The sequence below is a fragment of the Chiloscyllium plagiosum genome, unplaced genomic scaffold (genome assembly GCF_037043375.1).
Source record: "Chiloscyllium plagiosum isolate Xiang-an unplaced genomic scaffold, Cpla_swu_hap1 HiC_scaffold_25, whole genome shotgun sequence".
Lineage (NCBI taxonomy): Eukaryota > Metazoa > Chordata > Chondrichthyes > Orectolobiformes > Hemiscylliidae > Chiloscyllium > Chiloscyllium plagiosum.
The window spans coordinates 4,750,986-4,895,164 of NW_028270163.1; the positions used below are offsets into that span (position 1 = coordinate 4,750,986).

Genomic DNA, 144,179 nt, shown 5'->3' on the forward strand with positions numbered 1-144,179 from the left:
CTCCCTCATCCCCCCACCCCCAGGGTCTCTACCCCCCCCCACCCCCAGGGTCTCTCCCCCCCCCCACCCCCAGGGTCTCCCTCATCCCCCCACCCCCAGGGTCTCTCTCCCCCCCCCCCACCCCCAGGGTCTCTCCCCCCCCCCACCCCCAGGGTCTCCCTCATCCCCCCACCCCCAGGGTCTCTCCCCCCCCCCCACCCCAAGGGTCTCTCTCTCTCTCCCCCCCCCACCCCCCCCGACCCTCATACCTTTGTAGAGCTGGGCGATGGCGGTGGCCGAGTTCTGGAAGCACAGCCAAAGCCGCTGTCTCTGGGCCTCGGCCTCGCTGCCCCCGGGGCCGCCCTCAGGCCCAGCCCCAGCCCCAGGCCCGGGCCCGGCCTCCTGCCTCTCGTCCTCCTCCAGGCACTGCCGCTCCCAGCCGGACAGCCAGCTTTCGGGTCCGTGCCCCGCCATACCGGAGTCACTCGGAGCCTTGGCCTCCTCCATGGGCGGCCCTGCACCGCCCGGCTCCGGCTCCGGCTCCTCCTCCTCCCCTTCCTCGGCCTCCCTCCGCCGCCGCTGCCGCCGCAGACCTGCCGCCACACTGCGCCTGCGCCGAGACCCCGGGGACCTCCTCCAGCCGGTGGCCAGGCCATTGCGCCTGCGTCCTTCGCGCACACTGGAACTCTGGTTCACTTCCGGTCCATCCAGCGGCACTGCGCAAGCGTTATATCCTCGCAGTGTCGTCGGCGCCACGGCTTCCTCCGAGTGCGCAGGCGCCATCTCCGCGGTGCACTCTGGGAGTTGTAGTTGTTGTTGTTCGGCTGCGCGACGTCAAGGCGTCCGCTATGGCCACGTGACGCAGCCTGGCCCAATGAGGATGGGGCGATTGTGCTGTCAGTTGACACGCTGCGTCACCCGGATGTTGAGCCTGTTTGTTCTGGTGAGGGACGATTCTGCGTCTGTCTCTCGAGGCCGGGAGCCCCGAGCGCCCCGAACACTGTGGCGAGTTTATTCACCCTGTAAGATCCCCTCCGAACTTGGGAACATATACCGCTACCCCTTCAATCTCATTGGGTGGAAATCCCGGAACTCCCGCCCCTTCCGGTATTACGTCACTAGGGTGCTGCCACAATGGGCTGAATGGCCTCCTTGTGCCCACTGTCTGATGTTGTGACCTCACCCACACCTTCTCAAGGGCAACCTGGAGAGGGGTAACAGGTGCTGGCCCCACCAGCATCTTCTGTGAAGGTGGTAAACCCTCCAAGGGAACCCTGCACCCAATGAGATAGACTCACCTGCCTCATAATTTACAGCATAAGCTTCAAAATCACCTCATTCTCTTCCTGAAGAAGGGCTAATGCCCGAAACGTCGATTCTCCTGGTCCCTGGATTGCTGCCTGACCTGCTGAGCTTCTCCAGCAACACATTTCCATCTCATTCTCTTCAACCTGACAACAAAAACAAAAGGTGCTGGAGAAACTCCGCGGGCCTGTCGGGAGTGTAGAGAGGAAATCAGAACTGGTCTAACGACCCTTCATCAAAAACTGGAACCCTTGCCATCCTGTGCATTTACTTACACGGGGTTACTGAGACCAGAGTGGAGAGTGCGGCGCTGGGAAAGCACAGCAGGTCAGGCAGCATCCGAGGAGCAGGAGAGTCGATGTTCCGGGCATAAGCCCTCACAAACCGTGCACGCTAACCAGTCCATGATGGTATTTATGAGCTGTCACTAAGTTGCCATCTTTTCTAAATGTACTGTTGTAATCAATTATGGGAAAGTGAATACTGCAGATGCTGGAAATCAAAGTCAAGTGTATGGTGCTGGAAAGGAGCAGCAGTTCAGGCAGCATCTGAGGAGCAGGAGAATCAATGTTTCGGGCATAAGCACTGATGAAGCAGCAGCAGCAGATACAGGCCCGATCCATCCCACTTTTGTTCACAGTGAAGAAGGCATTTGGTATGCTTTCCTTTATTGGTCAGCATTGAGTTTAGAAGTTGGGAGGTCATGTTCAAACTGTGCAAGACATCAGTTAGGCCACTTTCGGGATATTGTGTGAAATTCTGGACTCCCACCTGTAGAAAGGATGTGAAATTTGAAAGAGTTCAGAAAAGATTTTCAAGGATGTAAAGGCTGGGGCTATTTTCCCTGGAGCATCGGAGACTGAGGGGTGATCTTATAGAGGTTTACAGAATCATGAGGGGCATGGATAGGGTAAATAGACAAGGTCTTTTCCTTTGATTGGGGGAGACCAGAATGAGAGACCGTAGGTTTAGGGTGAGAGGGGAAAGATTTAAAGAGGACCTACGGGCAACTTTTTCACATAAAGGGTGGTGCATGTATGGAATGAACTGCCAAAGAAAGTGGTGGAGGCTGGTACAATTACAACATTTAAAAGACATTTGGATAGATACATGAATAGGAAGGGTTTAGAGGGATATGGGCCAAGTGCTGGCAAATGGGACTAGATTAATTTAGGATATCTGGTCAGCACGGATGAGTTGGACTGAAGGATCTGTTTCCGTGCTGTACATCTCTATGACTCTGTAACCCTCCTAAAATATGGCAAGCAGAAATGTTCCAAGTATGCTATGTGTAGTCTAACCAAGATTTGATACATGTTTAGCTTAACTCCTTTACTTTTCCATTTTAACCCTTTAGAAATAAAGACTAGTAGGTGGCTTGCTACTGGTCTTCTACTCATTTAGTGACAACCCTATTCTTCTGACTAAAATGTAATACCTCAAATGATGTGTGTAAAGACCCAGAAATCTGAAAAGAAAGGAATGCCAAACCTCATCCTGAACTTAAACAAGATGAAATGAATTCAATTTTGATGAAGAATGACTGAAAGTCAGTCAAAACTTGCCTCAAAGACTTTAATTGGACATGAAAACATTTACAGATGGGGTTGTTAATGGGAGCTCTGAGCCTGGACTGAATGGTTTATGGTCCATTTGTAAAGGTGGAAGCCCTGGTGACTATCTTCATAGAGAAAGGGAAATTTGCTGAATTCAGAATAAGCAGTATGACAGGAAATTTATTCTGGTGTTCCAGTTTATAATAGTTAGTGCGTAGAAGCCAGATGGATTGTCAGTAATCAGAATTAAGGTCCCAACACAGTTTTCAAATCAAATTGTCGAATCTTTTGGATTACTGCAGAAGGCTATTACTGTACACTATTCAACACAGACCTTAAGAAGCCACACATGGAATATAATGTACAGCAACTTCGAAAAGCACATGGAAAGACTGTGAAGACTTGGTAAAAGATCTTTTGAAAAGATTAAAAGGAAGCAAATCAATCAGTGGTAAAATAAATGCTTGTTTATAGAGAGGCTGTCATTAAGAATTCTGCAAGTGGAACTTTAAATTTTAACTATTACCGTCATTTTATTAGTTCTGAAGAAGTCACATCAGACTCAAAATGTTTCTCTCTCCACAGCTGCTGTAAGAACTTCGGAGTTTCTCCAATATTTCTGTTTTCATTTAAGATTCACAGCATCTGCCCAGCATTGTGCTTTGGCCAGCCATGATGTGGAGGTGCCGGTGTTGGACTGGGATGGACAAAGTTAAAAATCACACAACACATAGTCCAACAGGTTTATTTGAAAGGATAAGCTTCCGGACCGCTGCTCCTTTGTCAGGTAGCTACCGAAAACTAGTGCTTCCAAAGAAAGCTGTTGGATGATAATCTGGTGCTGTGTGATTTTTAACCTTTTACTGGGTAAGCTTTGTGACATGTTTATATGTTTCTTTGTAATTTATTGGTTAAAAGTGTTCATGGTTTTTGTGGTATTCTGATAACCATGAGAAGAATCTCTGAAATTATTGCTAAAATAGACACTAATTCAAAGCTTTTCAACTTGCACTCATCAAGGCAAGGACACAAGAAACAATCTGGGAAAAGGGACACCAATTTGGACAGTTCTCATCCTGTTGTTGATATCCTTACATTGGTCTTTAGTGTCCTTTTGTCTCAGGTATACAAATAATTACTTGGTAAATAAGCTTCTGCATTTCAAGGTTGGTACAGGCAGCGAGTACATAGCTTCAGCTGAGTCTAATTCTGCTTTAAAAGCATTTTCATCCACATAATGATGTTTTAATTTATGTACAAGTGTGTATTCTTTCCTGCAGTTCTGTAACATTAACATTGGATTTAGTCTTTCCACTTTAAAACATGCCTTTTCCCTTTTTTAAAATTAGCTTTCCTACTGGTGCAATGGACTTGGCCACATCTTGCTCTTGGTGAAAGTGAGGACTGCAGATAGAGTCATAGAGATGTACAGCATGGAAACAGACCCTTCGGTCCAACCCGTCCATGCTGACCAGATATCCCAACCCAATCTAGTCCCACCTGCCAGCACCCGGCCCATATCCCTCCAAACCCTTCCTATTCATATACCCATCCAAATGCCTCTTAAATGTTGCAGTTGTACCAGCCTCCACCACATCCTCTAGCAGCTCATTCCATACACGTACCACCCTCTGCATGAAAAAGTTGCCCCTTAGGTCTCTTTTATATCTTTCCCCTCTCACCCGAAACCTATGCCCTCTAGTTCTGGACTCCCCAACCCCAGGGAAAAGACTTTGTCTATTTATCCTATCCATGTCCCTCATAATTTTGTAAACCTCTATAAGATCACCCCTCAGCCTCCGAAGCTCCAGGGAAAACAGCCCCAGCCTGTTCAGCCTCTCCCTGTAGCTCAGATCCTCCAACCCTGGCAACATCCTTGTAAATCTTTTCTGAACACTTTCAAGTTTCACAACATCTTTCCGATAGGAAGGAGACCAGAATTGCACGCAATATTCCAACAGTGGCCTAACCAATGTCCTGTACAGCCGCAACATGACCTCCCAACTCCTGTACTCAATACTCTGACCAATAAAGGAAAGCATATGAAATGCCTTCACTATCCTATCTACCTGCGACTCCACTTTCAAGGAGCTATGAACCTGCACTCCAAGGTCTCTTTGTTCAGCAACACTCCCTGCTGGAGGTTAGAGTCAAGATTAGAGTGGTGCTGGAAAAGCACAGCAGGTCAGGCAGCATCCGAGGAGCAGGAAAACCGACGTTTCGGGCAAAAGCCCTACATCAGGAATCCTGCCTGACTGACTGTGCTTTTCCAGCACCACACTCTTGACCCTAATCGCCAGCATCTGCGGTCCTCACTTTTGCCTGGAAGCAGGATCCAGGCACCTCTGACAACTCAAGAGAGCTAATGTGTTCAACAAAACGACAAGTGATTGTATGTAATATTTGTAACATGCCATATTGCATGTAAGAAAAAGCAGACTGTATGGAGCTGAAAATGAATGCACAGTCCTGCTGTTGTGATCATCATTTAATTACCAATACACACTAATTTGCTACACTTCACCATTCTCTTGTCATGCAGTCAACAGCAAAGTGACAACACGGGCAAGTGAGAGGTTTGAGGGGGAGCTGCAGTGCGATTGCAGGGGAAATGCTGTCAGCTGCTGGAGTCTTCTTTGGACGACCCTCCTCCACCCCCAGATCTACCAACCGTCGTCATCGATGAACGCCAGTCTCCAAGGTCACCGTTTACATTCGTGATCACATGGGTTCTCTGCACTCAGGACATTAAAAGTCCTCGTCTGTCCGCTGCACAAGTCTATTCAGATCCTCAGGGAGGGATTCTATCTTCACTGGAAAAAGCTGCAGGTTGTAAAAAACAAAAGTGGCTCTAAGCTGCTGTGTTTGATTTGTAAAGATTTGTATGAAGTTACTCCCCCCACCACTTAGAAGCTGTTCATGCCAATCCCGTGTTCATGCCACATGCCAGTCAGGTGATGAGGTGTCCAACAGGAGTGGCCTTGGGAGGGAGTGACAGGCTTTGGTACCAGGCCCCAGAGGGGATATCAGGCAGTCAGAAGCTCAATGTCTGACTTATAATAGAGATTTGTAGCCACTCAAGTTTTGGTGATAATTCTGAAACGTATTACTTCCTGGGAGAAATAATTCCGACCTTCAAAAATGTAAAGTTTCAATCAGATTTAAGGTGAGTGGGGGTGTTAGGTTTCTAACTTGGCCAGACATCTCAGACATATAGCAAGTGGATGCGTCTAGTGACAGCCCCTTATCAAGAACCCACTAGCTGCATCCCTAATACTCTGCCCCTCTATCTCTAAACCCTGAAACTTATTTACTGAGCCACAAGTTGTTGTGCTACAAATTTAGGGTAAACCACCCACACTATCACTAATTACTCCAATGTTAAAATGTACGTGGCTGTCAGTCTGTTGGAGAAGATGCCATTCCCCCTCCTGGCCAATTATCCAGCAGTGTTCAAACTGGCAACAGTCAGCAATGCCAAGCACTGTGTGCCAGAACAACCTCAACTCCTGCAGTCTTCCCACATCACTGAACTCCCTTATCCCTGGTGCTGTCCAAACCAATCTCCTCTGCAGCTTTTTCCATAGTCTAGTATGAGATATCCCCAGAATTTTACACAATAATTCAGTTGAGGCCTAATCTAGTCAGGTTCCTCACTTCCGAATTTAGTGCCTCTGTTCATACAGGCCAGGAGCATAGTTGATTATTCTTATATTTATGGGGACACAATTCAAATAGAAGGGATCTTCCATTTCAGACGAGATGAGGAAAGTTCTCTGAGGATCATGGATCACAAAGTGTGTGCACATCTTGGATATTATGGATGTATGGAATTCCTAGCTTTCTCACTGTACCTCAATATGGGTGTAATAAATGCTAGGTTTCTTCCTAAATCACTTTCTAAGCAAAGAGCCCTAGCTTTGGATGTCCTTCTTTGGGTCCAGATTGGAATGTGTCTAATCTGTTTCTGAACTATCTCCTCTTTGAAGATCCCATGGCTCATTTAATATATAACCAACAAACCTTTTCCAACTAGGCCAGATCCCTCTTCAGCTTACTGTGATATACCGCCCTCCATTCAGTATTTCCATGTTTGATTGTTCCCTGTCCCTTTCACATCTACTCGAAAGCTGACAATGTTGTAACCACTTCATTCTCCAACACGAGATCCAGCATTATTTCCTTCCTCATCAGGCTGGCCATGAAGGTTCCCGTAGACATATTTCAAGAATTACACACCCATACCCCCTTCACCCTGGACCTCTTTTCCAATATCCATATCTTCCTAATTATTATTCCAGGCTTTTGTTCATTACCATGACTACATGAGAATATTTAGAGTCATAGAGATGTACAGCACGGAAACAGACCCTTAGGTCCAACCCGTCCATGCCGACCAGATATCCCAACCCAATCTAGTCCCACCTGCCAGCACCCGGCCCATATCCCTCCAAACCGTTCCTATTCATATACCCATCCAAATGCCTTTTAAATGTTGCAATTGTACCAGCCTCCACCACATCCTCTGGCAGCTCATTCCATACACGTACCACTCTCTGTGTGAAAAAGTTACCCCTTAGGTCTCTTTTAAATCTTTCCCCTCTCACCCTAAACTTATGCCCTCTAGTTCTGGACTCCCCGATCCCAGGGAAAAGACTTTGCCTATTTATCCTATCCATGTCCCTCATAATTTTGTAAACCTCTATAAGGTCAGCCCTCAGCCAACGACGCTCCAGGAAAACAGCCCCAGCCTGTTCAGCCTCTTCCTATAGCTCAGATCCTCCAACCCTGGCAACATCCTTGTAAATCCTTTCTGAACCCTTTTAAGTTTCACAACATCTTTCCAATAGGAAGGAGACCAGAATTGCACGCAATATTCCAACAGTGGCCCAACCAATGTCCTGTACATCTGCAACATGACCTCCCAACTCCTGTACTCAATACTCTGACCAATAAAGGAAAGCATACTTCACTATCCTATCTACCTGTGACTCCACTTTCAAGGAGCTATGAACCTGCACTCCAAAGTCTCTTTATTCAGCAACACTCCCTAGGACCTTACCATTAAGTGTATAAGTCCTGCTAAGATTTGCTTTCCCAAAATGCAGCACCTCATATTTATCTGAATTAAACTCCATCTGCTACTTCTCAGCCCATTGGCCCATCTGGTCAAGATCCTGGAGTTTGCACATTCTCCCCGTGTCTGCGTGGGTTTCCTCCGGGTGCTCCGGTTTCCTCCCACAATCCAAAAATGTGCAGGTTGGGTGAATTGGCCATACTAAATTGCACATAGTGTTAGGTGAAGGAGTAAATGTAGGAGTATGGGTCTGGGTGGTATACGCTTCGGCGGGTCAGTGTGGACTTGTTGGGCCGAAGGGCCTGTTTACACACTGTAAGTAATCTAATCTAATCCTGTTGTAATCTGATCTTGAAAACCATGAGGGTTAATTAACATCTTCGTGGACAAGAGTCAGTAACTTAATTTATGAAAAGAAAATTGCCAAAAATAAAAGTTATTTGGAGCTACAGGATGAAAATTGAGCTTTCCAAACCAATGACTTGACAAATTCTCCCTGGCAGGATAGATTGTTTGTATATACAACATCAAGTCCTGCCATTGCAGGGGATATGTTCCCAGAAGACATTGTAAATGGTGATTTTTCACAAACAATGAACACAGCAGACCCACATGCCCACCTGTGCACTTTCTGCCACAGCAAATACATTTTTTTTCAAAGTTCATTTTCTTTACCACAGGGGATAAGTAAAATTTAGGCTCACAGTTGGTGATAAAGTGTACACTAAATTGTGTGGGTATAAGCAAATATGTGAAGGACAGACCAAAATAAATACTTTCAATTTATGTACCAGTAGGAAAACATTCCAAAATTAAAATTGGCAATTGAATTATTATGTCATTTTTACAATAGTTTTGTCAGGAATCTGTGTAACAAAGTTCAGTTTAAACATGTGCACAACAAAGACAGTTTTAGTGGCAATTGACTCTTGTGATAAACAAAGATTCATTCAGAATCAGTGTAATGATATATAGGTTACATGGGATTAGCCAGCAGGTTGCAGGGATAGGGTAGGGATGCTTTTTGGAGGGTCAGTGTGGACCCAATGGGCCAAATGGCCTCTTTCTGTACTGTAGGGATTCTATGGTTTATAACTGAAAATGCTGGAGCTGTCAGCCATGGTTGAAAGAGCCAGATACAGCTCTGAAGCAGATGGTTGCTGATCCCTGACTTCAGCAGTAATCACCTGGATGACTCTCAGTTTGACCACAATCTGCCCTAGAGGTCAAGGTGAAAATTACAATCTTTGAGTGAGAGCCACTGGAGCCAGGAACATCTAAAGGACTAAAATAAAACAAATGTCTGCAGGCGCTAGAAATCTGAAATGAAAACCTCTTCTGAAGAAGTCTCACTGGACCCAAGATATGAGCTCTGCTTTCTCTCTCCAGATGCTGCAACACCTGCTGAACTTCTTCAGCAGTTTCTGTTTTAATGTCCAAAGGATTAAAATATTACAGAAGGGAATGTTGAAGTGTGGCGTTTTTACTGTTTTGGGACAAACACTAGCTCTCCAACACGTCTGATCTACCAGCCAACACTTGCTGCTGGTTAGCTCAACTCCTTTACAGAGTTTTTGTCCTGAGGTAACAATATGGATGCAGGGTTTTGTGTTACTGAACTAAACATTACACAGTGCAATAAGGACACCATTCAGCCCGTTAGCTCAATGCTGGCTGTTTCGATCAGCCCTCCAGTTGGCTCTATTCCCTCTATTTTCCCCATTCCATAGAAATGCCTTCTACTTCAAATATTTATCCAAATTCCCTCTGAAGGCTACTGATCGTATCTACCACTCTACCAGGCAGGGAATACCAAATCCAAAATACTGTGTGTGTGGAACAAGGATTTTCGTCATGTCATGCCATCTGTTAATCACATTGTGAGCCCTCGGGTTTTGATCTTTGGAAACATTTTGTCTTTACTTTATCCAAATCCACCATGATTTTACAAACCTCTAGGAAATCTCTTCTTTGCTTTCTCTGCTCTAAGAAAAATCCTGGTTTCTTCAATCTCTCCAAACGATAGAATGCACTTGTTCAGTATTAATCTCATTAACCTCCTCTCAGCTGCCTTAATTAAGGAGACCAAAACTACAAGCAGTATTTAAAATGTGGTCTCACCAGTACTCTGTATAACTGAAACAGTGTTGGACTGGGGTGTACAAAGTTAAAAATCATACAACACCTGGTTATAGTCCAACAGTTTAACTGGAAGCACTAGCTTTCTGAGCGCTGCTCCTTCATCAGGTGGTTATGGAGAATAAGATTGTAAGACATAGAATTTACAGCAAAAGTTTACAGTGTGATGTAACTGAAATTATATATTGAAATAGACCTGGATTGTTTTGTTAAGTCTCTCATCTTTTAGAATGACCAAGTTTTCAGTTCTTTCATATGTTATTTAAAGTTACACTCTCGAGTGCACTTTAACAATTAGTCTCATGTCGGCCCAGATAATGTATTGAAGGTGTGACCTTCCCTGTGTGAGGCTGTCAGTGCCACAATGATCAGACTAATTCTAATCTAAACATGGATTTACAGTATCTTACACGGCTTCATGCAGTTTTTGAGCAAAGTAAAATGTAATTCTGCAAGAACAAATTCACCCCACAAACTTATATGTGTATGTGTGCATGTGGGTGTGTGTGTGGGGATCATAGTTATGTGAGAGTGTGTGTGAGTGTAAGGGGGTATAAGTCTGTGAGAGGGTGTGTGTGGGAGTGTATGTGTGAGCTTATGAGAGTGGGTCTGCGTGAGTGTGTGTAGGAGTGTGTGTTCGTCTGTATGTGTGTATAGTGCAATAGGGTCAGTGTGACATGGTTGAGGCCACCCCCATTGGTACTGAACTTGGCTATCAGCCTCTGCTCGGCCACTTTTCATTGTTGCCTCTCCTGAAGTGTGCGTTGGATGATGGTCACCCGAAGGTCCGAGGTCAAATGCCCAGGACCACTGAAGTGTTCCCCAACTGGGAGGGAACCCTCCTGTCTGTTGATTGTTGTGCGGTGCCCATTCATCTGTTGCCGTAGCCTCTGCTCGGTTTCACCAATGTACCACATCTCCGGGCATCCTTGCCTGCAGCGTATAAGATAGACAATGTCGGCTGAGTCACATGAGTACCTGCCACGTTCATGGTGGGTGGTGTCCCCACCTGTAATGGTGGTATCCGTGTCGATATTCTGATACATCTTGTCGTGTCCACCGTGACAAGGTTGTACTGGACAACGAAGTGTACCCTGTCGGTTGCAGTTTGTGTCTGTCTCCTGAGGAGGTCACTACTGTTCCTCAGTGTGGCACGTCGGAACTGGCGGTTGGAGAACGCTTCAGCGGTTCGGGACGTTTGACCTTGGACCTTTGGGTGACCGTCTTCCAAGGACTTCAGGACAAGCAGAGCAGAGGCTGATAGCCAAGTTCAGTACCCATGGGATGGCCTCAACTAGGACCTTGGGTTCATGTCACACTGACCCCATTGCACTATACACACATACAGACAGACAAACACACACACAAACACACACTCCTACATACACTCACGCAGACCCACTCTCATATGCTCACACATACACTCCCACACACACCCTCTCACAGACTTATACCCCCTTACACTCACACACACTCTCACAGACTCTCATAACTATGATCCCCTCCCCACCCACACACACACACCCACATGCACACATACACATATATAAGTTTGTGGGGTGAATTTGTTCTTGCAGAATTACATTGTACTTTGCTCAAAAACTGCATGAATCCACGTAAGATACTGTAAATCCATGTTTAGATTAGAATCAGTCTGATCATTTTGGCACAGACAGCCTCACACAGAGAAGCTCAGACCTTCAATACATTATCTGGGCCGACATGACACCAATTGTTAAAGTTTACTTGAGAATATAACTTTTTAAAAAAAAAGTTTTGTGATTTACAAATGGAATAAATAAAACCAACATGGTCATTGTAAAAGATGAAAGACTTAACAAACAATCCAGGTCTATTTCAATATATAATCTCAGTTACATCACACTGTAAACTTTTGTGAAAAATTCTTGTCTTACAATCTTATTTTCCACAACCACCTGACGAAGGAGCAGCGCTCCGAAAGCTAGTGCTTCCAAATAAACCTGTTGGACTATAACCTGGTGTTGTGTGATTTCTAACTGAAACATAATATCCTTACTTTTCTGTTCAAATTCCTCTCATAATAAAGGATGGCATCCCATTACCCTCCTTGATTAGGTGCTGAATAAGAGGGTCCCCAATTTACGAATGTGATCCCATGCAAGGGTGGTTTAATATTAATTTTAAAGTTACAACATATAATCATTTCCACGCACATACGAACAATTTTATATTGTACCGTATTGTGTTGTGACTGGTGTACAAATCGACTGGCAAATGGACTCGAACAGAATCTGTTCACAGCCTGGGGAAATGCCTGTCCTAACTTCTAGTTTGTTTTGTGTGCAGGACAGGCAGATCATACCATACGAAGTGCATTAGGGTAATAGACCAGAGCAAGAAATACAATGTTACAGCTGCGAGACAACGTGCACAAAGAGTGAGATCAACATTTAAATTTGAAATTTGGGACGTCCATTCAGAAGTCCAATAACAGCGGAGACAAAGTTATTCTTGAATCTGTGGTTATGTGTGTTGAAGCTTTTGTATCTTCTGCCTGACAGAAGAGTGAGATGATAACCGGGGAGGGAGGGGTCTCTGATGATGTTGGCTGCCTTCCCGAGGCAGTGAGATGTACAGACAGAGCCAATGGATGGGAGGTTGGCTTGTGAGATGGGGCTGTGTTCACATTTCTGTAGTTTCTTACTGTCCTGGGCAGACTAGTTGCCGTACCAAGCTGTGATGCATCCGGATAGAATGTTTTCTATGATGCATCAATAAAAATTGGTAAGAGTGTGGAACAGTAATGGAGTGGAGTGTGGAAGAGTAATGGAACAGCCATTGTGGATTATTGCTGTTCCTTTATCACAGGCGCCCAATATTCCCTCTTGTCTACTTTTTCCCATACTAAGAATACCATTAGGAGCCTGTAGTCCATTGCTACATAACTCTTTTCACTACTATTCCTTATCTCCATCTAAATGGTGAAGCTGGCTTGATGGGCTGAATGGCCTACTCCAATTTCTTATGATCTTAAAAAAACATTAATCCCTCAGCCTGGAGCTATCCCAGTAAATCTCTGTCTTCTTTCTCAGAGCCTGGTAGATGGTCTCTCCATCAGGGCTCACTAACTGGGGCCCAGGATGTTAGGGGCCCTGCTGTGCTCAGGTTGGTTGGGGGAGGGATGGAACTGGGCTAGGAGCCATACCATTGCATGTCATTTTTGTCCCCATCCTCCACAACACCCTCATGAGATTACTGTCCAGGATTGCACCCGAGGATGAGCTTATGGTTTATCTAGGTTCAGCATAACCCCTTGGTTTTTGCATCTAATGCCACTATCTATACAGCTCAGAATCCTGTATACATATTTTAGCCTTCAAAGTTAAAAGATCTCATGACAAACATCCCCAGGTCTCTCTCTGTATTCTTGGCCCCCTTTTAAAATGGCACAATTTAATATGTATCACCTCATCTCGTTCTTGCTACAAGAATGTACCACTGCATACTTTCCCAGGCTGAACTCGATCTGTTGTAGGCCCCGATGTTCCAGCAGCCTGCCTCTGGCCTTGTGGATCCAGTCACTTTTCTGTCTTCCTCAGCATTTGCTGCTTCCCAAGTTCAGTGACAGCTGCAAAATGTGAAACTTCCTGTCCTGTATCTCCCATATACCGTTAAGGTATGTCAAAAACAGCAGTAGTCTGAGTAATATACATTGAATGAGAAAATGGCTGCAGCACAGAAGGAGGCCATTTGGCCCAATGTGCTGTGCTGGCCCTCTGAAGGAGTATTTGTCCAACTCTTAAACCCCCACCCCTGATTTTCTACATTAATTCTGAAAATGTTTCCTTTTTGGATAACGTTTCCTTTTGATGACCTCAATTTTCATAAAATAATAGAAATCCCTACAGTGTGAAAACAGGCTATTGGCCCAAAGAGTTCACAACGACCCTCCGAAGAGTAACCCACCCAGACCCATTCCCTTACCCTATTACTCTACATTTCTCCTGACTAATGCACCTCACCTACACATCCCTGACCACTATGGGTAATTTCCCATGGCCAATTCACCTAGCCAGCACATCTTTGGATTGTGGGAGGAAACCCACACAGACACGGACAATGTGCAAACTCCACAGACAGTCGCCCGAGGCTGGAATCGAACCTGGGTCCCTGGTGCTGTGAGGCAGCAGTGCTAACCACTGAGCCACCATGATGCCCCCAGCCTCTACCATAGACTCAGGCTGTACATTCCAGGTCGGTGGCTCTTTGCTTTGTGAAATGGTTTCTCCTCATGTCATTGTTGCTTCCTTTGACAATTATCTTCAATCTGTGTCCTCTGACTCTCAAACCTTCAGCAGCAGTTTCTCCCCACCTACTCTGTGCAGAAACATCACGGTTTTGAACACCTTGGTCAAACCTCCTTTCAAACTTCCCTTCTCCAAGGAGAACAATCCCAGCTTCTCCAGACTAAACATGTCACTCAAGCTCCCCACCCTGGACAATTCTCATGATGTTTTTCTGTTCCCTCTCTAATGCCTTCTCATACTTCCTGGAGTGTTGTTCCTAGAACGCAATGCTGCCTGTTCGCTAGCCAATAAACAGATATCGAAGACCAAAGTTGCAGGGAAATTACAAAAGCAGTCAATCCTCTCTCTCTGTGAAAATATTGTACCCCCTAGATCATGAATATTTTTATGCTGCACCTTTTCAAATGCCTTTTGAAAATCCAAGTACCACCACATCCACACATATATTATCAACTTTAAGGACAGAGAGCTTACCCAACACCTCAGCCTTATCAATTTTAAACTCTTCAAGAGTCTAAATACTCCTCATCCCTTATCATTTTTTTTCACCGTAACCTGGAAAACATCTTTCTGGGTGAAGGCAGCTGCAAAGTATTCATTTAATAATACCTTGACCATGCTCCCTGCCTCCATGTGTAAATCTCTGTTTTGGTATCTAATCAATGCCACTCCTCCCGTGTCTAACATTTTATTATTTATATGCCAATAGAAGACTTCTGTAATCCACTTTATATTAGCTGCCTTTTTCTTCTCATACTCTCTCTTTGTTCATCTGTCCCTTTATTTGCTTCTTAATTCCTCTCTGGACCTTCTGTACTGTGTTTGGCTTGTTTCTCAGTTGTATTACCCACCTGCTATCTGACCCCATGGAAGTTTCCTTTCCCCCAGTTAAGTATTTTTACTTTGTATTGCTCTTTATTCCTTTCCATTGGCAAAACAAACCTTCAGGTATAGTTATCTTTTGTCTCCTAAAGGCTCCCACCCTGACACTTGGGCCATCTCATTCCCATGAACCAGATCCAGCAGAGTTTCTTCTCATTAAACTGGTACCTTTTGCTTGAGAAAAGTCTCTTGAACCCACTCTTCAACTTCTTGTTTCTCTCTGCTCAGCTAAGCCGATCTTATATTTGGAAAATTAAGGTCTCCCATTTTCAATACTTTATAATTTTTGCATTTTTTTGTAATTTCCCTGCAACTTTAGTCTTCAACATGTTGCTGATCTACTGACTGCATCAAGCAAATGGGTGGCACGGTGGCTAGCACTGCTGCCTCACAGCGCCAGGGACCCGGGTTCAATTCCCACCTCAGGTGACTGTCTGTGTGGAGTTTGCACATTCTCCCCGTGTCTGCGTGGGTTACCTCCCACAGTCCAAAGATGTGCAGGTCAGGTGAATTGACCATGCTAAATTGCCTGTAGTGTTAGGTGAAGGGGTAAATGTAGGGGAATGGGTCTGGGTGGGTTCCTCTTCGGAGGGTGGATGTGGACTTGTTGGGCTGAAGGGCCTGTTTCCATACTGCAGGAAATCCAACCAATGCACATCTATCCTGTCAAATCCCCTAAGAATGTTGTATTGTTCAATAAGGTAGCTTCCCATTCTTCTAAATTCTGACATATATAAGACAGTCTTCCCTCCACTGTACCAGCCTAGGGAACCTTCTTTGAGCTGTCTCCGATGCCAATATATATTTCCTTTGAAAACTGGCCCAAAACATTTCACAGTATTTCACCAATGTTCTGACTAGTGCTTTGAATAGGTTTAGCAAAGTCTCCTTACTTTTACAATCCTTTCCCTTTGAAATAAAGGCCAACGTTCTACTGCCTTCCCTCAGACCAGGAAGGTAACAACCAAATATTCCATAGCTTACACGTTCCCCACCATTATCAAATTTTCCCTCTCCACAGCTATAGTAGCTTTGGAAAAGTTGACTTCCCTGGTAAACATTGAGGAGATCTGCCTGTGGGTATCACTGGCTGCCCTGATATCAGAGGCAATCATTCCATGCGATATAAAGTCTCAAGGCATACATAGCATGTGCGTGTCGATGGAATCAAGCAGATTAGTTTGGGATTGGTACAGGGAATGGGGAGACAGTGGGGCAGTGAGATTAGTTTGGGATTGATAAAGGGCTATGGGGAGAGAGTGGGGCAGTGGGATTAGTTTGGTATTGATACAGTGCTGTTGGGATGAGAATGGGGCAGTGGGATTAGTTTGGTATTGATACAGTGCTGTTGGGATGAGAATAGGGCAGTGGGATTAGTTTGGTATTGATACAGTGCTGTTCGGATGAGAATGGGGCAGTGGGATTAGTTTGATATTGATAGTGTGCTGTTGGGATGAGAATGGGGCAGTGGGATTAGTTTGGGATTGATACAGGGCTTTGGGGAGAGAGTGGGGCAGTGGGATTACTTTGGGATTAATACAGGACTATGGGGGAGAGTGGGGCAATGGAATTAGTTGGGATTGGTACAGGACTATGGGGGGAATGGGGCAGTGAGATTAGTTTGGGATTGATTATAGGGCGATGGAGAGACAGCGGGGCAGTGGGATGAGCTTGGGGGTTGATACAGGGCTATGGGTGAGAGTGGGGCAGTGGGATTAGTTTGAAATTGACACAGGGATGTTGGGAGAGATTGGGGCAGTGGGATTAATTTGGGATTAATGCAGGGTTATGGGGGAAGACTGGGGCATTGGGATTAGTTTGGGGATTGATACAGGGCTACAGAGAAAGAGTGAGGCAGTGGGATTCGTTTGAGATTAATACAGGGCTATGGGGAGAGAGTGGGCCAGTGGGATTAGTTTGGAATTGATATAGGACTATGGGGAGAGAGTGGGCCAGTGGGATTAGTTTGGAATTGATATAGGGCTATGGGGAGAGAGTGGGCCAGTGGGATTACTTTGGGATTGATATAAGGGAAAAAGTGGTTTTAATTTGATCTGGTTGGATTGTTCTGTCCAAGAGCCAGCAGAAATGTGACAGGATTAACATCCTCCTTTAGTGCTGGAGCTTATATTGGATGTTTTGCACCGACTGACACTCTGTGAAAAGTGAAAACATACTGAACCAAACCACTTCTCCCAATTCCTTCCTCCTTTCCATTACCCCCTGTATTATCCCTTCCAAGGAGGCGGGGACAACTTCCAGGCCCGTTCTCATAGTTCACTCAATCTGACTAACAGAAGTCACAGTCTATATTAAATGTGGGGCAATGCTTGAGGTTCAGTTGTCAGCTCCCCACAACAATAGCAGGGACCAGGAACGAGGGGCACTCAGTGGCCTTTCTAGAACATAGAACAATACAGCACAGAACAGGCCCTTCGGCCCACGATGTTGTGCCGAACTTCTAACCTAGATTAAGTACCCATCCATGTACCTATCCAAATGCCGCTTAAAGGTCGCCAATGATTCCGACTCTACCACTCCCACGGGCAGCGCATTCCATGCCCCCACCACTCTCTGGGTAAAGAACCCACCCCTGACATCTCCCCTATACCTTTCACCCTTCACCTTAAATTTATGTCCCCTTGTAACACTCTGTTGTACCCGGGGGAAAAGTTTCTGACTGTCTACTCTATCTATTCCTCTGATCATCTTATAAACCTCCACCAAGTCACCCCTCATCCTTCGCCGTTCCAACGAGAAAAGGCCGAGAACTCTCAACCTATCCTCGTACGACTTCCTCTCCATTCCAGGCAACATCCTGGTAAATCTTCTCTGCATCCTCTCCAAAGCTTCCACATCTTTCCTATAGTGAGGCGACCAGAACTGCACACAGTACTCCAACTGTGGCCTAACCAAAGTCCTGTACAGCTGCAACATCACTTCACGACTCTTGAATTCAATCCCTCTGCTAATGAACGATAATACTCCATAGGCCTTCTTACAAACTCTATTCACCTGAGTGGCAACCTTCAAAGATCTATGTACATAGACCCCAAGATCCCTCTGTTCCTCCACCTGACTAAGAACCCTACCATTAACCCTGTATTCCGCATTCTTATTTGTTCTTCCAAAATGGACAACCTCACACTTGGCAGGGTTGAACTCCATCTGCCACTCCTCAGCCCAGCTCTGCATCATATCTAAGTCCCTCTGCAGCCGACAACAGCCCTCCTCACTGTCCACAACTCCACCTATCTTCGTATCATCTGCAAATTTACTGACCCACCCTTCGACTCCCTCATCTAAGTCATTAATAAAAATTACAAACAGCAGAGGACCCAGAACTGATCCCTGCGGAACTCCACTTGTAACTGGGCTCCAGGCTGAATATTTACCATCTACCACCACTCTCTGCCTTCGACCGGTTAGCCAGTTTTCTATCCAATTGGCCAAATTTCCCTCTATCCCATGCCTCCTGACTTTCCGCATAAGCCGCATAAGCCGCATAAGTTCTCTCTGTGGAACTAGCCATTGTGTGCTTCCTGAAATAATGTAACATGGAATCACCTTCCTAAGTGGCAGACTTGTGAGCAAGGCTGCTGTCGAACTGGGGAATGTTCCCGTACCTGCTAATGTTAGGACATGAAGGCTCGTACACTGCCCCTGATGATCGCTCGACATATTGGACACGTCCGGAGATTAGGAGCACAGTCGTTGCACACCACCAAGTGTCCACAAGGTATAAAGACAATGGAGACCTCTTTATCCAGGCACACTTTGCAGGTTCGTTCAATCTTGAGTTGCCGTAGTTGTTCTTCAGCACTCAAGTCTGTAAACAGGTGTAGACACAAGGATATTGAGACTACTTGGACAGACTATATCAAATCATGTATACAGTAACAGTGGATGATAATCTCTTTAGTCATAGAGGGTTCCCCATTGCTTGATTAACCACCAAGTGACGATGTGCAAAGAACTGCATGGAATACACAGCACAGCCACAGGCCAGTTGGCCCCACCAGTCTATTCAGGTGTTTCCCATTCACTCGATTCTCCTCTCATTTTTCCTCATCTAATTCTATCCACCATTACCTGCTTATGTCCTCTGCCTCTCTGGTCCCTCCTGAAATGTCTCACCTGACTCTCCCAGTGGGAGTGAGTTCCACATTCATACCCCCCACTAGGCTGGAGATGTTCCTTTTTAACTCCCTGTGTAATTTCTTGGTGACTGTCTTATATTGATGGCTTCACGCTTTGTTCATCCCCACAGGCAGTAACATTCTCTCTATGTCCACATTTTCAAACTGTGATTTAATTTTAAAGATGTCTCTTTGCTCATAGCTGAAGGGAACTGTGCCTCAAAGTCTGTCCAATGTTCCCCGATGGATAATCTCACAGTCCTGGTACCACCATCATTTTGAGGACCTCTCTGTATCCAGTGTACAATATGGTGACCAGAATAGTACATTCCAATGTTTCAATGTAAGTTTAGCTTGGTTTGGTTTTTTTGAAAGAGGTCTCATTTACCTTTGTTCCTACTTTTAATTCATTTTGTATCTGTCTTCCATAGATTCCTCATTATGATTGTTTATGGATGGGATCAAGAGTAGCAAATCTAAGAACCAACTAATTAATTGATAAAAGGATAAAACTACAGGCTCAAAATTCGAAAGCACGTAGCATTCATAACATAACATAAACTAAGAGAAACAGAAATGAACAAGTGTGATGTGGTAATTATTGAAAAACATGGTGGCTCAGTGGTTAGCACTGCTGCCTCACAGCACCAGGGACATGGGTTCGATTCCAGCCTCAGGTGACTGTCTGTGTGGAGTTTGCACATTCTCCTCGTGTCTGCGTCGGTTTCCTCCGGGTACTCTGATTTCTTCACAGGATGTGCACGTTAGGTGGATTGGTCATACTATAGTGTCCAGTGATGTGTGGGTTAGCCATGGGAGTTTTGGGGATAGGGTGGACCTGTGGGATGCTATTTGGAGGCTCGCTACATACTGAATAGGTTCAATGGCCTGTACAATTCTATGATGACTCCAGGATATAACATAGATCGGGACTTGAATCTTTCAGGATACATGGCACTTAGGAAGAACAGGAAATTTGGAAAAGGTGGTGAGGTGGTTCTGTTAGTTAATTATGGTATTAGGACAACAGAGAGGGGTGACCTAAGTTCAGGAAACTAAGTTGTGGAATCAGTTTGAGATGGGAAATAATAAAGGCGAAAAGCCTCGATGGGAGTAAATGAACAGGAACTACACAGTAAGGTGGAACGTAAAGGAAAAATAAATGAGAGCTTATCAGAAAGTGACATTTGTAATCACAGGAGATTTTAATCTATAGATAGACTAGAGTAGTCAGATGGGCAATGGTAAACTAATTGAGGAGCTCATAGAATATTTTTCGATAGCTTCTCAGAATAGCATGTTCTGAGCAAGTTACACTAGACCCGGTATTGTGCAATGAGGCAGGATTAATTAATGATCTAATAGAGATAGCATCCCTAGGTACCACCAACCATAGTAGGATTGAATTTTACATTCAGTTTGAAGGAGAGAAAAGTGGGTGCAAAGCTGTGTTTTAAAATTTAAAGAAGCGGAAATTATGAAATACTTGAAAGCAGAATTAGCCAAAGTGAATTTACAAATTAGATTCAAGGATGGGTCAATTGAGATGCATTGGCAGATATTTCGGGAGGTATATATGAGAAATGCACAGGATAGATACATTCCAGTGGGTAAGAACATTTCCAAGGGAAGTTGTTCTACGTGTGGTAACTAGAATGTTAAAGTTGGCATCAAATGAAAATAAACAGTATACAATTACACAAAGATAGGCAGCAGATCGAAAGACTGGCGGAACATAAAACAGCAAAGAGTGACCCAAAAAAGGGAAAAATTAAAGGACAAGAGAAATTTTATAGAATCGAAAGTGTGGTGCTGGAAATGCACAGCAGGTCAGACAGCATCCGAGGAGCAGGAAAATCAGCTTATGCCCGAAACGTCGATTCTCCTGCTCCTCGGATGCTGCCTGACCTGCTCTCGACTCTAATCTCCAGCATCTGCAGTACCCACTTTCGCCTGGTAAGTTTTATAGAATCCCAACAGTGTGGAAGCAGGTCATTTGAGTCCTCACTGACTCTCCAAAGAGCAAACCTGCCAGACCCAGCCTCCCGATCCTATCTCTGCATTTCCCACAGCCAATTCACCTGACCTGCACATTGTTGGACTGTGGGAGGAAGCCAGAGCACTCGGAGGAAACCCACACAGACACGGGGAGGATGTGCAAACTCCACACAGAGAGATACTCAAGGCAGGAATCGAACCCATGTCCCTGGTGCTGTGAGGCAGCAGTGCTAACCACTGTGCCACCGTGACACCAGCCAGAAATATAAAAACCGATTGTCCGAGTTTTTAAAAATATTTAAAAAGGGAAAGGGTGAATATAGTGAGCTCTGATCCAATAAAAAGTGAGACCAGAGAATCAATAATCGAAACTAAGGAGATGGCAAATGAATTGAAGAGATATTTTACATCAGTCCTCATTATTGAAGATAACAGTAACATCTGCAGTGGCACGGTGGCTCAGTGGTTAGCACTGCTGCCTCACAGCATGAGGGTCCCAGGTTCGATTCCAGCCGCTGGACTGTCTGTGTGGAGTTTGCACATTTTTCCTGTGTCTACGTGGGTTTCCTCCGGTTTCCTCCCATAGTCCAAAGATGTACAGATTAGGTGATTAGGTGCATTAGTCAGAGGGAAATATAGGGTCTGGGTGGGCTACTCTTTGGAGGGTTGGTGTGGACTGGTTGGGCCGAAGGGCCTGTTTCCACACTGTAGAAAATCTAATCCCAGAAGCAGAAATTAATGAGGAAATGGAAGGGAGAGAGGAACTCAGGAAAGGGACTATTCACTGAGAAGCAGCACCAGGTAAACCATTCGACCTGTGTGCTGACAGTGGCTCAGGCCTGATGGACTTTATCCGAGGGTCTCAAACCAAGTGACTCATGAGATAGTTGGTATTAATTTTCCAAAACTCCCTTGATTTGGGGATTGTCCCATTAGACGATACTGAATGTAATCTTCTTTATTCAAAAAAGATTGGAAACAAGGAAGGAAACTACAGACAGATTAATTTAATGTTTGGCATGAGGGAAAATGTTATAGCAGGACACTTGTACAAGTTCATTGCACATGGTAATCAGGTAGAGTCAACATGGGTTTGTGAAAGGGAAATCATGTTTGACCAATTGATTAGAGTTTTTTGAGGAGGTAACACACACTGGAAAGAACAGTCTGTCAATAACTGTAGACAACAGTTGATGTATTGTACATAGATTTCCAGAAGCCCTTTGGTAAGATGCTGGATCAAAGATTACAAGAGAAAGTAAAAGCTCACAGTGTAGGGGCCACCACATTGTCCACCAGTCTTCTGACTATGCCAAACAGGAAGCAGAGTGGGTCCTTCGCTGGTTGGCACGTTAGCAAGTGAGAAGTCTTGAGATGCAGTCTAGTCTAATCCAGTGGATAACCTGTCTTGGCAGCAGTATTCCAGTAGGAGACGCAGGCATGCTCTATAATGTGCCATTGAAGTGGAGAACTAGATAGAAGTAGGATGAAGATGTGTCTATGGGGAGATGGTGGTACGTGTTCAACGCCAGTGACTATGGGGAGATGGTGGTACGTGTTTAATGCCAGTGTCTATGGGGAGATGATGGATGGTCACTGCCCAGTGGGTGCCCTCAGGCACTGGTGGCTGCTGTCCAGGATGGAGGTCTAGACCACAAAACCCCAGGTGAGCTGGAGCTACGATTTCCAGCCCAGGACTGGCTTTTTTCACAACAGGAGCACGACACTTGGCACTACTCCTGTCCACACGGTAAATCCAGACACAAACTTCCCGGGTTTAATGAGGCTCAGTCTTTGACCTCCCCCACTTCCATCTCCTCTCCCCCCACTATCACCTCCATCTCCCCCCGCCACCTTCACCACCCACTCCACCACCTCCATTTCCTCCCACTGCCACTTCCATCTCCACCCCACTATCACCTTCATCTTCTGCCCACTAAGAACACCATCTCCCCCTTCCCCCTCCTCAGCTACCCCTCCTCCATTTCCCCCTCCCCATCTCCAACTGCTCCTTCCCCTCCTCCAACTCTCCACCTCCATTTGCCCCTCCCCTTCTCCATCTCCCCACCTCTGGGAAGAAGAGGAGGAACATACTACAGCGGGACTTCAGAGAACTAGGAAGAAGGCTGAAAAGCAGGACGTCCAAGATGGTTATCTCCGGTTTGCTTCCAGTTCCTCGGGCTAGTGTGGCCAGAAACAGGGAGATAATGGACTTGAACGTGTGGTTGGGGAACTGGTGCAGGAAGCAAGGATTTAAGTTCTTGGATCACTGGGGTATATTTTGTGGTAAACATAAATTCTACAAGAGAGACGGTTTGCACCTTAATAGGTTAGGGACCAGCATTCTGGCAGGCAGGTTTTCTACTGCAACACCGCTACATTTAAACTAAGTAGCGGGGGGGGGGAGGGGACAAGCTGGATGTTTAAAATGGAAATTGAAGGGAAAGTTAGAACAAGGGAAGTCAAGAAAGACAACTGTATCAATGAGGCAGAAAACTCGGAAAGGGATCATGCTGTAAGGTTGAGTGAAATAGGGGTTGATGGGAAGGGTGAGGGCAGTAACAAATTAAAAATGCTATACATGAATGCACGAAGCATTAGAAATAAGATGGATGAGCTTGAGGCTCTTTTGGAAATTGGCAGATACGATATTGTGGGGATAACTGAGACGTGGCTTCAAGTGGAGAGGGCCTGGGAAATGAATATTCAAGGCTACACGTGCTATCGTAAGGACAAAGTTGAAACTTTATTGCTGGAACAGCACAGCAGGTCAGGCAGCATCCAGGGAACAGGAGATTCGACGTTTCGGGCACAGGCCCTTCTTCAGGAATGAGCAGGGAGTGTTCAGCAGGAGAAGATAAAAGGTAGGGAGGAGGGACTTGGAGGAGGGGCGTTGGAAATGTGATAGGTGGAAAGAGGTCAAGGTGAGGGTGATAGGTCGGAGTAGGATGGAGGCGGAGACCTCTCCTCCAAGTCCCTCCTCCCTACCTTTTATCTTCTCCTGCTGAACACTCCCTGCTCATTCCTGAGGAAGGGCCTGTGCCCGAAACGTCGAATCTCTTGTTCCCTGGATGCTGCCTGACCTGCTGTGCTGTTCCAGCAATAAAGTTTCAACTTTGATCTCCAGCATCTGCAGACCTCACTTTCTCCTATCTTAAGGACAGACTGACGGGCAGAGGGGGTGGGGTGGCCCTGTTGGTAAGGGAGTATATTCAGTCCCTTGCGCGGGGGGACCGAGAGTCAGGGGATGTAGAGTCAGTGTGGATAGAGCTGCAAAATACTAAGGGTAAAAAGACTCTCTTGGGAGTCATCTACAGGCCCCCAAACAGTAGTCTGGATGTCGGATGTAAGTTGAATCAGGAGCTGAAATTGGCCTGTCGTAAAGATGTTACTACAGTTGTTATGGGGATTTCAACATGCAGGTAGACTGGGAGAATCAGGATGGTATTGGACCTCAAGAAAGAGACTTTGTGGAGTGCCTCAGAGATGGATTCTTAGAGCAGCTGGTGCTGGAGCTGACCAGGGAGAAGGCAATTCTGGATCTGGTATTGTGTAATGAACCAGAATTGATCAGGGACCTCGAAATGAAGGAGCCATTGGGAAGTAGTGACCATAATACAATAAGCTTCAATCTGCAATTTGAGAGGGAGAGGGTACAGTTGGAAGTGACAGTACTTCTGTTGAATAAAGGGAACTATGGAGCTATGAGGGAGGAGCTGGCCAAAGTTCAATGGTGCAATACCTTAGCAGGGATGACCCGTGGAGGAACAATGGCAGATATTTCTGTGTATAATGCAGAAGTTGCAGGATCAATTCATTCCTAAAAGGAAGAAAGATCCCAGGAGGAGGCATGGGCGGCCGTGGCTGACGAGGGAAGTTAAGAAACATATAAAGTTAAAAGAGAAAAAGTATAACATAGCAAAGATAAGTGGGAAAACTGAGGACTGGGAAGCTTTTAAAGAGCAACAGAGTATTACTAAGAAGGAAATACGCAGAGGAAAAATGAGGTACGAAGGTAAACTGGCCAATAATATAAAGGAGGGTAGTAAAAGCTTTTTTAGGTATGTGCAAGGCAAAAAAATGGTTAGGACAAAAATTGGGCCCTTGAAGACAGAAACAGGGGAATATATTACGGGGAACAAAGAAATGGCAGAGGAATTAAATGGGTACTTCAGATCTGTGTTCACTGGGGAAGACACAAGCAATCTCCCTGAGGTAACAGTGGCTGAAGGACCTGAACTTAAGGGAATTTATATTTGCTAGGATTTGGTGTTGGAGAGACTGTTAGGTCTGAAGGTTGATAAGTCTCCGGGGCCTGATGGTCTACATCCCAGGGTACTGAAGGAGGTGGCTCGGGAAATCGTGGATGCGTTGGGGATTATTTTCCAGAGTTCGATAGATTCGGGGTCGGTTCCTGAGGATTGGAGGGTGGCTAATATTATATCACTTTTTAAGAAAGGTGGGAGAGAGAAAGCAGGAAATTATAGACCAGTTAGTCTGACCTCAGTAGTGGGAAAGATGCTGGAGTCTATTATAAAAGATGAAATTAGTAGTAACAGGATAGGACAGAGTCAGCATGGATTTATGAAGGGGAAATCATGCTTGACTAATCTTCTTGAATTTTTTGAGGATGTAACTCTGAAGATGGACGAGGGAGATCCAGTAGATGTAGTGTCCCTGGATAAAGTCCCACACAGGAGGTTAGTGAGTAAAATTAGGGCGCATGGTATTGGGGGCAAAGTACTAACTTGGATTGAAAATTGGTTGGCTGATAGGAAACAAAGGGTAGTGATAAACGGCTCCAGTGGGGTACCACAGGGATCCGTGCTGGGACCGCAGCTTTTTACAATATATGTTAAGATATAGAAGATGGTATCAGCAATAACATTAGCAAATTTGCTGCTGATACAAAGCTGGGTGGCAGGGTGAAATGTGATGAGGATGTTAGGAGATTACAGGGTGACCTGGACAAGTTAGGTGAGTGGGCAGATGCATGGCAGATGCAGTTTAATGTGGATAAATGTATGGTTATCCACTTTGGTGGCAAGAACAGGAAGGCAGATTACTACCTCAATGGAATCAGTTTGGGTAAAGGGGCAGTACAGAGAGATCTGGGTGTTCTTGTACACCAGTCAATGAAGGTAAGCATGCAGGTACAGCAGGTAGTGAAGAAGGCTAATAGCATGCTGGCCTTCATAACAAGAGGGATTGAGTATAGAAGCAAAGAGGTTCTTCTGCAGCTGTACAGGGCCCTGGTGAGACCACACCTGGAGTACTGTGTGCAGTTCTGGTCTCCAAATTTGAGGAAAGACATTTTGGCTATTGAGGGAGTGCAGCATAGGTTCACAAGGTCAATTCCTGGAATGGCGGGATTACCTTACACTGAAAGACCGAAGCAACTGGGCTTGTATACCCTTGAGTTTAGAAGACTGAGAGGGGATCTGATTGAGACGTAAAAGATTATGAAAGGATTGGACACTCTGGCAGCAGGAAACATGTTTCCGCTGATGGGTGAATGCCGAACCAGAGGACACATCTTAAAAATACGGGGTAGACCATTTAGGACAGAGATGAGGAGAAACTTCTTCACCCAGAGAGTGGTGGCTGTGTGGAATGCTCTGCCCCGGAATGCAGTGGAGGCCCACTCTCTGGATTCATTTAAGAAAGAGTTGGATAGAGCTCTCAAGGATTGTGGAATCAAGGGTTATGGAGATAAGGCAGGAACAGGATACTGATTAAGGATGATCAGCCATGATCATATTGAATGGTGGTGCAGACTCGAAGGGCAGAATGGCCTACTCCTGCACCTATTGTCTATTGTTTATTGTCCATTTGCCCCTCCCCCTCCATCTCCTCCTACTCCATCTCCCCCTCCATCTGCTACTCCCCAATATCACCTCCATGTCCCACTATCAAAATCATCTCTTGCTTGATATCATTGACAAACTTAGACAAAGAAACACAGTATTGGAGCACAGGCATTAATGTCGATTGTAAATAGTAGTGACCTTGGGATACTGCACCGGCTAGTGCCTGCAAACTTGGAATAAATAGACTGTTTGGACTGCCAGAGGAAGTGGTGGAGGTGGTACAATTGCAACATTTGGATGGGTATATGAACAGGAAGGGTTTGGATGGATATGGGCTGGGTGCTGGCAGGTGGGACTAGATTGGGTTGGGATATCCGGTCGGCATGGACGGGTTGGACTGAAGGGTCTGTTTCCGTGCTGTACATCTCTATGACTCTATGACTATGACTCAACTTTTTTCTCCCCCACCTGCATCTCCACCTCCCTCCCCACTATCATCTCCAACCCACCCCTCCATATGATCTTACTATGGGCTTACCCGTTCTCTGTGTTGTTGCCCCCCTCTGCTCACTGAGGGCAGGTCCGGCTTCCCATTGCCTCTGGTCACTCCCTGGGGGAATAAATAAACAAAACTCAGCAGTTAGCCAGGTTCAGTAATGAACACACACCGAGATCTCTTGGTAGCGTTTACCATTTGGTGCTGGACAATGAATAGATTACATCAAATCAAACTGGGCAAACATGAAATCCAGATCAAAATTCAGGAAGCAAGCCCAAGAACAGAAACTCTTGGAGAAACTCAGCAGGTTTGCCAGCAAATGTTTCAAGTCCGAGTCTTGGGACTTGAAGCATGAACTCTGTCCCCACAAATGCTGGCGGACCTGCTGAGTTTCTCCAGCAAATTCTGTTTTTATTTTATATTTCCAGCATCTGCCGTACTTTGCTTTTGATGAAGGAACCAGGAGAGGTTTTTATTCTTTAAAAGGTCATACCTGTGTTTTGCGGTCTCCTTTCTCTCCCTCCCTCCTCAGCTCCCAGGAGATCAGAGAGTAGGTCACTGACTGAGCTGTACTGGCTCCCACACATCAGGTACTTGCTACGAACCAAACTCTCGATCAGACTGCGATCAAACCCCATCTGCAGCACGTGTTGCACCACGGCAGACTGCATGAGAGGAGATTGTGCTGCATGTCCAGTCAGATCTGCAAAAAGGTATGTTTACCGTCAGTGTATTCCTCCACTGTCCCTTTAACTCCTGTTCCCTTCTGATTTGGAGATCACTTTTCCGGAGTCAGGAGGCTGGAACAAAGGTGGGAATGTGAAGTGTGGTTCAGTCATTGCCACAACCACTCTGTGTGGACTGTCCCCCTGGTTCGGTGGAGGTATCGTTAACCCATCAGCCTGAAAAATATAGAGATTTCTTGTCTTTCATGAATGTAGGTGTCACTGACTGGAGCAGCAGGGATTATCCTGGAGAAGGTGGTGGTGAGCTACCTTTCTAAACCCTGGTGCAACTACACTCCCTGTGCTGTTAGAGTGTGAGCTCCAGCATTGGCTCAAGGCCCCATTGAGGAACCTGAGTACATGCCCTTGCTGACCCTACCCTGAGGGAGTGCTGCACTACATGCAGGACATCTCTTAGATGTCAAACCAAGGTCCCGACAGTCAGTACAATCAGAACACGCAGTCAGTACTTGAATGACAATCAGACCAGACCTGCACAGGGGACTGAAAAATATTCATAGAGTCATACAGCATGGAAACAGACGCTTCGGTCCAATTATTCCATGCCATCCATGTTCCCAACTAAACTAGTCCCACCCGCCTGTGTTAGGCTCATATCCCTCCAAACCTTTCCTATTCATGTACTTATCCAATACAGTAATCAACAGAAACTAGTGGATAAAAGTTATCAAAATGTGACTTGCTACAGCTTTTAACATGCAAAGAAATTTTTTAACAGATAATGGAGGACAATTTGCAAATGTTGGGTGGATGGTCATGTGTAAGATCTTGCGTATTGGAGTTGCTGCAGAAAGTTCATTTGCTGATGATCTGTATGAAAGACATTGTCCAATAGTTGATGAAATGTTATGTAAGATACCAACTTGGCATATCTGCTGTGAGTGGCACAGGGGAAGTACATGCCAAGTATTCTTCACAAACAGTTGGAAAGTATAGCCGATATCAATTGGTATGCAGCCAGAAACCAAAATCGCCTTCCATGTTATGTGGCAATGCTCTAGCCCTGAAGTGGAAAACTATTAGTTTTTATTGTAGATTCCCTACGGTGTGGAAACAGTCCCTTCGGCCCAATGAGTCCATACCGACCCCTCCAAAGAGTAACCCACCCAGACCCATTTCCCACCCTATATTTACCCCAGACTAATGCACCAGACCTACATATCCCTGAACACTGTGGGTAATTGAGCATGGCCAATTCACCTGACCTGCACATCTTTGGACTGTGGGAGGAAACCGGAGCACCCGGAGGAAGGTTCCACTTCCTCCACCCACATAAATGTGCTAGATGCTAGCAGGTGACCATTTATCGTCAGAGAGAGGCACAGTGGTCATCAGAACAGAATTCTTCCCCAGGCACTCTTAAGTGATGCTTCAGTCCCTCTAGTATCTTTTCTGATGCTTTAGCTTTGATTAAAAAAACGTTACCACTAGCACCGAGCACATTTAGGTGGATGGAGAAAGCAGACCTTTCCTCTGGGTGCTCCGGTTTCTTCCCATAATGGAGCGGTCAGGGAAAAATTAGAGGATGTGAAGTGAAGACTGTATTGCAACATCGGGATCAGACTGTAAAAGCATATTCTTCAGAAGTAATTGGGATGCATTGAATTTTTAAATACTGAGAATATTGAAGGTGATGATGTTGAGGTGCCGGTGTTGGACTGGGGTGGTCACGTGACTCCGGGTTATAGTCCAACAGGTTTATTCATTATCACAAACTTTCAAAGTGCTGCTCCTTTGACAGGTTCCCTCTCGAGGGAGCAGCACTCCGAAAGCTTCGGATTTCAAATGAACCTGTCGGACTATAACCTGGTGTGGTGTGACTCCTGACATCAATGAAGATGGTAATGATGGTTTTTAAAAAAAAAATTCTGTCCAATGTTCTGACCTGCCACCTATCTTTACACAACTGTAGATCTTTCTACTGTTTGATACAATCTACAACATTTTAATTAACCACAGATGGTGGGTCTGTCCTGTTTGAACTTCTGTTATTTGTTCGAATGTATCTATTCTGTGCTTTCTGGAACATTGCCTCAATGTTTACCGCAGCATCTCTATTGACCTTTCCCTTAACCTAAATTACCAGTTCACTTTCAGGAAACAACTTAATAAATCACATGAAAGTTATCTGTGACTTTTGACTCTGCAAGGTTTGTGAAGGTTTGTAGCTCAGGGTGAGGTTTAGGGTGTAGGTTTGCTCACTGAGCTGTCGGTTTGATATCCAGACGTTTCATTACCTGGCTAGGTAAGATCATCAGTGGCAACCTCCAAGTGAAGCGAAGCTGTTGTCTCCTGCTTTCTATTTATATGTTTGTCCTGGATGGGGTTCCTGGGGTTTGTGAGAAGGTGAGGGCTGCAGATGCTGGAGATCAGAACTGAAAATGTGTTGCTGGAAAAGTGCAGCAGGTCAGGCAGCCTCCAAGGAACAGGAGAATCGACGTTTCGGGCATAACCCTGAAGAAGGGCTTATGCCCGAAACGTCGATTCTCCTTTTCCTTGGATGCTGCCTGACCTGCTGCGCTTTTCCAGCAACACATTTTCAGTTTCCTGGGGTTTGTGGTGATGTCATTTCCTGTTTGTTTGCTGAGGGGTTGATAGATGGCATTTAGATCTATCTGTTTGTTTATGGCGTTGTGGTTGGAGTGCCAGGCCTCTCGGAATTCTCTGGCATGTCTTTGCTTAGCCTTTTGACTCCCTTTGCAAGTTAAGCTGTGACTCCTGGATGTAGCTCTAACAAACAGTGGAATATCTGGGATCTCTCAGTGGTTGGGGTCATGGGTGTTGGTGAGAACAGCAGCGATTTTGAGAAGGTCCAGAACACCGGCTGAAACTCCAGAAGGACTGAGATGAGCTCACATGTGGGTCAAAGTTAAAGAGAAACAAAGTGACAGGTGCTTAAAGTTAAACCCATCACTGAAGCTGATCACTGGCTTCTGTGCTGAGAAAAATGACAATTTTATCGAAATTGGAAGGAATAGAAATATACAGAAAACAAGTTAAAGATGGAAATGTGCCTGTTGATATTATACTGAAAAGTACCATCTCTGCAACTCCTTTTGTTGAGAAAGAATTATCCTTATTGATTTCTCACAGCTGATTTTTGGTAAACCCAGCTACAAAAGGGTATTTGAAAACACACACCTTGTATGGAGGTTGTTTGTGGCTGTGATCCAACCTGAAACTACAAGAAAACACAATGATTAAAAATGTCAAACTCCAACACCCGAACACTCACCGAGCAGCACACCCAGACACACACCCAAATACTCACCAACACACACCCAGACACACACCCACATACTCACCAACATACACCCAGACACACACCCAAATACTCACCAACACACACCCAGACACACACCCGAACACTCACCGAGCAGCACACCCAGACACACACCCACATACTCACCAACACACACCCAGACACACACCCAAATACTCACCAACATACACCCAGACACACACCCAAATACTCACCAACACACACCCAGACACACACCCAAATACTCACCAATATACACCCAGACACACACCCAAATACTCACCAACATACACCCAGACACACACCCAAATACTCACCAACATACACCCAGACACACACCCAAATACTCACCAACATACACCCAGACACACACCCAAATACTCACCAACATACACCCAGACACACACCCAAATACTCACCAACATACACCCAGACACACACCCAAATACTCACCAACATACACCCAGACACACACCCAAATACTCACCAACACACACCCAGACACACACCCAAATACTCACCAACATACACCCAGACTCACACCCAAATACTCACCAACATACACCCAGACACACACCCAAATACACACCAACATACACCCAGACACACACCCAAATACTCACCAACATACACCCAGATACACATCCAAATACTACATAGGACAAACAGGAAGACAGCTAATGATCCGCATCCATGAACACCAACTAGCTAAGAAACGACATGACCAGCTATCCTGAGTAGCCACACACGCAGATGACAAGCAACATGAGTTCGACTGGGACAACACTACTATTATAGGACAAGCCAAACAGAGAACAGCCAGGGAATTCCTAGAGGCGTGGCACTCATCCACAGATTCAATCAATAAGCACATCGACCTGGACCCAATATACCAGCCACTGCAACGGACAGCTGGAGCTGACAACCGGAAGCGGCAGATTCAAACCACTATAAATGCCAGAGGAGAGATCACAGAAGCGCGTCACAGGAGGCTCCCAAGCACTGAGGATGTCACCTAGACAGGGGGCGAAATGTCTGCAACACAAATTCCCAGCTCAGCGAACAGAACCACAACAACGAGCACCCGAGTTACAAATCTTCTCCCAAACTTTGAACACCTACAGGTGAGAGACCCCAGGAAATGGGAATCCTGTGCCAACCGCCTAAGCGCCACATACGAACAACTCCGGTTCCTGCGCAAATGCCGAAAGAATCGAATCCTTCCACCATGTGTCAGATACAGACCACCAGTCAACAACCCACAAGCCAGGGACACAGCCAGACAGAACGGACTCAAGATGATCCAGGTAATGATTACAGACGCTCACAACAGACTTCACAAATACAGACAAGAAATTGCACGCCAAAAATCATTAATTTCAAAAACCACCAATCAGGAATGGACCCGAACCATAGAACAGGCCGTCACCATAGGACAGAACAGGACCACACACCGCAAAAAAACGGCACTCAAAGAAAAAATGGCCAAACTAACACACAACAGAGAGGACACCACAACACACTCCTGGGTTAGAAACCTCTCCCACAGACAGCTCACAGACACGGAAAGAACAATCCTGGCCAAGGGACTCAACTACAACCACAGGGACGCCAAGACAGCAGACTTCCTAGCAGCACTAGAATGCACGCTCAGGAACAACGGACTGACAGAAGAGACACAACAAACAGTGAGACAAAATATCGTACCCCTGATAACAAGGAAAAGACAAGCACATAACCTCAACCCCAAGGAGAGGGAAGCACTAAAATCACTAAGAAACGACAAGAACATAATCATACTACCAGCAGACAAAGGCTGAATGACGGTCATCCTGGACAAAGCAGACTACATCCAAAAAGCACAACAACTACTTGCAGATACCAACACCTACCAAAAGAGGGAGTTTGACCCCACCCCACAGCTCACCAATAGGATAACACACTGAGGAACCTACAGATAACCAGGTTTGACCTACAGAGAATGAAACCTGAAAGCAACAACACCCCCAGATTCTATGGACTACCTAAAGTGCACAAACCAGACATCCCACTCAGACCCATAGTATCACTACCAGGGACACCATCACACAAACTGGCTAAAGAACTACAGCAGAAACTGAAACACCTGATCAGTGGATCCAGACACTCTATACAATCAACACAGGAATTCTTGGACATCATCAGAAATATACACATAGACAAGGAAGAAACTATGGTCTCATTCGATGTAATGGCACTGTTCACCTCTATTGACAAAACCCTAGCCAGAGAAACAATAGCCAACCTGCTGGACATACAGAACAGACAACAGGACGTTGAACCTATCAACAAAGACGGCATACTCAAACTACTGGACCTGTGCCTCACAACACACTTCACATTCAACAACCAAATATATGAACAAATCAACGGCACACCCATGGGCTCACCGATCTCGGGACTCATAGCAGAAGCGGTAATGCAAAGGTTAGAACAAACAGTCTTCCCGCAAATTCAACTCAAACTCTGGGTCAGATATGTAGATGACACCTTTGTAATCATTAAAAACACAGAAATAGAGAAAACACACCGGATCATCAACGCCACACTTACAGGAATCAGATTCACGAGAGAGGAAGAAAAGGACAACCAACTCCCATTCCTAGACGTGATGGTACAGAGAACACCAACGTACATCCAGATACACACCCAAATACACACCAACATACACCCAGACACACACCAACATACACCCAGATACGCACTCAAATACTAACCAACGTGCACCTGGACACACACCCAAATACACACCAACATACACCCAGATATACACCAAAATACTCACCAACATACACCCAGACACACACCCAAATACACACCAACATACACCCAGATATACACCAAAATACTCACCAACATACACCCAGACACACACCCAAATACACCCTGAAGAAGAGCCTGTGCCCGAAACGTCGAATCTCCTGTTCCCTGGATGCTGCCTGACCTGCTGTGCTGTTCCAGCAATAAAGTTTCAACTTTGATCTCCAGCATCTGCAGACCTCACTTTCTCCCCAAATACACATCAACATGCACCCAGACACACACCCAAATACACACTCAAATAGACACCAACATACACCCAGACACACACCCAAATACTCACCAACATGCACCCGGATACACACCAACATACACCCAGATACTCACCCAAATACACACCAAAAATATCCAGACACACACTCAAATACTCACAAATATACACCCAGACTCACACCCAAATAATCACCAACATGCACCTGGACACACACCCAATTACACACCAAAATACACCCAGATACACAACATATACCCAGATACACACCAACATACACCCAGATACACACCAAAATACTCACCAACATACACCCAGATAGACACCGAAATACTCACCAACATACACCAGGATTAACACCCAAATACTCACCCACATGCATCCAGTCACACTCGCAAATACACACCAACATACACCCAGACTCACACCCAAATACACACCAACATACACCCAGATACACACCCAAATACTCACCAACATACACCCAGACTCTCAATCAAATAATCACCAACATACACCCAGATACACACCCAAATACACACCAACACACACCCAGACTCACACCCAAATACTCACCAACATACACCCAGACTCACACCCAAATACTCACCAACATACACCCAGACACACACCCAAATACTCACCAACATACACCCAGACACACACCCAAATACTCACCAACATACACCCAGACACACACCCAAATACTCACCAATATACACCCAGATACACACCAACATACACACCAACATACACCCAGACACACACCCAAATAATCACCAACATACACCCAGATACACACCCAAACACACACCAACATACACCCAGACTCACACCCAAATACACACCAACATACACCCAGACTCACACCCAAATACACACCAACATACACACAGACACACACCCAAATACTCACCAACATACACCCAGATACACACCCAAATACTCACCAATATACACCCAGACACACACCCAAATACACACCAACACACACCCAGACACACACCCAAATACTCACCAACATACACCCAGACTCACACCCAAATAATCACCAACATACACCCAGACTCTCACCCAAATACACACCAACATACACCCAGACTCACACCCAAATAATCACCAACATACACCCAGACTCACACCCAAATACACACCAACATACACCCAGACTCACACCCAAATACTCACCAACATACACCCAGACTCACACCCAAATAATCACCAACATACACCCAGACTCACACCCAAATACACACCAACATACACCCAGACTCACACCCAAATAACCACCAACATACACCCAGACTCACACCCAAATACACACCAACATACACCCAGACTCACACCCAAATAACCACCAACATACACCCAGACTCACACCCAAATACACACAAACATACACCCAGACTCACACCCAAATAATCACCAACATACACCCAGATACACACCCAAATACTCACCAACATCCACCCAGATACACACCCAATTACACACCCAGATACACACCCAAATACTCACCAACATCCACCCAGATACACACCCAATTACACACCAACATACACCCAGATACACACCCAAATAATCACCAACATACACCCAGATACATACCCAAATACTCACCAACATCCACCCAGATACACACCCAATTACACACCCAGACACACACCCAAATAGTCACCAACATACACCCAGATACACACCCAATTACACACCAATATACACCCGGATACATACCCAAATACTCACCAACACACACCCAGACACACACCCAAATACTCACCAACATACACCCAGATACACACCCAAATACTCACCAACACACACCCAGACACACACCCAAATACTCACCAACATACACCCAGATACACACCCAAATACACACCAACATACACCCAGACACACACCCAAATACTCACCAACATACACCCAGACACACACCCAAATACACACCAACATACACCCAGACACACACCCAAATACTCACCAACATACACCCAGATACACACCCAAATACTCACCAACATACACCCAGATACACACCCAAATACACACCAACATACACCCAGACACACACCCAAATACTCACCAACATACACCCAGACACACACCCAAATACTCACCAATATACACCCAGATACACACCCAAATAATCACCAACATACACCCAGACACACACCCAAATACTCACCAACACACACCCAGACACACACCCAAATACACACCAACACACACCCAGACACACACCCAAATACTCACCAACATACACCCAGACACACACCCAAATACTCACCCACATGCATCCAGTCACACTCGCAAACACACACCAACATACACCCAGACTCACACCCAAATACACACCAACATACACCCAGACTCACACCCAAATACACACCAACATACACCCAGACTCACACCCAAATACTCACCAACATACACCCAGACACACACCCAAATACACACCAACATACACCCAGACACACACCCAAATACTCACCAACACACACCCAGACACACACCCAAATACACACCAACACACACCCAGACACACACCCAAATACTCACCAACATACACCCAGACTCACACCCAAATACACACCAACATACACCCAGACTCACACCCAAATACACACCAACATACACCCAGACTCACACCCAAATACACACCAACATACACCCAGACTCACACCCAAATACTCACCAACACACACCCAAATACACACCAACATACACCCAGACACACACCCAAATACTCACCAACATACACCCAGATACACACCCAAATACACACCAACACACACCCAGACACACACCCAAATACTCACCAACATACACCCAGACACACACCCAAATACTCACCAACATACACCTAGACACACACCCAAATACTCACCAACATACACCCAGACACACACCCAAATACTCACCAACATACACCCAGACACACACCCAAATACTCACCAACATACACCTAGACACACACCCAAATACTCACCAACATACACCCAGACACACACCCAAATACTCACCCACATACACCCAGACTCACACCCAAATACTCACCAACATACACCCAGACACACACCCAAATACTCACCCACATACCCCCAGACACACACCCAAATACTCACCAACATACACCCAGACTCACACCCAAATACTCACCAACATACACCCAGACTCACACCCAAATACTCACCAACATACACCCAGACTCACACCCAAATACTCACCAACATACACCCAGACTCACACCCAAATACTCACCAACATACACCCAGACACAGACCCAAATACTCACCAATATACACCCAGACTCACACCCAAATAATCACCAACATACACCCAGATACACACCCAAATACACACCAACATACACCCAGACACACACCCAAATACTCACCAACATACACCCAGATACACACCCAAATACACACCAACATACACCCAGACACACACCCAAATACTCACCAACATACACCCAGACACACACCCAAATACACACCAACATACACCCAGATACACACCCACATACTCACCAACATACACCCAGACACACACCCAAATACTCACCCACATACACCCAGATACACACCCAAATACACACCAACATACACCCAGACTCACACCCAAATACTCACCAACATACACCCAGACTCACACCCAAATACACACCAACATACACCCAGACTCACACCCAAATAACCACCAACATACACCCAGACTCACACCCAAATAATCACCAACATACACCCAGACTCACACCCAAATACACACAAACATACACCCAGACTCACACCCAAATAATCACCAACATACACCCAGATACACACCCAAATACACACCAACATACACCCAGACACACACCCAAATAATCACCAACATACACCCAGATACACACCCAAATACTCACCAACATCCACCCAGATACACACCCAATTACACACCCAGATACACACCCAAATACTCACCAACATCCACCCAGATACACACCCAATTACACACCAACATACACACCCAAATAATCACCAACATACACCCAGATACATACCCAAATACTCACCAACATCCACCCAGATACACACCCAATTACACACCAATATACACCCAGACACACACCCAAATAATCACCAACATACACCCAGATACACACCCAAATACTCACCAATATACACCCAGACACACACCCAAATACTCACCAACATACACACCAATATACACCCAGACTCACACCCAAATAATCACCAACATACACCCAGACTCACACCCAAATACACACCAACATACACCCAGACTCACACCCAAATACACACCAACATACACCCAGATACACACCCAAATACACACCAACATACACCCAGACACACACCCAAATACTCACCAACATACACCCAGACACACACCCAAATACTCACCAACATACACCCAGACACACACCCAAATACTCACCAACATACACCCAGACACACACCCAAATAATCACCAACATACACCCAGACTCACACCCAAATAAACACCAACATACACCCAGACTCACATCCAAATACACACCAACATACACCCAGACTCACACCCAAATACACACCAACATACACACCCAAATACACACCAACATACACCCAGATACACACCCAAATAATCACCAACATACACCCAGATACATACCCAAATACTCACCAACATCCACCCAGATACACACCCAATTACACACCAATATACACCCAGATACAAACCCAAATACTCACCAACATACACCCAGATACATACCCAAATACTCACCAACATCCACCCAGATACACACCCAATTACACACCAATATACACCCAGACACACACCCAAATACTCACCAACATCCACCCAGATACACACCCAAATAATCACCAACATACACCCAGATACATACCCAAATACTCACCAACATACACCCAGATACACACCCAATTACACACCAATATACACCCGGATACATACCCAAATACTCACCAATATACACCCAGACACACACCCAAATACTCACCAACATACACCCAGACACACACCCAATTACACACCAATATACACCCAGATACATACCCAAATACTCACCAATATACACCCAGATACACACCCAAATAATCACCAACATACACCCAGATACACACCCAATTACACACCAATATACACCCAGATACATACCCAATTACACACCAATATACACCCGGATACATACCCAAATACTCACCAATATACACCCAGATACACACTCACATTCTCACCAACATACACCCAGATACACACCCAAATACTCACCAACATCCACCCAGATACACACCCAATTACACACCAATATACACCCGGATACATACCCAAATACTCACCAATATACACCCAGATACACACTCAAATTCTCACCAACATACACCCAGATACACACCCAAATACTCACCAACATCCACCCAGATACACACCCAATTACACACCAATATACACCAGGATACATACCCAAATACTCACCAATATACACCCAGATACACACCCAAATACTCACCTACATGCAAACAGATACATACCCAAATACTCACCAACATACACCCAGATACACACTCAAGTACTCACCAACACACACCCAGATACACACTCAAGTACTCACCAACACACACCCAGATACACACTCAAGTACTCACCAACACACACCGAGATACACATCCAAATACTCACCAACATACACACAAACACACATCCAAATACACACCAACATACACCAGATACACACCCAAATACACACCAATATACACCCAGACACACACCCAAATACTCACCAACATACACCCAGATACACACCCAATTACACACCAATATACACCCGGATACATACCCAAATACTCACCAACATACACCCAGATACACACCCAAATACTCACCAATATACACCCAGATACACACCCAAATACACACCAACATACACCCAGATACACACCCAAATACTCACCAACATACACCCAAACATAGGCCCAAATACTCACCAATATAGAACCAGGACACACAACCAAATACTCACCCCTATACACTCCAACGTACCAACTACACCAATTACACACCAATATACACCCGGATACACACCCAAATACTCACCAATATACACCCAGATACACACCCAAATACTCACCTACATGCAAACAGATACACACCCAAATACTCACCAACATCCACCCAGATACACACCCAATTACACACCAATATACACCCGGATACACACCCAAATACTCACCAATATACGCCCAGATACATACCCAAATACTCACCAACACACACCCAGAAACACACCAATATACACCCACATACACCCTCAAATACACACCAACACACACCCAGATACACACCCAAATACACCCAGACACACACCCAGATACACACCAACACACACCCAGATACACACGCAAATACACACCAATATACACCCAGATACACACCCAAATACACACTAACATACACCCAGACACAGACCCAAATACTCACCAACATACACCCAGATACACACCCTAATACTCACCAACATACACCCAGACACACACCCAAATACTCACCAACATACACCCAGACACACACCCAAATACACACCAACATACACCCAGACACACACCCAAATACTCACCAACATACACCCAGATACACACCCTAATACTCACCAACATACACCCAGATACACACCCAAATACTCACCAACATACACCCAGATACACACCCTAATACTCACCAACATACACCCAGATACACACCCAAATACTCACCAACATACACCCAGATACACACCCAAATACTCACCAACATACACCCAGATACACCACCAAATACTCACCAACATACACCCAGATACACCCCCAAATACTCACCAACATACACCCAGATACACACCCAAATACTCACCAACATGCACCCAGATACACCCCCAAATACTCACCAATATACACCCAGATACATACCCAAATACACACCAACATACATCCACACTCAAATACTCACCAACATTCATCCAGATACCCACCAATATATACTCAGATATACACCCAAATGATCACCAATAAACACCCAGACACACACCAAATACACCCAGATGCACACCCAAATACTCACCAACATACACCCAGATACACACCCAAATTCTCACCAACATACACCCAGACACACACCCAAATACACACCAATATACACCCAGACACACACCCAAATACTCACCAACACACACCCAGATACACCCCCCAATACTCACCTGTATGCACCCAGACTCTCACCCAAATACTTACCAACATACACCCACATACACACCCAAATACACACCAATATACACCCAAATACTTACCAACATACACAGCCAAATACTCACCCACATGCATCCAGACGCAGACACAAACACACACCAACATACACCCAGATACACACCCAAATACTCACCAACATACACCCAGATACACACCGAAATACACATCAACATACACCCAGAAACACACCCATATACACACCAACATACACCCAGAAACACACCCATATACTCACCAACATACACCAGAAACACACCCATATACTCACCAACATATACCCAGAAACACACCCATATACTCACCAACATATACCCAGAAACACACCCATATGCTCAACAACATACACCCACATACACACCCAAATACTCACCAATATACACCCAGACACACACCCAAATACTCACCAACATACACCCAGATACACACCCAAATGCTCACCAACATATACCCAGAAACACACCCATATACTCACCGACATACACCCAGATACACCGCCAAATACACACCAACATACACCCAGATACACACCCAAATACACACCAATATACACCCAGACTCTCACCCAAATACACACCAATATACACCCAGACTCTCACCCAAATACACACCAATATACACCCAGACTCTCACCCAAATACACACCAATATACACCCAGACTCTCACCCAAATACACACCAATATACACCCAGACTCACACCCAAATACACACCAACATACACCCAGACTCACACCCAAATAATCACCAACATACACCCAGATACACACCCAAATACTCACCAACATACACCCAGACTCACACCCAAATACACACCAACATACACCCAGACTCACACCCAAATAATCACCAACATACACCCAGACTCACACCCAAATACACACCAACATACACCCAGACTCACACCCAAATACACACCAACATACACCCAGATACACACCCAAATACACACCAACATACACCCAGACACACACCCAAATACTCACCAACATACACCCAGACACACACCCAAATACTCACCAACATACACCCAGACACACACCCAAATACTCACCAACATACACCCAGACACACACCCAAATACACACCAACATACACCCAAACTCACACCCAAATAATCACCAACATACACCCAGACTCACACCCAAATACACACCAACATACACCCAGACTCACACCCAAATACACAGCAACATACACCCAGATACACACCCAAATACACACCAACATACACCCAGACACACACCCAAATACTCACCAACATACACCCAGACACACACCCAAATACTCACCAACATACACCCAGACACACACCCAAATACTCACCAACATACACCCAGACACACACCCAAATAATCACCAACATACACCCAGACTCACACCCAAATACACACCAACATACACCCAAACTCACACCCAAATAATCACCAACATACACCCAGATACACACCCAAATACTCACCAACATACACCCATATACACACCCAAATACACACCAACATACACCCAGACACACACCCAAATACTCACCAACATACACCCAGACACACACCCAAATACACACCAACATACACCCAGACACACACCCAAATACTCACCAACATACACCCAGATACACACCCAAATACTCACCAACATACACCCAGATACACACCCAAATACACACCAACATACACCCAGACACACACCCAAATACTCACCAACATACACCCAGACACACACCCAAATACTCACCAATATACACCCAGATACACACCCAAATAATCACCAACATACACCCAGACACACACCCAAATACTCACCAACACACACCCAGACACACACCCAAATACACACCAACACACACCCAGACACACACCCAAATACTCACCAACATACACCCAGACACACACCCAAATACTCACCAACATACACCCAGATACACACCCAAATACTCACCAACATACACCCAGACACACACCCAAATACTCACCAACATACACCCAGACACACACCCAAATACTCACCAACATACACCCAGACACACACCCAAATACTCACCAACATACACCCAGACACACACCCAAATACTCACCAACATACACCCAGACACACACCCAAATACTCACCAATATACACCCAGATACACACCCAAATAATCACCAACATACACCCAGACACACACCCAAATACTCACCAACACACACCCAGACACACACCCAAATACACACCAACACACACCCAGACACACACCCAAATACTCACCAACATACACCCAGACACACACCCAAATACTCACCCACATGCATCCAGTCACACTCGCAAACACACACCAACATACACCCAGACTCACACCCAAATACACACCAACATACACCCAGACTCACACCCAAATACACACCAACATCCACCCAGACTCACACCCAAATACTCACCAACATACACCCAGACACACACCCAAATACACACCAACACACACCCAGACACACACCCAAATACTCACCAACATACACCCAGATACACACCCAAATACACACCAACATACACCCAGACACACACCCAAATACTCACCAACATACACCCAGACACACACCCAAATACTCACCAACACACACCCAGACTCACACCCAAATACTCACCAACATACACCCAGACACACACCCAAATACTCACCCACATACCCCCAGACACACACCCAAATACTCACCAACATACACCCAGACTCACACCCAAATACTCACCAATATACACCCAGACTCACACCCAAATACACACCAACATACACCCAGACTCACACCCAAATAATCACCAACATACACCCAGACTCACACCCAAATAATCACCAACATACACCCAGATACACACCCAAATACACACCAACATACACCCAGACACACACCCAAATACTCACCAACATACACCCAGACACACACCCAAATACACACCAACATACACCCAGATACACACCCACATACTCACCAATATACACCCAGACACACACCCAAATACTCACCAACATACACCCAGACACACACCCAAATACTCACCAACATACACCCAGACTCACACCCAAATACACACCAACATACACCCAGACTCACACCCAAATAATCACCAACATACACCCAGATACACACCCAAATACACACCAACATACACCCAGACACACACCCAAATACTCACCAACATACACCCAGACACACACCCAAATACACACCAACATACACCCAGATACACACCCACATACTCACCAATATACACCCAGACACACACCCAAATACTCACCAACATACACCCAGACACACACCCAAATACACACCAACATACACCCAGACACACACCCAAATACTCACCCACATTCACACCCAAATACTCACCAACATACACCCAGACACACACCCAAATACTCACCCACATACACCCAGACACACACCCAAATACTCACCAACATACACCCAGACTCACACCCAAATACACACCAACATACACCCAGACTCACACCCAAATACTCACCAACATACACCCAGACTCACACCCAAATACACACCAACATACACCCAGACTCACACCCAAATAACCACCAACATACACCCAGACTCACACCCAAATACACACCAACATACACCCAGACTCACACCCAAATACACACAAACATACACCCAGACTCACACCCAAATAATCACCAACATACACCCAGATACACACCCAAATACACACCAACATACACCCAGATACACACCCAAATAATCACCAACATACACCCAGATACACACCCAAATACTCACCAACATCCACCCAGATACACACCCAATTACACACCCAGATACACACCCAAATACTCACCAACATCCACCCAGATACACACCCAATTACACACCAACATACACACCCAAATAATCACCAACATACACCCAGATACATACCCAAATACTCACCAACATCCACCCAGATACACACCCAATTACACACCAACATACACCCAGATACAAACCCAAATAATCACCAACATACACCCAGATACACACCCAAATACTCACCAATATACACCCAGATACACACCCAAATACACACCAACATACACACCAATATACACCCAGACTCACACCCAAATAATCACCAACATACACCCAGACTCACACCCAAATACACACCAACATACACCCAGACTCACACCCAAATACACACCAACATACACCCAGATACACACCCAAATACACACCAACATACACCCAGACACACACCCAAATAGTCACCAACATACACCCAGACACACACCCAAATACTCACCAACATACACCCAGACACACACCCAAATACTCACCAATATACACCCAGACACACACCCAAATACTCACCAACATACACCCAGACACACACCCAAATACTCACCAACATACACCCAGACTCACATCCAAATACACACCAACATACACCCAGACTCACACCCAAATACACACCAACATACACACCCAAATACACACCAACATACACCCAGATACACACCCAAATAATCACCAACATACACCCAGATACATACCCAAATACTCACCAACATCCACCCAGATACACACCCAATTACACACCAACATACACCCAGACTCACACCCAAATACACACCAACATACACACCCAATTACACACCAATATACACCCAGACACACACCCAAATACTCACCAACATCCACCCAGATACACACCCAAATAATCACCAACATACACCCAGATACATACCCAAATACTCACCAACATACACCCAGATACACACCCAATTACACACCAATATACACCCGGATACATACCCAAATACTCACCAATATACACCCAGATACACACCCAAATAATCACCAACATACACCCAGATACACACCCAATTACACACCAATATACACCCAGATACATACCCAATTACACACCAATATACACCCGGATACATACCCAAATACTCACCAATATACACCCAGATACACACTCACATTCTCACCAACATACACCCAGATACACACCCAAATACTCACCAACATCCACCCAGATACACACCCAATTACACACCAATATACACCCGGATACATACCCAAATACTCACCAATATACACCCAGATACACACTCAAATTCTCACCAACATACACCCAGATACACACCCAAATACTCACCAACATCCACCCAGATACACACCCAATTACACACCAATATACACCAGGATACATACCCAAATACTCACCAATATACACCCAGATACACACCCAAATACTCACCTACATGCAAACAGATACATACCCAAATACTCACCAACATACACCCAGATACACACTCAAGTACTCACCAACACACACCCAGATACACACTCAAGTACTCACCAACACACACCCAGATACACACTCAAGTACTCACCAACACACACCGAGATACACATCCAAATACTCACCAACATACACACAAACACACATCCAAATACACACCAACATACACCAGATACACACCCAAATACACACCAATATACACCCAGACACACACCCAAATACTCACCAACATACACCCAGATACACACCCAATTACACACCAATATACACCCGGATACATACCCAAATACTCACCAATATACACCCAGATACACACCCAAATACACACCAACATACACCCAGATACACACCCAAATACTCACCAACATACACCCAAACATAGGCCCAAATACTCACCAATATAGAACCAGGACACACAACCAAATACTCACCCCTATACACTCCAACGTACCAACTACACCAATTACACACCAATATACACCCGGATACACACCCAAATACTCACCAATATACACCCAGATACACACCCAAATACTCACCTACATGCAAACAGATACACACCCAAATACTCACCAACATCCACCCAGATACACACCCAATTACACACCAATATACACCCGGATACACACCCAAATACTCACCAATATACACCCAGATACACACCCAAATACTCACCTACATGCAAACAGATACACACCCAAATACTCACCAACATCCACCCAGATACACACCCAATTACACACCAATATACACCCGGATACACACCCAAATACTCACCAATATACGCCCAGATACATACCCAAATACTCACCAACACACACCCAGAAACACACCAATATACACCCACATACACCCTCAAATACACACCAACACACACCCAGATACACACCCAAATACACCCAGACACACACCCAGATACTCACCAACATACACCCAGATACACACCCTAATACTCACCAACATACACCCAGATACACACCCAAATACTCACCAACATACACCCAGACACACACCCAAATACACACCAACATACACCCAGACACACACCCAAATACTCACCAACATACACCCAGATACACACCCTAATACTCACCAACATACACCCAGATACACACCCAAATACTCACCAACATACACCCAGATACACACCCTAATACTCACCAACATACACCCAGATACACACCCAAATACTCACCAACATACACCCAGATACACCCCCAAATACTCACCAACATACACCCAGATACACCCCCAAATACTCACCAATATACACCCAGATACACCCCCAAATACTCACCAACATACACCCAGATACATACCCAAATACACACCAACATACATCCACACTCAAATACTCACCAACATACACCCAGATACACCACCAAATACTCACCAACATACACCCAGATACACACCCAAATACTCACCAACATACACCCAGATACACCCCCAAATACTCACCAATATACACCCAGATACACCCCCAAATACTCACCAACATACACCCAGATACATACCCAAATACACACCAACATACATCCACACTCAAATACTCACCAACATTCATCCAGATACCCACCAATATATACTCAGATATACACCCAAATGATCACCAATAAACACCCAGACACACACCAAATACACCCAGATGCACACCCAAATACTCACCAACATACACCCAGATACACACCCAAATTCTCACCAACATACACCCAGACACACACCCAAATACACACCAATATACACCCAGACACACACCCAAATACTCACCAACACACACCCAGATACACCCCCCAATACTCACCTGTATGCACCCAGACTCTCACCCAAATACTTACCAACATACACCCACATACACACCCAAATACACACCAATATACACCCAAATACTTACCAACATACACAGCCAAATACTCACCCACATGCATCCAGACGCAGACACAAACACACACCAACATACACCCAGATACACACCCAAATACTCACCAACATACACCCAGATACACACCGAAATACACATCAACATACACCCAGAAACACACCCATATACACACCAACATACACCCAGAAACACACCCATATACTCACCAACATACACCAGAAACACACCCATATACTCACCAACATATACCCAGAAACACACCCATATACTCACCAACATATACCCAGAAACACAGCCATATGCTCAACAACATACACCCACATACACACCCAAATACTCACCAATATACACCCAGACACACACCCAAATACTCACCAATATACACCCAGACACACACCCAAATACTCACCAACATACACCCAGACACACACCCAAATACTCACCAATATACACCCAGACACACACCCAAATACTCACCAACATACACCCAGATACACACCCAAATGCTCACCAACATATACCCAGAAACACACCCATATACTCACCGACATACACCCAGATACACCGCCAAATACACACCAACATACACCCAGATACACACCCAAATACACACCAATATACACCCAGACTCTCACCCAAATACACACCAATATACACCCAGACTCTCACCCAAATACACACCAATATACACCCAGACTCTCACCCAAATACACACCAATATACACCCAGACTCTCACCCAAATACACACCAATATACACCCAGACTCACACCCAAATACACACCAACATACACCCAGACTCACACCCAAATAATCACCAACATACACCCAGATACACACCCAAATACTCACCAACATACACCCAGACTCACACCCAAATACACACCAACATACACCCAGACTCACACCCAAATAATCACCAACATACACCCAGACTCACACCCAAATACACACCAACATACACCCAGACTCACACCCAAATACACACCAACATACACCCAGATACACACCCAAATACACACCAACATACACCCAGACACACACCCAAATACTCACCAACATACACCCAGACACACACCCAAATACTCACCAACATACACCCAGACACACACCCAAATACTCACCAACATACACCCAGACACACACCCAAATAATCACCAACATACACCCAGACTCACACCCAAATACACACCAACATACACCCAAACTCACACCCAAATAATCACCAACATACACCCAGACTCACACCCAAATACACACCAACATACACCCAGACTCACACCCAAATACACAGCAACATACACCCAGATACACACCCAAATACACACCAACATACACCCAGATACACACCCAAATACACACCAACATACACCCAGACTCACACCCAAATACACAGCAACATACACCCAGATACACACCCAAATAATCACCAACATACACCCAGACTCACACCCAAATACACACCAACATACACCCAGACTCACACCCAAATACACAGCAACATACACCCAGATACACACCCAAATACACACCAACATACACCCAGACACACACCCAAATACTCACCAACATACACCCAGACACACACCCAAATACTCACCAACATACACCCAGACACACACCCAAATACTCACCAACATACACCCAGACACACACCCAAATACTCACCAACATACACCCAGACTCACACCCAAATACACACCAACATACACACCCAAATACACACCAACATACACCCAGATACACACCCAAATAATCACCAACATACACCCAGATACATACCCAAATACTCACCAACATCCACCCAGATACACACCCAATTACACACCAATATACACCCAGATACAAACCCAAATACTCACCAACATACACCCAGATACATACCCAAATACTCACCAACATCCACCCAGATACACACCCAATTACACACCAATATACACCCAGACACACACCCAAATACTCACCAACATCCACCCAGATACACACCCAAATAATCACCAACATACACCCAGATACATACCCAAATACTCACCAACATACACCCAGATACACACCCAATTACACACCAATATACACCCGGATACATACCCAAATACTCACCAATATACACCCAGACACACACCCAAATACTCACCAACATACACCCAGACACACACCCAATTACACACCAATATACACCCAGATACATACCCAAATACTCACCAATATACACCCAGATACACACCCAAATAATCACCAACATACACCCAGATACACACCCAATTACACACCAATATACACCCAGATACATACCCAATTACACACCAATATACACCCGGATACATACCCAAATACTCACCAATATACACCCAGATACACACTCACATTCTCACCAACATACACCCAGATACACACCCAAATACTCACCAACATCCACCCAGATACACACCCAATTACACACCAATATACACCCGGATACATACCCAAATACTCACCAATATACACCCAGATACACACTCAAATTCTCACCAACATACACCCAGATACACACCCAAATACTCACCAACATCCACCCAGATACACACCCAATTACACACCAATATACACCAGGATACATACCCAAATACTCACCAATATACACCCAGATACACACCCAAATACTCACCTACATGCAAACAGATACATACCCAAATACTCACCAACATACACCCAGATACACACTCAAGTACTCACCAACACACACCCAGATACACACTCAAGTACTCACCAACACACACCCAGATACACACTCAACTACTCACCAACACACACCGAGATACACATCCAAATACTCACCAACATACACACAAACACACATCCAAATACACACCAACATACACCAGATACACACCCAAATACACACCAATATACACCCAGACACACACCCAAATACTCACCAACATACACCCAGATACACACCCAATTACACACCAATATACACCCGGATACATACCCAAATACTCACCAACATACACCCAGATACACACCCAAATACTCACCAATATACACCCAGATACACACCCAAATACACACCAACATACACCCAGATACACACCCAAATACTCACCAACATACACCCAAACATAGGCCCAAATACTCACCAATATAGAACCAGGACACACAACCAAATACTCACCCCTATACACTCCAACGTACCAACTACACCAATTACACACCAATATACACCCGGATACACACCCAAATACTCACCAATATACACCCAGATACACACCCAAATACTCACCTACATGCAAACAGATACACACCCAAATACTCACCAACATCCACCCAGATACACACCCAATTACACACCAATATACACCCGGATACACACCCAAATACTCACCAATATACACCCAGATACACACCCAAATACTCACCTACATGCAAACAGATACACACCCAAATACTCACCAACATCCACCCAGATACACACCCAATTACACACCAATATACACCCGGATACACACCCAAATACTCACCAATATACGCCCAGATACATACCCAAATACTCACCAACACACACCCAGAAACACACCAATATACACCCACATACACCCTCAAATACACACCAACACACACCCAGATACACACCCAAATACACCCAGACACACACCCAGATACACACCAACACACACCCAGATACACACGCAAATACACACCAATATACACCCAGATACACACCCAAATACTCACCAACATACACCCAGACACACACCCAAATACTCACCAACATACACCCAGATACACACCCTAATACTCACCAACATACACCCAGATACACACCCAAATACTCACCAACATACACCCAGATACACACCCAAATACTCACCAACATACACCCAGATACACACCCAAATACTCACCAACATACACCCAGATACACACCCAAATACTCACCAACATACACCCAGATACACCACCAAATACTCACCAACATACACCCAGATACACCCCCAAATACTCACCAACATACACCCAGATACACACCCAAATACTCACCAACATACACCCAGATACACACCCAAATACTCACCAACATACACCCAGATACACCACCAAATACTCACCAACATACACCCAGATACACCCCCAAATACTCACCAACATACACCCAGATACACCCCCAAATACTCACCAACATACACCCAGATACACCACCAAATACTCACCAACATACACCCAGATACACCACCAAATACTCACCAACATACACCCAGATACACCCCCAAATACTCACCAATATACACCCAGATACATACCCAAATACACACCAACATACATCCACACTCAAATACTCACCAACATTCATCCAGATACACACCCTAATACTCACCAACATACACCCAGATACACACCCTAATACTCACCAACATACACCCAGATACACACCCAAATACTCACCAACATACACCCAGATACACCACCAAATACTCACCAACATACACCCAGATACACCCCCAAATACTCACCAACATACACCCAGATACACACCCAAATACTCACCAACATACACCCAGATACACCCCCAAATACTCACCAACATACACCCAGATACACACCCAAATACTCACCAACATACACCCAGATACACCCCCAAATACTCACCAATATACACCCAGATACATACCCAAATACACACCAACATACATCCACACTCAAATACTCACCAACATTCATCCAGATACCCACCAATATATACTCAGATATACACCCAAATGATCACCAATAAACACCCAGACACACACCAAATACACCCAGATGCACACCCAAATACTCACCAACATACACCCAGATACACACCCAAATACTCACCAACACACACCCAGATACACCCCCAAATACTCACCAATATACACCCAGATACATACCCAAATACTTACCAACATACACCCACATACACACCCAAATACACACCAATATACACCCAAATACTTACCAACATACACAGCCAAATACTCACCCACATGCATCCAGACGCAGACACAAACACACACCAACATACACCCAGATACACACCCAAATACTCACCAACATACACCCAGATACACACCGAAATACACATCAACATACACCCAGAAACACACCCATATACACACCAACATACACCCAGAAACACACCCATATACTCACCAACATACACCAGAAACACACCCATATACTCACCAACATATACCCAGAAACACACCCATATACTCACCAACATATACCCAGAAACACACCCATATGCTCAACAACATACACCCACATACACACCCAAATACTCACCAATATACACCCAGACACACACCCAAATACTCACCAATATACACCCAGACACACACCCAAATACTCACCAACATACACCCAGACACACACCCAAATACTCACCAATATACACCCAGACACACACCCAAATACTCACCAACATACACCCAGATACACACCCAAATGCTCACCAACATATACCCAGAAACACACCCATATACTCACCGACATACACCCAGATACACCCCCAAATACACACCAACATACACCCAGATACACACCCAAATACACACCAATATACACCCAGACTCTCACCCAAATACACACCAATATACACCCAGACTCTCACCCAAATACACACCAATATACACCCAGACTCTCACCCAAATACACACCAATATACACCCAGACTCACACCCAAATACACACCAACATACACCCAGACTCACACCCAAATAATCACCAACATACACCCAGATACACACCCAAATACTCACCAACATACACCCAGACTCACACCCAAATACACACCAACATACACCCAGACTCACACCCAAATAATCACCAACATACACCCAGACTCACACCCAAATACACACCAACATACACCCAGACTCACACCCAAATACACACCAACATACACCCAGATACACACCCAAATACACACCAACATACACCCAGACACACACCCAAATACTCACCAACATACACCCAAACTCACACCCAAATAATCACCAACATACACCCAGACTGACACCCAAATACACACCAACATACACCCAGACTCACACCCAAATACACACCAACATACACCCAGACTCACACCCAAATACACAGCAACATACACCCAGACACACACCCAAATACTCACCAACATACACCCAGACTCACACCCAAATACACACCAACATACACCCAGACACACACCCAAATACTCACCAACATACACCCAGACACACACCCAAATACACACCAACATACACCCAGACACACACCCAAATACTCACCAACATACACCCAGACACACACCCAAATACACACCAACATACACCCAGACACACACCCAAATACTCACCAACATACACCCAGACACACACCCAAATAATCACCAACATACACCCAGACTCACACCCAAATACACACCAACATACACCCAAACTCACACCCAAATAATCACCAACATACACCCAGACTCACACCCAAATACACACCAACATACACCCAGACTCACACCCAAATACACAGCAACATACACCCAGATACACACCCAAATAATCACCAACATACACCCAGATACACACCCAAATACTCACCAACATCCACCCAGACACACACCCACATACTCACCAACATACACCCAGACTCACACCCAAATACACAGCAACATACACCCAGATACACACCCAATTACACACCAATATACACCCAGATACACACCCAAATAATCACCAACACACACCCAGACTCACACCCAAATAATCACCAACATACACCCAGACACACACCCAAATACTCACCAACATCCACCCAGATACATACCCAAATACTCACCAACATACACCCAGATACACACCCAATTACACACCAATATACACCCGGATAAATACCCAAATACTCACCAATATACACCCAGACACACACCCAAATACTCACCAACATACACCCAGACACACACCCAAATACTCACCAACATACACCCAGACACACACCCAAATACTCACCAACATCCACCCAGATACATACCCAAATACTCACCAACATCCACCCAGATACACACCCAATTACACACCAATATACACCCGGATACACACCCAAATACTCACCAATATACGCCCAGATACATACCCAAATACTCACCAACACACACCCAGAAACACACCAATATACACCCACATACACCCTCAAATACACACCAACACACACCCAGATACACACCCAAATACACCCAGACACACACCCAGATACACACCAACACACACCCAGATACACACGCAAATACACACCAATATACACCCAGATACATACCCAAATACTCACCAATATACACCCAGATACACACCCAAATAATCACCAACATACACCCAGATACACACCCAATTACACACCAATATACACCCAGATACATACCCAATTACACACCAATATACACCCGGATACATACCCAAATACTCACCAATATACACCCAGATACACACTCAAATTCTCACCAACATACACCCAGATACACACCCAAATACTCACCAACATCCACCCAGATACACACCCAATTACACACCAATATACACCCGGATACATATCCAAATACTCACCAATATACACCCAGATACACACCCAATTACACACCTACATGCAAACAGATACATACCCAAATACTCACCAACATACACCCAGATACACACCCAAATACTCACCTACATGCAAACAGATACACACCCAAGTACTCACCAACACACACCCAGATACACACCCAAATACTCACCTACATGCAAACAGATACATACCCAAATACTCACCAACATACACCCAGATACACACTCAAGTACTCACCAACACACACCCAGATACACACTCAAGTACTCACCAACACACACCGAGATACACATCCAAATACTCACCAACATACACACAAACACACATCCAAATACACACCAACATACACCAGATACACACCCAAATACACACCAATATACACCCAGACACACACCCAAATACTCACCAACATACACCCAGATACACACCCAATTACACACCAATATACACCCGGATACATACCCAAATACTCACCAACATACACCCAGATACACACCCAAATACTCACCAATATACACCCAGATACACACCCAAATACACACCAACATACACCCAGATACACACCCAAATACTCACCAACATACACCCAAACATAGGCCCAAATACTCACCAATATAGAACCAGGACACACATCCAAATACTCACCCCTATACACTCCAACGTATACCCAAATACTCACCAACATACACCCAGATACACACTCAAATTCTCACCAACATACACCCAGATACACACCCAAATACTCACCAATATACACCCAGATACACACCCAAATACTCACCTACATGCAAACAGATACACACCCAAATACTCACCAACATCCACCCAGATACACACCCAATTACACACCAATATACACCCGGATACACACCCAAATACTCACCAATATACACCCAGATACACACCCAAATACTCACCTACATGCAAACAGATACACACCCAAATACTCACCAATATACGCCCAGATACATACCCAAATACTCACCAACACACACCCAGAAACACACCAATATACACCCACATACACCCTCAAATACACACCAACACACACCCAGATACACACCCAAATACACCCAGACACACACCCAGATACACACCAACACACACCCAGATACACACGCAAATACACACCAATATACACCCAGATACACACCCAAATACACACTAACATACACCCAGACACAGACCCAAATACTCACCAACATACACCCAGATACACACCCTAATACTCACCAACATACACCCAGATACACACCCAAATACTCACCAACATACACCCAGACACACACCCAAATACTCACCAACATACACCCAGACACACACCCAAATACTCACCAACATACACCCAGATACACACCCTAATACTCACCAACATACACCCAGATACACACCCAAATACTCACCAACATACACCCAGATACACACCCTAATACTCACCAATATACACCCAGATACATACCCAAATACACACCAACATACATCCACACTCAAATACTCACCAACATTCATCCAGATACCCACCAATATATACTCAGATATACACCAAAATGATCACCAATAAACACCCAGACACACACCAAATACACCCAGATGCACACCCAAATACTCACCAACATACACCCAGATACACACCCAAATTCTCACCAACATACACCCAGACACACACCCAAATACACACCAATATACACCCAGACACACACCCAAATACTCACCAACACACACCCAGATACACCCCCCAATACTCACCTGTATGCACCCAGACTCTCACCCAAATACTTACCAACATACACCCACATACACACCCAAATACACACCAATATACACCCAAATACTTACCAACATACACAGCCAAATACTCACCCACATGCATCCAGACGCAGACACAAACACACACCAACATACACCCAGATACACACCCAAATACTCACCAACATACACCCAGATACACACCGAAATACACATCAACATACACCCAGAAACACACCCATATACACACCAACATACACCCAGAAACACACCCATATACTCACCAACATACACCAGAAACACACCCATATACTCACCAACATACACCCAGAAACACACCCATATACTCACCAACATATACCCAGAAACACACCCAAATACTCACCAACATACACCCAGACACACACCCAAATACTCACCAACATACACCCAGATACACACCCAAATGCTCACCAACATATACCCAGAAACACACCCATATACTCACCGACATACACCCAGATACACCCCCAAATACACACCAACATACACCCAGATACACACCCAAATACACACCAATATACACCCAGACTCTCACCCAAATACACACCAATATACACCCAGACTCTCACCCAAATACACACCAATATACACCCAGACTCTCACCCAAATACACACCAATATACACCCAGACTCTCACCCAAATACACACCAATATACACCCAAATACTTACCAACATACACACCCAAATACTCACCCACATGCATCCAGACGCAGACACAAACACACACCAACATACACCCAGATACACACCCAAATACTCACCAACATACACCCAGATACACACCCAAAGACTCACCAACATACTGATTGAAATACTCAGTAATGTACACCCCGACACACAGAACCTCTCTATGTCTATACTTCATTCACTTTGAAATGAAGGGCAACATTCCATCCACCTTCCCGATTACCCACTGAACGAGGATGCTCTCTTCATGCACAAGAGTTCCCAAATCCCTCTGTGCTGTAGCTTTCTGCATTCTTTCCTCATTTAATTAATACTTCGATCCTCTATATTTCCACTCAAAGTACATGCTCACATACTTTCCCACATTATATTTTAGTGTAATTAGAATACTGCACACACTCTCACTCGCACACATACACTCTCCTACATACACACACATAATCCTACACACACTTTTCTGGTGATTCAAAGTTATATACAGATCCTTCATGGTTAAAGCGTAACGTCGCTGGGTAGCGTAAGGAGTACTGTACATTTAAGTCCCTTAAACGCTTCTTCGCCTCGTCGAATGCCTTCCTCTTTCGAACCAGAGCCGGGGAAAAGTCCTGAAATAGCATGATCTTGGATCCTTTGTAGATCATAGCTTGGGGGTCTTTTCCGAGATTTCTAGAGGCTTCTAGGAGTATCTGCCTCTCCCTGTAGCTCTGCAGCCGGAACAGGACCGGGCGCGGGCGCTGGTTCGAGCCGGGCCCGCGTATTGCTACCCGGTAGGCCCATTCCACCCTTACCTGGCCTGATCCAGCTTGCAGATTTAAAAGTTGTGGCAGCCACTGCTCCAGGAATGCTGTAAGCTGGCCTTCCTCTTCCTGCTCGGGAAGGCCCAGCAAACGAATATTTTTTCGGCGACCTCGATTATCGAGGTCATCAGTATGATTTTCCAAGGTCCGGACTCGCTGCTCGAGAGTCCGGACCTGATCCACGGCCGATTGAGCGGTTGTCTCCGAGGTCGCGGCCTTTAGCTCCGCTCCTCCGACTCGGCGTTGAATTTCTTCAATCTCTCGGTCGTGCTTCTGCAGCGCGGCCGAGAGCGACTCCCAACGATTCCTGGATTCGACGATAAAGGCATCGATCTTCGAGTCAAGCTTGGAAAGCATTTCTGCAAGGCTTGTTACTGTTGGTAAGTCCCCCGGGGCCTCTGCTGCAGCTGGAGAGTGTGGGGGAGGGGTTCCTGCTTGCTGAGAGCTGCGGGCTCCCTTCCCTTTAGTCATTTTAACTTAGGATTAAGTTGCTTAAATGTAATATTACACCACTAATTGAGTTACTAAACTATTATAAATGATTTATAAATGATTTGGTGAGCTGGGTAGGGGGTAGGTGACCCACTGTGCCCAAGTCTTGGGAGGAGCACTATAGACTCAGTCTTACTGGGTCGCCGCCATCTTGGATCCCCCCCCTACACACACTTACGTGCACGCAGACACTCCTATACACAGTTACATGTGCACACACACATTCCTATGCATATAAGCACAGTCGTACGCACACAGTCCTATGCACATTTATGCATGGACACACTCTCCTAATCACACCATATGCACACTTACGCACACAAACTCTTCTATGTGCACACTTATGCATGCACACACTTGAAGCACACTTACACACTCCTACACATACTTACACACAGATACACTCCTACGCATGATTATACATGTGCGTACAAACTCCTATGCACACATGCACGCACATACACGCCTACCCACACTTCAGCGTGCACACACTCCTACGCAGTGTACATGTGCACACACACACTCCTGCTTACATGTGCACTCACACTGCTACACACACGTAAATGTGCATGCACACACATACACAATCCTATGCGCACGCACACTCCTGAGCACACGTACACACACACATTCCTACACACTCCTATGCACACGTACCCGCGTATGCACACACTATCCTATGCACAGTCTCCCATGCACACAAACTCACTGCTATGCACACACACACTCCTATGCATATATAGACACACACACACTCATGTGTGCACACATACGTGCACACAATCTCCTACACATGCATCCGTGCACACAAATACACACACGTGCGTGCACACTCTCCTATGTACACACACTCTGCCACACTCATGTATGTGCGCAACACACATACAAACTCCTACACTTGCATTTTCACGCAAACACATATTCATACTCTCCTACGTATGCATACGCACGCACACAAATGCACACACTGTCTTACATACACACCCTCTCTCCCACACACATACTCTCACTCATGCATGTTTCCTCTGTTTCTATTTCACCCATGTGCTCTCTTTGTGTCTCTCTCATATTGACATACACACATATAAGTATTGCGCATTGCTGAAAAGTACACATTTCAGTCTTGTCCTCATCAGGACAGTTGGAACATGTACATGCACCTTCTCCCTCTCAACTCAACTGAATGAGTGATTGCTCCTCACTGGTCAATCAGAGTCAACCTGCCAGGTTGAAATTTAAATATAGTCTGACAGTTAACTGTCAATCATCTTTAACTGGTCCATCTCACATGTAGTACCTCTGTCAGGTTCACTTGCCAATCACTCAGCACTCTCCTTTCATACAGTACATTATTTTGATTTCCTCTGGAATTGGTATTTTGTTGTGAAATCTCCTGATCAGTAGAAGATGGAAAGTTTTGACAAAATGTCAACAATCAAGTTCTCTTCCATCAAACATCTGTACATATAAGTATATATATATATATAAAACATCTGTACATATAAGTATATATATATATATAAAACATCTGTACATATAAGTATATATATAAAACATCTGTACATATAAGTGTATATATATATAAAACATCTGTACATATATGTGTATACACACACACATATATATATATAAAACATCTGTACATATAAGTATATATACATAACATCTGTACATATATGTATATATATATATATAAAACATCTGTACATATAAGTATATATATATATAACATCTGTACATATAAGTATATATATATAAAACATCTGTACATATAAGTATGTATATATAAATAAAACATCTGTACATATATATATATATAAAACATCTGTACATATAAGTATATGTACATAACATCTGTACATATAAGTATGTATATATATATATATATATAAAACATCTGTACATATAAGTATGTATATATATAAAACATCTGTACATATATGTATATATATATATATAAAACATCTGTACATATAAGTATATATATATATAAATAAAACATCTGGACATATAAGTGTGTGTATACACACACACACACACATATATATATAAAACATCTGGACATATAAGTATATATACATAACATCTGTACATATAAGTATATATATATATCTGTACATATAAGTATATATAACATCTGTACATATAACATCTGGACATATACGTATGTATATATAAAACATCTGTACATATAAGTATATATATATAAAACATCTGTACATATAAATATATAAAACATCTGTACATATAAGTATATATAAATATATAAAACATCTGTACATATAAGTATATATATATATATAAAAAAAACATCAGTACATATAAGTATGTCGGTGACAAAGACCAAAAGACCTGTGGATGCTGTAAATCAGAAACAAAAACAGACACTGCTGGAGAAGCTCAGCAGGTCTGGCAGCATCTGTAAAGTGTTCTGAGGAAGAGTCACCGGACCTGAATCATGAACTCTGATTTCTCTCCACAGATGCTGCCAGACCTGCTGAGCTTCTCCATAATTTCTGTTTTTGTTTCTTCACATATTAGTCCACATGCAGACGCAGACAGAAGGTTAAAGGTAGCACCGCATTACTGAACCCACCGCTGACTCGATGATATTGGAATGCAGTTCCTGAATCCTGTTCACATAATCCCTCCCTTTCACTTGGAGTAAATACTCGCAGCTGGCAAAACAGGACATTCACATTAGTTACAAATACATCCATTAAACATCATCTCATATTCACCCCTCTCCCCCATTGCCACCTTTTTCCTCAGGTAGGGTTTCGGGGTTGGGGGGTGTAGGCATAAGAGGAGAGGGGAGGAGGCTCTCTTCCCAGTTGTATTGATCAGTGCCTTTGAATGGTGGACCCATCTCCAGGCCCACACACCACCATCCTACCTCAACAACTGCCAAAACAGACAGCAGATCCATAACACACTGCCTTTTATTTACAGCCACAGAGTCATACAGCATGGAAATAGACCCTTTGGTACGACTCATCCACGCCCACCAGACATCCTAAATTAATTTACACTCACTTGCCACCATTTGGCCCAAACCCTTCTAAACCCTTCCTATTCATGAACCCATCCAGATGCCTTTTAAATGCTGTAATTGTACCAGCCTCCACCATTTCCTCTGGCAGCTCATTCCATACACACACCACCCTCTGTGTGAAAATGTTGCCTCTTAGATCCCTTTTAAATACTTCCCCTCTCACCTTAAACCTATGCCCTCTAGTTTTGGACTCCCCCACCCCTGGGAAAAGACCTTGTCTATTTATCCTATCCATGCCCCTCATGATTTTATAAACCTCTATAAGGTCACCCCTCAGCCTCCGATGCTCCAGGGAAAACAGCCCCAGCCTATTCAACTTCTCCCTACAGCTCAAATCCTCCAACCCTGGCAACATCTTTTCTGAATCCTTACAAGTTTCACAACATCTTTCCTAAGGAGGGAGACCTGAATTGCATGCAGTATTCCAAAAATGGCAGTCCTGATGAAGGACTTATGCCCAAAAAGTCGATTCCCTTGCTCCTCAGATGCTACCTGACTGGCTGCGCTTTTCCAGTACCACACACGTTGACTCCAACAATGGCCTAACCAATGTCCAGTCCAGCTGCACTACGACCTCCCAACACCTACACTCAATGCACTGACCAATAAAGGCCTGCGTATGAAACGCCTTCTTCACTATCCTATCTAACTGCAACTTCACTTTCAAGGAACTATGAACCTGCACTCCAAGGTTGCTTTGTTCAGCAACACTCCCCAGGACCTTACCATTAAGTGTATATGTCCTGCCCAGATTTGCCTTTCCTAAATGCAGCACCTCGCATTTATCTAAATTAAACTCCATCTGCCACTCCTTGGTCCACTGGCCTACCTAATCAAGATCCTGTTGTAGTCTGAGGTAACCTTCTTCTTACACCTCCAATTTTGGTGTCATCTGCAAACTTACTAACTATACCTCCTCTGTTCACATCCAAATCAAATCATTTATATAAAATGATGAAAAGTAGTTGACCCAGCACCGATCCTTGTGGCACTCCACTGCTCCCAGACTTCCAGTCTGAAAAGCAACACTCCATCTCTTAGTAAGACACGATTTCCCATGTTCCACAAAGCCATGTTGACTATCCCTAATCACATTCCAAACACATGTAAATCCTGTTCCTTAGGATTCCCTCCAACAACTTGCCCACCATCGATGTCAGGCTCACGGTCTATAGTTCCCTGGCTTGTCCTTACCGCCCTTCTTAAACAGTGGCACCACATTAGCCAACCTCCAGTCTTCCGGCACCTCACCTGTGACTATTGATGCTACAAATATCCCAGCAAGGGGCCCAGCAATCACTTCCCTAGCTTCTCATAGAGTTCTAGGATACAACTGATCAGTTCCTGGGGATTTATCCACCTTTGTGTTTTAAGACATCCAGCACCAAATCTTCTGTAGTATGGACATTTTTCAAGATGTCACCATCTATTTCCCTACATTCTATATCATCCACCACCTCTCTGTAATATATTTCAAGATGTCGCCATCTATTTTGTCATGTTCTCTATTTCCATGTCCTTCTCCACAGTAAACACTGATGCAAAATACTCATTTAGTCTCTCTCCCATCTCCTGCGGCTCCACACAAAGGCCACCTTGCTAACCTTTGAGGAGCCCTATTCTCTCCTTAGTTACCCTTTTGTCCTTAATATATTTGTAAAAACCCTTTGGATTCTCCTTAACTCTATTTGCCAAAGCTATCTCATGTTCTCTTTCTTCCTCTCTTGATTTCCCTTTTAAGTATACTCCTCCTGCCTTTATTCTCTTCTAAGGATTCGCTCAATCTCTACTGTCTATACCATATGCTTCCTCCTTTTTCTTGATCAAAACCGCATTCTCTAATCATCCAGCATTCCCTAAGCCTACCAACCTTGCCCGTTACCCTGAGAGGAACATAGTGCCACTGAACTCTCGTTATCTCATTTTTGAAGGTTTCACATTTTCCAGCCGTTCCTTCACCTGTGAAAATCCGCCCCCAAATCAACTTATGAAAGTTCTTGCCTAAAACTGTCAAAATTGGCCTTCCTCCAATTTCGAACCTCAACTTTTAGATCCAGTCTCTAGTTTTGCATCACTATTTTAACATTATTAGAATTGTGGTCACTAACCCCGGAGTACTCCCTCAATGACCCCTCAGTCACTTGCCCTGGGCCTTATTTCCCAACAGTAGGTCAGATTTTCTTTCTGTCTGATTTGAGTCTGATTCACCCAATTTCCTTCTGTCTTTGTGTTTCAATCCTCCAACAGGCCTTGGTGCAGCTGAAATATAACCCTCTTCTTTTCTGGTTTGGGGAATAAAGGCCAACATTTCATTGTGCTATGGTGAATTAAAGAGGCCCCTTAGATTAAGGTGAGTCAGCTCTCATCTCATCCTGCCCATTAGAATACCCATCACCACTGCTTAATGAATCTTCAAATCATGAAAATAATTTGCTATCAGTTCCATAGGCTTCAAATTCAGTTAATGTACTTGTTTAGGTCCCACTCCCAGAACTAGGCCTCTTACACAGGCCTCAAATGTCCCACAATCTCCTGGGCCCAAAGCATACACAGGCTGAATGCAGGTAACGCGGAGTGTCATAGGCTGAACACAGGTAACACAGAGTGACACAGGCTGAACGCAGGAAACATGAGTGACACAGGCTGAACGCAGGGAACATGGAGTGTCACAGGCTGAACGCAAGTAACACGGAGTGACAAAGGCTGAACACAGGTAACACGGAGTGTCACAGGCTGAACAGAGGTAACACGGAGTGACACAGGCTGAACGCAGGGAACATGGAGTGTCACAGGCTGAACGCAAGTAACACGGAGTGACAAAGGCTGAACACAGGTAACACGGAGTGTCACAGGCTGAACAGAGGTAACACGGAGTGACACAGGCTGAACGCAGCTAACATGGAGTGACACAGACTGAACGCAGGTAACACGGAGTGACACAGACTGAACGCAGGGAACACGGAGTGTCACAGGCTGAACGCAGGTAACACGGAGTGACACAGGCTGAACGCAGGGAACACGGAGTGACACAGGCTGAACGCAGGGAACACGGAGTGACACAGGCTGAACGCAGGGAACACGGAGTGACACAGGCTGAACGCAGGGAACACGGAGTGACACAGGCTGAACGCAGGGAACACGGAGTGACACAGGCTGAACGCAGGGAACACGGAGTGACACAGGCTGAACGCAGGGAACACGGAGTGACACAGGCTGAACGCAGGGAACACGGAGTGACACAGGCTGAACGCAGGGAACACGGAGTGACACAGGCTGAACGCAGGGAACACGGAGTGACACAGGCTGAACGCAAGGAACACGGAGTGTCACAGGCTGAACGCAGGGAACACGGAGTGACACAGGCTGAACGCAGATTACACGGAGTGACACAGGCCGAACGCAGGGAACACGGAGTGACACAGGCTGAATGCAGGAAACATGGAGTGACACAGCCTGAACGCAGATTACACGGAGTGACACAGCCTGAACGCAGGAAACATGGAGTGTCACAGACAGAACACAAGTAACACGGAGTGACACAGACTGAACGCAGATTACACGGAGTGACACAGGCTGAACGCAGGGAACACGGAGTGTCACAGGCTGAACGCAGATTACACGGAGTGACACAGGCCGAACGCAGGGAACACGGAGTGACACAGGCTGAACGCAGGGAACACGGAGTGACACGGGCTGAACACAGGTAACACGGAGTGACACAGGATGAACAAAGTTAATACGGAGTGTCACAGGCTGAACACAGGTATCACGGAGTGTCACAAGCTTAACACAGAGTGACACAAGCTTAACACAGAGTGACACAGGCTAAAGACAGATAACACGGAGTGACACAGGCTGAAGACAGTTATACAGAGGAGTGACACAGGCTGAACGCAGGTAACCCCGAGTGACACAGGCTAAAGGCAGGTAACACCGAGTGACACAGGCTAAAGACAGGTAACACGGAGTGACACAGGCTGAACGCAGGTAACACGGAGTGACACGGGCTGAACGCAAGTAACACGGAATGTCACAGGCTGAACGCAGGTAACACGGAGTGACACAGGCTGAACGCAGGTAACACGGAGTGACACAGGCTGAACGCAGGTAACACCGAGTGACACAGGCTAAAGACAGGTAACACGGAGTGACACGGGCTGAACACAGGTAACACGGAGTGACACGGGCTGAACGCAAGTAACACGGAATGTCACAGGCTGAACGCAGGTAACACGGAGTGACACAGGCTGAACGCAGGTAACACGGAGTGACACAGGCTGAACGCAGGTAACACGGAGTGACACAGGCTGAACGCAAGTAACACGGAATGTCACAGGCTGAACGCAGGTAACACGGAGTGACACAGGCTGAACGCAGGTAACACGGAGTGACACAGGCTGAACGCAGGTAACACGGAGTGACACAGGCTGAACGCAGGTAACACCGAGTGACACAGGCTAAAGACAGGTAACACGGAGTGACACGGGCTGAACACAGGTAACACGGAGTGACACGGGCTGAACGCAAGTAACACGGAATGTCACAGGCTGAACGCAGGTAACACGGAGTGACACAGGCTGAACGCAGGTAACACGGAGTGACACAGGCTGAACGCAGGTAACACCGAGTGACACAGGCTAAAGACAGGTAACACGGAGTGACACGGGCTGAACACAGGTAACACGGAGTGACACGGGCTGAACGCAAGTAACACGGAATGTCACAGGCTGAACGCAGGTAACACGGAGTGACACAGGCTGAACGCAGGTAACACGGAGTGACACAGGCTGAACGCAGGTAACACGGAGTGACACAGGCTGAACGCAGGTAACACGGAGTGACACAGGCTGAACGCAGGTAACACGGAGTGACACAGGCTGAACGCAGGTAACACGGAGTGACACAGGCTGAACGCAAGTAACACGGAATGTCACAGGCTGAACGCAGGTAACACGGAGTGACACAGGCTGAACGCAAGTAACACGGAATGTCACAGGCTGAACGCAGGTAACACGGAGTGACACAGGCTGAACGCAGGTAACACGGAGTGACACAGGCTGAACGCAGGTAACACGGAGTGACACAGGCTGAACGCAAGTAACACGGAATGTCACAGGCTGAACGCAGGTAACACGGAGTGACACAGGCTGAACGCAGGTAACACGGAGTGACACAGGCTGAACGCAGGGAACACGGAGTGACACGGGCTGAACGCAAGTAACACGGAATGTCACAGGCTGAACGCAGGTAACACGGAGTGACACAGGCTGAACGCAGGTAACACGGAGTGACACGGGCTGAACGCAGGTAACACGGAGTGACACAGGCTAAAGACAGGTAACACGGAGTGACACAGGCTGAACGCAGGTAACACGGAGTGACACGGGCTGAACGCAGGTAACACGGAGTGACACGGGCTGAACGCAGGTAACACGGAGTGACACGGGCTGAACGCAGGTAACACGGAGTGACACAGGCTGAACGCAGGTAACACCGAGTGACACAGGCTGAACGCAGGGAACACGGAGTGACACGGGCTGAACGCAGGTAACACGGAGTGACACGGGCTGAACGCAGGTAACACGGAGTGACACAGGCTGAAGACATGTCACACAGAGTGACACTGGCTGAACACAGGTAACACGGAGTGTCACACCTCAAAAACACAATCTGCCGCACGTTGTTAAGCTGGTGGTAGTCAGTACCGTGGAAACCATTTTGCATGCTCCATCCATGGATCATCTCCCAGCTCCCAGTTTCGCAGTTCTCCATCGCAGTGAAAACATTTCACATTGTCACGGTGACCTGTTAAGCAGGAAGGCTCCAGAAAGTAACTTGGATGGTTTAATGATGAGCTTGATATCTCAGGTGACAACATTGCTGGAAATACCAAACACTGCAACTCAGATCAGAAAAGCCCAGCTGACAATGTAAAGCAGAAACCTTCATTCACATCATTAGCCATCCCACTGTCCTGTTGGCCACATCATAGCAATGTCCCTCCCAGATATGACCATTCTTCAGCCAGTGACTCTCAGCTATTCAATCACTGGGTGAATCACATGCAAGACTGAACTGTTCTCATCCAATGTGATCCCTGTCCACCTGCAATGGTACATGCATGGGTGGTGTCACACCTGGCAAGGTAAGCGTGGAGCATGGTTTGGAGAGGAGGTGGGGAAAGGAAGGGATGTGTGGCACTTTACCCATTAAAGTTGGATTATGTAACCAAACTTAGCACTGACACAAGACAGGGAGAAAATATTTAGTCAACAAATGGGTGAGAGTGAATTTTTTATTCATTCACAGGATGAGGGAGTCACTGGCTAAGCCAGCATTTATTGCCCAAGACTAATTGCTCAGTTAAGAGTCAACCACCTTGCTGTGGGTCTGGAGTCACGTGTAGGCCAGACCAGGTAAGGATGGCAGTTTCCTTCCCTAAAGGGCATTAGTGACCCAGATGGGTTTTTCCAACAATCAACAATGGGTTCACGGTCATCATTAGACTCTTACTTCCGGATGTTTATTGAATCTAAATTCCACCATCTGCCATGGATTTGAACCTGGGTCCCCAGAACATTATCTGGGTCTCTGGATTAACAATCCAGCGTTAATACCACTAGGCCATCACCTCCCTGAATGCATGTGAAGGAGCAAGTGTGTGTGAGTGACAGGGAGGGGGTGAGTGACAGGGAGGGGGTGAGTGACAGGGAGGGGGTGAGTGACAGGGAGGGGGTGTGAGAGTGTGCGTGTGTCAGGATGAGCATTCTTTCTGAAACAAAAACATAAAACTGAAGAAACTCAGGTCTGGCAGCATCTGTGGGAAGGAAACCGTTAACAAGTTCCAGTTAGCAGAGTTTTGAGTCCGATGATTCTTCATCAGAACTGGAGAGTTACTAAAACATTGACACACTTGAAACATTAACTTGCTTTCTTCCCACAGATGCTGTCAGACCTGCTGAGTTTCTCCAGCAATTTGTTTTATTTCAGATTCCCAACATCCACAGTTGTTTGTTTTATTTTTGAGAATTCTTTCGAGTTGGCGAATCTACGTTGTTTGGTCTCGTGTATGTCAATGTGTTTATGTTCGACCATGTGCGTGTGTCAGGATCATGTATACAGGTCAGGGTGAGTGTGGATGCTTGTGTCAGGATGCATCAGAGTGTGGGAATGTGCACCTCAGGTTATGGGCATGCATGTGTTGATGCATGCACATATGTTAGGGTGTACGCGCACACATGTATTAGGGTGAGAAAGAGTCTGTCAGGGTGTCTGTGCATATCAGTGTGTGCACCCAGGTCAGAGTGTGCCCAGTTCTGGCTTGACTTGTCTTAGCTGATACAAAGTGTAAGAGAGCACATATGCTCTGGGATTATAAACTGAAGTAACAGCAGTGGTTTTGCAAGTGCCACACATTGCATTGAACAGCTCAATGTTGATTTTTGGAGCTGTGAGGGGGGAAAATTCAAGACTGAGTTGCAGTGACAGTCTTCTCAATTAAGGAACTCCTACCTGACAATAGCCCTTTGATTGGCAGAGCTACTGTTTTAGAAGGGCAGTGGGAGAGAGCCTACAACTTAAAAGCATTTCTCTCTCAGTGTAGGAAAAAGGCAGAAAAACCAAGAAAGCTGAAAATGAATCATTCCAGTAAGACCCAGGTCCACCTGATCAAGCATTGAATTAAAGAATGACCATTACAGACAAACAACTTGCATCAGTACTGAAAATCATAATTGTTATGGACTAGACCAGACTCCTCAAAATATTTTAAGAAGGTGGCCTAGATCCTAACCTTTTCATATTTTAAAGGGAGATATGAAGTGGATTACTAGGGGTGATGCAGCTAGTCAAACCACTAGGCTTTAAGCAAAACAGAACTTATTTAAACACTACAGTTGAAACACAAACAAAAGAAAATGGATATTTAGAATAACAACTATTAGACAACATAACTGACTCAACACAGCAACTTAACTAAGGAGCTGTTCCAATTCTAGTAACATCCCATAAACAGACCCTGTGACAAAAGGTAAATTCTAACACAGGTTCTTACAGGCAAGAGAGATTTCAGAGAGTGAAACCAGTCAAGAATCATCTGCTGAAGCATGGAACCTTTCTGCACTGCAGCAGCTTCTGCTACAGCTACCAGAAGTTTCTCTGCTTTAATTAAACCAAACCAAAACCTGAGAAGCTCCCCCCTCCCCCGCCATTGTTAAACTAGGATCCTTCCAGATATTTCAGCACATCTCCCTTTAAAAAAACCCAAGGACAAAATAAGCTTGTTAAAGCGATAGCATCATCATCACCACACAATTTAAACCACACTTAAGAGTCACAGAAATGTACAACACAAAAACAGACCCTTCGGTCCAACTCATCCATGCCGACCAGATATCCTAAATTAATCTCATCCCATTTGCCAGCATTTGGCCCATATCCCTCTAAACCCTTCCTATTCATATACCCATCCAAATACCTTTTAAATGTTGTAATTGTACCAGCCTCCACCACTTCCTTTGGCAACTCATTCCATACACGCAACCCTCTCTGTGTGAACATGTTGCCCCGTAGGTCCCTTTTAAATTTCTCTCCTCTCACTCTAAACCTATGTCCTCTAGTTCTGGACTCTCCAACCCCAGGAAAGAGACTTTGTCTATTTATCCTATCCATGTCCCTCATGATTTTACAAACCTCTAGAAAGGTCACCCCTCAGCCTCCGATGCTCCAGCGAAAACATCTCCAGCCTATTCAGCCTCCCCCTATAGATCGTATCCTCCAACCCTGGCAACACCCTTGTAAATCTTTTCTGAACCCTTTCGATAGGAGGGAGATCAGAATTGCACACAATATTCTAAAAGTAGTCTAAGTAATGTCCTGTCCAGCCACAACATGACCTCCCAACTCTTATACTCAATGCACTGACCAATAAAGGAAATCTTACCAAATACCTCCTTCACTATCCTATTTACCTGCAACTTTACTTTCAAAGAGCTATGAACCTGCACTCCAAGGTCTCTTTGTTCAGCAACACTCCCTAGGATCTTACCATTAAGTGTATAAGTCCTGCTAAGATTTGAATTTCCAACTGCAGCACCTCACATTTATCTAAATTAAACTCAATCTGCCACTCCTCAGCCCATTGGCCCATCTGATCAAGATCCCATTGTACTCCAAGGTATCCTTCTTCACTGTCTACTACACCTCCAATTTTGGACTTGAAATCTAAACTTGTAATTTTTGGAATATTGTTTACTGTCTACATCTGTCCAACCCATAATCAGTGTCAAGTCTTTTGTCTGTCTTCATGGTGAATGAATGTATGTATTTGGGATTTCTGAAGGGCCACAAGTTGCATAACAATCGATGAGCAATAAGACCATAAGGTACAGAAGGATAATTAGGCCATTCAGCCCGTTGCATTTGCTCTGCCATTTGATCATGGCTAAATTATTTCTTCATTCAATTCTCCTGCCTTCTCCCCATAACATTTGATTTCCTCTTACTAATCAAGAACCTATCTCAGCCTCCACAGCTTCCTGTGGCAATGGGTTCCGCAGGTCCACCACCCTCTGGATGAAGAAGTTCCTCTCTATCTCAGTTCTAAAGGGTCATCCCTTCACTCTGAGGCTGTGCCCCCAGGTCAGTCTCTCTTACTAGTGGAAACAATCTTCGCATCCACTCTATCTAGGCTTCTCAGTATTCTCTAAGTTTCAATCAGATTCTTTCGCATTCTTCTAAACTCCATCCAGAATAGACCCAGTGTCCTCAACTGCTCCTCATATGATAAGCTCTTCATCCCCAGGATCGTTCTTGTAAACCTCCTCAGGATCCGCTCCAAGGCCACCACATCTTTCCTTAGATACAGGCTAGGAGAAAGTGAGGACTGCAGATGCTGGAGATCAGAGCTGAAAAATGTGTTGCTGGAAAAGCGCAGCAGGTCAGGCAGCATCCAAGGAGCAGGGGAATCGACGTTTCGGGCATGAGCCTTATGCCTGAAATGCTGATTCCCCTGCTCCTTAGATACAGGCTCACAGTATTCCAAATGCAGTTTGACCAGAGCCTTGTACAGCCTCAGCAGGATATCTCTGCTCTTGTATTCTAGCCCTCTTGAAATGAATACTAACGTTGCATTCGCTTTCTTAAAATGCCAATGGAACCTACCTGTTGTCCTTAAGAGAATCCTGAATGGGGATTCCCAAGGCCCTTTGTACTTCAATTTTTGGAATCCTTTCCCTATTTAGAAAACAGTCTACTCCTCTATTCTTCCTGCCAAAGTGCATAACCCCACACTTTCCCACATTGTATTCCATCTGCCACTTCTTGACCCACTCTCCAAGCTTTCCTGCAGCTTCCCCACCTCAACACTACCTCTCCCTCCACCTACCTTTGTGTCATCTGCAAACTTAACAATAATGCCCTCAATTCCTTCATCCAGATAGTTAATGTTTAATGTGAATAGTTGCGGTCCCAACACTCACCCCTGTAGAACCCCCACTAGTCACTGCCTACCTTTCTGAAAAAGACCCCATTTATTCCCACTCTCTGCCTTCTGCTAATCAGCCAATCCTCTATCCATACCCCAAACACCATGGGTTCTTTCATAACCTCCAATGTAGCACCATATCAAGTGTCTTCTGGAAATCCAAATAGATCACATCCACTTGTTCTCCTTCATCTCACCTGCTTGTTGCCTTCTCAAAAGAATTCTAACTGATTTGTCAGGCATGACCTCTCCTTGACAAAGCCCTGCTGACTCAGCCTTAGCTTACTTCCAAATATTTCACAATCTCATCCTCAATAATGAATTCCCAAATTTTACTGAGATCAGACTCACCTACAATTCTGCCTCCCTCCCTTTTACATTAGCCAGTTCCAAGTCCTCTTGTGCCCTCTCTAATTCCAGTGATTCCCAAAAGATCACAATCAATACCTTTACAATCTCCTCAGTTCCCACCTTCAGAACTCTGGGTGTAGTCCATCTGGCCCTGGTGGCTTATCCCCTTTCCGACCTTTCAGTTTCTCCAGCACCACCTCCTTAAATGATGGTCACTACACTCACCTCTGCCCCCGACTCTCGAAGCTCTGCTATATAATCCTCTTTTCCCATTTGTTCAGGTTAAGTGTGTTACAGTAAAGAGAGAGTTACTTTCTGATGAAGAAGAAATCTGGTGTGATTTTGTTTTTAGCTCAAATGGCTATTAATCAGGCAAATTGATCACTTTGGTGGTCTGATTGGGATTGGATTCATTTTGGGACAACTTGTGGAACAGCCAGGCATCACTATTGGGGCTTTTTTCCGGTTAAATTGAAACAGTTATATGTGATTCTAGCACTAACCAACTCTTCACCGCCCCCAAATCTGTCCCTATAATTTTCCTTTTCTATTCCCACCTGGTGAGTCCTTTTCACAATTACCTCAAGCTGTCATTTTTATTCAATTTAAGAACTCCAAAATAAAGCCCTGTATATTTCCTGTAAAGTGTTTTCAACATTACACATTATTCTGGAAGAGTCAGTATAGAATTGTCTGGTAAACTAGGTCAGCTGATGATCTGTTTGTAACAGACTGTCTCTCCTAGTAAACATTTCACTCTGCCCTACAATTTAAAACAAATTCAAACAAAGGATTTCAGAACTGCAGCCCAGAAACTGCTACTGAAGCCTCAAAGAGAAAATAGAAACTCAAACCATTCACTTTTATATCATTCCCGAGGTGAAAAGTAAAGTGTCTCGCTGTTGTAATGTAGGAAATATGGGAGTTAACATACACACAGCAAGCTCTCACTTATCTGATGGAATGATTAGGTTAACTAATTAAGGGATAAATATTTACCAGGACACTGGGACAACATCCTTGCTCATCATCAAACAGATCTTAGTGGATTCTTTCTCCCCTGTTGAGGGGGCAGGGGCTATTTAATGTCTCATTTGAAAGACACAACCTCTGACAGTGCAATGTCCCCTCAGTGCTGCACAAGGTGAAATGTTAGGGATTTAACAGAGAGAGGAGGAGGATCTTCTTCACATGGAGACAGTTGTGACATTGTAGAATTTACCTCCAGGGTTAGTGATTGAGACAGGTGCTATTAGATATTGAAGACTACATTAGAGACATAGATCAGAGTAAAAAAAAAATTAATGTACATAGGATGAGGATAGGTGAATGTTCTTATAAGATGAGAGAGAGCGCACAGAAAGAGGCCATCCAGCCAGTGACTGTTGTCATTGGTTTTGTTGCTGTCTGTGCCAGCTTTGACAGTAAATCCATTTAGCGCCAACCGCCTGCACTTTCCCTATTGGCCTGAGCACTTTCGCCTGCAGTTAGGTTTTTTTTAATACTAGTATGGAACCAGGCCTTTTGACCCATCGAGTCCACATCAACCCTCGGAAGATCATCCCGTCCAGACCACCCCCTCCACCCCAATCCTATAACTCTGCATTTCCCATGGTTAATCCATCTCGGGCTACACGGTGGCTCAGTGGTTAGCACTGCTGCCTCAGAGCACCAGGGTCCCAGGTTCAATTTCAGCCTCGGGCGACTGTCTGTGTGGAGTTTGCACATTCTCCCTGTGTCTGTGTGGGTTTCCTCCGGGTGCTCCGGTTTCCTCCCACAGTTTAAAGATGTGCAGGTCAGGTGAATTGGCCATGCTAAATTGCTCATAGTGTTAGGTGCATTAGTCAGAGGGAAATGGGTCTGGGTGGGTTTCACTTCAGAGGGTCAGTGTGGACTTGTTGGGCCGGAGGGCCTGTTTACACACTGTAGGGAATCTAATCTGACCTGCACATCTTTGGATTGTGGGAGGAAACCCACACAGACGAGGGGAGAATGTGCAAACTCCACACAGACAGTCGCCAAGGGTGGAATCGAACCCGGATCCCTGATACTGCGAGGCAAGCAGTGCTATCAACTGTGCCACCATGTCATCTTAGTTACCCTGTCAAAACATTGAAATATTTGAACGCTGCCCTTAAATCTTCCTCAGCTTCTCCAGTGCCTCCACATAACCAAATGTCCTCAATCCCTGTACCATTCCAGTAAATCCCTTCTGTGCCCTCTCTTAAGGCTGTACCATCCTCCACAAAGTGTGGTGCTCAGAGTAGGGATAATGGTGGCAAAGCAGCATATACCTGAACCAGTAATCCATAGGGACAAGGGTTAAAATCTCAACACAGCAGCTGGTGATATTTAAATTCAATTAATGGATCTGGAATTGAAAGCCAATCTCATGAAACAATTTCTTTTTTGGTAAAAAGTCCATCTGGTTCACTAATGTCCTTCAGGGAAGGAAACCCGCTGTCCTTACCTGGTCTGGCCTACATGACTCCTAACGACCCTCTGAAATGGCCCAAAAAGCCACTCAGGCCAAGGGCAATCAAGAATGGGTAATAAATGCTGCCCTTGCCAGTGACACCACATCCCATCATAGAACATTTAAACGTTTATTATGCTTCTCCTTGTTCTTCTCATCAAAATCCATCATTTTTAATGTATTTGAATTATATCTTGCCTGCCATTTGTCTTCCTATTTGTCTGAGGTCTTCATTAAGTCTATTCCTATTCTCTTTATTGCTTACTATGTTTCTCAATCCTGTCTCATCTCAAACTTTGAATTTAGACCTGATGTATCCAAGTGTAGATCATTAATATAGGTCAAAGATCATTGGCCCCAATAGTGATCCCTGGGGAACATCACTGCATCCTTCTGTCCTCCCTGAACAACCACTATTCACTCATTCTCTTTGGTTTTCAATCCCTTGGTCAATTGCATATCCATTCGGCCACTGGCCCTTTTAATCCCAGAAGCTTTATTTCAATAACAAATCTATTATCTGGAACTTTGTTAAATGCATGAGTCTGGGCCTCTGGATTACTCATCAAGTGATATTCACACATCACCATTTCTTTATGCAAACATTGAAAATATGTGGCAGAGGAGGACACTCATCCCATGGTATTGATGCTGGTCAAAAGGACAGCTTTCCAGCTTAATCCAATTCTCTTGGTCCGAGGTCCTATAGATTATAGCACTTTAATGCACATTGCAATGTTTAACTATGACATGGGTTGTTGTCTCTACTATCCTTTCAGGCAGTTAGTTCAGATCCCCACAAATTATTACCACAATAATTCCCCTCTAAGCTTCTATCAACTACCTTAAATCTAAAGAAACTGAAAGAACTGTGGATGCTCGAAATCAGAATCAAAAACAGAAATTGCTGGAAATCCTCAGCAGCATCTGTGAAGAGAAATCAGAGTTAATGTTTCAGGTCCAGTGACCCTTCCTCAGAAATGTTAACCTATTTCTCTCCATAGATGCTGCCAGATCTGTTGCATTATTCCAAAAATTTGTGTTGGTTCCTCAAATTTATGTTCTATTGTATTGACCTGTCAAGAGTGGGGAGGAAAATCCTATCTAGGCTTATTATAATACACACAATTAAATTTCCACTAGCTTCCTTTCAACTAAACAAAATAACCCCAGCTTATTCCTTTTGGTTAAATTTATCCATTCCTGACAATATCCTCCAAATTCTTCTCTGCACCATCACATCCTTCCTATAATGTGGAACCTGAACTGTATGCAGGATTACTAGTCAGCATTAATTCCCTGCTTTAATATTGTGCATTGGCTAATGAGGGAAAGCAACTAGGAGAAAAGTGAGGACTGCAGATGCTGGAGATCAGAGCTGAAAAATGTGTTGCTGGAAAAGCGCAGCAGGTCAGGCAGCATCAAAGGAGCAGGAGAATCGACGTTTCGGGCATAAGCCCTTCTTCAGGATTATGCCCGAAACGTCGATTCTCCTGCTCCTTTGATGCTTCCTGACCTGCTGTGCTTTTCCAGCAACACATTTTTCAGTAATGAGGGAAAGCATCCAGTTTCATCTTAACCAGCTTATCCACCTGGGAGCAATGAAGATACATTTCGAAGCCCCTCTGAACCGTTAAACCTCTACGTTTTCTCCCACTTGTGAATTCCTTTATCGTGACTGACCTCCCCAAATACACCACATTTCTCCAGGTTGAATTCCATTTGCTACTTTTCTGTCCACTTGACCAGCTTATTGATATCTTCCTTCAGTCTACAGCTTTCCTTCTCACCAGCAACCACACAGCCAATGTTTGTATCCTTACATAGACACATAGGAACACCATCACAGCAAAGTTCCTCTCCAATCCACTCATCATATTGACTTGGTAATACATCACTGTTTCTTCAGTGTTGCTGGGTCAACATCTTGGAACTCTTTCCCCTAACAGCATTGAGAGTCAACCTACAACAGCTCCAAGAAGGCAGCTCATCACCAGCTTCTCAAGGACTACTAGAGATGGGCAATAACCTACATCCCATAACTGAAGAAAATCCTTCCTAAAATGTACATCCCACATATTGATATTCAGGTTCATTTGTCAATTGTACATTCATTCTGCAAGATTATTAACAGCTTCCTGCACTAGCTGTTTAGTATTGCAGTCCTTTGTACCCTACCCACCCACCATCACCAATATGAAGAGGTATTGAGCCTTACCAGTGTAGAAGAAGCCAGCATGGGCCAGTTGTTGTGGTTGGATGGGGAAGCCAGCTGGCCAGTTCTGGAAGGTTCTCAATCTCGCCTCCTCTGCATCCATCTCTATATTGATTGGCGGTGCTGGGTCCTCCATACTTATCCGCTGGAGCTGGCTAATGATTTGCCCATCCACTGCGTCAGTCTTTTGCTGTTTTCGGCTGGGGTCAACGCCATTCTTCAGGTCACAGTCACAGGAACAAGAAAGGCAACGCCTCCCCGGCTCTGACCCGGAATATCTGACCAGTGACCAATGTCTCAAGGTGGTGCTGTGGAAACGCAGGTTACCGCCTGGCTGCTTCCAGAATGTTCTCTGGGCTTTGCCTTCTGGTCTCAGAGGCAAGTTGTCGTGGAGTGGATTAGGAACCCTACCACTCTTCACACAGTCTGTTTCTTCAATAATAGCATGACTATTCCCCAGACATTGGCACCTGAGGACCCCCATAGGATCAGCTTGCACCGAGAGCTTGGAGACTGCCTGAGGTTGACCCAGATCCCCACAGGTTCCTCTTCCAAGATACCAGATCCCGACTGCTGGCCTACCTTCCAGGCAATGGAGCTGATTGCCTGGGCAGCGTGGTCTAGCCTGGGCCAGGTCATAGGACAACGTGGGTTCACCTATGCTGGGGAATTGCTCCCATACCCCAATGCTATAAGGGTCAGAGGGGATTGCTTGACCTCTTTCTACACACTTCACTTCTGCAGGCCCCCTCTGAGCACTGTCCCTCCCTACAGTCACTCGTTCTACACTCTCCCACACTTCAACTGCCCTCCCCACCCCCATCGACTCCTCATTCTCCATCCTTTCTAAGTATTTGGGACAGCTCTCAGATTCCGACTTTAAATCAACATTCTTTGCAATAAACAAAACAAAACGAATGACTAAGAGGAATGTGAGGCCAGCTTCAAACCACTGGGCAACCCTTTAACCATGGCAAATACTTACAATAACCCCTCCTGCATTTAACACCAGTATCATTGGCAACTTCCTTTTACTAGCATCACTCTAAACAAAGGCAAATTGACAGAATCCCATAACCCAAAGAAGTCATTTAACCCAAAATAATGCACTCAACGGTGTATCATTATTGGTCAGAAATGATTCCAGTTTAGACTCAACCTTGAGTGGCCTTCTTTCTCGCACAATATTCACTGTCTGAGAGCGTGCAGTAGACTGAGAGACTGAACAGTCCAGTAAACTATTCTCTTGTTCTAGTGCAGAGTGTTGAGCTCTGAGTGATTCCATGTGATCACACTCAACCTGGACTGGAAAAAGCCAGAGTCACATTCTGCTGAGCTGGTCTGTCCTGTCACAATCACCACCTCAGCTCTTTACCATGTCTTTGTGAAACCATGCCACATCGCAGTTGAAATACAAACTAACTTTTAGATGCAGAGTTAGATAAAGGTCCTCCTGATTTCACACACTAGTTTGATCACTCAGAAGGTACACATTGAAAATAATTTTCGGCTGGTCAAAACTAGAATGCAGAGTGCTACTTATGGCTGTGGGCAGCACTTTTGCATCCGAATCAGAGATGTGTAGATTCAAGCCCCAGTGCAGGGGTTTGTGCAAATATCTAGGCTAACCCAAGTGCGGACTCCTAAGGGAGTCCAGCGCTTCCCTCGGAATAAGAAGTTAAACTGTCCTCTTGTTATCACTATGCTGTCTATAGAATCTTGCTGTGTGAAGATTAATTGCTGTCTTTCCCATAAGGTGACCATTACAGTGCTCTTTGGAACATCCTGGGGATCGAATGGTGATAGAAAAAAACAAGTTCTTGCTGTTCCTTTCCTCGTTACTCTTATCAATTGCTACCTCCTCTTGGTGTGAGGGTGTTGACCATTTCTAGACTTCAGTGAATGCTCCAAATCCCCTTTTCTTACCACCATGTCGAGAGAGAGGGATATCTCTGTTCAATCCACCTCAGGTCTGCTTAGCACACAGCCTATCTGATGCATGGTTATTGTGATAGTTAATCTGACCCTTAATTAACTTAATTGAGTCTGTTAATAGCACTTACTGTTAATAAACATGTTTCTGGACTCAATTTGATTACCTACCTTTTATTACTGACTGGGGCCCTGTTTCTCTTGGTTCACCAAGTGGTGATAGATATCAGAGGTTAAACAGTTAGACAGAGTCGAGACATACACTTTTTAGGTCACAGTTTTATTTAAACTTGCACATCACAAAACTCTGCACTTCTTTTGACTTACTCTTCTTTAAAAACATTTTAAAATTCTGATTCAAATTACTCAGATATGTTCTGACACACCTCTGGGACAAATGGGACTTGAATCTGAACCTTCTGGATGAGGTGAGGATACTAGCACTGAAACGTAAGTCCTTTAAAATAATGATTGAAAATGTATAATTAACCTGTTCATGCACGTTATGACATCTCAGGATCAAGTGGGACTTGAACCTAGATACTCTGATCCAGATAAAAACTGAAAGAATTGCAGATGCTGTAAATCAGAAACAAAAACAGAAGTTGCTGGAAAAGCTCAGCAGGGCTGGCAGCGTCTGTGAAGAGAATTAAAGATAACGCTTCCTGAGGAAGGGTCACCAGACCTGAAAGGTTAACTCGGATTTCTCTTCAGAGATGCTGTCAGACCTAAGCTTTTCTAGCCACTTGTTTTTGACTCTGGTCCAGAGGTAGGGACACGACCACAGCATCACAAAAGCCTTCAAAGATCCCATTACAGAATAACCTTGGTTATCTTAATGTCAATTATCCGAATTCCAGATTATCCAAACAAGATCTCAAGGTCCCATAAAAACGTTATCCATTATCTGAACAATGTTATCTGAACAAAATACTCCTCACCCGTCTCATTCGGATAATCAAAGTTGTTCTGTATACAATTAACTGACTCATTTCTAACAAATTTCTAATTTGTTTTATTACTTTTAACTCCTTGGTATTTCACATTTAATTCTGTTAATAGGATGCTAATAAGTAAGGTCCCTCTCAACCCTTGTTAGTGCCAGTAAAAATTGCTAGTTAAAAGGCATGGAATAATCAAGGACAGTCAACATGGATGTGAGAAGGAATGTCATATCTAATTACTGTGAATGAATTTTCTGAGGATATAACAAGGAGGGTTAACATGGTTAGCAAACAGGGGGAAAGTGAGGACTGCAGATGCTGGAGATCAGAGTTGAAGAGTGTGCTGCTGGAATGGTTAGTAAACAAACATACATATGAATTAGGAGGAAACAGAAATTGCTGGGAAAACTCAATAAGTCTGGCAGCATCTGTGAAGAGAAAGAGAGTTAATGTTTTGGGTGCCGTGACCCTTCTCCAGCATCTGCCAATTGTTTCTGTTTTTGTGAATTAGGAGTACGTTTCTCAGTCCCTGGAACCTGCTTTTCAGTACTATCCTAGCTGATTTGACTATGGCTCAATCCCATATTTATACATACCCCTAAAACCTCTGATTCTGTCCATTGTTAAGAATCTAACACTACCTTAAAGACATTCTCTCTGGGGAAGAGACTTTCACAGACTCATGATCCTCAGAAAAATAAAAATCTCATCTTCATCTCAGATGGAAGACTAATTTTTGAACGGTGTTCCCTGGCTCTAGTCTCTCCATGAAATATCCTTTCAACATCCACATTCCAGTTCCCCTCAGGACCTCTTTTAAAAAAAAATCACCTCTTTTCTAAACTCCAGCAGATACAGTTCAGTCTGTCCAGCCTTTCCTCATAAAATAACCCTCTCCATGCCAGGAAACAGGTGAGTGGTACTTCTCCGAACAGTAACACATTTGTAACCCTTCTGAAATGAGACTAAAACTGTAAGTACGACTACTGACGTGGTTTCATCAATCCCTTTACAACTGTAGCAAACCATCCCTACTTGACATTCTATTCTCCTTGCAATAAGTAATAACCTTCCGTTTGCCTTCCTAATCACTTGCTGCTTTGGCAACTGAAGTTTTGAAATTATTGTACCAGGGTAGCCAACACCTCTGTTCCTTAGTTTTGCAATCTCTCCCCATTTAACTAATGCTGTTTTTCTATTCTTGTCAGTGGACAAGGTCACATTTTTCTACAATTACATTTCACCTGCTACATTTTTTTGCCCATTCACCTTTTGCCAATTCCTCATGCACTCTACACAAGGGGTTCAATAATCCATTAGAGATTTCTCAGTAAGTACATTTCACAAGTGGTGAAAGTGTGCAGCTCACAAAGAGTGTGAGTGGTTGAAAAGCATTTAAGGGGAAGGTCTCACAGAAGAGAAAGGAAGGAATATTAAGATATGCTGATGAAAAATGAAGAGGAGGTAGGTTGGAGGCTTATGTGCAGCATAAGCACTGGCATTGAACAACTAAGCCAACTGGCCTGGCCATGCACTGCAGAGTCAACAGAGACAGATTTATTTGTTTCCCATCTACCTGGCGTGGTAGAAAACACGTGCAGCTTAGAGCAAATGTACATCACAGCTTTTCTGGATGATATCAGTGCAAATGGACCCTCTCTGGTCAAAGAGCATCAGTCCACTGGAAACAATGTCCACTTCTACAAACAGAATATGATTCAGTCCAAGATGGGATTACCAGCAGCAACAACAGCAGAATCTAACTGCTGTGAACTCGCTGGTGTGTCTGTAGGCTGGATGACTGAGTGAATCCCTTCCCACACAGAGGGCAGGTGAATGGCCTCTCTCCAGTGTGAACTCGCTGATGTGTCTGCAGGTGAGATGCCCGAGTGAATCCCTTCTCACACACAGAGCAGATGAATGGCCTCTCCCCAGTGTGAACTCGTTGGTGTGTCAGCAGGTTGGAGGATTTTCTGAACCTCTTGGCACAGTGAGAGCAGCTGAATGGTCTCTCCTCGGTGTGGATGCGCTGGTGGACCATCAGCTCCTGAGAGCTTTTGAAGCCATTCCCACAGTTATCACATTTGAAAGGTCTGTCATTCGTGTGACTGAAATGGTGTCGCAGTAGACTGGAGGACTGAGTGAATCCCTTGCCACACACGGAGCAGGTGAACGGCCGTTCCCCAGTGTGGACTCGCTGGTGCTTCCTCAGGGTAGATGAATCACTAAATCCATTCCCACACTCAGAGCAGGAGAACGGCTTCTCTCCGGTGTGGACTCGCTGGTGTAACAGTAAGTGGGACGACTGAGTGAATCGCTTCCCACACACAGTGCAGGTGAACGGCCTCTCCCCATTGTGAACACGTCGGTGGGTTTCCAGCTCGGATGGTGATCGGAATCCTTTCCCACAGTCTCCACATTTCCAAGGTTTCTCCATGGCGCAATGCCCTAGTGCAGGTGGACAGTTTGAGTTTTGCCCAGACACACATGTACCGTGTCTCCCAGTGTGAATGGTTCCTTTCCACAGGGTGGGTAATTAGTTAAAGGTCCTTCCCCAAGCAGTGCTCTGGAACACTTTATCTTGGACTTGTCAGTGCTTTTCCAGGCTCTCTGCCATTTGGAATGCTTTCACTGCAGTCAGAACAAATAAACATTCTTTTCCCGATATTTAAAGACCGAAGATATTCTGGTCCTGATGAATTGAGTGACCTGATTAGATTTTGATGTCAGATTTGCTTCAAGTTTCCTGTCTTCAAGTCGTCCCTTCTATTACCCTGTAAAAAGAGTTTACAGAAAGCATCGTGAGCACAGGACAGAAATTCAGAACAGAAAATACTAGTTTGCGTCAAACAAGTTCTCCTCTTGTTGCACCAGAGCTGTAAATCCTCCATTCTTCTCTGGGAAATAAAAATTTGTTGTAAAGTCCCTGCATTATTCCACCCGGTTCTACTGTGGGTCTGTCAGTTTTTTTTATTCTTTCACTGGATGAGGGGTTGCCAAACTCTAAAAGCCCTTGCATGACCTCATAGATGGAGGAACAAAATCAACAGGAGCTTTCAAAATGGGATTGGACAGGTACTTGATGAATCCTGGGTTACAGGGAAAGAGTTGGGGAGTGGGATTGCAAGTTCAAATTGGGCTAATTGGCTCCATTCTGTGCTATATCGTCTTAAGATTCTGTATGGACAGGTGATTTAACACAGGGAGTGGTGCAACTAGGGAGAGTTCTGGCACAGGGACGAAGTTGTGTCATGTCCTTCCTGCCTTCTCTCCACTTACCCAACCCCATCCCCCATCCCCTTCCCCCAACCCCATCCTGTTCCCCCATCCCCCAAACCCCCCAATCCCCATCCCCCCCAATCCCCCATATCCCCATCCCCCAATCCCCATATCCCCAAACCCCATCCCCCCCAATCCCCATCCCCCACAATCCCCCCCAATCCCCATCCCCCCAATCCCCCATATCCCCCCCCAATCCCCATCCCCCAATCCCCCATATCCCCCCCCAATCCCCATCCCCCATCCCCCAATCCCCCATCCCCCCATCCCCCAAATCCCCCAATCCCCCATATCCCCATTCTCCAATCCCATGTCCCTCCCCCGGCCTGTCTCACACTCCCTCCCCCGGCCTGTCTCACACTCTCTCCCCCGGCCTGTCTCACACTCCCTCCCCCGGCCTGTCTCACACTCCCTCCCCCGGCCTGTCTCACACTCTCTCCCCCGGCCTGTCTCACACTCCCTCCCCCGGCCTGTCTCACACTCCCTCCCCCGGCCTGTCTCACACTCCCTCCCCCGGCCTGTCTCACACTCCCTCCCCCGGCCTGTCTCACACTCCCTCCCCCGGCCTGTCTCACACTCCCTCCCCCGGCCTGTCTCACACTCCCTCCCCCGGCCTGTCTCACACTCCCTCCCCCGGCCTGTCTCACACTCCCTCCCCCGGCCTGTCTCACACTCCCTCCCCCGGCCTGTCTCACACTCTCCCTCCCCCGGCCTGTCTCTCACTCTCTCCCCCGGCCTGTCTCTCACTCTCTCCCCCGGCCTGTCTCACACTCTCTCCCCCGGCCTGTCTCACACTCTCTCCCCCGGCCTGTCTCACACTCTCTCCCCCGGCCTGTCTCACACTCTCTCCCCCGGCCTGTCTCACACTCTCTCCCCCGGCCTGTCTCACACTCTCTCCCCCGGCCTGTCTCACACTCCCTCCCCCGGCCTGTCTCACACTCTCTCCCCCGGCCTGTCTCACACTCTCTCCCCCGGCCTGTCTCACACTCCCTCCCCCGGCCTGTCTCACACTCTCTCCCCCGGCCTGTCTCACACTCTCTCCCCCGGCCTGTCTCACACTCCCTCCCCCGGCCTGTCTCACACTCTCTCCCCCGGCCTGTCTCACACTCTCTCCCCCGGCCTGTCTCTCACTCTCTCTCTCCCCCGGCCTGTCTCACACTCCATCCCCCGGCCTGTCTCACACTCTCTCCCCCGGCCTGTCTCACACTCTCTCCCCGAGCTGAACCAGCCGGTAACCGCTCTCCCCGCCGCCGGGCGCGCGCCTGGCCCCCAAAAGCGAGCTCCAAGATCCACGGCCGGACCTGCGCATGCGCGTGGCATGGAGGGGCGGGGTCAGCGCCAGCGCCGTAACGGCTGGTCCTCCAATATCCCAACGGCGTCAGCGCCGGACCGCCACCCGCATGCGCTGCTCCCGTGTTGTCTTCAATGACCAATGGGAAGGTTTGGAGGACCGGAAGTAACTGTGGTCCGCCAGCCAATCCACAGCCTGTTCTGCCCCCCAGTACACACACTCAGGCTGAGACCTCTGAGTCAAACACTGACACTCCCTTCCCGACTCACGAGGCAATGTCAGGGAGGGGGCAGATCTGACAACGTAGGCCTATGTCTCTCACTCTGATAAAAGTCTGTTCTTAAAGACGGTTCCTTCCTCAGCCACAGGTGCTGAGTTTCTCCAGCATTGAGCAACACAAACAGACAAGCTCAGCAGGTCCGGCAGCATGTGTGGAGAGAAATCAGAGTTTACATTTCAGGTCCCGCGACCCTTCCTTCATCAGCAACTTCTGTTTCAGGTCCCCAGCATCCGCAGATCTTGGTTTTATTTTACTGTTATTTACAAATAATTGGTCTGGCTAAAAGATTGGCCCCATTCCTAATGCTTACAATTAAATGAGTGTTTTCTCCCAGCAGTTAGCTAATATTTGATAATACAGTAATATATTTGTTATTTGATACACATTAGATGTTTATGAATATGACAAAGGCCTCACAGCGCTAGAGACCCGGGTTCAATACCCGCCTCAGGCAACTGACTGTGTGGAGTTTGCACATTCTCCCCGTGTCTGCGTGGGCTTCCTCCGGGTGCTCCGGTTTCCTCCCACAGTCCAAAGATGTGCAGGTCAGGTGAATTGGCCATGGCTAAATTGCCCATAGTGTTAGGTAAGGGGTTAATGTAGGGGTATGGGTGGGTTGCGCTTCGGCAGGTCAGTGTAGACTTGTTGGGCCAAAGGGCCTGTTTCCACACTGTAATGTAATCTAATCTAATCTAATTGTATTGTTTCTAGCCTTGTAATAGTGTGTTGTAGTTACATTATAAAATTTTACAAATATTGGTTTGCTCACTGAGCTGGAAGGTTCATTTCCAAACGTTTTGTCACCCTACTAGGTAACATCTTCAATGGGCCTCCAGGCAAAGCACTGTTGATGATTCCTGCTTTCTATTTATATGTTTGGTTTTCTTTGGGTTGGTGTTGTCATTTCCTGTGCTGATGTCATTTCCTTTTTTTTCTCAGGGGTGGCAGATGAGGTCTAACTCAATGTGTTAGACAAAACAAAAAAACAGTTAGACCCCATCTACCACCCCCTGAGAAAAAGAACAGGAAATGACATCACCAACCCAAAGAAACCCAAACATATAAATAGAAAGCAGGAATCATCAACAGTGCTTTGCCTGGAGGCCCACTGAAGATGTTACCTAGTAGGGTGACGAAACGTTTGGAAATGAAGCTTCCAGCTCAGTGAGCAAACCTACATCCAGAACCTCAACCTGAGCAACAAGTCTTTTCACTCTTGGAAGTAATTACAACACACACTCAGAATTCATTCAGCAACTGAAGTCCATGGTAACACTGTTTTACAATCCAATCAGTCCAGTTGCCCCTCTATATCTCCTCTGCCTTTCAAGTTTATATTGTTTAATCCCCCAACCAATTACATTTTGAAATCCTTGCTCATCCCTATGTCCACCATGCTGATGGGCAGTGAATCCAGATCTTGACCATTCACTGCCAAAATAAAGTTCTTCCTCACCTCTTTCTCTCTCTCTAATTAGGTGCCTGTCTGAAGATTTTTAGCTCTCTGCAATCTGGACAGCAGTGAGCACAGATTTGGCCATCAGGATGACTTGGCACCTTCAGGAGAATTAGAAGTTCTTGTATTAGAATGGGAATGGAGGATGGGTGTATGTGAAATGGAGATTTACAGTTCTGGGGAATAAAAGAGCGAAGAATGTTCTGTAGAACCTAGGATTGTTTGTCCCATAATACTATTCCATATTGACAGTGATGACTTTTGTAAATACCTTTTCCAGGATTGGGAGAACAGGATTTGCAAACAGAAATCTCAATCCAAATATCCCCTCAGGATCTGACAGAGCCTATCAATTTACCGTGACCTGAAAATCTCCAACATTTGTCTGTTATGTCCACTTCAAAACCATTTTAAACACTTTGACTGGAAAACACTACAATACAATGGCTGTGAGAGAGAGTATTCCAGGGCACTGACCGTGGAAAGAGCTTTCACGATTGGACCATACACAGCAGGGAGAACGTAAATTCATTCAGTGTGTGGCCAAGGCTTTAACTGATGAAACCTGAATTCAGAAGAACACTGATACCATGGAGAAACAGAGGAAATGTGGGGATTGTGGGAAAGGATTCCGTTCACCATCTGAGCTGGAATCTCACCAACGCATTCACACCAGGGAAAGGCCATGCACTTGCCCCAGATGTGGGAAGGGATTCACTCAGTCATCCCACCTGCTGAGAGACCAGCTATTTCACACCGGAGAGCGGCCATTCACCTGCTTCAAGTGTAGGGTCAAATTCAGTCATTCATCCACCTTGCAGAAACACCTGCGAATGCACACTGGGGAGAGGCCTTTCACCTGCTCCAAATGTGGTAAGGCTTTCACTCAGTCATCTCATCTGATGACAACACCATCGAATACACAATGGGAAGAGGATGTTTACCTGCTCTGTGTGTGGCAAAGCATGTACACAGTCAGCACACTTGCTGTTACACCAGCGAGTTCACACTGGGGAGAGGCCATTCACCTGCTCTGAATGTGGGAAGGGATTCACTCAGTCTTCCAGTCTGCAGATACATCAGCGTGTCCATAGCGGGGAGAGGCCATTCCGATGTCCAGCGATACATGAATTCAAACAGCAAAGGCAGTAACTGTGCAGATTCTCTCTCTCGCTCTCTCCTGCACTGTTCTCACCATGTGCTTCCTTTGTCTGCTCTTCTCCCTTTTAAAACTGCTATTGTTTTGACTTTTTTTCCCAAAGTTCCAAAACAATGCAACAGCATATAAAACAGTAATTGCTGCTCCTGCAATTCGAGGAAATCACCTCCAACACATAGTGACCACTTGCAGTCACACCAGCGAGTTCACACTGGGGAGAAGCTGCTCGCCTGCTCTATGTGTGGAAAGGGATTCTCACAATCATCGAACTTGTGAACATACCAGCGAGTTCACAAGTGATTACAGGAGTTGGATTCTGCTGTTGTTGCTCTTGGTAATCACATTCTGGACTGAACCATGTTCATTCTGTCTGTGGAGCGGTTGAAAGGTTTGTTTCTGCTGGGACTGGCTGACCTCAAAATATTGTTTCCAGCAGGCTGTTTCTCTTTGAACCTGTGAATTTTCATTTGCAATAAAATGAGCTTTGAAAAGCTGATGAAGTACATTTATTCGAAATCGCATATTTTTTCCTGTAATATTTTTCCAATCACATCCAATAGATCTGAAACAAATACATTTGTCCTTCTGCTTGGACCATTCAGCTTAATTACTTTATCAGAGTTTGTATGAGCCTCCACCACCCCTCTTCATCTCTTCCCATCAGTATCTCTTCCATGTCTTTCTTTTCCTTGTCACCTTCCCCTTAAATGCTTTTCCTTCAACCATTCACCTTTGGAGCGAGTTCCACATTATCAGGAAAAAGGGAAACCTGAAGAACTGCAGATGCTGTAAATCAGAGACAAAAGTAGAAATGGCTGGAAAAGCTCAGCAGGTCTGGCAGCATCTGTGGAGAGAATTCCACAGTCGAGTTTTAAGGAAGGGTCACTTAACCCTAAGATTAACTCTAATTTCTCTCCACAGATGCTGCCAGACCTGCTGAGCTTTACCAGCAATTTCTAATTTTGTTTCTCATGAAATCTGTTTGAGTTATTGAGCTGCTTTATAATCTTTTTAAAAAAACCTTGGTGATCCTTCAGTTGTCTCTTTTCTAGAGAGAACGGCCCCAGCATTTCCTGAACATTTAATACTCAAGGTTCTGGTATCATGCTTGTGAATCTTTGTTGCAGATTCTCTGCTGTGTCCGTTTCCTATATCCCAATAGCAACAGCGATATGGAGGAGCAGATTGGGAAGCAAATTTTGGAAAGGTGCAGAAGTAACAGGGTTATTGTCATGGGTGACATCAACTTCCCTAATATTGTTTGGAATCTCCTTAGTACAAATAGTTTGGATGGAGCAGATTTTGTCAACTGTGTCCAGGAAGGATTCCTGACTCAATATGTACAAAGGCCGACCAGACGGGAGGCCATATTGGATTTGGTGCTTGGCAACAAACCAGTGAAAGGAAAGGCTGGTAGGTATAGGGAATGCTGGATGAAAAAAGAAATTGAGGGTTTGGTTAAGAAAAGGAAGGAAGCATATGTCAGGTATAGACAGGATAGATCGAGTGAATCCTGAGAAGAGTATAAAGAAAGTAGGAGTATACTTAAGAGGGAAATCAGGAGGGCAAAAAAGGGACATGAGATAGCTTTGGTAAACAGAATTAAGGAGAATCCAAAGGGTTTTTAGAAATATATTAAGGACAAAAGGGTAACTAGGGGGAGAATAGGACCCCTCAAAGGTCAGCAAGGCAGCCTTTGTGTGGAGCCACAGAAAATGGGGGAGATACTAAATGAATATTTTGCATCAGTATTTACTGTGGAAAAGGATATGGAAGATATAGACTGTAGGGAAATAGATGGTGACATGTTGCAAAATGTCCAGATTACAGAGGAGGAAGTGCTGGATGTCTTGAAACGGTTAAAGGTGGATAAGTCCCCAGGACCTGATCAGGTGTACCCGAGAACTCTGTGGGAAGCTAGAGAAGTGATTGCTGGGCCTCTTGCTGAGATATTTGTATCATCGATAGTCACAGGTGAGGTGCCGGAAGACTGGAGGTTGGCAAACGTGGTGCCACTGTTTAAGAAGGGTGGTAAGGACAAGCCAAGGAACTATAGATCAGTGAGCCTGACCTCGGTGGTGGGCAAGTTGTTGGAGGGAATCCTGAGGGACAGGATGTACATGTATTTGGAAAGGCATGGACTGATTCGGGACAGTCAATATGGCTTTGTGCGTGGGAAATCATGTCTCACAAACTTGATTCAGTTTTTTGATGACGTAACAAAGAAGATTGATGAGGGCAGAGCAATAGATGTGATCTATATGGACTTCAGTAAGGCATTTGACAAGGTTTCCCATGGGAGACTGGTTAGCAAGGTTAGATCTCATGGAATACAGGGAATACAGTGGGTGGCACAGTGGTTAGCACTGCTGCCTCACAGCGCCAGGGACCCGGGTTCAATTCCCACCTCAGGCGACTGACTGTGTGGAGTTTGCACATTCTCCCTGTGTCTGCGTGGGTTTCCTCCAGGTGCCCCGGTTTCCTCCCACAGTCCAAAAATGTGCAGGGTAGGTGAATTGGTTATGCTAAATTGCCCGTAGTGTTAGGTGTAGGGGAATGCATCGTGGTGGGTTGGTGTGGACTTGTTGGGCCAAAGGGCCTGTTTCCACACTGTATGTAAGTAATCTAAACTAGCCATTTGGATACAGAACTGGCTCAAAGATTGGGGGTGGAGATTTTTTTTTTCAGACTGGAGGCCTGTGACCAGTGGAATGCCACAACGATCGGTGCTGGGCCCTCTACTTTTTGTCATTTACATAAATGATTTGGATGCAAGCGTAAGAGGTACAGTTAGTAAGTTTGCAGATGACACCAAAATTGGAGGTGTAGTGGACAGCGAAGAGGGTTACCTCAGATTACAACAGGATCTTGACCAGATGGGCCAATTGGCTGAGAAGTGGCAGGTGGAGTTTAATTCAGATAAATGTGAGGTGCTGCATTTTGGGAAAGCAAATCTTAGCAGGACTTATACACTTAATGATAAGGTCCTAGGGAGTGTTGCTGAACAAAAAGACCTTGGAGTGCAGGTTCATAGCTCCTTGAAAGTGGAGTCACAGGTAGATAGGATAGTGAAGAAGGCATTTGGTATGCTTTCCTTTATTGGTCAGAGTATTGAGTACAGGAATTGGGAGGTCATGTTGCGGCTGTACAGAACATTGGTTAAGCCACTGTTGGAATATTGCGTGCAATTCTGGTCTCCTTCCTATCAGAAAGATGTTGTGAAACTTGAAAGGGTTCAGAAAAGATTTACAAGGATGTTGCCAGGGTTGGAGGATCTGAGCTACAGGGAGAGGCTGAACAGGCTGGGGCTGTTTTCCCTGGAGCATTGGAGGCTGAGGGGTGACCTTAAAGAGGTTTACAAAATTATGAGGGGCATGGATAGGATAAATAGACAAAGTCTTTTCCCTGGGGTTGGGGAGTCCAGAACCAGAGGGCATAGGTTTAGGGTGAGAGGGGAAAGATATAAAAGAGACCTAAGGGGCAACTTTTTCACGCAGAGGGTGGTACGTGGTACGTGTAAGAGCTGCCAGAGGAAGTGGTGGAGGCTGGTACAATTGCACCATTTAAGAGGCATTTGGATGGGTATATGAATAGGAAGGGTTTGGAGAGATATGGGCCGGGTGCTGACAGGTGGGACTAGATTGGGTTGGGATATCTGGTCAGCATAGACAGGTTGGACCAAAGGGTCTGTTTCCATGCTGTACATCTCTATGACTCTAAGTCAGGTGTCAGATCTCTCGGTGGGAGAGCATTCCAATGATCGTGATCACAACTCCCTGACCTTTACTATAGTCATGGAGAGGGATATAGAACATAGAACATAGAACATAGAAGAATACAGCGCAGTACAGGCCCTTGGGCCCTCGATGTTGCGCCGATCCAAGCCCACCTAAACTACACTAACCCACTATCCTCCATATACCTATCCAATGCCCTCTTAAATGCCCATAAAGAGGGAGAGTCCACCACTGTTACTGGCAGGGCATTCCATGAACTAACGACTCGCTGAGTGAAGAACCTACCCCTAACATCAGTCCTATATCTACCCCCCCTTAATTTAAAGCTATGCCCCCTTGTAATACCCGACTCAATACGCGGGAAAAGGTTCATACTGTCGACCCTATCTAACCCCCTAATCATCTTGTACACCTCAATCAAGTCACCCCTAAACCTTCTTTTCTCTAGTGAAAACAGCCCCAAGTGCCTCAGTCTTTCCTCATACGATTTTCCTTCCATACCAGGCAACATCCTGGTAAACCTCCTCTGCACCCGTTCCAATGCCTCCACATCCTTCCTATAGTATGGCGACCAAAACTGCACACAATATTCCAGATGCGGCCGTACCAGAGTCTTATACAACTGCATCATGACCTCAGGACTCCGGAACTCAATTCCTCTACCAATAAAAGCCAGTACGCCATATGCCTTCCTCACCGCACTATTTACCTGGGTGGCAACTTTCAGAGATCTGTGTACATGGACACCAAGATCCCTCTGCTCATCCACACTACCAAGTATCCGACCATTAGCCCAGTACCCCATCTTTTTGTTATTCTTCCCAAAGTGAATCACCTCGCACTTAGCTACATTGAATTCCATCTGCCACCTTTCTGCCCAGCTCTGCAGCTTCTCTATATCCTGCTGTAACCTGCCACATGCTTCCTCACTGTCAACAACTCCTCCGACTTTCGTGTCATCCGCAAACTTGCTCACCCAACCTTCTAACCCCTCTTCCAGGTCATTTATAAAAATGACAAACCGCAATGGTCCCAAAACAGATCCTTGCGGAACACCGCTAGTGACGGCACTCCATGAAGAAACTTTGCCATCAACTACTACCCTCTGTCTTCTTCCATCCAGCCAATTCCTAATCCAAACCTCCAACTCACCCTCAATGCCATATCTCCGTATTTTCTGCAGTAGCCTACCATGGGGAACCTTATCAAACGCCTTACTAAAATCCATATATACCACATCTACCGCTTTCCCCTCATCAACCTCCTTCGTCACCTTTTCAAAGAATTCAATAAGGTTTGTGAGGCACGACTTGCCCTTCACAAAACCATGCTGACTATCCTTGATCACATTATTCCTATCTAGATGTGCATAAATCCTATCCCTTACAATTCTCTCTAAGACTTTGCCCACAACAGAAGTGAGACTCACCGGCCTATAGTTACTAGGGCTATCCCTACTCCCCTTTTTGAACAAGGGAACCACATTTGCTATCCTCCAGTCTTCTGGATAGGAGCAGATGGTATGGAAAAATATTTACAATGCTATTAGGCTGGAACGTTGGAGCATAAATTGGGAGCAAATATTCTCAGGGGAATGTATGACAGTAATTAGGAGGTTGTTTAGAGAGCACTTGCTGTGAGTGCTGGATAGGGTTTGTCCCACTGAGGCAAGATAGGGATGGTAGGGTGAAGGAGCCTTGGATGGCAAGAGATGTGGAACATCTAGTCAAGAGGAAGAAGGAAGCTTACTTAAGGTTGAGGTAGCAAGGATCAGACAGGGCTTCAGAGGGTTACAAGGTCGCCAGGAAGAAACTGAAGAAACTTACGAGAGCTAAAAGGGGGCATGAAAAGCTTTAGCAGGTAGGATTAAGGAAATCCAGAAGGTATTCTACACTTAGGTGAGGAACAAAAGGATGGCCAGAGTGAGGGTAGGGCTGATCAGGGAAAGTGCAGGGAACATGTGTCTAGAATCGGAGGAGTTAAGGAGGTCCTTAATGAATACTTTGTTTCCGTATTCACTCCTGAGAAGGATCTTGTCGTTTATGAGGACAGCCTGAAACAAGCTGATATGCTCAAAAAGGTTGATGTGAAGGAGGAGGATGTGCTGGAAAGTTTGAAAAACACGAGGATAGGTAAGGCCCCTGGGCCAGTTGGGATATAAAAGTACATTCTGACTCTGACTCTCCAGCATCTGCAGTCCTCACTTTCTCACAGACGGGATGTACCCAAGTGGGAAGCGACGGGCGAGATTGCTGCGCCTTTGGCAATGATTTTTGCATTCTCATTTTCCACTTGGGTAGTACCAGATGATTGGAGGGTGGCAAATGCTATTCCCTTGTTCAAGAAAGGGAATAGGGATAACCTTGGGAATCACAGACCACCAGTGCAGCTGAACCCCTCTTGGTGGTGGTCATTGAAGTCCCTCACACAGTGTACATTTTGAACCTTTGCCACCCTCAGTATTTTCTTCAAACATAGTACTCCTCCGTGGTGAACAGATTCTTCAGCCAAAGGTTTGGGCGTTAAGTATAAGCAGGAGGTTTCCTTGCCCAATCTGATGCCATGAGACTTTATTAACCAGTACAGATTACAAACAGTTCACATGAACAACCGTTTACAAGAAACAGCAATTTACAGGGGAAAGGGGTGGCAAAGCCAGACCCCTAAACCTCACTGTACAAGGCCAAACCCCGAATCCCACATTTCTAACAAAAATGTCATCATCAAAAAGGAAACAGTGAATGCAATCACATACAGTCAATAAACCAAACAATAAAATGGTGCATATAACACAAACCCCCTGGCAACCCAGTAAACCACCTATCCCTCCCATCTTCCGGCCACTCAAAGGCAGCCTGCCCGTAGACCTCTTCCGGCTCTCGGTCCACCCCATTCCCCCTCTGGCTGCCATGAGACTTTATTGGGTCTGGAATCAATGTTGATGAGTCCCAGGACAACATCCTCCTTACTGACAAGACACATCCAGGGATGGTGATGGTGTTGTCAGGGTGTTTAAAGGTGTGATTCCATGAGTTTGACTTGATCAGTCTGTTGCTTGACTAGTTTGTGAGATATCTATTTCAGTTTTGGATAGGGCATGATTAAGGTTAGAGTCCACCACAGAACCTCCCCAACTGGGAACTTAAGGGCAGATGAATTGGCTAAGGAGAACCATGGCAGTCCCCTGTGAGACAAACCAAGGTTGAAGATTTGCTACAGGCTCAGTGCAGTGATGCCAGGTTAAAGCAAGTACAGGGGGGAATGAGCCCCAGCAAGTGGGAGGATAGGTTAAGTACTGAGGGCAGAAATGTTCTTAAAGGTGGACAGTACGTGGTTGCCATCGAGGACTGAAATCAAGTGATATATCAATGTCACAATGTCCAGGGTCATCAAGGGACAGAAGTAACAGCTGTCAGAATTAAGGGATTGTATTAGGAAAAGAAATAAAACATTATGTCGAGAATTGTATTATCTGTGGCCAGGATAATTCAGATTACCATGCCAATCACGGAGGGCTACATTATACTAGGCCAGTAGCAGGACCTTGAACTGACCTACATCCACCCCTACCGCCCTGTAAGGGGGGATGAGTATATCCTGGTCATTGTGGACATTATTAACAAATGGCTAGAGGCGTTCCTCACCCTAATGAATGCTGCTAAAGTTGCAGCTGATATCTTAAATCACTCATCTTCAGCCCAGGTAATGTACACAGTGGTGAATATATTTGGCGTCAGCCAGAAGTTCCATATCACCCACCATCCTTCACTCCAGTGGGATTGTAGAGAGGATGAATCACACCCTCAAAAGGAGGTGTGAAAGGTCATCCAGCAAAACAACTTGATATGGAATGCAGCGTCACCCTTAGTCCTCAAGTTCATAAGGAACTCATCCTCCAGTTCAACTGGATTCATCCACTGACTGGACACACCATAAGAGATATTGAACCCTTAATAATATGGACTTGACACCGCCCAAGGTCGAAGTCTTCTGCCATTATAAAGTATATGGGATTACACTAAGCAGCAGCCTTCAGAATGGCACAAAGGACAAAGCAGACTTACTGTGGTGGGAAGGTGGTCCTGCAAGAGAGTGAGGTAGTGCAGCAGACAATGTTACACATTTTCTAGCCAGGAACATCCTGTTCCCTGGATATTCAGGTCCCCACTCAGTGGCAGACAAGGCCAACTCATCTGTGTACAGAATTTTACTGAATACAGGGAAAGCTAGGTGATACCATATGAATCAGTCAAAGACCTAGAAAGTGCAAGACAACAGCCACCAAGTGAAGATTACCTTATATTACAAAAATATCAATTGGGTGAATGGGCTGAGGAGTGGCAGATGAAGTTTAATTTAGATAAATGCGAGGTATTGAATTTTGGTAAAACAAACAAGGGCAGTGCTAATGCAATTAATGCTAGGGCCATGGGAAGTGTGGTAGACAGAGAGACCGAAGGGTTAAGGTACATAATTCTTTGAAATTTGTGTTACAGGTAGACAGAGTGGTTAAGAAGGTTCTAATCACACTTATATTCAATGGTCTGAGCAATGAAGTTAAGTGCTTGGATGTCGTGCTGAGGTCATACAGGATGTTGGTGAGGCCTCTTCTGGAGTACTGCGTACAGTTCTGGTTGCCCTGTTATTGGAAGGATATTATTAAACTGAAGAGGATTTAGAAAAAATTTACCAGGACGTTGCCAGGAATGGAGGGTTTGAGTTATAAGGAGAGGCTGGAATTGTTTTCACTAGAGGTTAAGGAATGACGTTATAGGGGTTTATAAAATCATGAGGGGCATGGATAGGGTAAATAGCAAAGGTCTTTTTCCTAAGGTAGAGGAGTTCAAAACTAGGGGACATATTTTTAAGGTGAGAGGAGAAGAATTAAAAAGGACATGAGGGGCAACTTTTTCACACTTCGAGTGCTTTGTATATGGAATGAATTGGCAGATGAAGTGGTAGATGCAGGTGCAGTTACAGTGTTTAAAAGACATTTGGACGGGTACATGAATAGAAAAGTTTGGATGGATAGGAGTCAAATGCAGGCAAGTGGGACTAGTTTAGTTTGAGAACACAATCGGTGTGGACCAGTTGGACCAAAGGGTCTGTGTCTCCATGGTGGATGACTCTATAACTCCACCTGCTTCTAGGGAATTTAGGGAAGCAAACCATAACCTGAATCTTGATCCAGACCCAATCTGAATTCCGGATCTGAATCCAGGCCTGGATTCTGGACCAGCTGTGGGCACTGTCCCTCCTGAGGCCAGAAGAGGAAGACCTTGGCACGCAGCAGTCCTGAAGTGAAGGAGATGCTCAGAAACATTCCACCCAAGAAAATCTCCTAGGTAGTGCTCTAGCTCAAAGAGAAAGAGAGAACCCCTTTATGAAGGCGCTTATTCCAACTCTGATACTGAGATGTGATTGAGGAGCAAGTCCCAGCAGCCAGAACCATCCCACCACACACACACTTCAATGACACCCAGCCATGGTGTTCTACAAATCAATCCTGGTCAGAGAAGATCGTCATAGACCTGTGATCCCATTGTAGCCCAAGTAAGCCAGTCAATCCTGGTCCTACAGGGCTACAGCACTATAGAGAATGATAGATAGCCACCATCAACAGTTTCATCTTTTGGGCCATTGTCATATTTTGGCCATTTCACGTAATCGCATAGTCGTTTTATACACACACACACACAGATGCTGCACAGGCTCTTATTCTGGTGCCTACTGTCATCATCTGTTCAATAAAGGCATATTTTGTAAAGAGTTTAGCCGAGCGCAGGCCAAGACCAAACAGAGTTAGAAAAAAAATTCTCCCCAAATGGAGATGGATGGGGAGGTATCTAAACTTATATGAGGAACAACCAACAAGTTGCGTATAGGGAGACAATTGGAGCTTAGATTGTTACAATCTGAGCACAGACACCCCAGTAAGAAATGGGATGTTTGGCTACCGGTCCGAGAAAGGACTAGAATTGGGCAACAATGAGAAGGTCATGGGGTGGGGGTGCTGGTGGTGGTGGAGGTGGGGGAAGGTGATGTACTTAGAAAATTACAAATGGGCTTAAACCAGCCAGAAGTGCACCCGTGCACATTTATCCAAGGACTGTCCCAGGACCACAAAATATGGTGGTTTTAAAACACACGGGCAAAACCCATTACATCGTGCACCACAGATTGTCACCGGTGCTGTTAGATATCTCTGTAACAATGCTGCCAGTGTGGTGCTTTCCCAACTTCAGCAATTATACTTTGCATTTGACCCATCAGCTATTAGAGGGATTGACATGGGAAGCCAGATCCAGGCCAGCAGGGCATAGTAAAAGAGATACATTGAATAAGCTGGTAATAGCTTGAGGAGGAGGAGTGTCCACGGTCAATACCCTTGATTTAGCTAATTTAGATATTTAGCTCAGCAAGTGAAACAGACCTTTGATAAACTTAATCTAGAGAGTTGGCAAGATGCTGAGGTGGATATAAAAGAAAATCAGGCAGAGCAATACCTGGTAACAGTGCTAGAAGGACAAGCCAGGGCCTGCAGATCACCTGCAGAAAAACAGATGATGACAGTAGGCACCAGAAGAAGAGCCTGTGCAGCATCTCTGGCCTGTGAATGATCGAACGGTTTAGGAAGAACTTCAAGCAGGCTAAGCCAGGCCAATTCCTGTCATGGATCAGTGCCTAGCAGATAGAGCACTTGTTCCATTGGAAGAGACACCCCAATATTTCAAATAGTCAATTATGGAAACAGACCAAGGTCTGGTTTAACAATGCAATGGCTGTGGGGATGGTATTGTTATTCTGATCAAAATGGGTTATAAGACTTCAAAAATTGATGATGTCACATTATCCAAGAGGGAAGTGATTTGAATATGACAATACCCTTCCATACACTGTTGAGAAAGAGGAAAGACTCATAGATAGCACATCTTGATCAGACGGGCCAATGGGCTGTGAAGTGGCAGATGGAGTTTAATTCAGATAAATGTGAGGTGCTGCATTTTGGGAAAGCAAATCTTAGTAGGACTTATACACTTAATGGCAAGGTCTGAGGGAGTATTGCTGAACAAAGAGACCTTGGAGTGCAGGTTCATAGCTCCTTGAAAGTGGAGTCGCAGGCAGATAGGATAGTGAAGAAGGCATTTGGTATGCTTTCCTTTATTGGTCAGAATATTGAGTACAGGAGTTGGGAGGTCATGTTGCGGCTGTACAGGACATTGGTTGGGCCACTGTTGGAATATTGCGTGCAATTCTGGTCTCCTTCCTATCAGAAAGACGTTGTGAAACTTGAAAGGGTTCAGAAAAGATTTACAAGGATGTTGCCAGGGAACTACAGGGAGAGGTTGAGCAGGCTGGGCTGTTTTCCCTGGAGCGTCGGAGGCTGAGGGATGACCTTATAGAGGTTTACAAAATTATGAGGGGCATGGCTGGATAAATTGACAAAATCTTTTCCCTGGGGTTGGGGAGTCCAGAACTAGAGGGTATAGCTTTAGGGTGAGAGGGGAAAGATATAAAAGAGACCTAAGGGGCAACTGTTTCACACAGAGGGTGGATCGTGTATGGAATGCGCTGCCAGAGGAAGTGGTGGAGGCTGGTACAATTGCAGCATTTAAAAGGCTTCTGGATGGGTATATGAATAGGAAGGGCTTGGAGGGATATGGGCCGGGTGCTGACAGGTGGGACTAGATTGGGTTGTGATATCTAGTCGGCATGGGTTGGACCGAAGGGTCTGTTTCCGTGTTGTGGATCTCTATGACTCTATGTCGCAGACAAATCAAGTAATTGTGTGCCTCTACCCAAATGAATGTGTTCGTAAAAACACCATTTTAAATTGTACTGTAGAGGTCTGGACCCTGAACTCAGATATCACCAGGGTAGAGTTTAGGGGAAGGGAGAACACTGCATCACAACTTCACTAAAACACCACCAGTACAGAACCTCCAGAACACCACCTCTTGTATTAGGCCACACACTCCAGCCAGGGTCAGCCGAATCAAGCTCAAGGGCATCCACAGGAGGAATATCAGTGACAAACTCTGACAATCTTTAAGGTATATTGGGAGAACTGCAACACTGGCAATGAATGCCTACCAGAAAGATGACAGCATATTGACTGGAATCAGTCAACGAATGTACAATAAGTTTTTGCTATTTGCTACTGTCAGCAGACTGAACAAATTTAAAAGGGTATCAGGGAATTGGTGGGATGCTGTCTGGGACTAAGGCTCAAACATGCAGATACACCCTTGGATACATCTCCTATCACACCTGGCTGTGCTGTTCATCCTGTTTACTTTGATCCACCTCACTGTCCTCATCGTTAAAGTCATCCACTGGAAGAAGGAATCTATCCAGAAACTAACTATGGACTCTATGCTCCTTCAGCGGAAGCCAAGAAAGCAATGATCCTGGACTGTATAAGTTGTTGTGTGATATGAAATTCACTCTTTAGAATCCCTACAGTGTAGATCCGCCCATTGAGTCTGCACCAACCCTCTGAAGAGTATCCACCCAAACCCATTCCCCACCCTATCCAAATTTCCCATGGCTAATCCACCTAACATACATACCCCTGGTCACTAGGGGAAAATTTAGCATGGCCAGTCCACCTGATCTGCACATCTTTCAACCATGGGAGGAAACCAGAGCACCAGAAAGACATGGGGAGAATATTCAAACTCCACACGATCACCCGAAGGTGGAAGTGAACCCAGGTGCCTGGTGCTGCTAACACTGAGCCACCATGCTACCTAAGACTACCTCCAGAGGCTTGAGGGCAAGCCAATGTGTGTGTAAATAGTGGCTAATTCTCAAATGTATATAATTAATTATTTATATACCATACTGTTAAGGTTATTGCTGTTCCAGGAGTCAATAATAACAGCTCCATATACTAAGTTATGGCCTATTCGCCTAACCTATCCATGATCATTTGTTAATTTATTTTTTTATTGCAACTTACTATCCCACTTATTTTGGTGTCATCTGTAAATTTAGCTCGTGTACCTTCTACCTCTGCATCCAAGTTATTAATAGAGATTGTAAATAAGTGGGACCTGAGGACCAAGCCCTGTGGTACCCAACTGGTTACATCTTGCCAACCAGAAAAAGATCTGTTTTATTCCACCTCTTTCATTCTGTTGGTTAGCCAATCTTCTATACAAGCTATTAAATTACCCAAGCCCATGTGATTGTTCCTTGCCTATTAACCTTTCGTCTGTCACCACATCAAATGCCTTCTGGAAACCTACACGTACTACATCTACAGGATCCCCATTATCCTCTGAAATGTCCATCTTCCTCAACTGAGGATTCCGTAGCACCGTGATTGATAGGGCCCTCAGTTGGGTCTGACCCATCTCCCACACTTTGGTCCTCCTCCCTTCTCTTTCCTCCAACAACGGTAACAGGGTCTACCTGGCTCACTTACCATCCTCATCTAAAAGATCATTAGCCACCATTATCTCCACGTCCAGCAGGATGCCACCACCAGATGCATATTCCCCTCCTTTCCATCCCCCTTTACTCCCAAGACCTCCTCACACCCCTATGGTACCTTCCTATGCAATTGTAGAAGGTGTAGCATATGCCTGTTTATTTCCTCCCTCCAAGGCCCCAGCTGCATCTTTCAGGTGAAGCGACGATATATCTGCACTTCACTCAATCTAGTCTACTGTATTCACTGCTCACAATGTGATCTGCTGTACACTGGGCAGACTGAGTGACCACTTTGCAGAACAGCCATGTTCTCTCCACAAAAATGAGCCTGAATTTCTTGTTACCTGCCACTTCAACACACCACCCCATTCCCTAGACAACACCTTTGTCTCAATTTTTCCGCAGTGATCCAGTGAAGCTCAATGCAAGCTGAAAGAACAGCATCTCATTTTCCACTTGGGAACCATGCAACCTTTGGGACTCAAGATAAAGTTTAATAATTTTAGGGCCCCGTGTACCTTTTCTCATACCCTTACCTCATTCTGCACACACCAGATCACGTTAGCAGCTACTCTTTCTCCCAGGCTGACCTTCACCTCATTCCTTTGTCGGCCAAACTGTTGTTCTCGCTCCTGGATCCATCACCACCTATCATTTACTTCTCCTCCCTCTCCCCACCCAATCTTCAGCATTTTCCTAACCTGTTCCTAGCTACCATCCTAGCTGAAGTAGGGTCACTGGACCTGAAATGTTAACTCTGCTTTTTCTGCATGGATGCTACCAGAGCTGCTGAATTTTTCTGGCAATTTCTGCTTGTGTTTCTGTTTTCAAGCATCTGCAGTTCTTCATTTTTTCCATCATTCACTTTGCTTGTTCCATCTTCAAAGGGATCTCACAAATTAGTCAAACACGTCTTACCCTTCATAAAACCATGCTGATTCTGATTTGACTTTCCAAATGTCCTGTTAGTACTTCCTTAACAAAAGATTCTTACAATTTCCCAATGACAGATGGTAAACTAACTGGTCTAGTTTTCTACCTTTTTGTCTCCTCCCTTTTTGAATACAGGCATACAAGCATTTTCTCAATCCAGTGGAACCTTCCCATATCCAGGGTATTTTGGAATGTGATAACCAGTGATTCTACTATCTCTGCTGTCATTTCTTTTAAGAGCCTAGGCCATCAGATCCTGGGGACTTGCTTGCCTTCAGTCCCAATAGTTTGCTCCATTTCCCTTGTGATGATGAGTGTTCCATGTTCCTCCGTTTCTCTAACCTTTACATTGCCTGTTACAATAGGATGGTGCTAGTGTTGCTCACTATGAACACTGAAGCAAAATATTGACTTACTGTCTCCACCAAATCTGTATTCCCACTATTAACTCCCCAGTGCAATCCACTTTAGCTACTCCCTTCCCTTTTATATACTTATAGAAGCTTTTGCTATCCACCTTTGTATATTATGATAGTTTTCTTTCATAATTTACCTTGCTCTTTTTATTTTCTAAAATTTAATCTATTTTTAGTGTTCAGGGATGTTATTATACACCTCTGGAGCAGGTGGACTTGAACGCGAGCCTCCCAGTCCAGAGGACCACTGCACCACAAGAGGGCCCATTAAAGAAACCAATGTCATTTTGAGAATAGAGATATTTTCTAATTAATCTGTTCAGTTATGTTATTACAGATCTTTGGGGCAAGTGGGACTTGAAACCTTGCCTTCTGGCTCAAAGGCAGGGACACTACTATTGGACTAAAACAGCTCCAAAAGCCTCCTTCACTTACTATTCCCAGGTGGCCTTCCACCCAATTACTAACCAGGCCTGAGTCTGCTTAGATTTGGAGATCAGATTGGTACGGTCGGGGCTTTATTGTTGTTTTTAGCAAACTCCTTGTTGATTTTTAAGTTTTCCAACTTCCATCCTGCCACTGGCTTTTGCAATATTGTATCCTTTGTTTTGACTTTATGTTATCTTTAACTTCCTTGCTAAGCCCCCCTCCTCCCACTCCCACCTTGTAATCGTTCTTCCTCTCTGAAATATATTTTCATTGGGAAGAATTGAATATCTGCCACTACTCATCAACTGTCCTAACTTTCAGTCATCTTCTCCAGTCCACTAGGATCTATACTCATGCCGATGTAATTTTGTTTAACTCAGAATGCTAGTGGGAGACTCCAGCTTCTCACCCTCCAACTGAATTTGAAATTCTAGCATGTTATAATCACACTTGCCTTTACATTAAGATCATAAGATCATTAACTCTTACAATACCAAATCCAAAATAGCCTGCTCCCTGGTTGGCTCACCAACATATTGCTCCAAGAAAACAATATCTAATACTTTCAATGAACTCTCCCCCAAAGTTATAATCCAATCTACATCCATTTAAAATCATACGTTATTGCCATACCTTACTTACAAGCCCATGATTTTGCCTGCCTCATTGCAGAACTGTTATTTAGGGATTGATAGATTACTCCCACCAGGGATTTCTTTCGCTTGGTATTTCTTACTTTTAACCATATTTCTAATATATTCCAGTTAGGAAGGATTCTAGGAAGGGGAGAAATCAATTGTGATTAACCAGGATTGTATCAAATTAAAATTAAAAAGAAACATACAATTTGGCAAAGATCAATGATAAATCGGAGGATTGAGAAAGGTTTAAAAGCCACCCATGGATGACCAAAAAAAATTAAAGAGGGGGAAAATAAGCTGTCAGGGCTAGCAGGTAACATAAAATTGACAGTAAGAGCTTCTTTAAATATATATAAAAAAAGAGAGAAACTAAAGTGAACACAGGTCCCTTGGAGATAGAGGCAATGGAAAATATAACTTCGAACCAGAAAATGGCAAAAAAGTCAAATACTTTCTGTGCATCAGTCTTCACAGTGGAGGTCATTAGTAGTTTCCAAAATATGCTAAATAATCAAGGGACTAAATTGGTGGTGGAAATAAGCACAATAACTATCATTCGAGACAAAGTACAAGGAAAACTTAAATGGAGCAAAAGAATGTTAAGCCCCCTGAATCAAATGGGATGCATCTGAGGATACTAAAAGTAGTAGCTATAGAAATAGTAGGTACATTATTAGTAATCTTCGAAGAATCCTTAAATTCTAGAAATGTCTCAAAGGATTGAAAAACTGCCAATATAAAGACTTTATTCAAAAAAATGTGAGACAAAAATATAACTGGAGACCCATTAGCTTATCAGCTGTCATTGTGAAAATGCGAGTATTCTGAACAAATTAATAATAGAATATTTAGAAACACATAATCAAGGAGAGTCAGTATGGCTTCATGGTGTGGAGATCATGCCTGACAAATGAGTAGTTCTTTGAGAGGGTAACAAGCAGGATATATCAAGGAGAAGCAGCAGACATAATATATTTGGATTTCTAAAAGGAATTTGATAGGGTACATATAACTACTTAGTATTAGCATGGATGCACGATTGGCTAATTAAACAAAGTCAGAGTGGAGATAAAGGAGGCATTTTCAGGATGGCAAACTGTAACTGGTGCTGGGGCCACAATTATTTACAATATATATCAATGATTCAGATGACCAAAGTTAATATATCGCCAAGTTTACGGATATCACAAAAATAGGCAGAAAGGCAAGTTGTGAGGATGACAAAGTGTCAACAGAGAGATAGACTGTTAGACGAATGGGCAAAAATCTGGCAGATTAATATAATGGTGGTAAATGTGAGGTTCTGCTCTTTCACCGGAAGAACAGAATATTATATAACAGAGGGATTTGTGAGCCTTGTGCACAATTCACAAAACCCCTTAGCAGGTGATAAGGAAGGCAAATAGAATGTTCATCTTTATTTCAAAGTGAATGGTGTGTAAAAATACATAAAACTTGCTAAAACTACACAAAACATTAATCTGACCATAGCTGGAATACTGTGAACAGTTTCGATCCTCTTATTATAAGAAAGGTATCCTGACATTACAAGCAGTGTACTGAAGTTAACTAAGTTGATTCTGGGCACGGAGAGATTTCCTTAACAGAATGAGGTGATCTTACTGAAACATACAATATTCTTCAGGAGCTTGACAGGGTAGATTGAGAGAGATTGTTTTCCCTCGTGGGCGTCTAGGACCGGAGAGCAAAAATCTCAGAAGGTGTCACACATTTAAGGCAGAGGTGAGGAATTTCTTCTCTCACAGGGTAGCAAATCTGTGGAATTACTTTGCACAGAGAGCTGTATACACTAGGTGATTAAGTATATTCAAGCTGAGATACACAGAATTTTAAATCAGTCAGCAAATCGAGGGTTATGGGGAAAAGACAGGAAAGCGGTGTTGAGGATTATTAGATCAGCCACAATCTCACTGAATGGTAAGGCAGAGTCAATTGGCTAAATGATCTCCTTGTCCTATGTTTTATGGTGATGATTATTTAGTTGGGAGGTATGTGTCTGGGAATAAATAAGGTCACAATCAGAAGCATGAATGTGACAAATAAAATGAATTCTAGTGTTCACATGTGGCAAGAGCCTTGAAATTGCGCTCGTCATGAATTTCAATTGCTGTCTCATTTACCCGTGCTTTTTTAACTTTGTGCATACAAAGTTATAAAATTCTCTACTTTCGAACAATTTTCAAATTCTGCATATGCATAGCATCTGTTTTCATTTGGATTACTGACTTTCATCCTGCACATGGGCAGCTATAATAGCATAGCGGCACAATGTGTTTTGGGGACATCTGTATCATCATCAATCTCCGATATACGTACATTTCTCGTAAGGTAATCACACCATGATGAATGACATCACTGCTTTACTTGTAGTCTTACTGCATTTGTGCATTTCATGCAGACGCGATGAGATTGTAGTGATGTAAACACACCATGATGGAACAACATCATGCACGTTTTGGGCAGATGCAATGTGTTGGCCAGGGGTTGCTCACACCTAAAAACAGCTTGCGAATTCAAATGGCCTGAGCCCTAGTCACTGTCTTGTGCTGGCTGGCTGGAATCAGTTTGAACTGGGTCAGCTCAGAGAAAAACAAGGGAAGTGACATAAGGTCCAAATCCTTATTCTTTGGAAGATATTTAGGAAATGCTACTGGTGTCCTTGGGCCAGAGCCAATAACAAAAAAACACAGGCTCGCTAAATGAGCCAGAACCAATGAGGAAAAGACACCACAGTTCTGAAAGATAAGGAGAAAGAAAAAAAAGATGGATTTTAGGCGTGTCAGCAGTGAAAACGCCAGAGTTTAACCTTCACCAAAGTTGAGGACTCCATCCATGAAAGCATGGAGATTACTCCAGAGAACTGATGGATCGCCTGGTCAGCGTGAACTCCTATTCTCAGGTATTAGCCTTTATTTTTGTTCACTGTTCAGAGAAAGTCTGAGAAACCTAGTGGTTGCGATCATAGATTTTAGTTTTGTATGAATTGCATGCATGCTTTTAACCCTTTCGTAACCAAAATATGTGAATTGTATGTCTGTTTTAACTAAACTAATAAAGTTAGTTTTTGTTAGTTGCTACAGATTTGACTCTTTTTCTCTTCGTGCCGAGTCAAAAGTTGTTGTTGAGGGCAGTAACCGGGCAATAAATGGAAACCTTTCAGTTGTGTCAGCACAGACAACCTAATAGATGAATATATCATTACAAAATTAAGTTTAAAAGTGATAAATTTATTGTGATTAAATTTGAAATGGCTCCTGAAAAAAACTGCCCTCTGCTTCAAACTCTCCCACATTGTACTTCAGTTCTCACAGAAACAGATTTACTGGGCAGTGTCCTCCCAGCTATCTGTGTAAATAAAATGGGTGGAACACCGTGTCATATAGCTGTGAATCTTAGTATAGAAATAAAAACACTGTACTTTCCTGCACTCACCACCATATGGATGAATAAACGTTTACAGCCTCAGATGCCAAGGGCTTTCCAGAACCATGTAACAGGCCATTCATCTTTTCGATTGAGCTGTGTACATTGTAATACAGTTCCAATGGAGAGTGAACCAGAGGGTGAACATTGGTTCAATGTAACACTCTACATTGCCCCTGATCAAAGCTCCAATCTCCCTGATCTGTGTAGCATAATGTGGCTAACCATTATTCACAAAACCAAGGCAGGGGAACTGCACAAAAGTCCTTTTTGTATTCCATTTAACATGGAGAGTACCTGTGATTCAGCAGTGAATAACAGGTTTCATTGATTTTATGATGCTGGAACAACGGCATTTAACCCAGCCACGTTTCAACATTATATGCTTTGAACAGCAAGAATAGACTTTTTTAGATAGTCATTCCATGCTGTAAGATTCCTCTCAGTCAGTGGGCTGCTGAATCGCCCAATGGCTCCTCCAGTTGTTACCTATACTGCTTCTCCTCGACGTGACTCATTTGTTCAAGGAGCCACTTTTTCCTGCAGTTGTCCACAGTTAAACCGAGTGTTACTTCTTGAAAGACATCACTGACAGAAACCTCAAAATATCAGAAAACAAAACACTGTTAGGATATTTAAGATGAAACCCAGTACAATATGAATGATGCAGTGTGGGGAGCACAGTTGAACTGCACAGTTGTTGAGGTGGGGGAGTGCTCTGTCAATCCAACTCCCTTTGTCCTAATAACAAATCCCAATCTAAAGGTCGTGGACAAGCATCAGAATAAATTTTATGCTTTTAATCTTTGTGTTGTTTATATAATAAAGATCATTACTGAAAAGAGAGCAGTTTCCATTTCCGAACTCTCTGAGCATGTGCTATCTACAGCAAGTAAAGCTGCCTTTACACTCACTGAGCACATCCAGGGTAGATGATGTACTGCTTGGATACAGAGTGGAACTCCCGGGACTGGTATAGCACAGGTCTGCTGTTACCCAGGGAGTGTGAAATGGGCAGTGCACCATGGTCTTACTGAGATACCTGATCTCTCGCTTGAGCTGGAGTTGGAGTGCTACACTCAACCCATGGCTTGTGAGGAGGCTGCAGAAAGGTATCCAATACAGTTTCTACTCTCAGTCACCGCTCCACTGGAAAACAATGTGTGGATGGGTCTAGAAAGATTTAGCTTCTGCCCTGAACCTAACAACAGTCCCAATAACCTGCCAGACTCGATGTCCACATTCTATTCATTAAAACAAACACACTGGAAAGCTGGATAAATCTATGTACAGATATCGGGCAAAGGCCAGCACCTTTGGGAGAGATGGGTAGAAAACTGCAGATAACTGGAAAGCAAAATTCAACCTAAATCGATGTTATTCCGATTCTAGTCACTTAGCAGAAACAAGATTATGCTGTTTGATTGCACAATAGGAACTGTAGAATTAGATATTTCAGTAGTGAAAACAAAACTTTTACACACAAAGGACGGTCAAAGTCAATTAATTGTAGATTTTAAAATTGAGGTGGGTAAATTTTCATTAACAAAAGGTAATAAAGATGGGCAAGGACAGGTAGGTGAAAGGTGGTTCACAGAGAAGCTGACATCTGAGTGAATAGTGGAGCAGGTTTAAGGGCTAAAAATGGTGACTCCTATTTCTATAAACTGAGGTTAACAGCATGTCATCTGACAACTGGTGCATTCATATAGATCTGACAGTTGAGTACAGAAGGAATAACCTGTCAAATTGTGATATTATTGGCGCTGGAGTGGAAAGTTACAGGAATAAGGTGTCTTACCTCTTCAAAGTGAAAGCTTTGAAACATGGCGATGCTGATTGTATTTTCCAGGTTGATTTTAGCTTGGAATTTTTTTATCCCCAGTTTAGTGACTCCTGGGGGAAAAAAATATGAACAAATGTCATACTCCGACTTCTTTTTTAATCAAGATAGAGTTCATATACCTAGCTGACTCTGTTGTTTCCCTCGGGCCTGACATCCCGTACGGTTCTCTCCCAGGTGCAGATTTAAGTCTAAATTTGTTAATTTCTTTTCTGTCACCAATGGTGCTCCCTTCATGCTCAACTTGCCCATGAATCCCATCTCCTTCTCCCAGTAACACCAAACTGCTGACCATCCAACGTCCTTTCCTGGATCCTATATTAAATGATGCTGTTCATGCTTTTTTCTGCTAAGATTCTGTCCCTTGTCCTTCAACTCTACTGTCAACCCTCCCTCTTTAAACAAACACCTCTTGACCTTTCTAATATTACCTCATTCTATACTTTAAGACTGCTGTTAAAAAAATATGACCGCATGGCATTACTTCGAATAAAAGTGGGAAAGGTATCCCCCGTGTTTAGCTAATATCTATCCTTCAGTCAACATCACAAAAACAGATGACTATCTGTTTATCATCACAATACTGTTTGTGTGTTCTTGCTGCCTGCACACCGACTGTTAAATTTCTCACATTTCAATAGTCACAACACTTCAAAAAGTACTTTATTGTCCACAAGTTCTGAGATATCCAGAGATAGTGAAAAGTGTTACGCAAATGCAACTCGAATTATCACTCAATCTCCAACCTCTCTTTCTTCGCCAATGTCTTTGTAAGCATTCTGTTACTAGCCAAATCAACCCATTCGCATGTTGAATTGAGTGTAGATGGCAGATATGTTTGTGCAATGCTGCTGATGGTTTAGCTGAAGGGTAATAAGGGTAATAAGGAGCAAAGAATGTAACTGTAGGTCACAGGGGTGGTGACTAAGTTGGGAAGTAAAGAAGTCATTGGTAATGTACATTAGAGTCAAATATATTAGGAGTAGGGAAACATGTACAATGAGAGATGGATGGGTGATCAGAATCTTGGTAATTGTAGCTTTGTACATGGTCGGGAAACAGCAAGATTACAGCAAGACTGCGGATTTAACAGGACAGTTTACATGGAGAGGGCCTTTGAGAAAGACAGAGCAAGCTGGGTTCTGGACAAAATTGCCAAAGATAAAGATGCCAACAATAAGGAAAAGTTTTCTGCTGAATACATCTCCACATAAGGAGTTATTTTTCAGAAAAAGGTAATGTGCTCTGAAAGTTCAGATATTTTGCTGTGAATGTCTGCACTATGTCAATCGTCTTTTTGTACTGATCCTTAAATAATTAACCAATTTGTCAATTTTCAGAACCCAACTGTCTCAGCTGCTTTATGGAGCAACAGTAAGTTCTTTAATTTTAAAGAGGGACCAATAGCATTAAAGAAAAAAAACAACCACCCAGGATGCGATAACATTAACATGCATGTTCTCACCATAATACATCATCACCATCGTTGCTTCCTTACCAAACCCCTTTCCTCTATAACTGGGCTCTGACAGAAGGAGAACACACAATATTTGATATTATTAGAGAAGACAATGCATCACTAACATTACCATGAGTAACACACAATACGAGGAGAACTATCACATGTTAATATTGGCAAACGTACCCCCGGGAGTACATGAATTTAGGTAGAAGAGTTTGTAAGGGAACATCTTTATTTTCAGACTCATAAGTGATGCAAGGAACAGGTTTTAGACCACTTAAGGTTCATTTACTTTAAGAAGCACATTTAAGTCTAAATTCTCTTAAACGTGTGCTAATTGTTCTTTACTGCCAATGAAACTCACGTAGTTAACTAGCAAGGAGGATTCATTAAAATTTTAATTGGATTTTTAAAATGAAAATCTTGCTTTTAATTTTTACCTTTTCTATATCTCTCCACCTTGGTTCAATTGTCCTTTTCCCCTCTTTATTTCTCTTTCTGTGCCTGATTTGTTTCTGAATTCACTCACTCTAACCTACACTTTCTTCAGTGTGATTGGATCAAAATCCTGGACTCCTTCTCTCATGGCATTGTGAGTGTACCTACAGTGGTTCAAGAAGGCAGCTCAGCACCATCTTCTCCAGAACAACTAGAGATGAACAACACCCACATCCCATGAATGATCTTAAAAAACTTTCTTCTCAGTCTTTGGTCTGTGAGTTTCACAATCATCTAATCTAACCAGTTAAGGAAATGACAGTTTCTTGCCATTTTTATTTATGTCCCAGTTGTGTGGTCCCTCAGTTTTCAGTCTGCACTTCAAACAACTTGGAGTGAAAAGCATCACTAATGCTAAATGGACAAAGCCAAGTCTTACAAGTAGCAGGTGCCATTACTTATTACAACAGCACATTATGGCGGAGTATGAATACTGAATTACTGGAATCTTCGTGACAGTGTAACTTGTAGCTTACCTGCGATCATGATTTCAATCTCAGCGGTTGTGGGGTCTTCAGGATCTGTGAGAAACAGATTCACATCTCCCACCATGCAGTCCTCTTCTGTGCACAAACCACCCACCCATTTCAGCTTATCCAATACTATGAAGGTACACTCTGCCAAAATACAAGAACAGTGTCACTGTTCAGATTTTTAAATACAGACTCACTACAAATTTTGGGATGGGGTGGCACACTCGTGCACACAATTGGCCTGCGGTTCAGTGTAAATTCTCAGACCAAATACATCACAATAATGAAATAACACGTAGTTGTTAACAGTGTGAACAGCAATTTGAATAGCAGAATTTCACTGAAATCAGCAAGGCTTTCAAATTGGTAAGTATTGAACTGTACCAGCTGGCACAATTTGGTTAAGACATCAACTTTGTATTTACTCCTATCGTATTGACAAATAGAAGCACTTGCCTGATAAAGATTGATTGGTGGGGATTTTATTCGAGAAATCACTATTTATTGGTACATTTTGTTAAGTGTAGACCTGCCAGTTGTGGTTCAATAAAAAAGTCCACATTAGTGATACAAATTATAACTTGGCGTCAATGTTAATGCATTTATCATTACAGGCACTAATTAAATGCAATTTGTTGTTGTTGATATGAATGATGTGTGTAGTGGGTTACAGAGTGGCCTTTTTACTCTGGAACCAGGTTCAAATTAGGCCAGGACTGATGGGATTCTAAGGGGTTCTAAGCATAAATGTAGCTATTCCAAACTAGTTCATGTTAGATACAACACCACAGTGGAAAAAATAACTCCAAAAACTGGACAGTGTGGGAGATTAAAAATTTTGCCTACTAAGATTCTAAACCCTCCTGGTTTAGGGGTAAGTGAGGACTGCAGATGCTGGAGATCAGAGTTCAGATTGTGGTGCTGGAAAAGCACAGCAAGCCAGGCAGCATCTGAGTAGCAAGGGAATCAATCTTTTGGGCATAAGCCCTTCGTCAGGAATGAGGGGTGTCACATTTCAACAACAGGATGATCTCTAATCTGTGCTGACATGCCTGATGCTGACCTTATGGGGGACTGAAATGGACAGATTTACGTCCTCTTGCATGAATATTCATCAGCTTGATGAACACATTTAAAGCACAGCCTGTACAAAGTGTCTTGGTAATTGTACAGTTTTAATGAATGGAGGTACAACTCTGTGTTGCTGACTTGCTCCTTGTCAGCTTGAGATGGCTTCAGTATTAGTAACGAGTCCTTACTGTCAGCATCATCCTGCCAGTTTCTCTGCATTTGGTATTCCTGCTCCAAGGTAAGTGGCTCAGAGGCTGTCAGCTTCTGTAACTCCTCTGATTTCATCCATTGGTGGTACCTGTAAACAATTAAACATAATTCATCAACCAAATACAGTTTCTACAGTTATAACTGATAGGAGACAAGTAGTTGATAGGATTTTCTTTAGAAAAATGCAAGATGTGACATTTTTGTGGTAATGGTCTTGGAGAAGCAATTCAGAATCTCAGGTCAATGTTCTGGGGTCATAGGTTTAAATCATGACAGCTGGTGAAATTTGAATTCAATAAAACCCTGAAATAAAGAGTTAGCCTAATGGCAACTATGTTGACTAGTGTAAAAGCCCACCTGGTTCACTAATATCCTTTAGGGGAGGAAATAAGTTCTTGTCGAGTCTATTCTGTGTGTACCTTCAGACTTACATGAAGATTGTTGAATCTTAATTACCCTTTGGGCATTAGGGATAGGCAATACATGCTGGCTGAGCCAGTAACGCTAACAAGAATGAATTTAAAATAATAATATTCTCAAAAAGCATAACCTTGTTTTCAAAAAGCATTCATCTTAGGTCATTGAGCATCTTAACTTTACTGTATTGCAAATACAGGCAGGGAGAGGGAGGCTGAGTTGCTTTAACTGCCTGTCTCATTTTTGTAACATTAATGAATGTATGCATCAGAAGAGCTGTAAATTTGGACTCTCACATAACTGATTATAACTGCTCCATATCAGCAGCTTTGCCTTCAGAACTGCTCTTCCTTTCTACCTTTTTCCTATTTTATAACTTTCCTTAAAGCCTCCTCCCTCTTTCAGCAAACATTTAATCACGTCCTAATATGTAGATTGATGTGAAACTTTATTTCAGAAAGTCCTGTGACGCACCTTGAGTCATTTCCAAATTGCTGAATCTGCACTGGGAGTACGTTTAAACATTTTAAATGGGACAGAAAGTGCTGAAAAGACTCAATGGGCCTGCAGTGCGTGCAGACGAGTTTTTGCAGCACTCTGTTTTATGGCAAGACTGAAGTTAGTTTCTACACCAAGATTGTCAGGAAGGGTAGTGAACGTTACCTCTGCACAAGCTACTGGGGTTCTCCAGCACACTCTGTTCAGGAGGAACCTGCAGCTGGACTGATCTGGGACCAATGGCCTCGCAGCAAGACTAAACAGGATGGTCACAAGGACTTTAAACAAGTAAATTTGAGGTGGAGGGAGCTACATCAGGTATGTCAAGGTAATGGCAAAACTATAAGAAGTGTATTGAATAAACCAGAAGAGAGAAATAATAAACGGGTAAATAAAGTGTCATTGTCAAGGGATTGGTGACAGTGTATAGCCTATATCTGAATGCACACAATGTAAGGAATAAAGTTAATGAGCTACTGGCACAAATTTAAATTGAAGATTATGATATTGTAGCCATTACTGAGATATGGCTGCAGGATGATCAGGATTGGGAAGCAAACATACCAGGATACAAGATTTACTGGCTAGAGTTTGGTCTGCTTTCCTTTATTGGTCAGAGTATTGAGTACAGGAGTTGGGAGGTCATGTTGCTGCTGTACAGGAAATTGGTTAGGCCACTGTTGGAATATTATGTGCAATTCTGGTCTCCTTCCTATCGGAAAGATGTTGTGAAACTTGAAAGGGTTCAGAAAAGATTTACAAGGATATCACCAGGGTTGGAGGATTTGAGCTACAGGGAGACGCTGAACAGGCTGGGGTATTTTCCCTGGAGCGTCGGAGGCCGAGGGGTGACCTTATAGAGGTTTACAAAATTATGAGGGGCATGGATAGGATAAATAGGCAAAGTCTTTTCCCTGGGGTTGGGGAGTCCAGAACTAGAGGGCATAGGTTTAGGGTGAGAGGGGAAAGAAACAAAAAGGGCAATTTTTTCACACAGAGGATGGTACGTGTATGGAATGAGCTGCCAGATGATGTGGTGGAGGCTGGTACAATTGCAACATTTAACAGGCATTTGGATGGGTATATGAATAGGAACGATTTGGAGGGATATGGGCCGGGCACTGGCAGGTGGGACTAGATTGGATTGGGATATCTGGTCGGCATGGATGGGTTGGACCGTAGGGTCTGTTTCCATGCTGTACATCTCTATGATTCTATGACAGGGAGATGGTACAGCCTTACTGATCAGAAACAAAATTACTTCAATGTTGTGAAAGGATATAATGAGGATAAAGTATTCCGTGGTGACTGTATGGGTGGAACTGAGGGCCAGTAAGAGATCTAAAACTGTAATAGGTATTGTGTACAGACTCACGGGTAGTAACACTAGACTGTATAAATGCAGACATTAGCTGAGTGTGGGTAGTATTTATAGGGGATACTAATTCTAACACAGATTGAGAGGAGCAGACGAGCACCTGTCAGAAAAGTAGTGAATTTCTGGAGTGTGTCCAGGCTAGTTTCCAACGCAATATGTCCTGGATGCAACAAAGGGACAAGCAATATTGGATTTAGTAATGAGCTGGAATTAATTAATAATTAAATGTACATGAACATTTATTAAATAATAATAAGATAATTGAGTTAAATGTAACATTTGAAAATGTAAAGCATGAATTAGCTCCCAGAGTTTTAGGTTTAGGGAATACTATTTTTAATGAAATGAGACAGAGACTGCCCACAATAAACAGGGAAAATCTGCTGATGGGTAAAGCAACTGAAGAACAATGTGTAGAACACAAGACAAAACCAGTGTATACCCCTGAAAGGGAAAAGCTTCATTCACTGGAAAAATAGCCAGGGACACTAAAGAGACAAGAGACAGCATAAAAGTAAGAAAGCTTACAAAAATGCCAAGTTCAGCACAGATCCTGCTGAATGAGAAAGTTACAAAGACCAACAAAAAGCTACAAAGTAGCTTATAAGAGCTGCTAAAAGGGATTAGGAAAGGAACATTGATGTAAGTAAGAAGAAATTTTATAATTAAATAAATGGAAAGCAGGTGGTCAGGAGCAATGCTGGCTAACTAAAGACTGAAAGTGGGGTATTGTCAATAACTATGGGAAAAACAATAATTACATTGCCTCAGTATTTATAGTAGGAAAGGAGGATAGCTTGCCAGATGCGTTGAGGATATTAGTAGTGCATCGAGAACACGGACTGAATAGAATTAATGCAAGTAAAACATCGATAATGAAGAATTTAAGAGTGGCAAATCCTCAGCACCTGATGGTTTCTTCCCGACGGCATTAAAGCAAGTCGGGGAGCACACTGAAGATGCTGAATTATAATCTTTCAGGATTCAGGATCACCCCCTGGATTAGACATTTGCACATATCACTCTGCTTGTTAAGAAGGGCAACAGAGGAAAACCATAGGATTATAAATCAGTTAGCTGAATATCTGTGGTTGGAAAATTGTTGGGAGTCTATAGTGAAAGATGGGGGTAAGTGAACACTTTGAAAATGTTCAGCTAATCAGGGCGAGCCACAATTTATTCATGACAGGTAAGTCATGCCTGAGAAACCTCACAGAACCTTTTGAAGAGGTGACTAAGGTAGTGGATAGGACTACATGGACTTCCAAAAGGCATTTGATCAAGTCGCACATAAGAAAGAATCTATTAACATAGGTAGAGGCTGACAGAATGGAGGGCAAATTACAGGGGCAAGGATCTGTGTTAGGGCCTCAGTTATTCACATTATTTATTAATGACTTGGATAATGGCATAGAAAGTTTATATCCAAATTTGCTAGTGACACAAAGTTAGGTGGCATTGTAGATAATGTAAATGACAGCATAAAAGGGATATTAATAGACTAACTGAGCAGTCAAAACTGTGGCAAATGGAGTTTAATGTAAGTAAGTGTGAGCTTGTCCATTTTGAACTGAGAAAGAAACCAAACATTGCTGGGAAAACTCAGGAGGTCTGGCAGCATCCATGGAGAGAAAGTAGAGTTAATGTTTCAGGTCCAGTGACCCTTCTTCAGATTGAAGTAGATCATGATACTTTCTTGATGGTATGAAGTTAAATACAATGGATGTATAAAGAGACTTGAGGTTCAGGTAAATGATTCTTTGAAATGTCATAGACAGGTGCAGAAAAGAAGTCAATAAATTTAGTGGAATGCTGACCTTTATATCTAGAGTACTGGAGTACAAGGATGCAGAAGTTATGCTGCAGGTATACAAAACTTTGGTTAGATGCCACTTGGTGTACTATGAGCAGATTTGAGCACCATCCCTTAGGAAGGATATACTGGCCTTGGAGGCAGTACAACATATATTTAAAAGAATGATACCTGGATTTCAAAGATTAAGTTATCAGGAGAGGTTATAAGAATTAGGCCTGTTTTCTCTAGAATTTAGAAGTTTTAGGGGTGATCTGATGGATTTTCAGATATTTATAGGAAAAGACAGAGGAGATAAAGATAACTATTTCCACTGGTTAGGGATTCTAGAACTACGGGCATTATCTGAGAAATAGGGTCAGACTGTTCAGGAGAAATGTTAGGAAGCACTTTGTGCTGAACTTCAGGAGGTGGGAGAGATATTACATGGATATTTCACATCAGTGTTTACTGTGGAGAAAGAGAGAGAGTCTAGGAAATAAATATTGATGTTTTGAAAACAGATCACATTACAGAAGAGAAAGTGTTAGTGATCTTAGAAAACATTAAGGTGGACAAACCTCTGGGACCTGATCAAATGTATCCCAGGATGTTGTGGGAAGTTAGGAAGGAGATTGCAGGGCCCCTAACAGAAATATTTGTATTATCTATAACCAATGGTGAAGAGCTGGAAGATTGAAGGATGGCTAATGTTGTGCCTTTATTTAAGAAAGACTGTGAGGAGAAGCCCGGGAACTAAAGACCAGAGTCTGACATCAGTGGTGGATAAGTTGTTGGAGGGGATTCTGAAAGATAGGATTTAAATGTAATTGGAGAGGCAAGGAATGATTAAGGATAATTAGCATGGTTTTGTGTGAGTGAAAACGTGTCTCTCAAACTTGATTTGAGTTTTTTGAGGAAGTAATCCAAAAGATTGATGAGGGTAGAGTGGTAGACATTATTTACTTGGAGTTTAGGAAAGTCATTGCCAAGGTTCCTCACGGCAGACGAAATAGTAAAGTTAGATCACATGGGATTTAGAGATAGCTTACCAACTGGATACAAAATTGGCTTGATGGTAGGGAGAGAAGCGGTGGAGGGTTGTCATTTAGACTGGAGGTCCTGTGATCAGTGATGTTCCATAGAAATTGGATCCACTTTTGTTTGTCACTTATATAAATCACTTGAATGAGAATTTAGGAGGCATGGTGTGGGAAAAGATCTACCACCCTGCCTACTTATAGCATGCCCACACAGAACACAGGAAATCAAACCTGTCCAAACCATACAAGAAACACCCAGAATGCCTCAGTGTTGACCAAACAGGCTGACAAGAGAAACCAGATGTGACCATAGTCACTTGCGAACAAGGGAATACACTTCCTAAACAAACTAACAATAAGCTTCCTGGACGCGGTCAGCACAGTTGCCCCAAAGCCCCGAGGGCAGTCTCATAACCCAGTGATACTAAGCCACAAAAAGGACAAGTCAGACGGAGAGACATCAAAATACTTCGCTCACAGGACAGGAACAATGGGAACACCTTACTGTTTCAAAAGAGACATTCTCACCCACCCTCGAAGAGAGCTGGAATCTCTTGATCCCAACAAGAACTCATTGATGCTGCAAGGATGCTACATTGTATCAACAATTAGGACATTCTTCTGATAACTGCTTTTTCGATTATCGTCATTATAACTGGATTACTTAATTTTCAAATACATTGTATTTTTCCCCACTTTAATTCACCTCATTGGACAAGATTCCTATAAAGCCTGGCTTGATTCTCAGCTTGAGGAAGAGAGTTTCAGCTACCTGGACAGACTGTCTGTGCTGTTTCAGCTTGGTCAATTTCTCTTCCGCCATATCGCTGTGTTAATAAACTGTTTGTTAATTTCACTTCGATGTGTGTTTTATGATCTCTGCTTTATTGGACTAATTTCTCCGACACATGGTTAGTAAGTTTGGAGGTGACACCAAAATGAGGGGTATATGGACAGTGAAAAAGGTTATCTAAGATTACAAAGAGATCTTGATCAATGGACTGAAGAGTGATATATGGAGTTTAATTTCAATAAATGCGAAATATTGCATTTTGGTAAAACAAACAAAAACAGGACTTATACAGTTTCTGGTTGTGTCCTGGGTAGTGTTGTAGAACAGAGCAACCTAGCAGTTCAGGTACATTACTCTTTGAAATTTGCGTTATAGGTAGGCAGGGTGGTTAAGGTGGCATCTAGCATAAGTGCCTTCATTGTTCAGATCTTTGAATATAGGAGCTGTGTCATGCTGAGGTTGTATAATGCCATTGCTGAGGTCTCTTCTGGAGTCGTGTGTGCTGTTCTGGTCATCCTGTTATAGGAAGGATATTATTAAACTGGAGAGGGTTCAGAAAAGATTTACCACGATGTTGCTGGGAATGAAGGATTTGAGGTATAAGAAATGACTGGGTCTCTTTTCACTGGATCATAGGAGATCAAGGGGTGAACTTATAAAGGTTTATAAATAATGAGGGGCATACATAAGGTGAGTAGCAAAGGTATTTTCCCTAAGGTATGGGATTTCAAAACTAGGGGGCATATTTTTCAGGTGAGATGAGAAAAATTTAAAAAGGACATGAGTGGAAACTTTTTTTTTTACACACACTGTGTTTAGTGTGTGGGATGAACTGCCAGAGGAAGTGGTGGATGCAGGTACAGTTACATCTAAAAGACGTCTGGATAAGTACATGAATAGGAAATGTTTGGAGGAATACGGGCCAAATGCAGATAGGTGGGACTAGTTTAGTTTGGGAACACAGTCGGCGTGGACTAGTTGGACCGAAGAGTCTGTTTCCATGCTGTGTGACTCTTTGATGTACAAAGAATGGGAGATGTTTGGAAATCTCTTCCACAAACAGCAGTGGACAAATGATTAGTTGTTAATTTAAATCTGAGATAGACTTTTCTTGTGAAGCAAAGATATTATGGGGTATGGGCCAAAGGCAGCTATATGAAGAGGCCACACATCAGCCATGATTTCATGAGGACATGGAACAATACAGTATATGAACAGGCCCATCAGCCCACCATGTCTGCACTGACCATGATGCCATTCTAAACTAACCCTATCTACCTGCACATCATCCACATCCCTCTAATCCCTGCCTGTTCATGTTTCAGTCTAAAAGCCTCTTATGACAATAGACAATAGACAATAGGTGCAGGAGTAGGCCATTCAGCCCTTCGAGCCTGCACCACCATTCAATATGATCATGGCTGATCATCCTCAGTCAGTATCCTGTTCCTGCCTTATCTCCATAACCCTTGATTCCACTATCCTTGAGAGCTCTATCCAACTCTTTCTTAAATGAATCCAGAGACTGGGCCTCCACTGCCCTCTGGGGCAGAGCATTCCACACAGCCACCACTCTCTGGGTGAAGAAGTTTCTCCTCATCTCTGTCCTAAATGGTCTACCCCGTATTTTTAAGCTGTGTCCTCTGGTTCGGCACTAGGGTATACAAGCCCAGTCACTTCAGTCTTTCAGTGTAAGGTAATCCCGCCATTCCAGGAATTGACCTCGTGAACCTACGCTGCACTCCCTCAATAGCCAGAATGTCTTTCCTCAAATTTGGAGACCAGAACTGCACACAGTACTCCAGGTGTGGTCTCACCAGGGCCCTGTACAGCTGCAGAAGCACCTCTTTGCTTCTATATTCAATTCCTCTTGTTATGAAGGCCAGCATGCTATTAGCCTTCTTCACTACCTGCTGTACCTTCATTGACTGGTGTACAAGAACACCCAGATCTCTCTGTACTGCCCCTTTACCTAAATTGATTCCATTGAGGTAGTAATCTGCCTTCCTGTTCTTGCCACCAAAGTGGATAACCATACATTTATCCACATTAAATTGCATCTGCCATGCATCTGCCCACTCACCTAACTTGTCCAGGTCACCCTGTAATCTCCTAACATCCTCATCATATTTCACCCTGCCATCCAGCTTAGAATCAGCAGCAAATTTGCTAATGTTATTGCTGATATCATCTTCTATATCATTAACATATATTGTAAAAATCTGTGGTCCCAGCACGGATCCCTGCGGTACCCCACTGGTCACTGCGTGACATTCCAAAATGGAGTCGTTTATCACTACCCTTTGTTTCCTATCAGCCAACCAATTTTCAAACCAATCTAGTACTTTGCCTCCAATACCATGCGCCCTAATTTTACTCACTAACCTCCTGTGTGGAACTTTATCAAAAGCTTTCTGAAAGTCCAAGTGCACTACACCTACTGGATCTCCCTCGTCCAACTTCAGAGTTACATCCTCAAAAAATTCCAGAAGATTAGTCAAGCATGATTTCCCCTTCATAAATCCAGGCTGACTCTGTCCTATCCTGTTACTGCTATCCAGATGTGCCGTAATTTCATCCTTTATAATAGACTCCAGCATCTTTCCCACCACTGAGGTCAGACTAACTGGTCTATAATTTCCTGCTTTCTCTCTCCCACCTTTCTTAAAAAGTGGTACAACATTAGCCACCCTCCAATCCTCAGGAATCTATCGAACTCTGGAAAATAATCCCCAACGCATCCACGATTTCCCGAGCCACCTCCTTCAGTACCCTGGGATGTAGACCATCAGGCCCCGGAGACTTATCAACCTTTAGACCTAATAGTCTCTCCAATACCAAATCCTGGCAAATATAAATTCCCTTAAGTTCAGGTCCTTCAGCCACTGTTACCTCAGGGAGATTGCTTGTGTCTTCCCCAGTGAACACAGATCTGAAGTACCCATTTAATTCTTCTGCCATTTCTTTGTTCCCCGTAATATATTCCCCTGTTTCTGTCGTCAAGGGCCCAATTTTAGGCCTAACAATTTTTTTGCCTTGCACATACCTAAAAAAGCTTTTACTACCCTCCTTTATATTATTGGCCAGTTTACCTTTGTACCTCATTTTTCCTCTGCGTATTTCCTTCTTAGTAATCCTCTGTTGCTCTTTAAAAGCTTCCCATTCCTCAGTTTTCTCACTTATCTTTGCTATGTTATACTTTTTCTCTTTTAACTTTATATGTTTCTTAACTTCCCTCGTCAGCCACGGCCGCCCATGCCTCCGCCTGGGATCTTTCTTCCTTTTAGGAATGAACTGATCCTGTAACTTCTGCATTATACACAGAAATATCTGCCATTGTTCCTCCACGGTCATCCCTGCTATTGCTATTGTGTCAGCTTCTACCACCTTCCCTTCTAGGCATCTACCGGTTTAAAAAAAAATTGCTTCGCACATCTCCTTTAAACCTTCCCCCATCACCTTTGCCACTTTCAGGGAGCTTTGGAGTTGCACTCCAAGATCTCACTGTATATCAATGCTCCTAAGGATCCTGCCATTTACTGTACAGGTTATTCTGCTATAACACCACAGTTGTGTTCCTCTGCAACCTCGCTCAATAGAAAATTGTTATACTCGTTTAGCACCAAGTTCATGTTATCCAAACGATGTCCACAATTTGGCAATTGCATTATAGCCAATTTGCGTTGACAAAATGTGTGTTATACCAGAACGACTGTATACTTTCCTCTTGCATTTGAACTCCCAAAATGCATCACCTCTCACTTGTCAGGATTAAACTTCATCTGCCACTTCTCCTTTCAACTTTCCAACAGATCTATTTCCTGTTTTATCCTTTGACAACTCACCTCACTAACCATAACTCCACCATTTTCATGAGATCTGTAAACTTAGTAATCAGACTATCTACATTTTCATCTAAATCATTTATATATATAACAAACAAGAGATCCCAGCACTGACCATTGTGGAATACCACTAGTTATAGGCCTCCATTCAGAAAAATATCCCTCCACCATTACCCTCTGTTTCAAATTACTAACTGACCATGCATCCTACATGACTTAATTTTCTGGACCAGCTTACCATTAGGGAGCTTGTCAAATGCTAAGTGATGTCCATGGAGACAACATTCATTGCCCTATCCTCAATCATCTTTCCTCAAAAAACTTAATCAAATTTGTGAGACAAGACCTCTGCCCACAGAAACCATGCTGACGAGCCTTAGTAAGTCTATTATTTTCCAAATGCAAGTAAATCCTATCACTGGCCCATCATTTCCCAATTATACCTGTTACCCTTCTTAAACAAAGCAATAACATTGGTTATTCTCCAGCCTCACCTGTGGCTAAAGAGGATACAAAGACCTCTGTCAAGGTCCCAGCAATCTCCTCCCTTGCTTCCCTCAGTATCCTGAGATAGATCCCATCAGTCCCTGAGGACTTATCTACCATAATACTTCCAAGACACCCAACATCTCCTCCTTCTTAATATCAACACCCCCCCCCCCCAGAATATTGACTAATCTAATCATCACCCCTGTTATTCTCCTTAGTGAATACCCATGTGAAATACTCATTAAGAACCTCAGCCTCCTGCTCCACACATAGATTCCCATCTGTATCTAAGAGTGGACCTACACTTTCTAAGCTACCTCCTTGAATTGTAGCACGGGTTGGAGGGGATGGATGACCTACCCCTGTTCCTATTATTGCTACTAAGGGAGGGGAGGTCACCGGGGGAACCAATGGTCCATGGTGTTTGGGGTGGAAGGAATTATTTACCACGGTCTGCAACACAAAAGCTCCTGCCAGCGGGATCGCGCATCGTGCCCTGCCCAACAGAGAGCGCGCTCGCAGCCAACGTCATCAATCCAGGGGCGCGCTCGCAACCTACGTCATCAATCCAGGGGCGCGCTCGCAACCTACGTCATCGATCCAGGGTCGTGCTCTCAGCCAGCGCTATTAACCGGGGGCGCGCTCGAGTCTAACGCCATTGACCTGGAGCGCGCTCTCAGCCAACGCCATTGACCGGGGGCGCGCCCGCGTCTAATGCCATTGGCCGGGAGCGCGCTCTCAGCCAACGTCATCGATCCAGGGGCGCGCTCGCAGCCAACGTCATCGATCCAGGGTCGTGCTCTCAGCCAGCGCTATTAACCGTGGGCGCGCTCGCGTCTAACGCCATTGACCTGGAGCACGCTCTCAGCCAACGTCATCGATCCAGGGGCGCGCTCGCAGCCAACGTCATCGATCCAGGGGCGCGCTCGCAGCCAACGTCATCGATCCAGGGGCGCGCTCGCAATCTACGTCATCGATCCAGGGGCGCGCTCTCAGCCAGCGCTATTAACCGGGGGCGCGCTCGCATCTAACGCCATTGACCTGGAGCGCGCTCTCAGCCAACGTCATCGATCCAGGGGCGCGCTCGCAGCCAACGCCATTGACCGGGGGCGCGCCCGCGTCTAATGCCATTGACCGGGGGCGCGCTCGCGACCAACGCCACAGGCCGCGCCGACTCAACGGGATTGCCGACCTGAGGACGTGCCGTGCCGTGTACGGGACCAGCGCCACCAGTCGCCCCTGCAGCTCCACCGCCTGATTCAGCCGCATCGCATCCCACCGCCCGCTCGCTGCGCAGGCCCGGTACGGCCGGGAGGCCCCGCTTGCGCAGGCGTAGTGCCGGTGGGGGAAACGAGAGGAGCGTCCGTTTGGTCACGTGGGTATTAGGGCGCATGCGCGGAGGGAGCGCGGGAAAGGAGGTTGTCATCTGTCCGTCCCTGTGTCATGTCGAATGCTGTGGGTCTCCTCAAGGACTCACTCACCCTTCACAGAGCCAGTCAGCTGTATCATCCAGATCCAGACAAACCATACTGAGCTGTGATCTGGAGATGCCGGTGTTGGACTGGGGTGTACAAAGTTAAAAGTCACACAACACCAGGTTATAGTCCAACAGGGTTAATTGGAAGCACTAGCTTTCGGAGCGACGCTCCTTCATCAGGTGGTTGTGGAGGGCTCGATCGTTACATAGAATTTGTAGAAACTTGATGTTGAGCTGGATTTCTCACCATGTTGAGAGAGAGCTGAGCTCAAAGCCCTCATGTGTAACAGAGCTCAGCCTGGCTGACCCTGCCCAGTATTCATCTTTATTGAAGTCAGGATTAGAGTGGTGCTGGAAGAGCACAGCAGGTCAGGCAGGAAAATCGACGTTTCAGGCAAAAGCCCTTCATCAGGAATAAAGGCAGTGAGCCTGGAGCATGGAGAGATAAGCTAGAGGAGGGTAGGGATGGGGATAAAGTAGCATAGAGTGCAATAGGTGAGTGGGGGATGGTGGAGTGGATAGGTGGAAAGGAAGATAGGCAGGTAGAACAGGTCATGGGGACAGTGCTGAGCTGGAAGTTTAGAACTAGGATGAGGTGGGGGAAGGGGAAATGAGGAAACTGTTGAAGTCCACATTGATGCCCTGGGGTTGAAGTGTTCCGAGGCGGAAGATGAGGCGTTCTTCCTCCAGGCGTCTGGTGGTGAGGGAGCGGCGGTGAAGGAGGCCCAGCACCTCCATGTCCTCGGCAGAGTGGGAGGGGGAGTTGAAATGTTGGGCCACAGGGCGGTGTGGTTGATTGGTGCGGGTGTCCCGGAGATGTTCCCTAAAGCGCTCTGCGAGGAGGCGCCCAGTCTCCCCAATGTAGAGGAGACCACATCGGGAGCAACGGATACAATAAATGGCATTGGTGGGTGTGCAGGTAAAACTTTGATGGGTGTGGAAGGCGCCTTTAGGGCCTTGGATGGAGGTGAGGGAGTAGGTGTGGGCGCAAGTTTTGCAATTCTTGCGGTGACAGGGGAAGGTGCCAGGATGGAAGGGTGGGTTGTAGGGGGGCGTGGACCTGACCAGGTAGTCACGGAGGGAAGGGGTGGGGAGGGAAATATATCCCTGGTGGTGGGGTCCGTTTGGAGGTGGCGGAAATGTCAGCGGATGATTTGGTTTATGCAAAGGTTGAGGAGAAAGTGAGGTCTGCAGATGCTGGAGATCAGAGCTGGAAATGTGTTGCTGGAAAAGCGCAGCAGGTCAGGCAGCATCCAGGGAACAGGAGAATCGACGTTTCGGGCATAAGCCCTTCTTCAGGAATTATGCAAAGGTTGGTAGGGTGGAAGATGAGCACCAGGGGAGTTCTGTCCTTGTTACGGTTGAAGGGGTGGGGTCTGAGGGCGGAGGTGCGGGATGTGGACGAGATGCGTTGGAGGGCATCTTTAACCACGTGGGAAGGGAAATTACGGTCTCTAAAGAAGGAGGCCATCTGGTGTGTTCTGTGGTGGAACTGGTCCTCCTGGGAGGCAAAGGAATTGGGAATACGGGATGGCATTTTTGCGGGAGGTGGGTGGGAAGAGGTGTAATCCAGGTAGCTGTGGGAGTCGGTGGATTTGTAAAAAATGTCGGTGTCAAGTCAGTCGTCATTAATGGAGATGGAGAGGTCCAGGAAGGGGAGGGAGGTGTCAGAGATGGTCCAGGTAATTGCCTAACCTCCTGAAACTACCCTCTCAGAAAGTTTTTAGAGAGTTAAAAGTCTGTATTTATAGGCCCAAAGTGACAACATAATGATCGGAAATGGGAGACTAGGATGTATGCACTTTAAATGGGGAGTTGGCAGGATGATAGCTTGGTGGAGAGGTTTTAAGTGTGTGTGTGTTGAACAGCCTCTGGCAGCATTCAGGTTGGCCATAATGTGATATAAGTGGATGTATGTGCACAAGACCAATTTGATGCCAATGCTGCCATTTGCAACACCACTCCAGCCAAAACCATGTTATAAATCATGACAGTGAACAGGTGTAAAACATTAGAAGGTATTCCCTCTCACCAGCATGACTTAAGTGGGTCTGATGCTACTTACAGATTAGCTGCTGAATAATCCCTTACGTCTGCTAGTTCAATTATGTTTGACAAGTATTTTTATGCTTTACAAAGGTGAGAATGTTCTTTAAGTGTGGTCTCTCTGCCAATGAAGCATCTGTTTACTTAAAAACTTGCAATGTACCAAGTTTTTACTGGATGTGAGTGATCCAGTAGGTCTTCCTCTAGGAATCAGTCATGATTGGAAGAATGAAGAGAGGGGTTACACAGGATGGTACAGGCTATTAGAAGAGAGAGGAGGAAGAAGAAAAGACAGGCTCTTAGTAGGAAGCAAGATCTGCCACAGTAAATTTTCTAATCTCAACTTTAGTGAGGACTAACTAATAAATTGTCTTTTTTTTATATTCACTCAAGGGACATTTGTCACTGGTTGGCCAGAATTTATTGCTTGTCCCTAGTTGCCCTTCAGAAAGTGATGATGAGCTGACTTCCTAAACTGCTGTAATCCATGTGCTGTAGGTAGATTCACAATGCCCTTATGGAGGGGCTTCCAGGAGTTTGACCCAACGACAGAAATATATTTCTAAGTCAGGATGGTGAGTGAATGGAGGGGAACTTGCAGGTGATTGTGTTCCGTGTATCTGCTGTCTTTGTCTTTCTAGGTGGAAATGGTCATGGGTTTGAAAGGTGCTGCTGGTGAATTTCTGCAGTGTAGCTTGTAGATAATACACACTACTATTGTTGATTGTTGGTAGAGGGAATGGATGTTTGTGGCTGTGGTGCCATTCAAGCAGGCAGCATTGTCCTGGATGGTGTTGAGGTTTTGAGTATTGTTGGAACTGCACCCATCCAGGAGTATTCTATTACATTCTTGATTTGTACCATTGTAGATGACAGACTTTGGGGAGTCAGGGAGTGAGTTAATCTCTGCAGTTTTCCTAGTCTCTGACCTGGTCTTGTAACCATTTGTGTTTATATGGTGGGTCCAGTTGAGTTTCTAGTCAATGGTAACCTCCAGGATATTGATAGTGGGGGATTCAGTGGTGGTAACACCATTGAATGTCATGAGGTGGTGGTTAGATTATCTCTTATTGGAGATGGTCACTGCTGGATTTTATGTGGCGCAAATGTTATTTGTCTCTTGTCACTCTAAGCCTGGATATTATCTAGATCTTGTTGCATTTGAGTATGAACTGCTTCAGTATCTGAGGAGTCGTAAATAGAGTCATAGAGATGTACAGCATGGAAACAGACCCTTCGGTCCAACCCGTCCATGCCAACCAGATATCCCAACCCAATTTAGTCCCACCTGCATGCATCTGGCCCATATCCCTCCAAATCCTTCCTATTCATATACCCATCCAAATGCCTCTTAAATGTTGCAATTGTACCAGCCTCCACCACATCCTATGGCAGCTCATTCCATACACGTATCATCCTCTGCGTGAAAAAGTTGCCCGTCAGGTCTCTTTTATATCTTTCCCCTCTCATCCTAAACCTATGCCCTCTAGTTCTGGACTCCCCAACCCCAGGGAAAAGACTTTGTCTATTTATGCTATCCATGCCCCTCATAATTTTGTAAACTCCTCAGCCTCCGATGCTCCAGGGAAAACAGCCCCAGCCTGTTGCCTGTAGCTCAGATCCTCCAACCCTGGAAACATCCTTGTAAATTTTTTCTGAACCCTTTCAAGTTTCACAACATCTTTCCGATAGGAAGGAGACCAGAATTGCACGTAATATTCCAACAGTGGCCTAACCAATGTCCTGTACAGCTGCAACATGACCTCCCAACTCCTGTACTCAATACTCTGACCAATAAAGGAAAGCATACCAAACACCGCCTTCACTATCCTATCTACCTGCGACTCCACTTTCAAGGAGCTTTGAACCTGCACTCCAAGGTCTCTTTGTTCAGTAACACTCCCTAGGACCTTACCATTAAGTGTATAAGTCCTGCTAAGATTTGCTTTCCCAAAATGCAGCACCTCGCATTTATCTGAATTAAACCCCATCTGCCACTTCTCAGCCCATTAGCCCATCTGGTCCAGATCCTGTTGTAATCTGAGGTAATCCTCTTTGCTGTCCACTACACCTCCAATAATGCTGAACATTGTACTATCATTGGCGAACAACCTCCCTTCTGACTATGATGGAGGGGAAAGTCATTGATGAAGCAGCTCAAGATGGATGGTTGATAAACTTCCGCAGAGATGTCCTGGAGCTGAGATGACTGATCCCCAACAACCAAGACCATCTTCCTACGTGCCAGTTATGACTTCAACTACCTGAGAGTTTGCCCCCTGATACCCCTATATTCTAGTTTTGCTCAGGTACCTTGATGCCATACTTGCTCAAATGCAGCTTTCATGTCAAGGGCTGACACACTCACGTCTCCTCTGGAATTCAGCTCTTTTGTGCATTTTTGAGCCAAGGCTGTAAGATCAGGTGCTGTGTGCCCTGGAAGAACCCAAACTGGGTGTTGCTGAGCAGGTGCTGTTTGATAGCACCTTTGACACCTCCCATCACTTTACTAATGATCGAGAATAGATTGCTGGTGTGATAATTAGCCGGGTTGAGTTTATCCTGGTTTTTATGTACAGTTCATAACTGGGTAATTTTTCACATTGTTGGGTGGATCCCAGTGCCGTAACATACTCGGCTGGGGAGGCAGCAAGTTCTGGAGCACAAGTCTTCGGTACTATTGCTGGAATGTGTCAGAGTCCATAGCCTTGCAGTATCCAGTGCCTCCAACCATTTCTTGATATCACATAGAATGAACCAAATTGGGTGAAGACCGGCATCTGTAATGCTGGGAACCACTGGAGGAGGCCAAGATTGTTCATCCACTTGGCATTTTTGGCTGAAGATTGCTGTGAATCTTCAGCCTTATCTTTGTACTGATATATTGAGCTCTTCCATTATTGAGGTTGGGAATATTTGTGGCGCCTCCTCCTCCAGTGAGTTATTTAATTGTCCACCACCATTCATGACTGGATGTGGCACGACTGGAGAGCTCATGGTGCATGATCATTTAGCTCTGCCTATCACTCGTTGCTTATGTTAATTGACATGCAAGTCGACTTGTTTGGTAGATTCACCTCATTGTTTAGGTATGTCTAGGGTTGCTCCTGGCAAGTCCTTTTGCACTCTCCACTGAACCAGGATTGATACCCTGGCTTAATGGTAATGGTTAAGGTGGGGGGTATGCTGGGCTCTGAAATTGCAGATTATGCTGGAGTGTAATTCTGCTGCTGTTGATTGTTCACAACGTCTCTGGATTCCTAGTCTTGAGTTGCTAGATCTATTTGAAGTTTGTCCCATTTAACATGGTGATGGCACTACACAACAGGATGGAAAGTACTCTCAATATGAAGGTGGAAGTTTGTCTCCACAAGGATTGTGCCCTGGTTACTCTTAGCGATACTGTCATGGCCAGCAGATTGGTAAGGATGATGACAAGCATCTCTTGGCCCTCTCACCATCTGCTGGAGACCCAGTCTAGCAGCTATGTCGTTTAGGATCCGACCATCTCGGTCAGTAGTGCTGCAGCCAAGTGAACGTTGAATACACCCACTCAGCATGTTTTTGCACTCTTGCCACCCTCAGTTATTCCTCCAAGCATTGTTCAACATGGACGAGTACTGATTCACAGAATAGGTTGTAACTAAAATCAATGTAACCTTAAAGCAGAGCAGGTGGCTGTCCAGATGACCATGGCTCCTATACACACTGGACTTTTTCCAGGTAAAGCTAGAGATAGAAACAGCACCTCATGATTCAAACTCTTTTCTACACAAGAAATGTTACACATGCTCTCTATATACCAAGAGACAGTTTGTTTTATCTTGCGAGATGTAAGCAGACATGAAAAAGAAATTCAACATCACCTTCTCAAGGGGAACTACAGATGGGCAATAAATGCTGGCCAGCCAACAGTGCTCACATTCCATGAGTGAATAAAAAAACCTAAGAAATTGTAGGCCTCCCCCATAGTATGTGATTTTGAGGTGGGAGTCATTGATTACATCCTCATTGCTTTTTGTATACCTCATGTGAACAGTTATTTTCACAAAGTGAAATGGATTCCAGTCCTTCAGTTTACATGTGTGCATGACCAAATCATGTAGAGGGATGCCTATTATCCTGGTAACTGCCACAATTCTTTCTTCCTGTGGTAGTCCTCTGTTCCATCAACAATTATTCGACCATGGTAGGGTTGAGGGTTCAGGAGGGTGAAGACAAGAGTTATCCACTTGACACGGCTCAACATTCCTGTCCAAAGCTAATACACTAGGACTGTGGACCTTGTGCTGGAAGGTAAGGCTAGTGTAGTTTTGGTGGTAGAGACTTAATGGGTTGAAGGGACTCTTCTGTACTGTGTGATTCTAAATTTAAACTGAAAACCTTTTTACCACAGTAATACCTGGAAACAATGGATTGCCTTATGAGAAAAGGCTTGACATGCTAGGTCTGTATCCTCAATAAAAACTGAAAACACTGCAGAAGCTGTAAATCAGCAACAGAAACAGAAGTTAACAAAAATTGCTGGAAAAGCTCAGGAGATCTGGTAGCATCTGTGAAGAGAAATCAGAGTTATCGTTACGGGTCTGGTAACCTTCTAATAGTAGAAAAATGTTGGTTTATATGCAGAAGATAGGATGGGGAAGAGGGGGTATGGAGTAAACAATAGGTAGGAATAGAACCCAAAAAGAGAATAACAGTTGGGCAGACAAAGGAGTGGATAGTGATCTGACTAGGAGAGTGAATAGCTGTTAATGGAGACTGTTAGTGGCTAATGGCAGACTATATGATAAGGCCTACTGTGTGGGGGTAGGGGGCTAAGACATGGAAGGATTCAGGCTGTAAAATTATTGAACTCTATATTGAGTTTGGAGGGCTGCAGGGTTCTCAAGTGGAAAAATGAAGTGCTGTTCTCCCAGCTTGCACTGAGCTTCGCTGGAGCACTGCAGCAAGTCTGAATTTAAATGTTCATCACGGATCAAGGTGGTGTGTTAAAGTGCAAGGCAACTGGAAGCTCAGGGTCTTTTTTGCACGCAGAACATAGATGTTCTGTGAAACAGTCACCCAGTCTACTCTTCATTTCCCCAATTTAGAGGAGACAACATTGTGAGCAGTGAATGCAGTAGACAGAATTGTGTGAGATGCAATTAAGGTGCTGCTTTACCTGGAAGGTATGTTTGGGCCCTTAATATTAACTCTTGTTTCTCTTCACAGATGCTGCCAGACCCACTGAGCTTCTCCTGCAACTTCTGTTTTAGGTCAGTATCCTCTGGAGTTTAGCAGAGTCAGAGATGATTTAATTGAAGCATACAAGATCCTGAGGGGACTTGACCAGGTGGATATCAGTAGGATATTTCTTCTTGCACGAGAATATAGATAAGTGTGAGGTCTTGCATTTTGAAAATTCAAATCAAGGTAGGAGTTTCATAGTGAATGGTACGGCCTTAAGGAGTGTAGTAGAACAGAGGGATCTCTGAGTTCATGTTCAGAGTTCTGTGAACGTGGAGTCACAGGTAGACAGGGCAATGAAGAATGTTTTTGGCACCCTGGCCTTCATCAGTCAGGGCATTGAGTATAGAAGTTGCAGTTATACAGGACGTTGATGAGGCCGCACTTGAAGTATTGTATTCAGTTTTGGTCACCTTGTCATAGGAAGGATATTATTAAACTGGAAAGAGTGCAGAAGAAATTGACAAGGATGTTGCCTGGAGTTATGATTTGCATTGTGGGGAGAGTTTGGACAAGCTAGGACCTTTTAGAGCATAGAAGACTGAGAGGGGATTTTATAGGAGTGTACAAGATCATGAGATGCATAGATAGGATGAACGCACTCAGTCTTTTTCCCAGGGTTAGCGAATCGAGGAAGAAAGGGTATCAGTTTAAGGTTAGAGGGGAAAGAATAAAAGGGAACCTGAGGGGCAACTTTGTTACACAGAGGGTGGTACGCACATGAAATGAGCTGCCAATGGGAGTGGTCAAGGCAGGTACATTCTAATATTGTTTGATCACCTTTAGTAATCAAAGAGTTTTTCACCTGGAACCTTCTCTTATGAAATTAAATCTGACAATCAATGGATTTTGTTTGAGAAAGAAATGAGTTTGACAAACGGGATAGCCATTAATCATCTTAATTTCTAGTATCTTTGCAAATATCTCATGTTTCCAACAATATTCCAGAGCAACGAACAGTGATAAGTGACAAAGAGACATCTCCAATCAAATGTTTGCTATCGACTTTGGTGGAGTACTCGATCCTGCATGAAGTGTTCAATTATCCTAAGTTTGCCCTAGTCAACAGAGGGCGCCTTTGGTAAAAGTTTCCTGCGGCTGGGACTAATACACTTTGCTGGTTTGATGCTATATATGGAGGAATATGTCTTGTGCAGGGCTTTCTGTACACAAGTGCTTGAAGTTAAATTGCATTTTTACAAAATAATTTGTCAGTTTGTGAATTTTCACGGATTACAATTTACACAGATTTTGATCAGCAAAATTAAAGCAATTCATTTGATTTGTAACTTTCTCAATATTATCTGTAGTTCCCTGTCATTGTGAGTGCATCCTGTAATTTGCTCATGGAGTGTAACGTCTTGATGTAATGTGATTCAAAGAATGGTTACAATTAAGGAGACCAAGTTGAGTCCATGTTAGCTTTTATCAAGAGCAAACCAGTTAGTACTATTGTTCTACCCTTTCCACATGAGCAGGCATTGTTTCTATCCAGATGGCTATTCAGTTCCCAATAGGAAACCATAATTCAATCTGTCTCCACCACACATTCAGTGCAACTTAGTAAAAGCATATTTCATTCACATCACTTTGATTATATTGCTTCAGTTATACAAGCCGTTTCATATTTGTTTATTTGGTTATGCTTCAGTTACGCAGGGCACTGGTGAGACAACATCTGCAGTCTTGTATATAGTATTGGTCTCCTTTTTCACTGAAGGATATAAGTGTGTTGGAAGTAGGTCAGAGAAAGTTTATTTGACTAATGCCTAGGATGAGTGGGTTGTCTTTTGAGAAGTGAACAGGCTAAGTTTGTATCCACTCTATTTTAGAAGGTTAAGAAACAGCTTGATTTAAATGAACAATGATCCCAAGGAGCCTGGACAAGGTAGATACGGAGATGATGTTTCCTTTATGGGAGAATATAGAATGAAAATCAAGCACAGTAGCTCAGTGGTTAGCACTGGTGCAAAGGACCTGAGTTTGATTCCACCTTCAGGCAAAAGTCTGTGTGGATTTTTCAGATTCTCCCTGTATACGCATGGGTTTCCTCCCACAGTCCAAAGATGTGCAGTTTATATGGATTGGCCATGCTAAATTGCCCAGAGTCAAGATTAGAGTGGTGCTGGAAAAGCATAGCAGGTTAGGCAGCATCCGAGGAGCAGGAAAATCGATGTTTTGGGCAAAAGCCCTTCATCAGGATGTCAATTTTCCTGCTCCTCAGATGCTGCCTAACCTGCTATGCTTTTCCAGCACCACTCTAATCTTGACTGTAATCTCCAGCATCTGCAGTACCCCACTTCTGCCTAAATTGCCCGTAGTGTCCAGGGATATGCAAGCTAAGTGATGGAAAATGCAGAGATGGAGCGATAGGGTAGGGGGTGGGTCTGGATGGGATGCTCTTTGAGAGTCAATGTGGACTTGATGGGCCAAATGGCCTGCTTCCACACTTTAGCGATTTTATGCTCTCTGTAAACTGTTTGTATCCCTTTGCAACCTTGTTTTTTAACTAGGAATAGAATAACGAGTAATTCTTAAAGATTGTTTTTGCTTTTTCAAATTATTTCAATCTCTTTTCTAACTCACTATTCATTCAGCTCCCAGCACTCTGTTTTGGTGCTACATCACACTAAGATGGCTGAATTAAAATTATTTTTAAGTAACATGTTCAGGCATATGATGAGATATTTGTGGGGCAAATGGGACTTGTACCTGGATGGTAAGACACGACCTCTATGTTATGAGACACAAGTTATCTATATTTTCTTAAGCTGAATAGTTTTATATGCTGCTAACACAAAAGGTCTGTCTGACATAAATACAAAGGAATTGGTTCCAGTAGAATCTTTAATTGACTAAGTCCTATTTAAAGCAAAGAGCTTTGAACATTTCACTGAAATCCACAGATTCAATTCTAGCTAATGGCAACTACAAACAAAATGAAACTTTTTCAAATTTTTTTCCCACTATCAGTCAACATTTAGTCTTATTTTTCTACCTGTGTGTTATTAACAAATTTAGCTACTGTACATTTAGTTAGAGATTTGGAAGAACTGCAGATGGGGGAGTATAAAGAAAAATTCAATATGCAATAAAGCACAAGCTATGCAACTGAAGATCCTTCACAGGCCCATATGGCACCAGAGAGGTTAGCAAAGTTTAAGAAAGGATCTTCTCCGGAATGTCCCAATTGTAAAATCAGCATAAGCACCCTTACACATTGCTTTTCATCCTGCTACAAGATTTGCAGATATAGGGATGCCATAGTGAATGAGCTGGAGAAGATCCTGGGAATTGAAGTTAATCCCAAAAGGATTACCGAATCGGCCCTTTCTGGGTGAACATGGGAAGAGGTTATTTAACATTCTTATACACTGCGTGTAGAAGAACATTCTAATGAACTGGATATCAGAAAAACCTCTAGGTCTTGTGGGGTGGTGCAGACTTGTGATGGAGCTTACCCCTAAGATTATCTGACAAGTATGGTGCACCATGGAACACAGCAATTTTATAAAACATGGCGGCTCTTTCTAAATTACATAGACATGGACCTAACAGCGGTACTGATTAGGGCCTTTATATAACCACGAGGGCCATTTATGGTGGTCCGGGGACCCCGGGAGGAAGAGGCCGAGTAAAAGGGGTTTAATAACTGTCGCTGCCGTGGACAGGAGCTTCGGTAGAGGTGTGGTGAGTGGAGTAGAGTAGTATACTGTAGTGTAATTTAATTTTATTGCATTGTAATTTAATACTATTTATTTAACTTGAGTTTATTTTAACTTGGGTAAAGTTAAGTAAGAAAAAGACGATTGTATCCCGAAGAGTAGTAGGTGGTTTATTGTTGACGTTACTGTGGGCAGCATGGTGGCACAGCGGTTAGCACTGCTGCCTCACAGCGTCCGAGACCTGGGTTCAATCCCTGCCTCAGGCAACTGTCTGCATGGGTTTCCTCCGGGTGCTCCGGTTTCCTCCCACAGTCCAATAATGTGCAGGTGAATTGGCCATGCTAAATTGCCTGTAGTGTTAGGTAAATGTAGGGGAATGGGTCTGGGTGGGTTGCGCTTTGGTGGGTCGGTGTGGACTAGTTGGGCCAAAGGGCCTGTTTCCACACTCTAAGTAATCTAATATAGTAATGTAATATTATTTCTACTTTTCTACATTTTTGTACTTCATAATTTTTTGTTTTCATTTATATATATAAATATTTTTAAAACTGCAGATGCTGGAATCCAAAGTAGACAGGCAGGAGGCTGAAAGAACACAGCAAGCCAGGCAACATCAAGAGCTGGAGAAGTCGACATTTTGGGTGTAACATCCTTAAACACTTCTGCGAACTCCAACTACACCCCACCACCAAGAACATCTTCCCCCCTGCAGCCCACTCTGCCTTCCATAAGGACCATTCTCTTCGCAGTCCTTGATTAGCGCCATTCTTCCCACCAACCCCACCCGAACCTCTAGGTACCTTGCCTTGCAACCGGAAAAGCTGCAAAACCTGCTGGTACACCACCATTCTCACCTCCATCCAGGGCCCCAAGGAAAAGACGATTGTATCCCGAAGAGTAGTAGGTGGTTTATTGTTGACGTTACTGTCTCCTTCAAGTTGACACAGAGGTTCACCTGCCTCTCCTCCAACCTAGTTTATTGCATCTGATGCTCCCGATGTGGGCTTCTCTACATCAGGGAGTCCGAACATTATCTTAAGGAACGGTTCACCGAGCATCTCAGTCAGGCTCGCAGTGGCCGACCAGACCTCCCAATCACTGCCAATTTTAATTCCCTTAACCACTCCCTTTCCGACATCACCATCCTTGGCCTCCGCCAAAGCCACAATGAAGCAAATTGCAAATTGGAGGAGCAACACCTTATCTTCTGCCTGGGCAGCCTACAGCCCAGAGGACTCAACATTGAGTTCCCCATCCCCCAACTCTATTCCCAGCCCCTCTCCCTCCCTTCCACTCCTTCCTGTCACCAACCAGATTCATTCCTCCCATTGACCAACCAGGTTGTACCCTCTACCTGTGTCCACCTATCCCCACTTCACCACCCTGCCCCCAGCATCCCCTTTATCTGCAGCTCCCCCCGCACCCACCCGCGGTCCTGAAGAAGGGTTCCAACTGAAATGTTGACTTCTCCACCTCCTGATGATGCCTGGCTTGCTGTGTTCTTCCAGCCTTCTGTCTGTCCACTATACGTATGGTAGCTTCATCCAAGTTAATAATATAGATTGTTAATAGTTGCGACACTCCACTAGTATCAGCCTGCTGACCTGAAGGTGATCAATTTATCCCTATTCCTTTAAGTTGCTGAATAAATCTTTTATGCATAATATGTGACCCTCTACACCACAAGCATTCGCCTTTGATGTGGCACCACATAAATAGCCATCTGGAGATCTAACTATACCATATCCACAGCTTCTTCTTTATCCATGATGCTTGTTACTTCCTCAAAGAGTGCTCACAAATTAGTCAAACATGACTTTTAACAAATCTGTGTTGACTTGCCTGATTGCATAATGATTTGTGACTGCCACGTTTCATAAGTTACGACATGTAATGTAACTTCAAAACCTACATCATCAACACAGGACATCCTGTGGCTATAGGCACTATATAAAAGCAGGTCTTACTTTGGCCACAATGTCAGGTGATTGTGCTGCCCACACAACTCTCCTCTGCAATTTGAGTGCTGCAGATGATTACTTCGTATGGCTTTTGCTGATAACCCATTCCCTTGCCATTGCTCACCCAGTTCATTAGGAGGAATCAAAGGGCCTTCTGTAGCAATCAACCATTTATTTTCTTTCTCTTCCCTGTGAGGGAAAGGTCCTTTGATATCCAGGTTGTAGTATTGAAGCCTTATGCTCCAGAACTAACTGTATTCTTTAGCTACAACTACAACACTGGTATTGACTCAACAATGTATAGAACTGTCCAGATACATCCTTCCCACAGAATCATATCAAAATTGGTGGTGGACAAAATTATTAAAATCAATTTGAGAGACAGGATAAAATGTCAGAGTTAAGAGTGTGGTGCTGGAAAAACACAGCAGGTCAGGCGGCATCCGAGGAGCAGGAGAATCGATGTTTCGGGCATAAGCCCTGCTTCAGGAATGAGGCTTCTGAGCCATGGGGTAGAGAGATAAAATGTCACTTCGGCTTATGAATTAGGGATAATTAGTATGGTTATGTTAAGGGAAAGTCATGCCTTATTCACTTAATTTTTTAAGCATGTAATAAGGAGGATTGGTAACAGTCATCCAATGTTGTCTACATGGATTTTCATAAGGTGTTTGACAAGGTCCCAGAGGGTAGACTGGTGAGAAAAATAAAAGCTGTCGGAGTACAAGAGAATGTGGCGAGTTGGGTCCAAACTTCCCTCATTTCATTGGAAACAAAGGATAATGATGAATATTTTTCCAGGTTAAGGACGAATTCCAGTGGTGTACCTCAGGGCTGCAAGTCCCTTCCTGTTTGTGGTATATGTTAATAATTGGTATCTAAATATGTTGAGGGGGCATTGTTGAGAAATTTCTAGACAGCAGAAAAATTAGCCATATAGCTGATAGTGAAGAGGAGGGTTGTTGACTACAGAATGAAATCATTGGTTTGGTTGAGTGGGTAGAAAAGTGGCAAATGGAGTTCAGTCCTTTGCAAGCATGAGATAATGTATCTGGAAAGGGCAAATAAAGCAGAGTCATGACTCGGGGTTATATTGAGAGGAGTAGAGGAAGTAAGGGACCTTGGAATGTAAGCCCACAAGTCCTTGAAGGTGACAGAGCAGGTAGATAAGATAAAGAAAAATATGCTTTCATTATTGGACAAGGAATAAATAGAAAAGCAATCATATAAAGTTGGAATTATATAAAACATTTTCTAGGCCACTGCTGGAATGTTGTGTACAGTGCTGGTCAATACTTTACAGAAGGACATGACTACTCGAAAAAGAGTACAGAGGAGATTTACAAGAATGTTGTGAGGATTTGTAGATTGTAGGTATAAGTAAAATTGGATAGACTAGGATCGTTTTTCTCAGAACACAGGATACAGCGGGGTGGTTTAATTGAGATGAGGGCAGAGATGGAGTAGACCGGAAATGCCTATTTCCTTTAGCAGAGAAGTCAATTACAGTGGGCAGAGATTTCGGGTGATTGGTAGAAAAATTAAAAGGGAAATAAGGAAAAACCTTTTCACTCAAAGGGTGGTGGATGTCTAGAATTCAGTGCCCCATTCAGTGATGGAGGCAGAAGTTCTCAACTCATTTACTAAGTGCCTGGATCTGCACTGAAGCACTCTAAATGCAAGGTTATGGAGCAGGTGCTGGAAAATGGGACTAGAATGTTTTTTTTTGTCAGGCAGTGTAGATATCATGGGTTCAGAGGCCCCTTTCTGTGCTGCTTTCTATGGTTCTAAATCCAATCTGGCTGATTAAAACCTCATCAATCTCTTAATCATCAGTTAAGTGTTAGAAGGAGTTGTTGGTAGTGCAGTAAAGGGTACCAGTTTTGCAGCATCCAACTAACCAATGTACAGTTTGGATCCCACCAAGGTAGCTCAGCTTCATGTTATCATTACTGAAACATGGACCAAAGAGTTGAATTCCAGACAGTAACTGCTCTTGACATCAATGTCTTTGTAAAATTAAAGTCATTGGGAATCAGGGGAGAACTGATCAGTTAGAGCCAGACCATAATACAAATGTTTGTGATTGTTCGAGGCCAATGAGTCCAGTCCCAACACATTGCTATAGAAATTCTTCAGGTTAGTGTTCAGTACCACTTGCTACTCCTCAGATATCAAAACAGCCCATATCCACATTTAGCAAGTTCTGGACAACATTCAATTTTGAGCTGGTAACATTCACACCATACAAATACCAGCAATGACCATCTCCAATAATAAAGCTAAGAACCTAATCATCTATCCTTAACATTCAACAGCGTTACTGTTGCTGAAATCCTCTCCACCAATATCTTGGGGTGTTACCATTAACCTGGACAAGCCATACTAATACTTTGGCTACAAGAGTAGATCAAATGTTAGGAATTAACTTCCTGTCTCCCCAAAACATTTATGAGGCATAAATCAGGATTGTGATGGAATATACCTCACTTGTCTTTCCAACAGCACTTAGCGATCTTGACACCATCTAGAACAAAGCAGCCTGCTAGATTGGCATACTATCTCCCACTTTCAACACGAACTCTCTCCACCACTGGAAACAATAGCAGCAGTGTGTATCACCTACACAATGTAGTGTAGCAGCTTGCCAACCCTCCTTCAATAATATTTTCAAGTACTGGGACCTCTTGAAGCTAGAAGAACAAGGAGTTGCATGGGAACATCACCACCCATAGGTTCCCTCCACAAGTCACAGAATTCTGATTTAGAAATATTTTGTTATTTCTTTCACGGTGGCACAGTGGTTAGCACTGCTGCCTCACAGCACCAGAGACCCGGGTTCAATTCCCGCCTGAGGTGACTGACTGTGTGGAGTTTGCACATTCTCCCCGTGTTGCGTGGGTTTCCTCCGGGTGCTCCGGTTTCCTCCCACAGTCCAAAGATGTGCAGGTCAGGTGAATTGGCCATGCTAAATTGCCCGTAGTGTTAGGTAAGGGTAAATGTGGGGTATGGGTGGGTTGCGCTTCGGCGGGGCGGTGTGGACTTGTTGGGCCGAAGGGCCTGTTTCCACACTGTAAGTAATCTAATCTAATTCCAGTAACACTGTGGGTCTACCTATTCAACATGGACTGCTGTGATTCCAGAAAGCTGCTCACCATTATCTTCTTAAGGCAACAAATGAGGCCATGAGATATAGGAGCCGAACTAGATTGCTTGTCCCATTGAGTCTGCCCCACCTTTCAATGAAATCATAGTTGCTATGATAATCTTTAAAGCCACTTTTCTGCTTTCTCCTCATGACCTTTGATTTCCTTACTAATTAAAAATCTGTCTATCTTAGCTGTGAATATACTTAAAAACCCAGCTTCAACAGCCCTCTATGGTGAAGAATTCCACAGATTCGCTGTTCTCTGAGAGAAGAAAATCCTCCTTATCTCTCTCATAAATGGGTGGCCCTTATTCTGAGATTAAATTTTCTTGTTCTAGGTTCCTACATAAGTAGAAACAATCTTTCCCCACCTGCCTTGTCAAATCCTCTATGAATCTTATATTTTTTATTAAATCTCCACTGATTCTTTCAATTTCCAATGAGTACAAGTCCAACCGACTCAACCTCTCGAAAGGAAATTCCTCCACACTCAATCAAATTGGTGAACTGCCTCCAGTGCCAGTCTACCTTTCCTTAGATAAGGGGACCAAACTCTTCACGGATTCTGCCAATGATGCTCACGTACCAAAAATGAATATTAAAGAGAAAAGCAGTTCCGATCAACTTGGCAGTTTTGCATTGGTGATGAGTTAAGAAATTCATCTTAGCGTGAATTGTACAATGAGGTAAATTTTGCAGATTTGTACAGCTGGTATTTATGCAGTTTATGACATTTGCCATGTGCTTTTGAATTTTTGGGTGGAAATAAATAGGCTCTGAAAGATTTTTCATCCACCCAAATTAGCCAAGGTCAAATTTACCTTTCAGTTGGGGTAGCAAGTAAATATCATGATGATTGCTGTTTTTGGCGGATAAAATGGACAATATAGTTTAATGTGAACTGCAGTGTTGTTAGGTTATCTTGTATAGTTAATGTTAGAATACCAAGCCTCTGACATGAGAATTTCATACCACATTATTCATTCAATTGATGTTAGACATCATCTAGATTTTTTAAAAACTGGTCTGTTTGTGACCATTCCCTTATTCTTTACAAATTCATTTCAAATATGGCCATTTTGACCAGCAGGAGAAGTTTGATTAGGAATTGGCCAGAGTCATAACCAGGTCAGTTGTTAACTTCATTACCTATCCCATTCCCCATCTTTATGAATTAATCAACGTATAACTAAGTAATTGTGATGTTCAATCATGTTTTGTTCCCTGCTCCTGAATGTATGATGTCAGTTACTGATATCAAAAATGAACTTTCAAAAAGCAGTTCAACTTGAAATTTTGCTGTTATAGTGAGTTGAAAACCTCACCTTGGGGTAAATTTTATTCTGTACTCCTCTGGTGGTAGTCTAGTCTCAGAGTTGGGGAGCTACGAGAGCCGTGTTATACTGTTTGGTCCCATTCACACTGATAGAGGAATTTCAAAGCTGTCCATGTTTGTGGTATTGCATTCAATAAAAATACCAGAAGCTAGTCCACCTTTGAATCGTTAAAGCATGCTTTGGCATTTAGTGACTAGTATCAAGTCCAAGTACTTTACAATAGCTTTGTGACTGGGTATCAAAGCCTTTAGCACAGCTTTATAATCAGATCACCGAAAGAACTCATCCTTAAAATTACATATTTTCTGTAGTCACAATTTCTTGTTCCCTTTTTGCTCTGACGATAGTTCTAGAAAATAATATAATTTTGACTCTCCATTAATTCCCATCATACACAGGCAATAAAGTAGTGCTGTTCCCTTAGAGACTGCAAATAATAGCATGACAGTCATCACTGGATTGACAAATTGATTATCTCACTGCAATGAAAAGGAAAGAAAGTAAGAGCTGAGAGCTCTCTGCTGGGCAGATGTTGGAGGCTGGTTTTATTTTTCTGTAATTTGATTATTTCAAGATAAAGATGGTTACTTGACATTTCAGAACAGCAGAGAGATACAGCATGTTCCGTATTCTACCTGAACTGAATATCCGGCACATTATCATTGTCTCTCTAATCTTTGTTCTCTGTGTCCCCAGTGTAGAAACCTGAAATTATGCTCTCTACTTCTGTCAGTAGAAAAGATGAATCAGAATCCTGCTTGTGATGTTGGACTTTTGCTGTTACATGGGGGCCATTTCCAAATACATTAGAGAAGTATGTAGGAGTCTACAGAAATTAAGTTGTGCTGTTGGCATAGTGTGAACCTACTTTCCCAAGAAGAACCTGACTCAGAGGGCTTAGCTACCAACAGAGCAGCCTCACAGCACTGCTGCCTCACAGCGCCAGGGACCCAGGTTCGATTCCCGCTTCGGGCAACTGTCTGTGTGGAGTTTGCACGTTCTCC

The 144,179-nt window shown here is 44.3% G+C and overlaps 4 protein-coding genes and 1 long non-coding RNA gene across 8 annotated transcripts in view; 1 reads left to right on the forward strand and 4 right to left on the reverse strand.

Moving 5' to 3' along the window:
- The window catches only part of LOC122561970 (HUWE1-associated protein modifying stress responses-like), a 16,417-nt gene extending 15,880 nt beyond the window's left edge, over positions 1 to 537 (reverse strand). The window contains exon 1 of the mRNA XM_088000413.1: positions 249 to 537. Within this exon, the coding sequence (XP_087856539.1) occupies positions 249 to 486 (238 nt within the window). The 5' untranslated portion in view covers positions 487 to 537. The remainder of the gene's footprint in view (positions 1 to 248) is intronic.
- Positions 538 to 5,310: 4,773 nt separating this feature from the next.
- Positions 5,311 to 80,358, reverse strand: LOC122561971 (baculoviral IAP repeat-containing protein 7-like). 2 transcript variants are annotated; one of them, XM_088000412.1, is made up of 8 exons: positions 79,122 to 80,358; positions 69,299 to 69,398; positions 63,135 to 63,216; positions 31,561 to 31,594; positions 28,167 to 28,376; positions 27,713 to 27,784; positions 18,854 to 19,056; positions 5,311 to 5,663 (listed from the first exon to the last, which is right to left on the reverse strand). In XM_088000412.1, exons 1-7 carry the CDS (start codon positions 79,957 to 79,959, stop codon positions 18,863 to 18,865), a joined length of 1,530 nt encoding a protein of 509 aa, XP_087856538.1. In that variant the 5' UTR covers positions 79,960 to 80,358; the 3' UTR covers positions 5,311 to 5,663; positions 18,854 to 18,862. The 2 variants fall into 2 exon arrangements, with proteins under 2 accessions (XP_087856538.1, XP_087856537.1); XM_088000411.1 differs by having other exon boundaries at positions 31,561 to 31,600; positions 79,122 to 80,357.
- A 953-nt stretch (positions 80,359 to 81,311) lies between these two features.
- Positions 81,312 to 85,267, reverse strand: LOC122561972 (uncharacterized). The gene has a single exon (XM_088000414.1). The coding sequence runs from the start codon at positions 84,429 to 84,431 to the stop codon at positions 83,754 to 83,756; it is 678 nt and encodes a 225-aa protein (XP_087856540.1). The 5' UTR covers positions 84,432 to 85,267; the 3' UTR covers positions 81,312 to 83,753.
- A 20,515-nt stretch (positions 85,268 to 105,782) lies between these two features.
- On the reverse strand, positions 105,783 to 125,659 carry nat9 (N-acetyltransferase 9). Of its 3 annotated transcripts, none has more exons than XM_043714318.2 (6): positions 125,505 to 125,659; positions 114,036 to 114,145; positions 112,780 to 112,920; positions 111,809 to 111,868; positions 110,302 to 110,396; positions 105,783 to 109,099 (listed from the first exon to the last, which is right to left on the reverse strand). In XM_043714318.2, exons 1-6 carry the CDS (start codon positions 125,579 to 125,581, stop codon positions 108,986 to 108,988), a joined length of 597 nt encoding a protein of 198 aa, XP_043570253.1. In that variant the 5' UTR covers positions 125,582 to 125,659; the 3' UTR covers positions 105,783 to 108,985. The 3 variants fall into 3 exon arrangements, with proteins under 3 accessions (XP_043570253.1, XP_043570255.1, XP_087856542.1); XM_043714320.2 differs by lacking the exon at positions 125,505 to 125,659 and adding an exon at positions 124,760 to 124,800; XM_088000416.1 differs by lacking the exon at positions 125,505 to 125,659 and adding an exon at positions 119,195 to 119,216.
- LOC122561974 (uncharacterized) lies at positions 125,309 to 135,162 on the forward strand. Its single transcript, XR_006315179.2, has 3 exons — positions 125,309 to 125,687; positions 133,050 to 133,093; positions 134,013 to 135,162. It is a non-coding gene; the product is annotated as an uncharacterized LOC122561974 (long non-coding RNA).
- Positions 135,163 to 144,179: the final 9,017 nt, after the last annotated feature.

Bases quoted from the DNA above. Each gene is read 5' to 3' on its own strand.
- nat9 (XM_043714318.2), bottom strand. From the start codon at position 125,581: ATGCGGCTGAATCAGGCGGTGGAGCTGCAGGGGCGACTGGTGGCGCTG. The intron at 110,397-111,808 runs GTGAGAACATGC...TTTTTCCCCCAG, and splicing joins GATGGTGATGATGTATTATG to GAGTCACTAAACTGGGGATA. The intron at 109,100-110,301 runs GTAAGACACCTT...TGATATTTTGAG, and splicing joins AAAGCTTTCACTTTGAAGAG to GTTTCTGTCAGTGATGTCTT.
- LOC122561971 (XM_088000411.1), bottom strand. From the start codon at position 79,959: ATGGAGAATGAGGAGTCGATGGGGGTGGGGAGGGCAGTTGAAGTGTGG. The intron at 31,601-63,134 runs GTGGGTTCAGTA...GTTTTCTTGTAG, and splicing joins CCAATATCATCGAGTCAGCG to TTTCAGGTTGGATCACAGCC. The intron at 19,057-27,712 runs GTAAGCCCATAG...ACCTGTTTACAG, and splicing joins GGCAACAACACAGAGAACGG to ACTTGAGTGCTGAAGAACAA.
- LOC122561972 (XM_088000414.1), bottom strand. From the start codon at position 84,431: ATGGAGAAACCTTGGAAATGTGGAGACTGTGGGAAAGGATTCCGATCA.